This window comes from Coffea eugenioides, chromosome 9 (genome assembly GCF_003713205.1).
Source record: "Coffea eugenioides isolate CCC68of chromosome 9, Ceug_1.0, whole genome shotgun sequence".
NCBI classification, from domain to species: Eukaryota; Viridiplantae; Streptophyta; class Magnoliopsida; order Gentianales; family Rubiaceae; genus Coffea; species Coffea eugenioides.
This window is the reverse complement of record NC_040043.1, coordinates 15,261,502-15,405,680: the sequence shown is the minus strand read 5'-3', so window position 1 is coordinate 15,405,680 and position 144,179 is coordinate 15,261,502. Positions and strand designations below refer to the sequence as shown.

The 144,179-nt window shown below is 34.5% G+C and overlaps 7 protein-coding genes, 1 long non-coding RNA gene, 1 other non-coding gene and 2 pseudogenes across 11 annotated transcripts; 5 read left to right on the top strand and 6 right to left on the bottom strand.

Moving 5' to 3' along the window:
* Positions 1 to 1,807: 1,807 nt before the first annotated feature.
* LOC113782305 (probable caffeine synthase 3) lies at positions 1,808 to 4,017 on the bottom strand. Its single transcript, XM_027328194.1, has 2 exons — positions 3,952 to 4,017; positions 1,808 to 2,209 (listed from the first exon to the last, which is right to left on the bottom strand). Exons 1-2 carry the CDS (start codon positions 4,015 to 4,017, stop codon positions 1,808 to 1,810), a joined length of 468 nt encoding a protein of 155 aa, XP_027183995.1.
* A 142-nt stretch (positions 4,018 to 4,159) lies between these two features.
* Positions 4,160 to 22,355, bottom strand: LOC113782303 (monomethylxanthine methyltransferase 1-like). The gene is made up of 2 exons (XM_027328193.1): positions 22,281 to 22,355; positions 4,160 to 4,738 (listed from the first exon to the last, which is right to left on the bottom strand). Exons 1-2 carry the CDS (start codon positions 22,353 to 22,355, stop codon positions 4,160 to 4,162), a joined length of 654 nt encoding a protein of 217 aa, XP_027183994.1.
* On the top strand, positions 19,788 to 19,894 carry LOC113748550. The gene has a single exon (XR_003464403.1). It is a non-coding gene; the product is annotated as a small nucleolar RNA R71 (small nucleolar RNA).
* A 13,238-nt stretch (positions 22,356 to 35,593) lies between the features above and the next one.
* Positions 35,594 to 78,147, top strand: LOC113782302 (annotated as a pseudogene).
* On the bottom strand, positions 46,173 to 48,308 carry LOC113782754 (theobromine synthase 2-like). Of its 2 annotated transcripts, none has more exons than XM_027328666.1 (4): positions 48,117 to 48,308; positions 47,610 to 48,026; positions 47,094 to 47,354; positions 46,173 to 46,661 (listed from the first exon to the last, which is right to left on the bottom strand). In XM_027328666.1, the coding sequence occupies exons 1-4, from the start codon at positions 48,237 to 48,239 to the stop codon at positions 46,260 to 46,262; spliced, it is 1,203 nt and encodes a 400-aa protein (XP_027184467.1). In that variant the 5' UTR covers positions 48,240 to 48,308; the 3' UTR covers positions 46,173 to 46,259. The 2 variants fall into 2 exon arrangements, with proteins under 2 accessions (XP_027184467.1, XP_027184468.1); XM_027328667.1 differs by having other exon boundaries at positions 48,165 to 48,307.
* A 4,277-nt stretch (positions 78,148 to 82,424) lies between the features above and the next one.
* On the top strand, positions 82,425 to 84,195 carry LOC113783634. The gene is made up of 2 exons (XR_003469933.1): positions 82,425 to 82,677; positions 83,731 to 84,195. It is a non-coding gene; the product is annotated as an uncharacterized LOC113783634 (long non-coding RNA).
* Positions 84,196 to 92,844: 8,649 nt separating this feature from the next.
* LOC113781985 (7-methylxanthosine synthase 1) lies at positions 92,845 to 95,113 on the bottom strand. 2 transcript variants are annotated; one of them, XM_027327892.1, is made up of 5 exons: positions 94,964 to 95,113; positions 94,392 to 94,811; positions 93,876 to 94,136; positions 93,243 to 93,397; positions 92,845 to 93,203 (listed from the first exon to the last, which is right to left on the bottom strand). In XM_027327892.1, exons 1-5 carry the CDS (start codon positions 95,036 to 95,038, stop codon positions 92,996 to 92,998), a joined length of 1,119 nt encoding a protein of 372 aa, XP_027183693.1. In that variant the 5' UTR covers positions 95,039 to 95,113; the 3' UTR covers positions 92,845 to 92,995. The 2 variants fall into 2 exon arrangements, with proteins under 2 accessions (XP_027183693.1, XP_027183692.1); XM_027327891.1 differs by having other exon boundaries at positions 92,845 to 93,397.
* Positions 95,114 to 103,031: 7,918 nt separating this feature from the next.
* LOC113782301 lies at positions 103,032 to 104,069 on the top strand. Its single transcript, XM_027328192.1, has 2 exons — positions 103,032 to 103,489; positions 103,583 to 104,069. The coding sequence occupies exons 1-2, from the start codon at positions 103,032 to 103,034 to the stop codon at positions 104,067 to 104,069; spliced, it is 945 nt and encodes a 314-aa protein (XP_027183993.1).
* Positions 104,070 to 126,300: 22,231 nt separating this feature from the next.
* LOC113781986 lies at positions 126,301 to 129,689 on the bottom strand (annotated as a pseudogene).
* A 5,713-nt stretch (positions 129,690 to 135,402) lies between these two features.
* LOC113783460 (pentatricopeptide repeat-containing protein At4g21300-like) lies at positions 135,403 to 138,326 on the top strand. Its single transcript, XM_027329601.1, has one exon. It carries the CDS (start codon positions 135,472 to 135,474, stop codon positions 138,058 to 138,060), a length of 2,589 nt encoding a protein of 862 aa, XP_027185402.1. The 5' UTR covers positions 135,403 to 135,471; the 3' UTR covers positions 138,061 to 138,326.
* Positions 138,327 to 142,894: 4,568 nt separating this feature from the next.
* Positions 142,895 to 143,239, bottom strand: LOC113782300 (protein PELPK1-like). The gene has a single exon (XM_027328191.1). It carries the CDS (start codon positions 143,237 to 143,239, stop codon positions 142,895 to 142,897), a length of 345 nt encoding a protein of 114 aa, XP_027183992.1.
* Positions 143,240 to 144,179: the final 940 nt, after the last annotated feature.

Genomic DNA, 144,179 nt, shown 5'->3' with positions numbered 1-144,179 from the left:
ATACAAGAGTTGATATTGCAAACTATTTGATCACAATTCTACGAGGGATAACGGAAAAAGACACAATAAATGAGACAAATTTTGGTAAAGTACACAAAAAAAAAAAAAAAAAGCAGCATCGGGAAATTTAATGAAGTATAGGAAATTTCAGAATCATGGGAATACAGAAATAGAACCTCTAGGAAGAATGTGAAATACCTGGTGCACTGTATGGGGGTTTTTTTTACCATAAATCAAAAGACGTAGCCCTATTTTATAAAAAGTACATTAAATTAACAGATTGCTAGAAATTGTCCAGCACGATTGGATTTACATCACTATTCTAATGAAAGGTTAAATATGCATTAGAAATTAAGATCTATAATTCAATAGATACAATAGATCTAAAAAAATACAAGAATTTTTAAATTTGATACATAGTTGTATCTCCCGTTTGTGCATGTTGTAATCACCAGATTTGCTAATAAACTGTTTTAATCTTCAATAATGATGATAATATCTGTCGAAATAGATCCAAGAACCAAAAAATTTTAGATCTAATAACAAAATTAAAAAAAATTTAAAAAACACAAAAATCTCCATAGGAACCCCTGTGAGAATAGAAATTCTCGCTAGGAATCTCTAGAGAAAAAGAAAATTCTTACCAAGAAAACTTAGGAGAGATTTTATTAATAAAATAAAATAAAATAAAATTCACGAGAGAGAGACCACGAAGCCTCTGAGAAGAGAAGAAGAAGTAAAGAATAATCAGAGAAGAAAAAAGGTAGAGAAGAAAATAAAATGTTTACAAGATGTAGCATAACCAAGACAATTTTCAAATTCGGCACAGTTCGGGAAATACACACTAACATACAAAAATCATCTTTAAAGTGGACGTGTTTTAAGAAACTGGACTCAAAATCTTGTAGCTCTCATGACAAATCATTTTCAAAATCACTCAACCAGGATTCGAAAGTCACTTGAGTGACCACAAAATTTACAAGAGAGGTAAATATATCAAGCCTACTCAAGATTTTTCCGTATAGATATGTTCATTAATTTATTAAGTGGCAAAAAAATGTGATAATTCTCAAATCTTGCAATATGCTACTTTGAATTAAATTAGCAAACATTAGTCTAATTTACAGTACAATAATTTGTGTGATATGTCCACCATTTTGTTTTCTCTTAACAAGGATCAATAGTGATTTTTGATAACTCAAACGCATGATCTCTAGGGAAATGGGGCAGGGACGGTCATCAGTATGACCGTCCCTGAGCAGTTAATGGCCATGATTTGGTCAAAAAAATTTGTGCGGTCCAGATAACAAGTTGTGCATCGATTTTCACACCGTGTGTGGGGCTCGCAAAATTTTATACTAAAATTACACGTTGTGCAAACAAAGTTACGTCGTGTATAACCAAAGTTACGCGCTGTTGAAAATGGCCAAAACCGTTGGGGACGGTTGCATCTGCAACCGTCCATGCCCCTTGTCCGATCTCTAGACGGTTATAGGTAAAGTATCTTATCAATTAAGCTGCACTTTCACTATCAATGTAACGTGTTCACTTGAAAACATTAGAGGCATAGTATTTAAAAAACTTTTGCTTTAAAAATCTTTACGGGCATAGTAGTTAACAAGCATTTAATTTGTCCATAGTTTTTAGGTGTGTAACGCATTCAGAAATGCATTCCACACTTGAATGGAGGGAAAGCCACCGTAAATATGTAATCGAATCCCCAGTCGCTTATGCAAAAAAAAAAAAAAAAAAAGGTCTTCCCATACATATGATATCAGCTTAGTACTACATATCTAAAAACAAACATTTACATGTCCAATTTCTCTGGTTTTTTGGCAAAAGAAATGATAAGATTATTAAAGAAGCCTTTGCCCATGCGGAGTAGCTTTGCTGCATTCTTCGCAAACCTGTGGCATATGTCAGGTATAATAGCTTCTCCAAAATGACTTGCGAGGGTGGGTTCGTAAACTACTCTAATGAATGATGCCACATACGCTGCTCTAACATGTTCATCGCAGTATACTTGGGAATGGGATCGTAACTGGTAATCATCATCAATGGAGAAGCCAGCATCATGACGGAGCTTAAAAGTCTCCAGGTACAAAATTTCAAAAGAACCTTCCTCCTCAATTATGTACCTTATTTCTTCTACTGAAGAAGTATAGTTTGGAAGATTGAAACTATCCATTCTTTCTTCCTCCAGATGTCCCTGCAGATATGCCAATCATCAATTCAATTCAAATTATTTGAAGCGCCAGACTTGGAAATTAGCCAGTTTGTTAAAACGTCAAGTCTAGCATAAAATGCACAGTTTTTTTTCCCTTAATTTCAATATGAATATATTATTACTTGTGTTTTTAGTTCATACTTCATATAGAAAAGTTGCCAAAAAATTAAATAATGAACGATTTCTTCCTTTCCAATACTTTTTTTTTACCAAAAAGGGGAAAAAATACCTGACAAATTAAATCCCACTATATTTCTAACTTTCAACAAATTAATTTGGTGGAGGCTAGACGAAACTCAAGGAAAGAATTATCTTAAATGTATTGAAGTTGTGTGATAACAAGCATCTAGAGATGACAATGAAAACAGATGTAATAGGGTGGGGAAGTGGCTAATAGGGTGGGACGAGGTGGAGGACATTTTTCTCCTCCTGTTTTAAATGAGGTAGGGGACGGGAAGGATACCCCCTACCTATCTGCCACCCCATCCCCTACTACTAAAATAAAGTTTAAAAAAATAAATATTTGTATATAGTTTTACACATATATACATATACACATTATAATTACATATCAATTATTTATATATGCGTGCGCGCGCTCGTGCATGTGTATTATAAATTAAGAATAAAAAAATCATAATTTATATGATAAAATATTGATATGGCTATCTTCAATTTCCTTAAAATTTTTTACATATTGTAAGTAATTTACCTAAAAATAGGAAACAAATATGATGGTTATAAGTTTAGATTTGCCATTAAAAGTAAAGAGATGAATTAAAAAGATCAAAATAATTTTTAATCTCGATTTCACATTGAATATTTTACTAAGAATCTATAAAAGAGTGATTTATAAGGTTTTGATATTATATATGTAGACAAATAATGTCAAAATAAAAAATATAATTAGCCAACTGGGAGGGAGAAAATTCTTAAATTGTGATGAAAAAAAAAAGTTATTCTACAAAGGGGGTAATTTTTGAAGTTGGTTCCGGACTTGTGATCTTCGCATTTGTGAAATGCGAGTTCAGATACCTCGCATTTCACAAATGCGAGGTAAGTGTTTCCAGAAAAAAAGAAAAATAAGATCGCATTCTCCAAATGCGAGCTTATTAAGTGCTAGGGAGAATTTTTATAAGCTAGTCAGATGCAGCCAGTAATGTGCAGTAGTTCTTCTTAGTTCTTACATAGTCTCAAACATACAAGTTAATCACGTGCCATCACAACTGAAGTTCTTCTTAATCTTGTTGTGTACATCCTTCCTGTTTTTCTGTATGGCCCTTGACGTCCAAAGCAGTCCAGGGAGATGGTCAGTTGTTCAGAGACGTAAAATCTCATTCAATTTTATTTTCTGTTCAAATTGCAGTATTATCATAGTTGCAGTTGCAGTATCATCATTGTTGCAAAGTATCCTTGTATCTAGATTCATGTTCTTGGAAATAATCTTAAGATGGTAAATAGTGAAGAAAATAGGCTCCAGTTTCATCACTCGCTTGGACATGGCTGCAGAAAATAGAGGGTCAGACAGAGCAGCCTTGACTTGGGTGATTAGGTGTAGAATTGCATATGGCACTGCCAGTGGTATAGAGTATGTTTATTCCCTTGGATCGAGCAGTAGCCATGGAAACATCAAGTCATCCAACATCTTCCTCAAGCAGTACTATGATGCCTGCGTTTCTGAGTATTGCATAACAAGATTGGTTTCCCCCATTCCGACTTCAGACCTGATTGGTTACAAAGCAACTGAGGTGGTTGATTCCCGCAAGGTCTCCCAGAAGGCTGATGTCCATAGTTTTGGTGTCTTACTTTTGGAATTATTAACTGGTAAACAACCTAGAAACGCCCTTCAGGAAGAAGAAATCGTCCTCCCTAGATGGGTGAAATCAGTGGCTAAGGAAAGGTGGACTATTGAAGTCTTTGATCCTGAGCTTCTCAGGCATCAGAACTTCGAAGAGCAAATGGTTCAGCTGTTAAATCTTGCAATTTCTTGCACTTCTTGGATTCTTGTGGATACCTTGAGATTGAATGAAAATCATGAACGATTTTTGCTACAAGAGAAAGGAAAAGGATAAAAGGGATTAATTCAAAGACCTGAGATAACCAGTGAAGACTGTAAGAAGGGTGTAAAAAATGCATGGACTCCTCGGGGAAGAGTCTGCCGTAGAAAGAGCCAGGCATTGCGGCTATCAGGCACGATCCTATTTTGCGTCCGTTTTCTTTCTCAAGTTTGCGGTAGAAGCTTGGCAGCGACTTGAAAACCGAATTGAAATCATTTTGGAAAAGATCATTCAGAAAAATCTGAATGGTGGGAGGTTCGAATGCATTCTTCTTTTCCTGGCCAACTTTGTCGACACTTTGTATAATGTTCCAAACTGTTAAAACTGTGTTTGGGCCAGAAGCGCATCCCAAATCCGCAACTTTAAGGCACTTGTTGATGTTGGGTAAGTTGGCGCGCAACAATTCTCGTAAGCATTGTTCAAGGGCAGGTTTCACCTTGGTGAGAACCGAATTCTAGATACACCACTCCAAAAAACAAATGTTAAGGAGGAAAAAAAGATATACTATTATAGAGATCAACGTGTCATAGCATGAGTTAGTACTACTCTGTGTGTGTGTGTGTGTTAAAGAGATAGAGACAGAGAGACAGACAGATTTGGTAGGGTGAATTCTTTGCGTAGCTTGTGTCGCCTTCGCCTCCATTCATACGCAGTACTTAACCGAATACGCGCAATGACGGAGCTAGGATTTTTTCTTTTGGGGGGGGGGAATTTTTTCGAACAAAATTACCTTAATATTCAAAATAATTTTCATTTATTTAAATATATGACATCTTATAATATCAAATATTAACTTTAATTATAAAGATATGTCTATTTCATAAATATGTAACAGAGTCATAACTAAAATTAAGACAAGAAATAATCTTTGATTAAATATCTTATAACATCACAAACCACTTAAGTTGCACATTATGAGAAGATGCTCCAATATGTCACTTGTACAAAAAAAGAAAATATAACTATGCAATATAAATATAACTATTTTCAATTAAAAAAAGATAAAAGTTATGTTAGCATACCTTGAAATTTCATTCTCTTTTATTAAAAGTAAATTGAGATTTACGTTCTTTTATAGAACTAAATTCATGTATAATTGAATCAATGCTAAATTTTCGAACAACTTTCTTTTTTATGTACATTGTTAGACAATTATTCAAGAAATTATCTTTTATCTTGTATTGGAGATTTTTTTTGATTATCTTCATAATTGAAAATGTCTATTCTATAGATTATAGAACGGAGCCAGGATTTTTTCCTTGGGAGGGGGGCCAAAATTTTTCTAAACAAAATTATCTTAATATGTTATATTCAAAATAATTTTCAACTATTTAAATATATGACATCTTAAAATATCAAATATTAATTTTAATTATAAAGGTATGTCTATTTCATAAATATGCAGCATAGTCATAACAAAAATCAGGATAAGAAATAACTTTTTATTAAATATCTTATAACATCACAAATTACCCAAATTGTACATTATGAGAAAATGCTCCAATATGTCACTTGTGCAAAAATAAAAATATAACTATGCAATATAAATATAACTATTTTCAATTAATAAAAGATAAAAGTTATGTTAGCATATCTTGAATTTCAACCTCTTTTCTTAAAAGTAAACTGAGTTTTACGTTCTTTCATAGAACTAAATTCATCTATAATTGAATCAGTACTAAATTTTTGAACAACTTCCTTTTTTTTATGTACATTGTTAGACAATCATTCAAGAAATTATCTTTTATCTTGTTTTGGATCTTTATTTTGATTATATTCATAATTGAAAATACCCGTTCTATAGTTGCAATTGACATAGGAAGAGTGAGAATAAATATAATCAATCTATCAACAACAAGATAGATCACTCAATTTCTTGTCTTCACCAAGCCTTCAAGTAATTATTTGTATATTTGTATATGGGTCAACAAGAGTATAGTTCACTAATTTTAATTTTTTTTATCAATTAGGCTAAGTTGTATATTTGTATATGGACCAATAAAGTAATTATTTTTGTTTTAGCCCATTGATAATTATGAATTGAGTCTTTTATTATAATATATCAAATTGGGTCAATTTACTATGGATTACCAAATTATATGTTTAATTTTTTGAATGTTAAATAATTAGCACGATAAAAAATAAATAACTTTTTTTGAAGAAAAAATTAAATCAAAGGTGACTAATTCATACGCACATACAGATATATATATATATATATGTATAAACTCTCATAATATAAATTAAAATTATAAAAAATTAGGAATGCCAACTTTATCTTATACATATATTTACATATTATGAATTAAAATTTTTAAAACTTAGGGGCCATGGCACCGCTCAGCCTCCCTTGGCTCTGTCATTGCCGAATCGGGACGGCTGAAGAAAGTGTCGGTTAATGATTGATGGTACAAAGAAGTTTCGGACTTAAATAGCGGAAATTTCTTAAATCCGTGTACTAACTGGCTACATATGTGTGTAAAGTGCATTTGAATTGACAGAAAATCTGTCGACTGGTCAAACAGAAAGCCACGGCCATTGGGAACGAGACACAAAGGAAATGATAGGCATATTGCAGAAAAGTTATATTTATTATTCACTCCGTTCTATTGAAAGTATCATATTTTTTATTTTAAAATATTTCAAAATATTTGTCATTTTACTAAAATCAAAGTTACTTTTAATCTCTTTTTATTAATGTTAACCTCACCTTTATTTATATTTCATACTAAATTCAAATTTGAATCTTGAATTTTCGAAGGTTTTTGAAAACAAATCCTCTAACACTGCTATTGACAGGTGTTGAGTGTAATAATAAATACTTACTTAAAAAAATATTAATTTTATATATAATGGTGAGTAGGATTGAATCCATAGGGATTGGGGATAATTTGTTTCTTTTAGAGTACATAGTATGGGGGATTTTTATAAAAATGAGAATAATTAAACAACTCAAACAAAAAGACCTAACTGATAATTTATTAAAATTGAAACAATAATAAATAAACTCTAGCCAAGAAATAACTTTGGAAATAGTTCATTCAATTGATCATGGATGTAACAATAATTTCATTTATTTACTGACAAATAAGTTATAACTGCCAAACAAGCGATGACAGTCAACTTTTCCTTATTGTATTGGTAATTAAGGTATAACTATTAACAACTGCCCTAATCAAAAAATAACCCTAGGTACAACCTTAGAGTTTAATTTTCCAATTGTCTTAAGAATTAAAAAATCCTTATTCTAACCAAATAACACGCTACAATGGTTATTTTAAATTAACCCATATGTTCCCCTAACACAAATTCAATCATGCCAATTACCACTAGTTTAAAGCAATTAAATAATTACGAATTTAATTACTCTAATTGATATGAGGTTATTAGATTAATTTAAATACCAGGCCCTTGATATTCAAATAACATAATAATCATAAGAAATTAAATTAGAAAACATACGAATACCAATAAATAAAAGAAATAAATGAAAACAATTAAATCTCACAATTATAGATGAACCAAATCCTTTATTATCCCTTGACTAGCAAAAGAAATTAGCCGCTCATCGTTGGGAAAAATCTCAATGCAAAATTATGGTGAATCTCGATGGACATGCGGCCACCAAAAACTAAGAACTAAAGTCTATCGTTTCCTTCTCTTTTGAAGCAAAGAGTCATGACCCCTCCCTCCCCCAGTCCCCCAAAATTCTTTTCTTTCGGAAGTACTACTCAAGCGAGAAAACCAGCCGTCTCAATTCCTACATTTTCTCCTAGTTTGTAGCATGCTAAAATGAAGTAAACTCCCAAGTGGAAAAGGAAGCTTCAAACGATAATTTTCATTATTTTCTAACTAAATCCTATAACTAATAAAGATATCTCCTAAATTTTCAGTCAAAATTTGCTCAAAGTTTGACACGAACTACGAAACCTTTGCGCGCATGAAAAATCCCGAGCTTCTCGGACTTGACAACAGATATTGACCGCGTCCACATCAAACTAGTTCAAAATATTCTGGAAGATTGTCCCTTTAACCACTTTTTCTCCACTTCCCTGTAACTAGTACCAAATATCAAATATAAATAGAATATATCAATTAATACAATATTTGACTAAAATCAAGAAAAAAATAATTATAAATTTAATAAGAAAAATGCAACCTATCAACTATCAATCCTCTATTTTTAAAATGTTGGAATTTCAAAATGCAACAAACATTTAACACCTCTTCAATGACTAAATAGAAAAAAATGTGTTTTGTCCATGCAAAGCATGACACGTAACATCCAAGCTAAAGTGAATACGTGTTAGTAGCAGATAGGTCACGTGCAGGAGAATGAGGAATGGGGCCGAGCTAATAAAATAATTAAAACTAAAAAGGAAAGTGCAAATGTCAAAGGAAGTGGGGGCATGATGATAAATGCAGCCTGGACAAAGCAGGGTCCGGGGACGTAAATGAAAGGACTGAAGTGCAATTTTTTTGGGGCCAGTATTTGGTCGGTAATATATAGTGTGTTTGGATATCAAAATTATTTTAAATAATATTTTATTTACATCACAAATAATTTGAAATTTGTTTTTTTTGACAAGATTTCAAAGAGTTTGTAACAGTGGAAGTAATGCAACCAAATTATAACTCTAATCAACCCACAAATGGTATAAAAGGCTTGGATATATTGTTCACCAAGGACTGATTTGGCGTATGACAATATAAAGAAATAAAGTGTTCATTATACTTTGTCTTTTGCCTGTGGGGTCAAAATTTAGTATAGCAAAATTTATTTATTTTTTTAAAAAAAGTTACTAACATTATATACAGGCTATAATTGTACCCTATGAATTTTTTTTTTAAATGTTGCAAAATCAATTCATTATCAATTTTGTTAAATGCATATTTTTCAATGTAAGTAACTGAACCTCTTGAATTTTTTAAAATAATCTGCGAATCATCATCAACTTGATCTTCTACAGGTTTATTTTATAAAATTTATCTTTATCCTATTATAAATAAAAATCATAATAACTTAATTTCATATTATAAATAAAAAGTTTACCATCCACTTGAATAATTCTTGTTTTTGAAGACTTTGAAGTTTGAAAAAAAAAATTGATTTTCTCACTCCACTCAAAAAAGTTCACACCTTGTTTTTGGAAATTTTAGATGAATTTAATCTTGAACTAACTTTCATAGATAATTTGAAATAAATTCAAAATTATTGTGATAGTAAGAATTATGAATCTTCAATTTTTTTGGGGTCAATGTATATAGGAAATATAATTTGATAAAATATAGTGGGATCAAATAAGATGCAACTTTAAAATTTTTTAAATTTCGTAAACCTAAGAACTAATTTTTCAAAGTTAAGTGGGGTCAATTGACCCCACTTGCTTGTATGTGGCTCCGCCACTGTCTTCTGTTGCCCCTAACTAATTCCAAAACTTATATTTTTGGAATAACAAATATTTGTAGGTGTCGTAGAAGTGTTCATGTGTATCAACTATTATTGGTTAAAACTTAGAGGCAATGTCCAAAATTGTCACTAAATTATTTAAAATGGCACGATTTGATCACCCAATTTTTTTATGGCAAAAAAGGTCACTCAACTGAAAAAAAAGCGCTATTCAAATCATTTTGTCAATTTGTATAGGTAAATCGTCCGGTTTCTCCCTCTATTTATCCTTGTATCCAGAAAGACTACCAACACACACTGAAACTTCTCGTCCCACAGCACCAAAATGCCACCATTTTCACCATCTTCCTGGATTTTGACACCCTGCTCTCTAGTATAGTTCTTCTTAACAGTGCTCCTTGTGAAAGTGCTGAGGGCGGTCTTAACAGCTGCTTCTCATGAAAGAATCCATAAAGCATTTTAAGTGAATGCAACAAAAGTGAAGAAAGCAGAATTGGAAAGGAATAAAAAAGAATAATTGCAAAGAAAAAGAAATCTTTTTTTGGATTCATTTTTCTTTTCATGATTCATTGGCCATGGTCACCACCTCACCATCTTGACCAACATTCTCAAATTGTTTCCTCATATAAAAGATAAAACCCAAAGCAAATGTCGACTTTTTTTGTTTTAAAAATTTGCCTAAAGGGTATTGAGATCTGAGGAGATTACACGGGGAACTGAAAATGGAAGCCATCCAAGAAAAATATCTTTACCGTGTGTTTGTCCGTCTATGTTAAAGGGGGTGATGGGGAGAGAGAGAGAGAGAATTTGTTTGCTGAGAAACAGAGAAAGGATAAAGATTGAGGGAGTTAAAGAAAAAGAGGGAGAGACTAGAGATGAGGCGGCGACAAAATGACCCGACCAGGGATGAGTGAGGATTGAGGAGACAATTTTTCCCATGGGAGAATGTTGGTCCAACACAAGTAACAGTGTAACCGGATGGTTTACTGGTAGAAATTGACAAAATTATCTCAATGTCACTTTTTTCAGTTGAATGACTTTTTTGACCATAAAAAATGTTAGACGAGCAAATCATGCCATTTTGAATAATGTAGTAACTATTTTGACTATTCACTCAAAAATTTATTAATATTAGTAGAGCAAATGGCAACAAATATCACTAAACTTTTAAGTTCTACGTCTTTTGGTCATCAAATTATTTTTTTAGCAGAAAATGTCACTCAACTCTATAAAGGGTGTTTTTTTTTGTCCTTCCATCTAATTTTGGCGTAAATTCTTAAATTGTGATGAAAAAAAAAGGTTTTTCTACTAGAGGGATTGTTTTTGGGGCTGATTCTAGAAGTAGAATCTTCGCATTTATGAAATGTGAAGTCTTCGCATTTGATAAATGCAAGGTTCATGTTTTTGAAAAAAAAAATGATAAAGGTTTTAGGCTTAAAAAAAAAAAGAAGTGCCAAACGCTTGCATTTGCTAACTATCTTCCCGACTAAGCTCATCTTCAAAACCGCGGGCGGTTACTACCTCGGTTACTGATCAGACATTCAAATACAGTTCCTTTTTCCACACTTTGAACTAATACTCTCCAAATCAACATCCCATCTTTTAAACAAGATCATTTTACCCCTTTTAGTGCAAACTCACCTCGTTTACCTCGTGCGAGTTTTAAAAATAAAAAGTGCTATTCAACATATTGGATAGCTCTCTCTTAAACCCATGGTAAAACTAAATAATATCACTAATCTAACAAATACTAAATACCAACCCAATTAATATTTCGTAGTTAGAATTAGATTTTTAAGATATTTGAAGTAAGCCTTAGGACAACTAATTCTACGTCAACTACGCATCAACTACTGTTATTGTATATCTAGTACTCAATTTTTTTTTTCCGAAACGATAGAAATTTTATAACATGAAAAATTGTACACTTTTGGAGCAAAGGCTCCTATCTTTACAAGAGTGCATTTAGCACTACAAAGTGGCGTAGTTCCACTCCATATCACAAAAATTCAAAAGAGCAATTTTGCTCAAACTGTAGCATAAGCTATCAGTGTCTTCATTCAATCTTCCAAAAGAGCACATTCGAAACCATAGTGACATTTGCTGGACGTCCTCCATGATAGCTTCTATTGCTATAGTCCATGCTTTCCCATTTTGAAACTGTGCCAGCATGTTTTTGTTTTCAAACCGTATGTTGATTTTTCTCCATCCTTTCCTTGCTGCCTTGACCATGCATAATCTCACTGCCTCTGCCAGGTCTTGATCTTTGTTTCCTGATGGTCTCTCTCTTAGTGACCAGGCTGCTAACCCTTGGTTTGCAGCAGTCGAAGCTGTGATGCCAATGCCAAAGGAGTTGTATTGCTTCTGGTGCTGGATTGCGAGCTTCAGAGTTACAGCCTCAGAATCTGCCTGTTCCCCTTGTCCATTTCCATGTTGCCTTCTTGTTTCTGCTGTGCTCTTCCTCGGATTGTGTTGAACTGCATCCATGTGTTCTTTCCATTCCTTAGTTGCCTTTTCATTTACTTTTCCTGTTGTAAGGAGTTGAAGACTCTTGCATTTCTAGCTTTCCAAATCTGCCATAGCACATTAACTGTTAAGGCTATGTGATCTTCACCATCGTTCCTAGTTCTTGCATTCATCATCATGTTCCACCACTGTTTGAAGCATCCAGTTTGGTCTTGTAGTCCATCCTATTGTACCAATGCAAATTTCCATATTTCTTTTGCTTTCTTGCACTGCAATAGTACATGCTCAATGGTCTCCACGCTCTCTCCACACCCACAGCAAACCGGATCTCCTTTCCTTGTTCTGTTGAAAATTTGAGCCTTGACTGGTAGCCCATTGTTGATGCATTTCCACACAAATATTTTCATTTTGTGTTTAATAGGCGTCTTCCATAAAGCTTCCCATAGTTCCCTATTTGTTTGTTGATAGCTGCATCCCTCCTCTTTGCTTCTTTGTTTGTTAAAGCTTCCATATATCTAGTACTCAAAGTTTAGTAAAATTGTAGCTCTATTATCAATGAAGTTGTACAATGTCGTATGCGCATTACTTCTATCATTATTATTTGACTAGATAATATTGTACATCTTTGTCAAAGAAAAATGTTATTTTTAAACTAGATGCTAATATGATAATTAACTAATTCAATAACTTGCTCAGCAATAGGCATAATTAGATAGCATAGGAAGTGCTTGAATTTAAAAAGCATTTACAACAGGCACAAATCTAATTATGGGACCAGGTAATATTAGTGTTCTGTTAATGTGAAATTCAAGATCAATGGATAATAACCTAAATATTCATTCTCCGAAATTTTACAAAATAAAAAGCAAAACCCACACTCAAAAGAAAAACTAAAATGGTTTTCTTGAATATATATAAAAAAAAATAGAAATGCATGAGCATGAATTTATTAATATTCAAAAACTAACAAATGCGAGGTCTGAAGCATTTTTTTTTGGGATTTTGCAAGTCAGAAATTCAATGATAAATCACATCTGTGAAATGCGAACTCAGTGAGCTCGCATTTTGCAAATGCGAACATCACTTCACGGAATGCTATACTCAAAAAGCTGCATTTGTAGAAAAATTTTAAATTTCATTATAAAATTAGGAATTTCTGGGTTAAAGAGATGGAAAGCCATGCATGTGATGTCCACAAGCATTTTTGAAGAGTAAAAATGTCTCACAAATATTTGAAGGACAATTTGAGAAAGAAAAAAAATGTTTTGGGAATCAATATAGTTACATCAGATAATTAGGGACTTTAACTAAATTATATACAAGTCCCTAACCTATATTTAGTTTTCAAAACAAGAACAAAGGCACCCGGCCTTTACTTCATCCTTACCAGCATCTACTTATCAATAAAGAGATTCAAACCCACTAAAATAGTATTTTTTTCTGCCCACAAGAGTCAAATGGAATTGGTATTTAACTCATCTCTCTTACATATTATTCTCAATAAAGAACTCTCATAAAACCATCAATTTCTTTTCTTTAGTCACTCATATTCTAGATGAGAAGAAGAAGTAGAGAAAAGTTAGAGAAGAAAAGGGGTAGAGACGAATCGCTGAACAAAACAAGAACTCGGATCCTTAAGATAAGAACTCCTAGATCTGGAAGGATCGTAACGGTCCCCGTCAATAGATATTTTCATCCAAATATCGGGGTAGTGAGAGAAAAATGGTTCTATATAGTCACAGGCACTCTCAGCGTACTTCCTAGTCTCAGCATATTCCCGATCAATAAATCCAAATGCCAAATTAGACTAAGTAATGGAGAAATTGAACTCTTGACTCATTAGACGGAAGCGAATCACATTTGGGGTATCTACAATATACCCCGTAGGCAAGTTGAATTCAAAAGTGGAGTAAAACTCTCTAACTAGTTCAACAAAACAGGACAGAAAATGTCAATATAAGGTCGCCAACCAATAGCGGTAAACATCCGCTCAACCTTATACCCAGTGCACTCATGATAAGTTTGTCAAGACATTTGCAGGGATGATACGCCGCTCGGAGCACACAGCATATCGCTGTTTATCAGCGGCTTTAGTGAAGTTTAGATGAGCCCCAAAGTGAGAGGGTGTAGCAACATGGACACCTTTACCCCTATCTAGATGTGTTCAGACACCCAAGGAAGACGGTTGGTTGATAGGCTCATTAACAGGAATGGTGGGTTGAGGTGTAGTAGGTTGATATTTAGGAGTTCTAGACTTGGAAGTGGAATTTTACTTAACCATAGTCTCTACCAGTCAACCCAATCAACAAGAGAAACAGAATTTCTACCGAATATATGAAGCAAGTAATCCAGATGTGGCAACTATGTCCAATGCAACAATCAACTCAAAAAGCACAGTTTATTGCTCAATTTATCCACTCAAAGTCTTAGTAGATGTCCCAAGCAAATCAGTCACTCAATTAATAGGCAGATTACTCCCAACAATGTAATTTAATTCAACCAATTAATAATGCAACCACAGAATCCTCAATTTAGTCCAAAAATTGATTCCAGCAACTCAATACAATAATTTAGCAAAATGATTTTCAGTGAAGTCCAGAATGCAACTGCAAAAATTAATACTCCAGAGGTTTGCCAAGTGATTGAGACAAAGAGATACCGTCACACCGTTGACCGGCAACAATTCTTGGCGAAAAGTGAGCCGCAAAGAGAGGCGATGGTGACTGGAAGGGCGACTCCTAGGTGGTTACAGACTACGCGGATGTAGGAGGGAGAGGGGCGTTGAAATGCGACGAACGACTGGGGTTGATAGCGTTGGTGGAGGATGAGGCAGCTAATGAAGTGCGGCGACGACAGTGGTGGCGTGCAAGGGATGGTGGCGGAGTTCACGTTAGTCACTTGAAGTGCGACAGTGGTGGCGGTCAACTTGGGGGAGGGAGCGACAACGAAGAAACAGAGAGATGGACAGAGAGAGATAGCGAGCTCTAGCGACGGCGTGCGTCTATCGATTGAGCGGTGAAGCAGCGATGGATGTCTAGGTGGTGTTTGGGCTTCGGCCGAAAGGGAAAAAAAGGGAAATAGGGGAAGAAGAAAGAAAGAAAGAGAAAGAAAGAAAAAGAAAGGAAGAAAGAAAGAAAGAGGAGAAAAAGAAATAGGTGCGGCGATTTTTTTTATTTTAAATTTAAAATTAGAGATTTGAAATTTAAAATTTGAATTTAAACAAAAATGTAAAAAAAATTTCAATTTTTTAATTAATGAATTATATATATATATACATACCTTTCTCTCGAACACGACGTGGGCACGTTCTGGACGTAAGAACCCTTCTAATGAAGAGTTATTGAATTAAAAGCTACCACATGCTCGGTTGATACATGTGCGTTATAAGGGTGGAAACCCTTCTAATGGGGAGTTCGAGAATTGCTCATTACCACGTGCCCTGTTGACCCGGGCGCGTCATGTCAGTCAGTCCGCTCTAAGATCGAAGAAAGAGCTCTCCAGGTGATTTGACGCGGGCACGTCATGAGGATGCAAACCCTTCTGATGAAGCACCTGGGAATTGCACATTACCACACACCCCATTGACGCGAGAGTGTCACGTCGGAGGAACACCTACTAATCATCAAAAATGAAAAATTAAATCAAAAATTTGAGAAAACTTTTAGAAAACATATTGAAGCTATCAATTAGAACTGAACAAACAAGTAAAAAAATTAGGTTACCTCCTAATAATCGTCTTTCTTTAACGTGTTTCGCTAGACATAGTTAGTCGCCCTTAACATTCCTGAGACGGCTCTTTGAGGTGCAGCATCTCTCCCTCTTCCACTGGCAATCCTTCATAATAAAATTTAATACGGTGGCTGTTGACGACACATTTCTTCTCGATCTTTAAATTTTGTATTTCTACTACACCAAAGTGAAAAACATTAGTCACTATAAAAGGATCAATCCACCGAGAACACAGTTTACCTGGAAATAACTTAAGTCGCGATTGGTAGAGCAGAACCTTTTGGCCAACGACAAAAGTTTTTCTTGAGATCTGCTGATCATGAAAAGAAAAACTTTATTTTTCTCCATATAAATGGTCGCTCTTTAGCTTGTCTCTATTTGCTTTGGGCCAATCTGCAGGTAATTTGCCAGTTATTAGGTAACTAACTAAATCAGCATACTAAGGCAATTTAGAATTTAGCGAAAATAATTGTTCATCAGGGAATGTATTCCTCAATGGCACGTTCTCCTCTCCAACTGGTATGCAACTTAAATGGTCAGTTACCAAATTCTTCGAGTCTCTTTTATCCCTTATTTCCAGATCGAATTCTTGCAAGAGCAATATCCACCTTATTAGCCTCTATTTCACATTTTTCTTCATCATCGAGTATCTCAGAGTTGCATGATCAGAATGTACAACAACTTTAGTTCCTAATAAATATGACCTAAATTTCTCTAAAGCAAAGACAACTGCTAAAAGCTCCTTTTTTATGGTGGAGTAATTTAATTGAACTCAATTCAAAGCCCTTGATGCGTAGTAGATGGCATGGGTTGCTTTTCCTACTCTCTGTCCCAACACTGCTCCCACTGCATGATCACTGGCATCACACATGATCTCAAATGGGAGATTTCAATCAGGAGGTTAGATGATCGATGGCGATGTGAATAGCTCATTTAACTTGTCGAATGCTCTCTCACACTCGACATCGAAGTCAAAAGTCGCATCTTTTCGTAAGAGTTTGAACAGGGCAGATCCAATTTTCGAGAAATCCTTAATGAACTTTCGGTAAAAACCTGCATGTCTAAAAAAAGAATACATTTTTCGCACACTCGCGGGGTAAGGTAAAGCAAATAAAATGTCTATTTTAACCTGATCAACCTCAATACCCTTAGAAGATACTACATGACATAGAACTATCCCGTACTCAACTATAAAATGACATTTTTTTCAATTAAACACGAGATTAATTTCTATACATCTAAACAAGATCAATTTCAGATTATCTAGACAATTATCGAAACTATCACCATATACACTAAAGTCGTCCTTGAAAATTTTAATAATTTTTTCAACATATTCTTAAAAAGTGCTCACCATACATCTCTAAAATGTCGCAGGGGTATTGCACAATCCGAAAGGCATTCACCTGTATGTGAAAGTTCCAAACGGGCACGTGAAGGTGATCTTCTCTTGATTCTCTGGTACGATTGCAATTTGAAAATACCCTGAAAATTCGTCCAAAAATTAATAGTGAACTCGACAAGCTAACCGCTCAATCATTTGGTCAATAAAAGGAAGGGGAAAATGGTCATTTTTCGTGACATCGTTTAATTTTTGGTAGTTGATACATTGCCGCCATTCGGTGGGTTTGCGTACTGGCATAAGTTCACCCTTCTGATTGGCCTCCACTGTCATTCCTGTATCGGGCTACCTGTATCGGGCTCACCCACGGACTGTTTGATATTGCGTATGCGATTCCCACATCTAGCAATTTTAGTATTTCTTTTTTCACCATTTCCATCATGAGGGGATTGAGACTCCTTTGAACTTGCTTTACAAGTTTGGCATCCTTTTCGAGCCTTATTCGGTACATACACATAGAGGGACTGATCTCTTCAATGTCAGCGATGGTCCATCCTATTGCCTGCTTATACTCTCTAAGAACTCGGATTAACTTGTCTTCTTGGGTTTCCAACAGTCTCGCCAAGTTAATCACCGGAAGCGTTTCTTTCTCGCCCAAGTATGCATATTTCAAGTGTTTCGGTAAAGGTTTTAATTCAAGTATAGGTGCCTGCACCACAGACGATAGTACCTTTTGGTAAGATTCGGGTATAAAAATAGGTGTGAGCTCATACATTGTCGTCGTGGTTGGCAACGAGTGTAACACTCCAATCATACACTTCAGATTTTCACTCAATTCTACCTCATGAATTGTGTCTAACTCGAAGTGTTTGGTTAGAACAACTTCTAATTCATTCCTACCCACAAATTCAAATACTACCTGCACCGCAGGATCAATAACACTTACGAAAAAAATAGAGTTAAAATTAAAGTTCAAGAGGTATTTCATGGTTTCAAAAATATTGAAATGAACAATTTTTTCACCAAATTTTATGAACAAGATACCCTTATTAACATCAATTTTAGTCTGGATTGTGCTAAAAAGGGTGTACCTAACAACAAAGACGAGGGGTCGAGGGAATGATCATCATCTATGTCAAGTACATAAAAATTAGATGGGAATACCAATTCATTAATTTTAACCAACACATTCTTGGCCAACCCATCAGTATATTCATTTGTTCGGTCAGTTAATCGAATTATTATCTCAGTTTCTTTTAACGGACCAAGGTTCAAAGAAGTATAGATAGATTTAGGCATTACATTGATTGATACTCCTAAGTCCAACATGGCATTTCTAATCAAAATATTACCTATCCTACAGGGGATAGTCAACATACCTGGATCTCTACATTTCAGTGGGAGATTCTTCTATAGAATCGTTGACACATTCCCCCCCACAATGACTCTTTCATCTCCCCTCAATCTTCTTTGTTGACGCACAAATCTTTCAAAAATGTCACGTACTTTGGCACTTGTTTGATTGCATCTAGTAGGGGAATGTTGATCTCTACCTTGCGGAATACCTCCAAGATCTCTTTCTCCTTGTCTTGCTTTTTCGATTTCTCCAACCTGCTAGGAATGGGAGGCGAATTAGTTTTAACTTCAATGATTAGGTCAGGGAGTACCCCTGGATTTTTGCTGTTTCTATCCTCCTCCTCAAGCTCTTTCTCGATCTTTTCTTCATCCTTGTCCTTTGGAGTCACGAGTTCGGATCTCTGAATTTTCTTCCCGCTCGTTAAGGTCATTGCACTTACATTCTTTGAATTCAGTTCAAGTTGAGATGGCAATTTTTCGTGAACTTGGGATTCCAAACGGTTGATTGATATTGCCATCTGACTTATCTGAATCTGCATTGCTTGCATCTGATCCATTTGATTCCTTAAATTTTATAAGTCAGATTCTGTCTTTTGTTGAAATTGCATATTACTAACAATTAATTGTTTCATCATTTTTTCTAAAGACAGGCTTGAACTTGGAGGAGGTGGTGGCTGCCGAGGTTAGTATTGCTGTTGATATCTTTGCTGTCTATTCAGTGCAAAATTTGATTGTCTATTTCCTCCATAATTGAGGTTAGGGTGATCTCTCCAACTCGGATTATACGTGTTCGAATACGGATCATATGACTTTTTTGGCGCAGGCGCATGACCAACCATGTTTACTTGCTCTACACTTTCTTCTTAAATCATTGGATACATCTCTGTAGAATGGCCCATGGCAGTACAAATCCCACATACCTTGGCTTGTTGTGCATTTCCTACAGTCAATTGCCTAACAAAAGATGTTAACTCGAATAGTTGTTACAGGATAGAGGATGTTTCTATCTCATTTACTCTACGTATCAGGACATCTTCCCTTGTGCCGAACTGCTGCGAGCTCTCGGCTATCCCTTTAATCAACTCCCATACTTCTCGAGAAGTTTTGTTTACCAACGCCCTTCCACTTGCAGCATCAATAATACTCATGTCTCTAAAAAGTAGCCACTCGTAAAAGTACTGGATGAGCAATTGCTCGCTTATTTGGTGTTGAGGGTATTTGATGCATAACTTCTTGAATCTCTCCCAATAATCATAGAGCGACTCCCCTGGATGTTGTTTGATAGCGCATATCTCCTTCCTCAGACTTATAGCTCGAGACGCAAAAAAAAATTTTTAATAATTTTTTTTTAGCTGCTCCCAAGTGGTGATACTACCTGGAGGTAGGTAGTACAACTAGTCTTTTACTGAGTCCTTGAGAGAAAGGAAATGCGCTCATTTTTATTTGTTCTTCCGTAATTTCCGGAAGTTTCATACTGTTACAAATAATATCAAACTCTTGAAAGTGCTTATGAGACTCATCACCTGATAAATCATGAAAAGATGGTAAAAGATAAATTAGACCAGATTTTAACTCAAACAGGGTGTTATCATTTAAATTTGAAAAAGTAATGCATAAGCGCTGCTGATTTAAATTAGGAGCAGCCAGTTCCTTCAATGTTCATGCATTAGCCATAGTGATTTCTTCTCGATTCGGGTCACTCGAAATATCATCAAGCGAACTTGTTAATTCAACTTCTGGATAAAGTCTCTGAGATGCAGCACTAGATTGCTCTTCCCTGAGCTGTCTGGTCTCTTTTCGCTTTTGGCACGTGATCTTCTCTACTTCAGGATCAAAAATTAATTCACCCGTACGAGAAGAACGAGGCATAAACTAGAAAAATACTAGAAAATTAAAACGAGAATTAACTTAAAAAGAAACAAATTAACTAACGACAGTCCTTGACAACGGCGCCAAAAATTGACAGGTGTCGAGCTTGTGCAATAATAAATACCTGTTCAAATAAAGTATCGATTTTGTATACAGTGGTAAGCAGGGTCGAATCTACAGGAATTAGGGGTAATTCGTTTCTTCTAGAATTCAAGATATGGGGGATTTTATAAGAATTAACAATAAGCTATGCTACTCGAATATTGCAATTAAATAAAAATTATAAAAATTCAAATGTTATTGGACAAACTCTAGTCAAGAAGCAACTTCGGAATGGTTTTCCTAATTGATCATCAATGTAAGAATAATTTCACTTATAAACTGATAAATAAATTATAATTGTCAAACAAGCGATGACAATCAATTTCTCCTTAATTATCGATAGCCAAGGTACGACCGTTAGCTACTACCCTAATTACGAAATAACTCTAGGTACGACCGTAAAATTCAATTTCCCAATTGCCTTACGAATTAGAGAAATCTGTTCTAATTAAACAATACGCTACGAGGGTTGTTTCAAATTAGTCCGTATATTTCTCTGACACAAACCAATCATGCCAGTTTTCACTAGTTTAGAATAATTAAACAATTACAGATTTAATTACTCTAATTGGTTTTAGGTTATCGCATTAGTCTAAGATCTGGGCCCCGGATAATTGAATAATATGACAACCATAAAAATATAAAGTAGGAAATATACGAATACCAGAAAATAATAGGAAAAAGTAAATCAGTTTGATCTCACAATTTAAGTTGAACCAAGTCCTCCGTTGTTCATTGATTAGAAATAAAAGTTTAGTTCATCTCTATTGAGAGAATCCCATGCAAAATTGCTGAAGTAATTGTCGCGTACATCGTCTCTCAATTGAAATGAAAAATCCGCTGCAATAAGAATAAGGAAAGATTACAAAGTCAAAAGAATGACTAATGTTTCTTCCTTGGGATCAGTCATATGATGGAATCAGAAAATAGGAATTAGCCAAAAGCCAAAAGCTAGATTCCTCCTATTTTCTTATGGCGGCTGGCTCTCCAAAAGCTAAGTGGAGTCCTCATCTCAATTGACTTCTGTCTCCTATTCAGTCGCAGCCAACAAACTAGGAAATCTCCTAATTGGCAAGCTTCCTTTTTGTGCTAAACTACCTTTATCAATTCAAATCAAACAATCAACTAATGGAATGTTTGCGGCCCCATGTTGCACTTCCAATTGGCAGTTGGTGTTACGCACCTTTCTCGCATTTTCTGGACACGTTGAGACCTGACTTGACACTACTATGCCAAATAGCAATTGTAGTGAAAAATTTGCACCTTTTTACCACATTTTATTCCAACTCCCTGCGATCAATACAAATTTTTAAAAGTGAGTAGAATCCACCAATTAATACACATTTGGTAAGATAATAGGAGAGAATTAATTATAAAATAAATGACAAAATTGTGACCTATCACTTATGCCAAATAAAAGTCTTCCCATACACATGATATCAGCATGGTACTACATATCTATAAACAAACATTTACATGTCCGATTTCTCTAGTTTTTTGGCAAGAGAGATGAAAAGACTATTAAAGAAGCCTTTGCCCATGCGGAGAAGCTTTGCTGCATTCTTCGCAAACCTATGGAATATGTCAGGTATAATAGCTTCTCCAAAATGACTTGCGAGGATGGGTTCGTAAACTCTGTTTGTTTTAGATATCAACGTGTCATAGCATGAGTTAGTACTACTCTGTGTGTGTGTTAAGAGAGAGATAGAGAGACTGACTGACTTGGTAGGATGAATTCTTTGCGTAGCTTGTGTCACCTTCGCCCCTATTCATATGCAGTATTTGTTGGAGTTCCATTTCTGATCTCTAGTTCTTAATCGAATCGGGACTGCTGAAGAAAGTGTCGGCTAATGATTGATAGTAGAACGAAGTTTGGGACTTAAATAGCGGAATTTTCTTAAATCCGTGTACTAACTGACTACATACGGGTGTGAAGTGCATTTGAATTGACAGAAAATCTGTCAACTGGTCAAAGAGAAAGCCACTTCACACACATACGTAGCTAGTTAGTAGATGGATTAATGAAAGAGAAAGGCACAACCAATGAGAACGAGACACGAAGTAAATGGTATGCATAACACTGAAAAGTTGTATCACTTCTTCCATCCCATTAAAAGTGTAATAACTTCTATTTTGAAACATTCCAAAATGTTTGTCAAATTAAAGTCACTTTTGATTTTTTTTTTTCAATGTTGTCCTCATCTTTATTGATATTTTATACTAAATTCAAATTTAAAATTTGAATTTTTAAAGGTAATTATGGAAACAAATCCTTTAACAACACTATCAATCCACTATTATTAAAAAGTTGAAATCCTAAAATGCAACAAACATTTCGGAGAGAGTATAATTCAAAGAATTATATGTAAAACGTAGGCACAACATGTTTTGTCCGTGTGAAACATGACACATAACGTCCAAGCTGAAATGAAAACGTGTTAGTAGCGTAGAGCACTAATAGGTAGTGTTTTGAAACCTGAGTTGAACCGGCCGGTTCAACCGGTTAGATCGCGAACCAATCACGGCTCCAGTCCTAGCACCTTCCACATACATCATTTTCACACTTTTTTAGGGACATTTGAGGGGATGTTGCAGCAGCATTTTGGGAACTCAAAGACTACTTTTTCTTGATTCTCTGGCAACAAGGAACAACTAGAAATATAGGAGTAAAGACTTAGTTTTCTTGAACATATTTCTCTAGTTTTTTTAGTTAGCTTAGTCTTTCATTTTTCTTGGAGAATTCTTGGAGAACTCTTGATGTGCTCAATATTTTGAAGACAATGAAGATAATGGAAATTGAAAACTCTTGTTTCTTCAATTGAATGAGTAATTTTTTCACTCCTTCTTTCTTTATTGTTGGATTTATGTTTGGTTGCTGATAGGTTGCATTGTTGTTATTAATTTTGTGATTATTTCTCCTTTGATTTTAGCCAAATATTGTATTAATGGATAAATTCTACTCATATTTGATAATTTGTGCTAATTGTAGGAATATGACGAGAAAAGGAGTAAAAAGTGGTTTAATGAAAATTTTTAGCCAGTTCTTTGTGGGCTCGTTCAAATCCTACTGTCAAGTCTCAGAGACTCGAGATTTTACTACGAGTGGTAGTATCCCAGTTCGAATGGAAGTTCTTAGAAGCATGTTTCCTTATCTGAGATAATTGGTCTTTCTTTTTGTATTAAGAAACAAATAGGTTATCTTTTGTCAATTTAGGGAATCTCCTTTTCTTTGGAGAAAATTAGGAAGTATTAGTAGTTTAGGAAAGTAAGAGACGTGAGAACAAGGAAGTCTTCTTGTTTGCGTTGGCTTTAAAAAGTCATAGTTGTTTTGAGCGAAAGAGGTGATTAGTCTCAGCAGTCGGCACCAAGGAAGAACGAAGAGTTTTTCTCTTCGTCTTTTCTTTTCTATTGCTCCTTCTGTTGTCGAACCTCAGGCAACTTTCGTCAATGAAATTGCGTGAGTTATTTTCAATGGAAAGCAACTAATCCCTTTTTCTAGTCAAGGGTCAATTTGAAGATACGGTTTCAAATATCTATGAGATTGAATTATTTTTATTTATTTCTTTTATTCATTAGTATTCGTACGTCTTCTGTTTCAACTTCTTATGATTATTTTGTTATGTGAATGTCAAGGATTCGATACTTGAATTAATCTAGTAATCTACTGCCATATTAATCAATTAAATTCATAATTTTTTGATTGATTAATACTAGTGACAACTAGCGTGATTTGTCCCATGTTAGGGAAACATATAATCTAACTTCAATGAACCTTCATAGTATGTCTGTTAGTTAGGATTGAGCTTTTCTAATTTTTAATGCAATTGGAGAATTAAATCCTATGGTCATATCTAGAATTATTTTTTGGTTAGGAAAATAGTTAATGGTCGTACCTTGATTATCGATAAACTAAGAAAAAGTTGGCTATCAGAACTTGTTGATGGTTATAACCAATCTATTAATGAGTGATTAAATCAGAAAAAGTTGGCTATCAGAACTTGTTGATGGTTATAACCAATCTATTAATGAGTGATTAAATCATCCTTGCATCAATGATTAATTGTATGAATCGTATCTGAAAAATTGTACCTTTGATTATAGTCATATTTATTGTTGATTTAATTCTTATTTATTTCGTTAATTGTTTCTTTAATTGGTTAGTGAATTATTTCTAAATTGTCTAAAAATTCCCCTTACTTTAGGCTCTAAAAAGAGAAAATCTTTTCAATCCCTGTGAATTCGCTCCTACTCATCGTTATATACAAAAATTTATATTTTATTTGAATAGATATTTATTATTGTACAGGCTCGACATGTCTCAGTTGCATTAAGGCCTTAAGCTTTTCTATTCTATCTACTATGTCTAAGTAAGATAAATATTATTATTCGGATTAATCTTTCATATACTGATAGTGTATACATTATTAGCATTGGATAAATGATAACTATACAAATTTTGAATTTGAATTTGAAATTCAATTTTTGCACACATGTCATGAATCAAACGGTGATAGTGTATACACTGTCAGTATATTTAAGATATATTCTTATTGTTTTAGGGTGGATGAATCTATTTGTACTTTAATTATGGATTAATTGTGGTTACCAATTGCCATATCTTGTATTTGCAAGTTCACTTACTTTGTGCATGAACATTTGTGAATGCTTAATCACAATTTACAATACATGTTAGTTATTATTAATATATGTGAGTAGTTAACAATGATGGAAATAGAATAAGCAGAATCTAAAGAACACGAAAGTAATGATACACTTTGGTGGATTTTCTTCACATTTCTTCGTTTTAATGAAACCTCCACCTGTGATTTCACCATTAAAATTAGGGATGTACAAAATCAAAAAATTTCGATTTATCGACTGAATTCGAATTGAATTTGAAATTTTCAAAATTGGTAAATCAGAAATACGAATTGAATTCGGGTTTTTCTAATTCATATATTTCGAATTTGGTTCAAATTCGGTAATGGGGTTTTTCAAATCTAAATTTTCGATTTCGAATTCACAATTCGAAATCGAAAATCAAATACCGATTTCGATTTCAAATTTGTTTTTAATATATATATTTTATATATGTAATATATAAATTATATTATATAATATTATATAAAATTTATATTATATAATATTATAAAATTTATATTATATATAAAGTTTATATTATATAATAATATATAAAATTTTTCGAATTTGATGAAATCAAAATTTACCAAATTCTAAATTAAATTCGGTATGAATTTGAAATCGAAATCGAATTGTTAGACCCGAAGACAAGCTAAGAGGAGAGGTGAATTAGGTTATTTAAAAAATTAATCAGGTTATGAGACACCTTTTTGTTCAATATAAAATTTACCCTCTTTTCTAGAAAATCACACAATAAATCAATCAATGAATGAACAATATCACTTGAGAGAAGTAGAAGAGATAAGCAATCTAAGAATCACAACATAACAATAAGTAAATGAGAAGAAAGAAATTGCAAACCAATTGACTACCAATGTGAGCACTTGTAAAATTCATGATATTTTTCTTAAAAATTCCCTTTTATTTAAAAATTATTACTTTATAATAATCTTACTATCCAATCACCCCACAATAAGTGCAAATGAACATAGAATTAAGGGTTTTCCCTTTTCGTTTTCAAGTTATCGCAAATTAGGATTTTTACACCTTTTCGTACTGTGACTATTCGGTACGGAGTGTGTATCAAATTTGATAATTAAGAGTGAGTTTTAGATGATATTAAGTGTGTGATTAGAAGTGATAATAATAAGTTAGTGAATTGTAAGATAAAACCCTAGTATACGCGATTTAAGGAAAATCGACTCGAACCGACGGGTATCGTTCACTACCGATTGAATACACCACTTGACCACCACTTTCTTACCATGAAACATCATTGAAATTAATGTAAAATATCAGCCCCTTTCTTAGCTCATAGTGGCCGAAATTGTTGACTAGAAAAACACAAGGAAAAGAAAAAATTTGAGAGTTAATCTCATGGCGACAAGTGGCGGTCATCCAAAGGTTGTTGACCAATCAATTTCTTCTATATTTATCACCAAAAATCACTCACATTGCTCCTCATTTCAGCATTCCAGCCGTGAGCTTTGAGGGAGAGAGAGCAAGAGGAAGAAAACTCCATTTCATCTTGAGGTTAATCCATTTGAGTGAGAAATCAAGGAAACTAAACCGATTAACTTTTCAATTAGGAGCTTAGGAAGCTTGGGGAGCTAAGTTTTTCAAGAAAGGGTGAAGGACATCTCTTGCAAGCCTTTTATTGAGGTATTATGGCTGTTCATCTTCCTCCTTTCCCTTAGTCTTGTCGAAATTATGTAGTAACTTGTATTCTTGTCTTGTGATACCTAGTTAAGGGGTTTTGATGCTTGTGGTGCTGAAATTTTGAGTTAGGGTTTTGAATGGTTCACTTATATTTCTTGTTGTTTGGATGGTATATGATGTATATAATCTTGTATAGGAAGTTGTAGTGGTGGTTTAAGCTAGAAAGGTGAAGTTTACACTTTAAAATCACTGAATTCCAGATTTGGATTTTCATCTTACCCTGTTCTGATCGGTTCTGTTTGGCCATGATGGAGGTCGAATTAGACTTAGTTCAAACCATAAAAGTTGTAGGAAATGATGTTTTATAACTGCCTACGAAATTTCAGCTCAATCCGAGCACTGTAGCATATGAAAAGACAAAAATACCCTTGACTGCCATAGGTAGATCTCTGTGGACAGTTTTGACATTTCACCATTCTGGCCCCATTTTTCCACCTGGATCCGTATTGAATTAGCATTTGGCTAAAACACAAAAATTGTAGTACTATATTTTAGCTTTCCAACGCCTCTGAAAACGCATCAATCGGACTATTGTAGCCTGAGTTATTATCAGTTGAATGCAATGCTGTTAACCAGCCTGACGGTAAAATTCTGATTCTGTAAACGATGAATTTGACTTGGATACACTATGAACTGGATTGAGTGGTTTTCATCAAAGTTGTAGTCCTTTGTCTTAACTTCGAAATGGTATAAATTTCACCCCAATCCGATAAGCGTAACTTCGGTTGTGACTGATACACTAAGAGACGTCGAACCTGTCTTTTACTTTTTGCCTTAAACCTTATTTCTGGTCATTTTTGTAGCATGGTTTTGTAATTGTATGACGTTGAGCCTATTGAACGGCTATTGTAATGAAACTATTTGCGTGTGATTTTGGGACTGATTGAGGAAAAGAATGAAATCATAAATGACTGAAAAATAGAAAATACAAATGGCGTGCTGCTCAAATTTGCGCTCGAGGTCTAGGTAGATATACTCGCGATTTGCGTAAGGATTTGATAACGAATACCACTTGAACCATCTAGGATATTTGTGTCTTCTTTTATCGAGATATATAAATTAGAACTTGGTCGACCTTGTACCCTTGAGAAAATGGAAATTACGACTAGTAGAAATACGTTTTTCCTCGTTCTTTCGATTCAAATAGTATTTTCAGGTATAATTGCTACCAAGTCTCTCAATTTGAAAAGCGAGCAAGAGTTTTACGAATATTTTCTAAATGAATTTCAATTACTTGATTCTTGTTAACCGAAATGTTTAAGTTTCGAATCTTAATCGATTTTCAAAGTTCTTAAACAATGTTTTATCGCAGATTTGGACTCCAAACCAGGGGTACAACCTAGACGTGATCACTAGAAGCACTACATTTTGGTGAGTGCTTCCAAATATCTGATTGAACTTGACATTTGTGTTTAACACTTGAGCAATGTGATTACATGATACATAAGTGAATTGATAGGGTAAGAGTGTACTTTATCGCACTTGTCCTAATGTGATTTATCCTTGTTCATCGATTTCAATTGACTTGATATACATTAATATGAATTGTATCTTGCCCGAAATTCCAGAAACCCTGTGGCTAGTTAGTCGAGTCGAGCCGGCAAGGGTCTGGTCGATTAGATAACGAACCTTGGGTAGTTAGTGATGTCGAGCGGAGTGTTATCTTCTCGACTAATCGGTATACTCGAGTATTATCACCAGTATTTATTGTGGAGTTCGGGTCCGGTAAGGGGTTTGGTCGGTGGTCGGAAATTGGAGTTAAGTAGTGTTCTACTGGACTAGTTACCTTATTTGAAAGTTGACGGAGTGTCAACTACCAATCGATTAAACTATGATGGAACCGATATATGAGCAACTGTATCCTTATATGTGAAATGCGAAAAATTTATTGTTTGGCTATATGAAGTATTATTACTCATTTTTTGACTTGTTTTGCTCGCTATTTCACTATTGTACTACTTCTACGTTATTTGATGGTTAATTTGATATTTGGAACATCACTGAATTTTAGCTTACTCCATTAGTTTTGTTTTCCTTACAGGGGGTACGAGCGAGGCGTGAGATGTGTGCAGACTAGCGTATTCTAGATATTTTGAATTTTGAATTGTACGCGCGCTATTACTCGACTAGGTTGATTTGTACTTGAAATGTAACCATTTTGAAGTATTTGGGTGTATAAAAATTTTGTACCTTGGTTTGTGCATCCTTGTATATTATAAGTTTGAATTGCGTTATTATGTATCGTCTATGGATGTATGCTTGAGATACGAGTGAGTGAGTCCTGACGAAAGATGGGCAGGCGACTCGCTAAACCCTAGGGTACGCCCCAGGGGGAGGTGGGGTCGTCACAACCAAGATCCTCTTCCTCTTGAAGATCAATTCAAATAAGTTTCATCAAATTGATGAAATATAACCAATGTTGTGTACAAAGGAAGACTCACTTTCTCCTTGCCCAAGCTCCACTCAGTTAAGTTAGAAAGTTTTATTATCCCTCAAGACAACCCTCACAGAATTACACTATTGAAATATTCACTCACAAATAAAAAGTTTACAATGAATTTCACACTATCAAAACTACAAAACTTCCTTGGAGAGTGTTTTCTCACTAAAACTACTCTATATCTTTTGTATGTTCAGTGTGCAAAAGTTGTTTGAAATTTCTGACCATGCACTATTTATATAAGACCAAAAAGTGCTTCATTAATGTTTTCAACAGATAAAAAGTAGCTGAACAGCCAACTAGCTATTAGGAGTATCGAACGTCTGGTACTATCGTTGCTTGCGTCCGATAGCAGATAGAGAATTTGAAGGATTTTATCGGACATCCGGTATTTTCGATGCTTGCGTCCGATAGCAGACAGAGAGTTTGAAAGATCATCTCAATTCTATCAGATATCCAGTACTTCGAATGCTTGCGTCCGATATGATCTGCATAGTTTATTGGACGTCCGCTATTGTCTTTGTGAGTGTCCGATAGCTTTCGTCTTCTTTTATCTTTTTTTAAATACTCTTGTTCTTTGAATCAAATTGCTTCAAAGTTGAAAAAATTTGGGTTAATTCCACTTTATCCCCCCCAAACTTTGGACGATTATCCACTTAAGTCCCTAAACTTCAAAATGGGACACTTAAGTCCCTAAACTTATAAATACCTCCCACTTAAGGAAAATTATTAACAAATCCTGAATGTCGTTGGTGGTCGAAGTGTCCCATTTTATAAGGGTTTAGGGTTTTAAGTGTCCCATTTTATAAGTTCTGGGACTTAAGTGGGAGGTATTTATAAGTTTAGGGACTTAAGTGTCCCATTTTGAAGTTTAGGGACTTAAGTGGATAATCGTCCAAAGTTTGGGGGGACAAAGTGGAATTAACCCAAAAAATTTCTTAGAAAAGATATTAGTACTATCCATTTGTTTTGTAAATATTAAAAGACAGGGATCAAGATTAACATTCTCCCCCTTTTTGATGATGACAAAACAATGGATGGAAGGAAGAAAAATGAGCAGAAACTCCCCCCTACTCATAACATCCCAAACCAACATCCATTTAGTAATTTCTCCCCCTTTTTGTCATCATAAAAATAGAGAGTAATTACCATAAAAAATAACAGCAGTGGCAACCATCATCAGCCAATAACAGAAAAATAACATCAAAAGATATAAAAAATAACAATGAACATCAATGAGACCAACATTTATGTCAACCAATATTCATTAGTCATTCAAAAATCATCAAAGGAACTTAGTTCAGAACATCAGAAATATCAAAAATATTACAAAATACTTGTAGCAATCATAACTCTATATTTCTTTTTATGAATTTTCGTACCTTCTTCATCTTTGTCAAGTTTGGTAGATGCATACATAGGCGTTCCAACTTGTTTCGAATCCTCCATTCTGAATCTTTTGAGAAGTTTCTTTGTATACTTTGCTTGATTAATGAATGTACCCTCTTGAATTTGAAGCACTTGGAACCCAAGGAAGAAATTTAACTTTCCAATATACTCATCTCAAACTCATTTTGCATAATGGTGAAAAAATTCTTACATAAACACTCATTAGTAGCACAAAAAATAACACTCATTAGTAGCACAAAAAATAATATCATCCACATATATTTGCACAATTAGAAAATCATTGGAACTTTGTTTAGTGAAAAGAGTGGTATCTACAATACCCCTTTTAAAATCATTTTCAACCAAAAAATTATCCACTTTTTAAAACTATTCTCAATCAAGAGTTTTGGATTCTTGAGAGTTAGTATCATTTCTAACTATCTACATATATTTTATGCTTCTTCTCATGTTTTTCCTCACATAACAATCACTTTTCATGTGACCTTTTTGACCACAAAAATTACACATAACCAAAGAGTTATTTGCATGAAAAGGTTTAATAGATCTCTCTTCTCTTCTCTTATGAATGGTAAATTCATTTGCACCAAATTTAACTGCTTTTTATGAGTGTCAAGATGAGGTTTTAATCTATTTTCTTGAAAATAATTTTATTTTTTATGTTGGAGAAATTCATTTAAATTATCCATTCTTCTTTTCAAATCACCTTGTTCCTCTTTGAACATGTCACAAAGTTTTGTTTTTCTATCAAATTCATTTTGTAGATCAATCTCATCTTTTTTCAAGTAATCATTTTCATTTTTTAACTTTTTATTTTCTTGAAAAATGCGTGCAATGTCTTGAAGAAAAAAATTAATTTTATGTTTTAATTTTTTATTTCTAACATAAGATTCTTTTAAACAATCATGCAATTTTTCAATGAAAGATTCAAGATCGTCATCAGTTTCATCAGCACTTTCAAATTGAAGGTTAGAAGTTGTTATCTCATTATCTTCAATGGCCATAAAAGTCAATTGAGCAGATTTTTCTTCCTCTTCAATTTCACCATCAGAGTTGCACTCATTTCATATGAATTAGAAGTTGTTGAATATTGATTTTCTTTCAACTTTTCATTCTTTTTTCTTCTTCATTGGACACTCACTCATGTAGTGTCCAGGTTGGCCACATTCATAGCATTTGTTGTCTCATTTTTTATTGGCCTCTTATTTTCCTTTGTTTCTTGCATTATTGAATTGATTTGGAAATGAATTTCTAGGTCCTCCTTTTTTGAATCTCCTTTTGTTGAGAATTCTCTTGAAACTTTTTGTGATGAGAGTAAGATCATTGTCGTCAACATCCATATCTTCTCCATTCAAGGAAACCGATTCATCTTCATCTTGAGATGCTTTTAGAGCAATACTCTTTCTTACCTTTGCATCTTCTTCTTCTTATACCTTAGTCTTAAGTTTCAGCTCATAAGAGGTTAGAGAGTTAATAAGAGATTCAATAGGCATAGAATTCAAATCTTTAGCCTCTTCAATAGCAGTCACCTTACTCTCCCAATTTTTGGACAAAGTATTCAAGTTTTTCTATTTTTCTCTCATAAGAAGTTTCTAGAACTTCTAAATCCTTAATAAAATCATTAAATTTACAATACATTTTGTCAATATTTTCATGAGATTCCATTTTAAATGACTCATATTTAGTAACCAGTATAGATTTTTTTTGTTCTCTAACATTCTCACTACGTTCATGAATTTCTTTTAATTTGTCTCAAATTTTTTTAACTGACTTACAGCCTTTGACCCTAATAGATTCACTTGGGTCTAAAATAGTATATAATACATTCATGCCTTTTGCATTTAAGGTGAGATGAGTTATATTTTCTGCAGTCAATTCATTTCTTGTCTTTGGTTTAAATCTATGAGTATTTTCATCTACTATTGAGGCATCATATAGACATTCATTAACAATAAATCATAATTCAATGTCAATAGATTGCAAGAAAATAATCATTTTCTCTTTCCAACTCACATAATTTGATCCATTAAAAATGGAAGGTCTAGTTACAGATTGTTTTTTCAAAAATATGACATTGTTGGTTGTCATTTTTACTTCTAAACCGATTGAGTTTAATCTCTAGAAGACCAAATTCTAACACCAATTATTAGGTCCAAAGACAACCTAAGAGGGGGGTGAATTAGGTTATTTGAAAAATTAATCAGGTTATGAGACACCTTTTTGTTCAATATAAAATTTACCCTCTTTTCTAAGTGATCACACAATAAATCAATCAATGAATGAACAATATCACTTGAGAGAAATAGAAGAGATAAGCAATTTAAGGATCACAACATAACAATAAATAAATAAGAAGAAAGAAATTGCAAACCAATTGACTACCAAGATCCTCTTGAATTTGAAGATCAATTCAAACAAATTTCTTCAAATTGATGAAATACAATCAATCTTGTGTACAAAGGAAGACTCACTTTCTCCTTGCCCAAGCTCCACTCAGTTAAGTTAGGAAGTTTTACTATCCCTCAGGACAACCCTCACAGAGTTACATTATTGAAGTATTCATTTACAAATGAAAAGTTTACAATGAATTTCACACCACCAAAACTACAAATCTTCGTTGAAAAGTGTTTTCTCACTAAAACTACTCTATATCTTTTATATCTTCAGTGTCCAAAAGTTGTTTGAAGTTTCTAACCATGCACTATTTATATAAAACCAAGAAAGTACTTCATTAATGTTTCCAACAGATAGAAAGTAGCTAAACAGTCAACTAGCCGTTGGAAGTATCGGCCGTCCGGTACTATCGTTGCTTGCATCCGATAGCAGACAGAAAGTTTGAAAGATTCTATCAGACATTCGGTACTTCCAATGCTTGCCTTCGATAGCAGACAGAGAATTTGAAAGATCATCTCAATTCTATCGGACGTCCGGTACTTCTGATGCTTGCGTCCGATATGATCTGCACAGTTTATCGGACGTCCGGTATTGTCTTTGTGAGCGTCTGATAGCTTTCGTCTTCCTTTATCTTCTTTCAAATACTCTTGTTCTTTGAATCAAATTGTTTCTTAGAAAAGATATTAGTACTATCCATTTGTTTTGTAAATATCAAAAGACAGGGATCAAGATCAACACGAATTCGGTCGGATTCTCTGATGCGAAAATTTTGAAAAATTTCAAATTCAAAATTCCGAATTACCGATTTCAAATTCGATACACACCCCTAATTAAAATAGGGAAACTCTAGTGTTGGCAATAATCAGTTCATCAGCAAAAACGAGTCTTGATTACTTGAGGAAAATGTATCTTTGGCAAGACAAGAGTAGTTAGTGATAATTAACCACTTCATTGATAGTTTGGTACATTTAGTGGATTTTACACCCTAGAATGCTTGTGTTTAGTTGAGATGCTCCAATTTCACTACTTTCAAGTGCATTGTTATAGTAATGATATTGCTTTACTTTTGTTAAAAATTCTTGATAGACTAAATAATAGAGGGAATTTTAGGCCTTAGTAATTGGTTTGTGTTTCTCGTGGGATATAACACCTCGCATGCTACAAAAGTGACTTGTATATTTGCAACAAATGAGATAGTTGGTTATAACTTTCGAGTGCAGGTTTGAACCTCATTATAAATAAATTATCTAATCTATATTCATTTTTACCCTAAAAAAGTAGGATCTAATTCAAACTATATTCATTTTTCTCAAAACAAAAAAAGGAATCGAAGCCAATCCATATTCATTTTTATCACTAAAAAGTGGGATCTAATCTTTTTGTACAGTAAAAAAATGACTATATGTAGATCACGTGGTGATTTCATCCTGAAAGTGGTCAAAAACTTAGATTGGGATAAAATTTTGTTAAGGTAAACTTGTAATGGACGTAAAGTGAACATTTTAAAAATGAATGACAAAAAATTCATTTGGCGAAATGTGAGGGACATTTTGAACGATTTTTCATACTTTTAATACCATATCTTTAGGCCAATATATAATCATATTATTTCAAAAATATACTAACTATGTCTCCTAGACTCTTAGTCCCCCTTCTCAATTGATCAACAATGTAAATAATAACCTTCTATTTTTCACCTTCCTTGAGAAATTTGAACAGAAGAAAAATGATACTATTTTTTATTGTATTCGTGAAATTTTATTCAGCAGAAAATAACAAAAAAAAATAAAAAAAAATAGTGAAAAAGTGAGGATAAAGGCCATTACAGCTATAAAACAATAAAGAACAAAAGAAGACATATTACGTTTTCTGGATATTTACTTATTTTCTGACATTTAATTTTACTTTGCATATCTTCTTTTTTCCCTCGTGCTTTGATCCAGTTCAAACTTCTTGCAAATATGCCCCGAACTGGCCCAGAAAATGAGTACCAAATCCATGTGAAAATCGACCTTAAATGTATCGAAAACTTCTATGTTCAATCACGAAAAAATTCAGGGCCTTAAAAACTGTCCAAAAACAATGCACCACAAGCCATTGCATTCACACAAACATAGTGAAAACAGAAGAAGCTTTAGCTTTGAAACTTGCTCAAGTATTAAAATCTTGCAAATCCCTCTTGCCCTGGCCACTCCAATCCTTCCATTATCCAAAAAGGTCAGCAAATCGATGCCCAAATCATTGTCAATGGACTTAATAGCTTGGGTTATTGGGAACAAGGGTTTTGGGAATTTACATACTTTGTGGGAAATTTTTTGATGCCAAGAACTTATTTTTTCAACTTGAGTTGTACTATGCCTCCCCTTGGAATTGGATGATTAGGGGATTTACTTTGGTGGGTTGGTTTGATTTTGCATCAATGTTTTACTATAAGATGTTGGGTTTTGGTACTTGTCCTGATAAGTACACTTTTCCTTATGTAATCAAGGCTTGTTGTGGTTTGCAATCGTTGAAATTAGGTAGATTAATACATGGGTCGATTAGAGATTTGGCTTTTGAGTTGGATGTGTTTGTGGGTATTGCTTTGATTAAATTGTATGCGGAGAATGGTTGTATAGATGAAGCGCGACGTCTGTTTGATAAAATGCCTGAAAAAGGATAGTGTTTTGTGGAATGTAATGCTTAATGCTTATGCGCAAGATAGGAACTTGGTGGATGATGTGCTTAGGTTGTATAGAGAAATGAGGATGACTGAAACTAAACCTTATTCAATTAGTTATGCTTGTATTCTTTCAGTTTGTGGTTTAGAACAAATGGTTTATTTTGGTGCTCAGGTACATGGTAATGTTGTCAGATGTGGGTTGGAGATAGAATCTTCGGTTGCTAACACTTTGATTGCTATGTATGCAAAATGCCAATGCTTGTCTGATGCACGAAAGTTATTTGATTTGATAACGCAGGCTGATTTTGTAACTTGGAATGCAATGATTGGGGGCTATGGTCAAAGTAGGCGTATGCCTGAAGCTTTAGATTTGTTTTGCCAAATGTTATCTATGGGTGCTATACCAGACTCAACCACCATTTACAAGTATACTTTCATTGTTTTCTGACTTGCAGTCCCTAAATCAAGCCAAGGAAATTCATGGTTACATATTAAGAAACAATGTCAATATGGACGTGTTCTTGAAGAATGCACTTATTGATATTTACTTTAAGTGCAGGGCTGTGGAGATGGCATCTAAAATCTTCAACTCTTGCCTTGCTGTAGATATCGTCATTTGTACTGCATGATTTTGGGGTTTGTGCTCAATGGAATGGATTTTAAAGCCTTAGAAATGTTTAGATGGGTGCTGGATAAGAAAATGAGGCCCAATGCAGTAACTCTAGCAAGTCTCTTACCAGCTTGTGCTGGTTTGGCTGCTCTGAAATAGGTTTGAAGACAGGTGTTATGTAGGAAGTTCAATTTCAGATAAGTATGCAAAATGTGGAAGGTTGGACCTAGCATGTCTAGCTTTCTTCAGAATTTCCAAAAAAGACACTGTTTCTTGGAACTCAATGATTACTAGCTGTTGCCAGAATGCAAAGTCGGAGGAAGCAATTGATCTTTTCTATCAGATGGGTTTAGAAGGAGCCAAATATGACTCTGTTAGGATATCTGCAACTCTTTGTGCATGTGCAGACTTTCAAGCACTGCATTATGGCAAAGTAATACATGGATTCATGATTCGAGGAGCATTTAGCTCAGATCTTTTTGCTGAGAGCGCAGTGATAGACATGTATGCTACATGTGGACACTTGGAATTAGCATGTACTGCTTTTGACTTGATGGAGTGCAAGAACGAAGTTTCTTGGAATAGCATAATTGCTGCTTATGGGAACAATGGACACCTTGAGGATACTTTGGCTCTACTGAATGAAATGAGGGAAAATGGATTCTAGCCTGACCATGTCACTTTTCTAGCCATAATATCTGCTTGTGACCATACTGGCCAAGTTGAAGAAGGCAAGAAATTTTTTGAATGCATGACCCAAGAATTTGGAATTACAGCTCGAATGGAACACTATGCATGCTTAATAGATTTGTTTCGCCGAGCTGGTTGTCTTGAAGAAGTACATCAAGTGATTAGGAGCATGCCATTTACTATAGATGCTGGCATATGGGGTACGCTACTCGAAACCTGCCGTGTCCATGGCAACGTTGAACTAGTTGAATTGGCTTCAAATCATCTTTTTGACCTGGACTCGCAAAATACTGGATATTATATGCCCCTATAACAAGTGCAAGCTGATGCTGAAAAGTGGGAAGGGGTTAACAAAGTAAGAAATATGATGAAGGAAAGAGAAGTGCAGAAAGCTCCCGGTTACGACGCGATCTCGCAACTCGGGAATACGTGGTTTGACAAATCTTCATTCGGGCAGAAGAGACATTTTGATGAGAGGTTGAAACCAAACTGTTGTAAAATTTCTGGAAAAGTCAGCAAGGAGTACAGCAACTATCACATGAAGATGGAAATTTTGTATGGTAGTCGTTTATCCCAAATCAGCAGACATGGGACCATTGAGGCACCTTGTGAGCGCAACTGTAGTAGTGCTAAAGATATGCTAAAGAGTCCATTGGATGAGGGACACCATGCTAGACGATCATCACCACTTGAGATGGAGATTTGGGGAGGTCCGAATGTCATGTATCTCACTAGGGAATAAGGCACTCTCGATAGGTTGTAAGTTCCAAGACCCATTTTCCAAACAATCGCTGACTTGCAGTCCTGGGCAAGGGACATATGCCTTCCCTGTAGCAAGCAAGCCCATACCCAACCAGTTTTCAAGCCAAAAGGATGAACCACCTGTGCATATCAACCGTCACGAGTGATCCTCCGCAAAATCTCGAGCTTGTAACAGTCATCGCCATGTCTTCAATCCTTTGCTGGACGTTGGTAACTGGGTTAAATGCGATTGTTGCCTGTATTTCACAGTCATGAAACGGGTCCATAACGTAGAGGTAGTTCGTAGCCACCACCAAGCTTGCAACTAAATGCCTGCAGCACAGCCTCTAGTGCCATGAACCCTAAGCCATCCTCTTCGACTAGTTTACATAGCTTCTTCCATTCCCTCTAATGTCTCCTCTCCTTCCCTTCCATCTCACCATAGAAGAAGGTGGCAAAACAGCATTCCATTTGGCGTAAAGTACTTGTTGGGGTCTCCAAAACAACCATGATATGTTGGGGTATTGACGTCAAGACGTGCTTGATAAGCAATGCGTGACCCCCAGCTGAAAATGCCTTGGTTTTCCAGCCAGCTAGCTTCGTTCTCATTTTGTCAATTATATGTTGAAAATTCACTCGACTTGGTCTGCTTTTGCTAGTGTGCAGCCTGGATATTGAAAAGGTAACTGGCGGCCTTTAATATCTAGCCATTGGGATATTTGTCATGATGTAACCGTCAAGCATTGTAAGGAGATAATAAAGAAGCTCTTGTCTTTATTGATTCGTTGCCCCGAGCCCACTTGATAAGTGTCGAGAAACTCTAGTAGTGATTTGATGTCTATTCACTCCCCCCTTCATAAAGAGCAAGACATCGTCGGCAAAGCTCAGATGTGTGATTGGGATACATTCCCTCGGGAGGCCGAATGGAGAGAGTTTACCCGTCAAGAGTAGGGCATTCAAGCCTCGGTTGAATGCTTCAGCAACTAGTAAGAATAAGTATGAGGAGAGTGGATCTCATTTGACTCCCTGCTCACCTTGGAAGAAGCCGAAGGGCTTGCCATTGATAAGCACTGAAAACCATGCTTCTTGAAGATTGTTCATGACCAAGGAAATAAACTAGGCATTAAATCCAAATTTACACAGCAACTTGGATAGAAATTGCCAGGATATGAAGTCAAAGGCCTTCATCATATCCATCTTGGGAATCATGTTGTGGCCCGAGTTTTTGTGTCTATCGATTCCAACAATTCGTGGCCCAGAAGGATATTGTCTGATATTTCCCTCCCTTTGACAAAAGCAGATTGCTCTGATGATGTCAGAAAGGCATCAATGATTTCATTCGCATACAAAGAATCTTCATGAATACCTTTTTTAGGAAGGTGCAAAGATTTATTGGTCTAAACTCGACAAATGTCGACGGCTGTTCCTTTTTTGGCAGCAGTGTGATTAAGGTGCTGGCAATACTTTTTGGGATTGGAACCCCACAAAAAAACCCTCGACTGCTTGCAATAGGTCTTGAGTTGTTATGTCCCAACAAGTCATGTAAAAGAACCCCGTAAAACCATCCACCCCTACTGCACTTTGGCCATCTAATGCAAAAACAGCTTTTTTGACTTCCTCCAATGTAACTTCGCTCATTAAATCCTCGTTTTGTTGGTGTGTAACCAGCCTTGGAATCGAAGCCAACAATTCTTCAATTGCTAGCTCACTATTAGGAGTGTTTTGGTAGGACAACAAGTTTCTATAGAAAGCCACTGCGCTCTGACCTATAGCCTCCTCGTCTTCTAACATGTTGTCATCTGCCTCTCTTGACGAATTGAGAGGCATGCCCGCTTGGATATTAGAGTGGAATGGAAAAATTTTGTGTTGGAGTCTCTCTCCTTCAACCACCTTATTCGTGCTTTTTGTTTCCAGAACATTTCCTCATCAGCAAGTGTCTTGAGCAGCCTCGCTTGTGTGTGGCTCCATTGGGTCTTTGGCTCTTTTGTCCCTTCCTCCTCAAGCAAGATCTCGCATGCTTTAACTTCTTCTTCTGCTGCTACTACGTCCTTGAAAACATCTCCAAACATGTCTTTGTTCCACTGCTGAAGTTCATGTTTGAGGCGCTTGAGCTTGAAGAAGAAAGCAAACATGCCATAGCCTTGAACGACTTGTTCCCAACTCTGGTGAACCGTGTCAAGGAATGTTGGGTTTTAGACCCATGTATGCTAGAATTTGAATAACTGTGGAGCAAGGGCGCTGCATTGCTTAACTTTCAGCAAAAGGGGCAAATGATCCGATCCTATTCTATTCAAAGGTTGTAGCGAGTTATCTTGAAAACACTACTGCCATTCTAAGTTTACTAGCTGTCCATACCATTCTAAGTTTACTACCATTTGATTTACAGTGAACTTGGTCAACACAAAGTTTATTCTATCAAGGTTATAAAGAATAAAATTGCATCCATTTTGCAGCTAAGGTAGGAACCTTGAATAAGCTAGTTAGCTATCAAGTTTGTTTCAGATAACAAGCAATGAGCATCTGATCATCAAAGAGACAGAGAAATGATAACCTCAACAACCAAGTCATTTATTGCCATCTCAAGTAAGTCTATGGTATTCAGGTCATCGAATTCATCTCCTTTACAAATGCAAGTAAGGAGCATTCGGCCACGTGAAAGTAACTTTTCCGAACGAATCCTTAGAAATATGGACGAGCAGATGACTTGCTTTGGAAGAGTAAATGCTCTTTTTGTTCGAACTGATCCCCAATTCAGTCACCAAACCGCTGGGAACCTGTTGTCTAAAGCTGGTAACTTATATAGTTGGATCATTTTGTTAGTGTTGCATATGGGAATATAAATCATGAGCCACGAATTAAATTGTTAATCTCATTTCTTAACTACAATAGTTTATCTCATTTAATTGTTAATCATGCTTCATTTAAATGCATTTAATTAGTAAATTTTAGGAATTTTATGTTTATTCATATATTTTTATAATAATAAAGTGAATTTACTATATGTTTGTATTTTCTTTTAAATTGTTAATTAAATTAGTGTCTTGACTATTTTGTTGGTTTTGGAGTATAAATAAGGTAAGTTCCACCTCATTTTACCATTACTTTAAGGAAGGTACTTTTTATTATTATTTTAAGTTCTTTTATGTGCTCCTATGTGTTTTTTATATGTGTGATTGCATGTTTTAAATGTCTTTTCTTTTATTTTATCTCATTCATTTTTAGCTTTCATTTATTTTATTTATTTAAATTTTGATTATTATTTGGAAGGCATTTAAAAGCCAAATTGTAATAGATAGGTGTCCAAAAAATGTATTCAGTTAGGCCATGTAATTAGTTAGATAGATTTTATTTTCACCAAAATTGTAATTAGTTAGATAAATGTAATGGATAGGTTTATTATTTTCAAAATTTCCCTTCTACATTGTAGTTAGGGTCCTTGTGATAACTCCACCTTCTCTTAGGGCATACCTAAGGGTTTGGCGGACCGCCTACCCAACTCTCGCCAGGACTCACTCACTAACGTTTTTGAAATAGCTGTTCAAGTCTCGAAATTAACATAAAAGCTTCATTTCCAGCCAACAATTCAAACTTAATTTACAATCTAAGAGTAAAACATAGGATTGCATTTCTAAAGATTTCAAATACATCCCATCTACAAAAGTACAAGTACGAGAGATTATATACACTAGTTCGCGGCTACTTGCTCCAACCTCCACCCCTGTAAGGAAAACAAAACTAAAGGATTGAGCTAAAAATCCAATGAGGTTCCTAAACAAACAATCAGGTAGGGAAACCATGGAAACATTACATTTAACAATTTGCATACTTTGCACAGTAATATCCAGTCATTCAAGAAATAAACATTCAATCATTGGAAGGATACGTGTTTATTTGGAGCAATTCATTCAAGTCATTCATTCATTCATTCGCCAACCATTTTCCTTATCCTTCCGACATTAGAAAACATTTGTAAGTGAAAACTCCTTCAGTGTTCTTGTCATTCGTTCATTGATATCATTGCATTGAATTCACTGGCCAATTCTCCACTAGATTTCGTGGTAATATTCGAGTATACCAAACATTGTCCCAGGGTCACCAGCAGCCCGACGGAGTCCGCTTCTGACTCGAGTTGACTGGCAACGAAGGGCAAGGACCCAATTCAGCCAAATGGCTTACATTCATGTACAAGTAGCATTCAATCATTGAAAATTCACTTTTGCTTGGGTCGAGTGCGTTAAAGTACACACTCGCCCATCGAAAATCCACTTAGCAATCATTGAAAAGCATTTAATATTCCAGCAACACTCACAACATTTCACATAGTCATTTAAAGCATACACATGCAAGGAACACTCATCTTTTAAAGTAGACCAAAGTTAAACGTTCGACTTCGGGTTGTGCTTCTTCCCATCGTTAAATCCTAAAAGTAATCAGGACAAGATGTCATGAGACTTATAACATATGTTCTTGACAAGAAATCCATCACAACTCCACATATATACAAAGTTTCAAATAACTAAATCAAGGATGGAAATTTTGCCTCTTAAAGCTGAAAATTGCACACCAAGACTAAAATTCACATATCAAAACTTAAAATTTCATATCAAAGCTAGAGTATCTCTTATCAAAGCTGGAAATTCATCTCAAAGTTAAACATTGAACAATAAAACTGGTAAAAACCATAAACATGCTTCCTTTAACTTCAATCATAACATATCTTGCATAAATCTCAAGAAACAAGTAAAAAGAGATGTTATCTAGGAATTTTACCTCAAAACCCCAAGGTGACAAGCAACTCAAGAGTTTCTTCCTCAAATAACTCCACCGAAGGCTCACCTCCAAACTTAACTCAAGGTTTATCAGAGTGGATTAAGGTTGGTCTTTGGATTCTTCACAAATCAAGCAAGGAAATCAAGATGAAAATTTGGAAGTTTTTCTCTTTTCTCTCTCTCTCAATTTCGGCCTTAATAAGAGAAAATGAAAGGCTTGTGTTGTGAAATTGCAAAATAAAGACTAAAGGAAAGTTTTGGTCAAAAATTGACTTGATGGTTGACAAGTGGCGGCTTCTGGTTTCCTTCCTATCTCTTTGTCTTTCTTGATTTATATCTAGTCTCCAAAATATCTAGAGTTTCTCTAATACACTCTTAACACTTCTAATCACATACTCCCTCTAATACCACACTTGTTCTCATCCACCAAATATAACGCACACATCTCACTAGTCGGTCAAACTACCATAATACTTTACGAAACTTAACATGTATCAAAATTATAAAAGGGAAAAGAGAAAAATCTTGAGTTAACCTTTAAAATCACCATCAAATTAAGGCTAACAAATAAACAAGTAAAGTAAACTAAAAGGAAATATAAATTAATTTTTCAAAAATAGGAGAAAATTTAAAATAATTTTCGGGTTCTCACACTTGTAACGATCCCACATCGATTAGGGAGGAGAGTCTTGGCTGCTTTATAACCTGTTGTGGGTGTCCCCCCACCTGACCGAGACCTTTTGGAGGGATGTTGGGTTTCTTGACCTGCGGGTTTGGGCTCTTCACTTGTTATGAACTATAGCCCCACCTCCAGGAACAAAACCACGACCTTCTGGACGGCTAACTGTGGGACAATATTGATCAGGGGTGTTAGAATTGGTATCAGAACCAACTCCTGACCCTGGTGTTGGATCTCCTAAAGGGGGTGGATTGTAACGATCCCACATCGGTTAGGGAGGAGAGTCTTGGCTACTTTATAACCTGTTGTACGTGTCCCCCCACCTAACCGAGGCCTTTTGGAGGGGTGCTGGGTTTCTTGACCTGCGGGTTTGGATTTTTCATTTGTTGTGGGCTATAACCCCACTTTCAAGAACAAAATCCCACCTTTTGAGTGGCTAACTGTGGGACAATATTGGTCAAGGGTGTTAGAGTCCCCAATATAATAGTTAGTTTTTATTTGCTTGCATGCTTGTGCCCTAATGTATTTTATTCATTTTTTTTAGGATTTTGTATCTAGATATTATGCCTACGTGCTCTACATGTTTTATATGTTTTATGTGTTTTGATTATGTTTTATGTGTTTTATTTATTTATAATAAATGCATGACGTCACCGCACTAGTCCAATATTAGTTATGGCATTTTTTCCCGATTTTTCACTAGTCCAATGCTAGTGAGAACTTGTAGAAATGGATTAGTCTAATGCTAGACCCTTTAAATCATTTTCACGCTAAATTCATACCTTGTGTGATATTTATTGCATCTCATGTATTTTTTCCTATTTTTAGGTTATTTTCAATTGCATGATATTTCCCCTACTATCATTCCCCTACCCTTTATATATTTGGACTATATCATTTAGAATTGCATTTCATTCTAGGGAATAAGAAGTAGACTAGTCCATTTGGTTGACAAGGTTAAGAGAGTCACCCTTCGAATTTGAGAAATGGGCGAATATGGCTTTTTAACCTTAGCACGCTATTACTCCTCTATAAGAAGAAAAATTGAGTCACGAATTTTAGTCTCCCATACCCGTTATATTGCATTTCCCTTTTCTAGGTCATGCACATTTATCTATATTATAATTTCCTTTTTGAGTCTCACCATTTGAACTTTTCATGATCTCTTCAAATAATCATTTCTAGACATCACAATTAATGTGATTAGTACCAATTAAATTTTGAAGAGACATTTTGACCCTCCCAATATCCTTTAGATCTAAATTTGTATCCATATAGAAGCATCCAAAATGTGATAAGTTTTATATATTAGATTAGAAAAATTTTTGACTAAATCTCGCAACTATCCTTGGTTAAGTTGAAAGGGTGTCTTAGATCAAATCTTTGTTTTCCTTTTTTCAAACATGACTCCCGAATTCTTTTCTCTTATTTTCAAAGATTTGGAGTCATATAAAAGGGTTTTATTTGTTTTTATTTAAAATATATTTTTGGTGAATTGATACACATAAACTAAATACCAAGTGACGACTCTACTGTTTTCTAAAAATCCTTTTTAGACTATTATTTTGGACTTAAACCATCGCATATTTTAAGTTCCATTTTAAGCCTTTTTTTATTTATTTTTTAAAATCAAAAAAAAAATTTAATACTATTTTTTCTTTTATTTTCAAAAATAAGGTGCGACAAACCCTAAACTAAACCACGTTCCATTATCGCAAAAAGTAATACACAGTGGATTTAAGGATGGGAGGTTGTGATTCACATGCTTGTTTTGCTTGTTGGCTGGCATCAGTTGCGTCAAAAGTTGGAGCACCCATTATGTCTGTCCCCGACCAAACTAGGCCCCAGCTTAGCATCGTCCACAGGGCGTCACCTGCTCATGTAGCTTCTGTCTGCAGTCTGGCTCTTACCATTATTTATGATTGCGACTGTCCCATACCACTTGCATTTTCTGTGGTGAGAATTTTTCTATGAGAATTATCTCATTGTTTTTACTTTTCTTTTTTTTTTCTCTATTTGTCTTTTTGGAGAATAATAATGTATTGGTATGCTTTTTTAAAATCTGAACCATGAAAATATTCGCAAGTCATTCATTTATTGTGTTCTGCTTCTTTTTCACATGTTGGAACATAGAGATGGAATAACTGAGAATTGAGCTTGCGAGATACAAACAAAAGTTTGAATGTCTTTCAAGATAAAGTGGCACTTCCTTCAAAAAGATAAAGTGACACTTAGCGAATGAATAAATGACAATTGAGTATGGCATCCCAAGCCTTCTTAGGCTTGGTGGTGCGGGAGGTCAAGGGTTTAAACTTTGTCTCCCACAAAAATTTGTCACAATGTGTGACGATTTTTTTTGACCAGTTTTGATGGAGTTTCTATTCACATCGAGTCCCCTCTCCTTCCCCTCTAGAATAGGTTAGTTTAGATTATAGGAATTCTATCGTACCGATAAAAAAAAAGAGTATGGCATTTACTAAGGAAAAGCCTAATGTATTTGAAGACAAAGTGGCCACTTTATGAAAGTTATTCACGAATGATAAAATCAGAAGTAGAGATACGGGGATGGTTACGACTACGGTAGAAAGTTCACTTTTCTGCCCATAGCAGGCAGAAGCAATGCATGGAGGCCAGCTGTGCTCTGTGGGACGCACAAAGAAGGATATCCGGACACCACTGAGAAAGCGGTTGTGCGTGGATGAAAAAATATAATACATTTTAAAATCACAATAAAAGTTCTGTTAAAAATTTATTTATTATCTAATGCCCAATATTTATATTTGATAAATTAAAACAGTTAATTAAATATTTTATTATAACATAAACAACTCTATGTCATTGAGTTGATTGAATAATATTTTCTTTTTTTTTTTTGACATTTCAACTAGTTGTCAATTAAGTTTCAACTAAATCCTTTCCCCCACACAAAAACCAACTAAAAACAAACTTTTACATGTCTGACTTCTCTGGCTTTTTGGCGAGAGAAATGATAAGATTATTATAGCAGCCTTTGCCCAAGTGGAGAACCTTTGCTGCATGCTTCGCAAGCCTGTGGAATAAGTCAGGCATAATAGCTTCTCCAAAATGACTTGCGAGGATGGGTTCGTAAACTGATCTAATTAATGATGCCACATACTCTGCTTTAATATGTTCATCGCCGTATACTTGGAAATGGGATCTTACTGGGTAATCATCATCAATAGAGAAGCCAGCATCATAATGGGCCTTAAAAGTCTCCAGGTATAAAATTTCAAAAGAACCTTCCTCCTCAACTATGCACTTTACTTCTTCTGCTGAAGGTGTAAAGAATGGAAGATTGAAACTAGCCAATTTTTCTTCCTCCAGATGTCCCTGCAGATATGCCAATCATCAATTCAATTCAAATTATTTGAAGCACGAGACTTGGAAATTAGCCAATTTGCTAAAACATCAACTCTAGGAAAAAAAAGGTACAGTTTTTTTCCTTAATTTCAAAATGAATATATTATTATTACTTGTGCTTTTAGTTCATATTATTATTTTTTCCAATACCTTTTCTAACTTGAAAGAATTATCTTATCTGTATTGGAGTTGTGTGACCTAACTTCTAATTAAAGGCTACTACCATCTGGTTTACGGTGAACTTGGTCTACACAAAGTTTATTCTATCAAGGTTATAAAGAATAAAATTGCATCCATTTTGCAGCTAAGGTAGGAACCTTGAATAAGCTAGCTAGCTATCTAGTTTATTTCAGATAACAAGCAATGAACATCTGATCATCAAAGAGACAGAGAAATGATAACCTCAACAATCAAGTCGTTTATTGCCATGTCAAGTAAGTCTAGGGGATTCGGTTCGTCGAATTCATCTACTTTACAAATGCAAGTAAGGAGCATTCGGCCACGTGAAAACAACTCTTTCGAATGAATCCTTAGAAATGTGGTAAAATCTTTCGTAAATTGATCCAAATATGCCTTTTGGACGGGCGGACGACTTGCTTTGGAAGAGTAAATACTCCCTTTGTTTGCACTAATCCCCAATTCAATCACCAAACCGCTGGGAACCTGCACGTCTAGAACTGGTAACTTATATAGTTGGATCATTTTGTTAGTGTTGCATGTGGGAATATAAATCATGAGCCACGACTTAAATAAAATATGTTATTAGTTTCTTCAGAAATCTCTTTCTTGGATTCCTGTGGATATCTTTAGAATTATTAAAGAAATTTCCATGCATAGTTACTAATGTGTTGAATGAAAATCATGAACTATTTTTGCTACAAGAAAAAGTAAAAAGATAAAGGGGATTAACTCAAAGACCTGAGATAACCAATGAAAACTGTAACAAGAGTGTAAAAAATGCATGGACTCCTCGGGGAAGAGTCTGCCGTAGAAAGAGCCAGGCATTGCGCTTATTAGGCACGATCCTATTTTGCGTCCATTTTCTTTCTCAAGTTTGCGGTAGAAGCATGGCAGCAACTTGAAAACCGAATTGAAATCATTTCGGAAAAGATCATTCAGAAAAATCTGAATGGTGGGACGTTCTAATTCATTCTTCTCTTCCTGGCCAACTTTGTCAATACTTTGCACAATGTCCCGAACTGTTAAAAGTGTGTTTGGTCCAGAAGCGCATCCCAAATCCGCAACTTTAATGCAGTTGTTGATGTTGGGCAAGTTGGCCCGCAACAATTCTCGTATGCATTGTTCAAGGACAGGTTTCACCTTGGCAAGAGCCAGCTGTTACACATACCAGTCCAAAATACAAATGTGAAGGGGGGGAAAAAAGACATACTAAGTTAGAGATCGACGTATCATAGCATGATTTACCACTACTCTGTGTGTGTGTGTTAAAGAGAGATAGAGAGACAGACAGACATTGTAGGATGAATTCTTGGCGTAGCTTGTATCGCCTTCACCTCCATTCATATGCAGGACTGCTTGGAGCTCCATTCATATGCAGGACAATCGAATTGCGACTGCTAAAGAAGGTGTCTGTTAATGATTAATTGTGCAAAATTTCGGGCTTAAATAGCGAAAATTTCATAGATGCGTGTGCGAACCAGCTACCTACGTGCGTAGAAGAGTCTGTCAATTGGTCGGAAAGAAAGCGCACAGCCAATGGGAACCAGACACGAATGATAAAATCAGAAGTTGAGATTTGGGGATAAAATATCTTATCTTATAGGGTTAAATGCAAAAAGCCCCACAAACTATATACCCAGTTGCAGTTTACCCCCTAAACTATAATAATAGACATTTTGTCCCATTGAATGATATGTTTGGACAAATCTACCCCTTTTATTTTAAGCATTGTTATTTTTCTTTTTTCCCTATCATTTTCTTTTTAAATTCTTCCTTTTTTTTCTTTAAACATTGTTTAAATAAGTAGACTAGATTAGTCAAAATTTGTTTATTTCTTAATTTCGTATGTCAATATTTTATAAAAAAAATCTATGGAATACAAGATTTTTTTTCCAAATGTTGGAGTCAATGTCATTTAAGAAATTGAACTTTTCAAATATATAATAACAAAATAGAGAAATTGATTAATCAATTATTAGTAGTATCAATAACAAAAAAAATGAACTACTATTGTTGTTTATTCTTATTTTTTATTTCACTACAAATAACAATTGCTAACTTTTCTTTTTTATGTGATATATAATATGTTACTTTTATTATAAGTAGTTGAGTAACTGTGAACTCTTAATTAGTTTATGGGTACTTAAATTGTTGAATTACTAGATTAATACACTTTACAATATAAGCTACATATATTTTGTAATAATAAAGAGTTTATGTCAAATTATTAAGAATAAATTTAACAAATAAACAAATTAAAAATAGTTTAAAAAATATTAAAATTTTTTATGTAAGTCTTTTCACATCGGAGAAAGACGTTGGCTAGTTCCACGAGAGAAGGAGAAAATAAAAGGAAAAAATGAAAAAAAACTAATAGAGAAAAAAAAAAAGAAAGGATTTAAGACAGTAGGGGTAATGTTGTCCAAACATATTGATACGAGACGCGGAAGCTACTTCGGATCTAGAGGAACACGATGAAGATTTGACGGAGTTGAACCCGAACTTGGACCACTCAAGAACAGATTTAACGGTAGAGGACGCCACAATCAAGTATGTGTGCTTGATTGATAAGTCAAGAACAGCCTAGGATCAACTCTAGGATGTTCAACTTAGCTTTTACAAGCTAAGGGAATTTGCCACAAGGAATGGACGAAATTCTGGAAATTTTATTCAATACTCTCAAAAACTGAATGTAACATGCGGCTTGAGGCTATTAATAGCCGTGACTAAGACCTAATAAACTGGAAAAATAACAAGGAAAGTTCGGCCAGCCCCTTGGGCCTTCACTTGACCGAAAGCTAGCCCAACTAACTAAGGAAAGTTCGGCTCAGCGAGGGTACTTAACTGCGGCTCAGCCCACCGTTTGGAGCTTGGACACTTGCATCTTCAATTGTAAGCCGCATTTTAGTAGTCGTGCAAGGATATTCCAACTCAATCCCTTCAATGCTCGGTTTCTCTTGGTTTTGGATAGCACGTACCAAGGCTTGGAGGGACTCCTTGAATCTCTTAGCTCGTGCTCGTGTCACTGTGCCTTGGGGCACCTTCACAGGGTCTACTTGTACACTTTGGGCCTCGTGCTCCACCGCATCACATATCATTCAAGGGGACAAATTGCCTATTATTATAGTTTAGGGGGTAAACTGCAACTGGGTATATAGTTTGTGAGGGTTTTTTGTGTTTAACCCTATCTTATATAGAAAAAGTCAAGACTTCTACTCTCATATTGAGCCACGTGGCTGCATTTGGGAAGGGAGTCTACTGTAGTATATTGATAAGTGTATGTTTTGAATGTTTTAAATGTGTTTTATTAATTAGTTTTGGTGTATTTTAATTAATTTTATAGCTAATTAACTAAGTTTCTAGTGAAAATATACATTTTGTGGTTTAAGTATCAAAAATTGCATTTCTATAGATTTTAATGGTGAAAATTTCATATTTTTGTAGGTTCAATTATTCAAATCATCAATTGGAGTGACTTGAGAAGATATTTGGATGATTTGAAATGATTTAAAGAAAACATGAACTATCAAATGTTCAAAAGAGGAAATTCAATCAAGAATAAAAGAAAGGGAGTTTTCCAACTTTGATACCTTGTGGTCTTTCAGCTATATCTTGAGTTACAACCATTGAATTGAGGTGATTCTTAAACCATTTTAACACTAAGAGATAGCTGCATATTTGATATGAAGACTTGAAATCTAGTTTAGTCGTTTTCTTTGTCGAAATACAGAAGTGCATTTTTATTGTCAAAAACTAAAACAGAGTTCTGACTAGTCGAGAATATTTTGGTTATTTCTTGGTCCACAGAGCTCCAAATTAGATGATTCTTGAAGCATTGAAAATGGGCTACAACTTTAATGCTTTTTACAAGAGTTAGTTCATCCTCCATCATCAAGAAAATACCAGTTGACATTGGACCAAAAACAGAGCAAAGAGAAGACTTGACCAGAAATGAGCAAACTTGAAAAAGAGAAAAACGTGGGTATAATATGCGACCTTAGGTCATGTTTTCGAGGTCGCGTAATCTTCATTTGTGGCTGCAGCTTGCTCTGCGACTTTTGCTTTGTTCACACAAGCTTTTTGACTACTTTTTCAGCAAGAATTTCGACTAGATATGAGCTAACAAGTATGGAGACATCAAGAAACAACCTTTTGATGATTCTAAAAGCCAACTAGCACCAACCTTAACATGATTACTTGGAGTTTTAATCCTCTATAAATAGAGGCCTTTGGGAAACATTTTCCCAACTTTAGGAAGGCTAGAGAAACTCCACAAAAATGTAGTCTTCACTAGAATTTCTTTAGTTCATTAATTAGATTAGTATAGTATAGTTAGTGTAGCTTATCCTTCTTGTATTTGTAACTAAACTTGGATGAAGATTAAGGAGCAAAATGAAGAGTTTGATCTCATGTGACAAGGGTGATATCTCTTATACTATTTTTTCTCTTGTATTTGATTTCATATTTAGTTATTATACAAGTTTGGATTTGTGTTTAAATATGTATTTCTAAAGTTTATACCTAGAGTTATGGATGAACTTGCTATATCTTATTAGTGATATTTACTTGGTTATTTGATGATATTATTTTGAGCAAATTATTTATTAGTTTTACTTTTCTAATCATGATTAACCAACCATTAATTATGATAATATTAACGTGTTAAATTTGCAATGAGAATTGGGATTAACAATAGTTCAATGAAGTGATAAACTTAGGGAATACACTCACAAGAGTAGAGGTACACTTATGTGGATTTACTGACTTGTTTCATGTAATTTCATAGAAGAAATAAGTTTGTAATTAATTTCATAACCACGAGAGTGGGTATGGTTTAATTACAAGTATAGTTGATTCACTACGAGAGTAGATTTCATATACATTAAGAAATTATGCCATAACTAGCCAAGATAATAACACTCACTTAATCGATAATTTCATTAGCGAGAGTAGTTAGGAATTTCATACCTCTAGAAGTTTTATATTTTTATTTTTATTACGTTTACTTCATGTTTGTAGTGTAGCTTTAATCTTTTGCAATTTGTGGTAATCTAAATAATAAAGGAGTTCGAAAGCTATCGGTAATTGACAATTTTCTCTGTAGGTTTGACCCTTAATACTCTATGCTCAATCACGCATAGTATACTTGTGAAAAATCGCATATGGGGTATTTTGAATTTTATAAATATGAAACTTGACTATGGATGAACTAATTGTTATATACATATCCCGTGCCCATCAAATTTTTAATGCCGTTGCCGGGGAAGATTTTGCTCAATATTGGCGCTAAGAATAATTTTATTAATTTAGACATTTTTTCTTGGTTTTCTTGTTTTTGTTGTGTTTATTGTCCTTTTGTTATGTTTAGTGTCTTGTTGTGTCTTTTATTTTATGTTTAGTGTCATGTTTTTGTATTTGTCGAGTCATCTATTTTTCTTGACTAAACTTGTTTTTGAATTACTTTAAAAGTATGTTTAGAGTTTTAAGGAGAGTAGAAAACATGAGGAGACAATGCTTGAGAAGTGAAATATCGGCAATGGATTATTATCAAGTACAAAGCACCTTGAATAGAGGTAACCAAGATGTTACCGAAGGTATATCATTTAAAAATGGTTTAAAGAGTTTAAAGGCTAAACTTGATATTATAATATTAAAAGTTCAATTGGACACCATTACAAACATGCTTGAGCAAAAGAGGAATGTTAATACTTTTAATTCTTATCATGTGATTTGTAATTTGTGTGGAGATTATCATGCTACTCATACATGTAGGCAAGCACACAATGTGAATTATTATGATGAATTTGGGTATTACAGTCCTTATTTTGATCAATATGGTCATAACTGGGGGAATTCTTATACTTATGATTGGAATAATCAATGTATTTATAGTGATTCTCAATGTTATCATGATTACCCACCCGAGCGTGTCCAATATGAATCTAAACTATTTTGGGAATTAGCCATAGAAAAGCTAGCTAATGCAACCTTAGATCGTTTTGATAGGGTTGAGCAAAGATTAGATGAATTAACTTCTCATTTTGGTAGAATACAAGATCAATTACACGTTTTGTGTGAAGTTATTTTTTCTAATCATGTGCAAGATGACCCTAACATGAATGATGGAAATGTTGTATGTCGAAATGGATTGCATTTTGATGGAAATGATGCATTTAATATACGTTTCAATGAGAAATTGTCCATTTCACAAGATCATATCCTTGGAACTAACTTTAAAGCTCAAGAGATGAGCATCAATGACTCATTTTTCATTTCTCTTGAGGAATGTGTTGAAAACATAGGTTTTAAATATATCGTCACCCAAGAAAGGCAAGCAGATGTTCCTTTGGTGAGCACTCAAGTGACGCACATTCAAGGTATTATTTATCCATCGCTTGAGATATGTAAGCCTCTTCCACCTCTCATACTATTAGAACATGTGGCTTTTGATATCAAGCCACCATTTATTGATCCATCATGTCTTCTAATGATGAATTATTCATTGACAAAATCTCGAAAAATGAAATTATATAGTCGAACCAAAGACTATAAACAAAAGCGCTAGTTGAGAGGTAACCCAATATTTTGATGACTAATGTTAATTCAGTGTGATTTTATGTTTAAATTATGCATTTAATGTATTGTTTTTCTTTTGTAGGTTTGGGAAATAGAAGTAAAAGTGATCAAATGAGATGAAAAAGGCGAAATTTGATTGAAAAACTCCACCCCTCGATTTGAGTATTTAATGTTTTTGATTCGTTAAAGAGAGGTAAAATACATATTTTGATCATTTTACATAGCGTGCATTGATTATTTTATCGAAAGAATGATCTAGTGTGCATTTTAAGCAATAGGGGTACCATGTGTAATTTAAAAAATTGAATCTTCTGCAGAAAAATTGCAGAAAAAAACGCAGCCTCATGGAAAACGCGACCTTAAGTCACGTTTTCTTGAGGTCGCCTATTCTATTCTACAATTTTTCAACAGAATACACGAGTACAGAAAACATGACCTAAGGTCACGTTTTCAAATGTAAGACAGAAAACGCGAGCCTGAAAACACAAGTTCAAGCTCGCATTTTCTACTCACATTTTTTAAGTTCTTTTAAGAAACAAAAATGCAGGCTGCCTTATTCTTCTTTTTCTTCTTTTCTTCTTCTCCTCCTCACATTTTCTCACACATACTAACACACAATTCACCATTTTCCTCTTTTACTCAATTTCCTTGTAAGAAATCATCAACAAAATATTATTTGACCTTCATAGATCCTTTTTAACTAATTAGAATTCAGGAAAAAGATCTCAAAATTTGGTTGAAGGTTAGGGTTCATAATTTCTAATTCCATCAATTGAAGGTCAATTGGAGTGATTTTCATAGGACTTTTTGTATCATTTGTATCACCAAACATCACTCTACCAATTTGAGATAAATTTCTTGAACTTAATTTGGTATTTTAAAATTGACCATTTGCATATCTTTTGAGTTTATTGAAACACTTTGAATGGTGAATTTGTGATGTTATTTGTTGGTGTATATAAGTTCCATTATGCTTATGTAACATCTTTAAGCATATTTAGATGATCAAATGTGGGAATGTGATGATCTATGCAATGTTTCAATTCATGTATATTCCTATTTTATGATCAATGTAATAATTAGTCTTAGAATATTGTTAAGCATAATTGGATAGTTCAAATTGCTAAAATGTGACTTATTCATGATGCTTACATGTCTACATTCATTACATGGTGACATTTTAGCAAATTTGAATTTGTAAACTTTAGAGAGTGGCTAGTTTATCTAGTTAAAGGAAAATGATACATTTAAATGGAAATTTATTGCTTAATTTTCATATAAAACATCATTGGATGAAAAATTTTGAATATGTGAAGAATTCAGCAATTTGTAGAATTTTAGGAGTAAAAAATGTGTGAAGTGAAGTGAAATGTTTCATTGTACCTTGAGTAGTTTCTTGTATATTTTATATGGGCACATCACCACGACAAAGGCGTAGAAGTTACGGATCGCCATTTTGTGTTTATTAATACCTTTGTTATCACTTTTGTTTCTCATTTTTCAATTCTTAGGTTTAATTACTAATGGTTATCCAATGGAACTAATAAAGTTTTGGAATAAGCGGACAATGGTTTGTGACACTTCATGACGCTTCAATTATATCAATAAGGGAGTATTCTTCTTTTTTTTTTATTTCCTTCTTACACATTGAAGACAATGTATATGTTAAGTGTTGGGGGGAGGGAATTGAGATTATATGCATCGTATGTGATTGATTTGTTAGTTGCAAATATTGGACTTGTGCTTGAAAATGTTATCGGGTTTAAAATTTTTTCAAAATTGGGTTTGTTGGCAGGGAGTTTAGTCCATTTATAAGATGAGACTCTCACAAAATTTTTTCAAAATCTTGTCTAAAATTGTAAAATTGTCCCAAAAGATTTCAAATTTTTTCAATTTTATCCAAGGGCAACAAGTTTCATACCTTTAGTAATTCAAATTCCTTCTACTTTTAAGATAAATATATGTGACTTGACAACTTCTTTTCTCATTTAACTTGGAAATGACTATTATGTGATTATAATTATGCATTTATAGGAAAGTATCTTGAAAAGTGGAGAAAATTATGCCTAAATTTTACAAATTTGATGAAATTTCTTCTCTTTACTTAATTTTACATAGTTAAGTGAAAATATGGTCAATAAGTGCAATATTCTTCTCATGATTATTCTTTTGAGAGAATGTTATTATTTTTGCTTTTGAAGAAAAAAAAGAGAGAAAAAAGGAAAAAAAAAGAAAAAAAGGAGAATAAAAGTTGTTCTACTTCAATGGTTCTTGTACTTAGTAATCGGGAGTGTTTATATACAAATATTGATTTTCGCGTAAAAGGGAACTAGAATTAAGAGTATGCAAGGCAACTTGAGGATATGAAGTGTTGAGTAACTGGCGATTTTCTTCTAAAAATGTCGATTTTTGTGACAAAAGACACTTTCACAACTTGAATAATATTAGATTTATTATATGAATAAATCCTTTTTTGCATCTGAAAAAGGTGATAATCATGGGTTTAGAAAGCATTTTTATTCACCATATGACTCGCTTGTGAAATTGGAAAAGAATAAGAAATTGACTTGAATTAGTTATAATTATGGCATAATTAGCTCTCCTTTACTTGATATTATGAGTACTTGAACTTGATTGAATGATTGCATTATGGTTATTTACCTTGTTTTGAAGAAATGAAGTTGAACTGTGTACATATGTTTAATTTCAAAGTTTTGGATGATTGTGGTTAGTAATTCTTAATTGCTTGAGAACAAGTAATGGTTCAAGTATGGGGGAGTTTGATAAGTGTGTATTTTATTAACTAGTTTTGGTGTGTTTTAATTAGTTTTATAACTAATTGACTAAGTTTCTAGTGAAAATATACATTTTGTGGTTTAAGTATCAAACATTACATTTCTATGAATTTTAATGGTAAAAACTTCATGTTTTTCTAGGTTCAATGATTCAATCATCAATTGAAGTGACTTGAAAAGATATTTGAATGATTGTTGATGATTTGAAGTGATTTAAAGAAGATATGAAGTGCCAAATGTTCAAAAGAAGAAATGCAATCAAGAATAAAAGGAAGGGAGTTTTCTAACTTTGACACTTTATGGTATTTTGACTATATCTTGAGATACAAGCATTGGATTGAGGTGATTCTCAAACCATTTTGAAGTTAAGACATTTGTTGTGAAGACCTCAAAGTTCAGTTTAGTTGTTTTCCTTGGCAAAATATCGAAATACAGAAGTGCATTTTCATTGTCAAAAGCTAAAATAGAGTTCTGACCAGTCAACGATATTTTGGTCATTTCTCAGTCCACAGAGCTCCAAATTGGATGATTCTTAAGGAATTGGAAAGCTAATGCAAAAGACTACAACTTCATGTTTTGTATAAGAGCTAGTTTAGCCTTCATCATTAAGAAAATGTCAGTTGAAGTTGGACTAAAAACAAAGCAAAGAGAAGACTTGACCAGAAATGATAAAACCTGCAAAAGAGCAAAACATGGATACAATACGCAACCTTAGGTTGCATTTTCGAGGTCGCATATTCTTCATTTGCAGCTGAAACTTGCTCTACAACTTGTGCTTTGTTCACACAAGATTTTTTACTACTTTTTTTGCAAGAATTTCGGCTGGATAGTGCTAATAATTATGGAGACATCAAGAAGCAATCTTTTGATGATTTCAAGAGCCAACTAGCACCAACCTTAACTTGATTACTTGGAGCTTTAATCCTCTATAAATAGAGGCCTTTGGGGAACATTTTCACAACTTTAGGAAGACTAGAGAAACTTCACAAAAATGTAATTTTCACTAGAATTTTTTTTAGTTCATTAATTAGATTAGTATAGTATAATTAGTGTAGCTTATCCTTCTTGTATTTGATCTCATATGACAAGGGTGATATCTCTTCTACTACTTTCTCTTATATTTGATTTCATGTTTAGTTATTATAAAAGTTTGGATTTAAGTTTCAATGTGTTTCTAAAGTTTATACCTAGAGTTATGGATGAACATGTTATATCCTGTTAGTGATATTGACTTAGGTATTTGATGATATTATTTTAAACAAGTTATTTATCACTTTTACTTTTTTAATCATGATTAACCAACCATTAATTGTGATAATTTTAAGGTGTTAAGTTTGCAATGAGAATTGGGATTTAACACTAGTTCAAAAAAATGATAAACCCAGCGAGTATACTCATGAGAATAAAGGTGCACCTATGTGGTTTTAGTGACTTGTTTCATGTAATTTCATAGAAAAAATGAACTTTAGTTGATTTCATAACCACGAGAGCAGGTATGGTTTAATTACAAGTATAGTTGATTTACCACGAAAGTAGGTTTCATATACATTAAGAAATTACGCCATAACTAACCAAGATTATAGTATTCATTTAACCGATAATTCATTAGCGAGAGTAGTTAGAAATTTCATACCTCTAGAAGCTTTATATTGTTATTTTTATTATGTTTATTTCATGTTTGTAGTGCACATTTAATCTTTTACATTTGTGGTAGTCTAAATAATAAAGGAGTTCGAAAGCTATCAGTAATTAATAATCTTCTCTATGAGTTCAAAGAACGGAAGTCAGGAATTTCAATTTTTTGTAATGGAGTCTAGTGGGATACTTAGAAAAGTTAAGACTTGAAGGCGGATTTCAAAAGTGGTTTAAATGATCTGATATTGCATTGTTGCCCCAACCCTATCAAAACTTGCACCAGTTTATTTTCAATTGAGGTTCTCTTCTTCTTTTTTTTTTTATTTTCCCTTTTCCCCTTTTTTGGCCTTCTGGCATTTCATTCATTTTTTGAAATTTTTAAAATTTGGGCCGGTTTATTTTTAACTGAGGTTTTTTTTTTGTTCATTTCCTTTTGTTCCTCTATCACTTTTCACCTCTTAAGGCTTTTCTTTCCTCTCTTTTCAACGCAAACTTACTCCAGTGTGGGGTTTGCGATCCTTAGGGGTTGCCAAATGAAAATAATTTATTCTGAAGGTTCAAAAGGGATAACTAGGGATAGAAGGTTTGATTGGAAAGGAAAAAGACCTGACTTTCATTCCATTCTCCGTATTAACCCTGAAAGGAAACTTTCGTTTATCATATTAAATATTTTTCACACATATCCGAATTGATCGGTTGAGGGAAAACTTGTCCATCCATTTCTACAAGAACAAGTGCTCCACCAGGCAATACCTTTTTGACAATAAAAGAATCTTGTCAATTTGGGGCAAACTCTTCTTTTGGGCTCATCTTGCACCGACAAAAGCTACTTCAATGCTTTGTCTCCTTCTTCAGATTGTTGCGGTTTGATCTTCTTGTTTTAAGCACGGGCCATTCTCTTTTGTTAACACTAATCATGACAAATGGCATTTAGCTGTTTCTTATCAAGTGACTATTGACTTTTATTTCTTTAATCCTGATCCCAATTCGGCTTGAGTTTCTCTTTATACCATTTGGGTCTCTTTGAAATATTTTCAAATGTCTCTTCACTACTCCTCTCATTTTGAAATCCAAATTTACATTCGTGAGATTCGAGATTGCTGTCATCAAATTTCGGAACAGTGATAGTCAAAGGGTCAGAGGATTTTATTGTTGGTCATCTGAAAAAAACGCGTAAGTAACACAGTATATATAAAATTATATAGTTTATTGAATTTCAAAATAAAGTTCAAACTTAATAGCATGTTACTTATTAAACAAGACGTATCTTCAAAAATCACTTGATTCAAAATTATTTACAAAAATATAGTTAAACAAAAGACACACGCATGAATGATTTTCATAGCTTTTAACCAAAGACAATTCCTCAAATTTATCGAAACGCCCTTCAAGAGGGAGGGATCTCACTAGTTCGGGATTTTCAAATTACTTCATTGGGGACAAATGCCTCAAAGATGTCCTTATGTTCGGGACAAGGTTTTGTACTTATGCTCGGTCCTTATTCTCCCCTTTTCCTTAGCACTATATCTCCTGCTTCAATCATATCCTGAAGTTTATGTTTCAATACCCAACAATTATTGACGGAATGCCCAAGAGCTCCAGAATGATAAGTGCAGACGGCTTAAGAGTCATAATTAGGGGGAACACCCCTAGGATAGATCTTGGGAGGCATAACATCAATTTTTCCGGCAGCTTTGAATTGTTCGTTTAATTGATCAATGGGTCGGCCCAAGTTGGTGAAGGTTCGATATGGGGTTGGGTTTCGAGTTTCACTGTTTAGAGGATAAGTTTGGTTATTTGGTTGAACAGGTCTTGGATTATAAGGAGGAAGAGGTCGAGTTTGAAAATTGGGTATTGGGACGAGTAGTATAAATGGGTTTGCATAATTTAGCCGAAGTCGAGGGTGATTGATAGTAGTATGGTAAATAGGGCGTGGGTTTGGATAATATGGGTAGGGTGATGAATATGTGGGGTATTGCTGAAATCTGGGTTGGGAAGAAAAGCCTTAGTCCCAGACTAATGCGGCTTCCCCATCTTTCTTTTTGAACTGAGACGTCTTGCTACTGCTTCTTGCATTTTGCAAGGTTTCTAATTGCGATTTCAGAGCTGACACATTAACAATCTTTCCCGCTCTTACAAACTCATCATATTCATTCAATTTGTTGACAATTTCTGCAAACAAGCATCTAGTCATGCAAAAATTTCCTCAAAATAGGGCAGGTCATGAGTTTTGATAAATGTTTGAACAATTTCATCCTCGGTCATAGGAGGTTCCACCTTGGTAGCCAATTTCCTCCATCGCTTCGCATAAGTCTTGTGATTCTCAGATGGTTTCCTTTTAGTGCATTTAAGCGTGGTTCTCGTTGGAGCAAGTTCACAATTGTACTCGTATTGTCTCACAAAAGCAGTTGACAAATCCAACCATGTTCTCATTTCTTCAGGCTTTAAATTGGAATACCAATCCAGGACATCGCCTTCCAAGGTCTCCGGGAATAAACGTATTGGCAAATTTTCATCATATATTGGTTTTTCCAACTTATTTGCAAATAGTCTTAGATGTGTTTTGGGGTTACCAGTTCCATCATACTTACTAAATTTGGATGTTTTAAAACCCAAAGGCAATTGCATGTCCGGAAAAAGACATAACTCATCATAATCCAAACCTCCAGGCTTGCTCAATCCTTGAATTTTTCTTATGAATTCATCAAATTTATCTAACCTTTTCAACAGATTTTTGTCTATTGGGGTGGAGGATTCACCCGTTTTCACCTTTCCTTGCATTGCAGCATCCAGCATGAATGGTTCAGTGGTGGTGTGATGAACTATTTGAGAGTTTGGGTAATTCTGAAACATTTGAATGCTGGCCAGGTTGACTTGGATGTTATGAGGGTAAGTATATGGAAAACTGGAAGCAGGGTAGGTGAAAGTCTTTTCGGGTATATTTGCAAAGGATGGTGCAAAGGTAACTTGGGTATGAGATAGATGAGGTGGTTGGTGTTCTATTTCAGGTTGACTAATAGGCATGGGATCATGTTGGATATCGCCACTGCTAGCAACCAGTTGGTCAATCATGCGCCTTTGGGTTGACATTTTCACGCTCAATTCATTGAATTTGTTTAACATCTCACTCAGTTGAACTCCCAAATTTGCAGTGTCTGCTGGAGGTGTCGTGGTGGACCTTTCAGATGATTTCGAATGTGCACTCATGTTTATACGGTTTCTCAAAACTCGACTGCGAGATCATGTGACGATGGGGTTTCTTCTTATAGTTATGTTTACCATTACCTGAAAATTTAAGAAAACCCTATTTAGATTCCCTTCTTGATTAACTGCTGTCAAAAGAAAGAAAAAGAAAAAGACAGAGTTAGTACAAATTAAAGTAATTCGAATGCACGTTCTATTGGGGGAGCCCTTTTTGTGCCAAGGGTAGCCCTAACATGAGAATGTAATCCTTTAGGGTAGGCACGTACAATACCTGATGAATCCGATCAACTTATTGATATTCAAGTGAAAAGCAATTTGAAAAAATTTGACCAATTGGAGTGAGAAGAGACATATGTCCTAACAAAATGAGAACAAAGTCCGAATGGATTGATTACTTTGATTAACACTTAAAGTGATGTGTGAAAGAGCCTACTCTTGAAAGGATTGCAATGTCTTGACTAGTTTATTTAGTGAACCTTAGATCGAAACCCTAAAAGAGAATAAACGGGTCAAATAGATCGGATGAAATTGATGAACTTTGCTGGATCGCCCTAAAAATGGGTAAACTGGTCAAATGGATTAAATGAAATTGATGATTTATTCAAAATTCACTGGATCATCCTAAAAATGGGTAAACTGGTCAAATGAAATTGATGATTTATTCAAAATTGATTGGATCACCTTAAAAAATGGGTAAACTAGTCAAATGAAATTGATGATTTATTCAAAATTGACTAGATCACCCTAAAAATGGATAAATTGGTCAAATAAAATTGATGATTTATTCAAAATTGACTGGATCACCCTAAAAAATGGGTAAACTGATCAAATGAAATTGATGATTTGTTCAAAATTGACTGGATCACCCTAAAAAATGGGTAAACTGGTCAAATAAAATTGAAGATTTATTCAAAATTGATTAGATTGTCCTAAAAATGAATGAATGGATTGAGTTAATGATTTATTAAAAAATGACTAAATTGTTCTAAAAGTGAATAGATCTAATGATTTTGTGCTAGTGGCTCTTTCTTCTTTTTTTTTTCAGTTGGCCAAAACCTACTTGGCTCGTGACTTTTCTTTTTTTTTATAACTTTTCAACATATTTGGATAAACCCTATTCATCCCATAATTAAAATTTAATACTCTAATCCTACTAATCCAGATATGAATCCTCCTAAATCTCTCATACAAGCATATATATATATATATATATAACATAATACATAGCCGTAAAATCTTTAGAATAATTAATGCGACTAATGGAACTTAAAAGAGAAGTTTTCACGTGAATTTGGGACTTACAGGTTTAGATGCCTAATTGCCTGATTGATTGATAGCGACGCCATCTTCTCCTTCTCTATTTTCTGACGGCTCTTGCTCTAAGGGGAGGCAGACAATGAAAGGTAGGAATGATGTTTTTTTTCTTTGTTGTTTTGATAAGTGCGCTAAACCCTAATAACCACCCACTAGTAGATAGGTTAGATAAGAGTTTAAATGTTATGAACTTTTACTCTATTTTATCTCATCTCTATCTTCCAATTAACCCTTTAACCTATCCTACACTTACTTTTACTGTTACTCATAGTAAATTACCATTTAGTTAATTGGGCAAGAATTAAAAAAAAATGAGCCAAAACCGTGGGTTTTACATTCTACCCCCCTTACAAAAAGTTTGTTCTCGAAACTTACGTACCTTGATAAAAAAGATAGGAATATCTATTTTGCATGTCTTCTTCTAACTCCCACGTTGCCTTATCGCAGTGTATGGTTCGACCATTGTACCTTCACGTAGAGTATGGTCCTTCTTCTTAGAACTTGATCCTTCCGATCCACGATTCTTAAAGGGACTTCCTCTACTGACAAGTTCTCCCTCACCTCGATGGGTTAATTCTCGGGTCTGACACATACTTTCTTAGTTGGGAGACATGAAAATCGTTATGTATCCTGAACAGAACAAATGGAAGAGCCAGTCGATACGCTAAAGGTCCAACTCTCTCCAGTATTTCGTAAGGTCCTATATAACTTGGACTTAACTTGCCACTTTTTCCAAACCTCAACACTCCTTTGGTGGGGAATACTTTCAAATATACCTTTTCTCTCGATTGAAATTCTAAAGGCCTTCTCTGTAAATTCGCCCAATTTCTTGTTTCGGTCCAGAGTTACTTTTAGTCTCTCTCAAATAACTTTAATCTTCTCCAAGATTCTTTCCACCAAATTGGGTCCAATGATCAACTTCTGATAGGTCATAATTTGTTGCTAAATTTATAATTATTTTTCCCTTGATTTTTAGCCAAATATTATTTTAATTGTCGGATTCTACTTATATTTGGTGTTTTATATTAATTGCAGGGCATTGGAGTAAAAAGTGCTAAAAAGAGGTAATTTTCTTAGAGTTGATTGTCAAGCGCAAGTGTTCCAATTCAAGATGGAGTCTATGTGGAGCATTGGTTGAAGATTAGGAAACTGCCACCTTTTATTAGATGTTTTATTAGGGAATAATTAGCATTATTTTTTAGAAGGTTTACCTTTTCAATTAGAATTGGAGTTTTAATTCTTTTGCGGGCCTATAGTTAGTGAAGGCCAAGATATTTGTACTTGATAGGAAACAAAGCAAATAAGAGGAGAAAAAGCCGGATCTCGCAGGATGAGGACTCGGCTAGGTATCTCACGTGATTACTACTTGGCCAGGGAATAAGAAAAGAGAAGGAGGCGACCGCTTGGCTCTCTGCTCCGCAGAGTAGTTCTTTTACTATCGAACATTGACGCAATTTCGTGGAGAGGACTTGCGTGAGTTACTCTCAATGGAGAGTAACTAATCTTGTTTTCTAGTCAATGGACAACTGAAGATTTGGTTCAACAATAACTGTGAGATCTAAATTATTTTAATTGTTTCCTTCATTTATTGGTATTTATATATTTTCTACTTTTAATTGTTGTTATAACTATCGTGTATAATTGAATAGATGCGCAATATTTAATTATTCACGTAGGATATTTGCTAATTGAGGGTAGTTGAATCCGTAATTGTTCGATTACCTCTGTCCTAGTAGCAACTGGCATAATTGGATTTATGTCAGGGAAACATACGATCTAATTTAAATAAACCGTCGTAGCGTGTTTATTAGTTAGGATTGGGTCTTTCTAAACCTTAATGCAATCTAGAAATTAAATCCTACGGTCATACCTAGGGTTGTTTCTTGGTTAGAGAAATAGTTAACGGTCGTACCTTAACTATCGAAAAATTAAGAAAAGGCTGGTTGTTTATCGCGTGTATGACAACTATAACCGATCTATTAATAACTGTTGGAATTATATTTCCATCGATGATCAATTGCATGAACCATTTCTGAAGTGTATCCTTGGCTAGAGTCTCTGCAGTTATTTCTGTCAATTAATTATTTTTTTGTATTTAATTTATTTAGTTAGCATTTAATCCAAAAATCCTCCATGCTCTGAACTCTAGAAGAAATGAATCATTCCCAATCCCCGTGGATTCGACCCTACTCACCGCTATATACAAAATTTATATTTTTCTCCAGTAGGTATTTATTATTGCACAGACTCGACACCTGTCAATTTTTGGCGCCGTTGCCGGGGACTGGTGCCTAATTAATTTGTTTCTTTTTGAGTTCATCTTGTTTTCAATTTTTTTTATTTTTCTCTTATTTTTTTATATATAGTTTATAGCTGCTAACATTCCGTATTTTGGTGATAGACTGAATTTTATTTTTAGAAGGGGTTATGAGGCTTATGCTTTTTCTAATGATCAATAGACTGCTGCAAATTGTGAAATTTATTTTGTCTCAAATCATTCAATCGACATATGCCATACATTTCAAGATGGTCTAAGTGTTCCAATCGATACTTTTGGAGATTTTTCACCTCAATATCAAACGTGGTATGACCCTTATTCAAATGGGTATGAGCAAGGGTGGTGGGATGATTCCAATTTTAATTATGAACAAAGGCCAATAGATTTTCAACAACTAGAGTCTCAAGAACTGTCATCCATGTCAGGTATGTCTCTTAAAGAAATAGTTGAATTAATAGCTACTAACACATATCAAATTCAACAGGAGACACATCAAATTCAACAGGAGACACATCAACTTCAACAAGAGACAATGAATTTTCATCAGGAGACAATGATTTTTCATCAGGAGACACAAACGAGCATGCGTAACCTGGCAGATCAAGTTAATCAATTGACATATAGGATAACACAATTGATTTCTCAAATGTGTGAAGAATTGCCCTCACAAACTATTATAGATCATGAGGAAGATGAGAGTGCAATTATCCTGACAAATGACATGGAGTTGCAAGAATCTCAAGAAGAAGAATCTAAAGATGCAGTTGAAAATGGCATTAAAGTGCAAGAAATAGGACCTCAATATCAAATTGTTCAAATGAATGAATCCAGTGAACAATCTCCAAATGCGGTTCTTAATCAATATTCTCATGGCTCTTGTTCTTTAATTCCTGTTAGTGAGATTGAATTTATTATACCAGACGATTTTGAGTTTCATGATAGGAATAAGTTAAAAGTTACAATGGCAGAATATCTCGAACCAATAAGTGCTCGTGATGGAGGAGTGAGTGAAGATTTAAGATCATCACTTGTTTGTTTGGCGCCATCTACTAATCCATGGAAGACCGTACCTCGTGTGTTCAAAAATTACTCTATTTACGAGGGATATCAGGACTACATAGAAGATGAAGCGCTGAAACGAGCTACACGATTTTATCCTCCGTGAATAAATAGGGCAATGTCTAGCCAAAAATATTAAAGAAAGACGCTGCTTGGGAGGCAACCCAAGGCCTTTGTTTTAGTTTCCTTATATTTTTGGAGTTTTTGTTAAGTGTTAGTTACATTTAGTGATTTGTTTCTTTTGTGGCAGGAAGCTGGTAGTTGAGCGTGCCCGCGTCTAGTAGGCACACCTAAGAAATGCAAGTATTTTTCTGCGGTCAGAAGAATACTTAGTAGTTAAACGTGCCCACACCAGATGGTTATGCTTAAGGGAGGCAATTTTCGTCTGCGGTCAGAAGACTCTATAGTAGTTAGGCGTACCCACGCCAAGTGGTCACGTCTAAGGAACTCAATTTCTGAAAATTGGTCAGAAGACTCTCTAATAGTTAGGCGTGCTCACGCCAGGTGGTCACGCTTAAGGATCTTAATTTCGGACGGTTGGTCAGAAGACTCGAAAGCAGTTAGGCGTGCCCACGCCTAACACAGGGGTTCCTTTATTCAAAAAAAAAGTCCCTCACTGCCTGTTCTCATCTTTGTTCAAACAAAGGATAAAAGGAAGAACCGACCAATTTTACCTATGCTATAGCTGCTCGAGATCCTCCATTACGTGCTCAGGGAAGTTTCGTTGTCCCTTTTGTTTTGTATTATATTCTTTATCTCTTACATTGGGGATAATGTAAGATTTGGGTGTGGGGAGAGTAGTATATTGGTATTTTATTGAAAAAATGCAAGTGTAGGCATTTTTGTTGGATTTTTTTTGTTCGACTTTGTCGAATTTTATCCAATTTTTGCCTATTTTTGTGCATATTTGTGATTATTCTTGATAAACGATGGTTAGATGTCTCAAATTTTTCTATTGCTAAAATTTTACACTCTAAGGTGTTGAGTATGATATGGTTAACTTTAAGGGTATCTCTTTAGTGAATAGTTAAGATTTTGTGACTTTTGCACTTTTTGGTTAATTTCTCTAAGTATTGTAAATATTTGTCTAGCATTTTTTTATGTAAATTGGTTCAACTATTAATCTTAGTTCTCCATGATTAAGAAATGAAGCGGGCTTGTGTGATCTTTAATTTTATTTTTGATGTTTATTTGAATCATATTTGGCTATACTCCGCTAGTATTGTTGCCTAGTAACCGGAGATTTTCACCACAAGTGTTGACTTTCGCGTCAAAAAGTGACGATAACTATGAGTATGTGGTCCCTTAGCGATGATGGCTGAGTAACCGGGCTCCTTCATTTGGCCAATGTCGGAGTTCGCGTCAAAACGCTTAAATGACTAAAGACTAAGCATTCCCCATGAAGAAAAAAATCAATCAAGTTTGGGGATATTTTAGAAAAAAAGTGCTAATAGTGAAAAATGTGAATGAATTGTTAGCCCGCTGATCCATGAAGTTTAATGTTGAGATTTTGCTTAATAGTCTAACCATTTACTTATGGATGCTGGTTGAATATTTTATATTTTTAGATTAGTTGGTCATAAATTGAAAGAGTCATTGATCTTGAAAACTAATTGGAGAGATATTTCTTACAAATTGCCCCTAATACTTGACATGTGTTTAATTGTATTTTGTCAATAGAAGATTTGGGTAATACCATTGTTTGAATTTGATCACTTGATTTGTGTTCTCATGCTTGAGGACAAGCATGGTTTAGGTGTGGGAGAAATTGATAGGTCATAACTCTCTCTCAAATAACTTTAATCTTCTCCAAGATTCTTTCCACCAAATTGGATCCGGTGATCAACTTCTTACCTATTTCATCCCAATATAAAGGAGATCTACATTTTTGCCCTTATAACATTTCAACGGTGCTATACCTATTCCTCTATGATAGCTATTGTTATACGAAAATTATATTAGTTTTACCAACCTATCCCAACTATCCGAGAAGTCTAGAGCACAAGCTCTCAGCATGTCCTCCAGTGTCTGTATGGTCCTTTCTAACTGTCTGTCCATTTGGGGGTGAAAGGCGGTATTTAGTCTTAGATCAATCCCCATAACCTCTTGGTAGGTCAACCAAAATCTAGACATGAATCTAGGATCCCAATCTAGCACTACTTTCACAATTCATTTTTAGACTAGATATCACATTCTCTCCCCCTAAAAAGGTTTCGTTCTCGAACCCTAAAAGATATAAACATCAAAATAAGTTAACAAAATTCCCAATGTTCTTGCAATACATCTTAGGAATTATTCCTATAATGTCTAAATTGGATTTTCTTATTTAATTCCATCAAACTTCTGCTGCACACTCTCATTTTTCTCAATACCTCTCATCTTCATATTTATAACATTCTAAATATTAGCTTATAATGCTACATAGAGATCAACCTATAGAAAGGATGCCAAAAACACTAACATTACCATTTCTTCTTTTGTCATACATTTTATCACAACTTACTTATCCACTATTGCAAAAAGTAATCATTATCTCGATATATGGGTTCCTGCCTATTGTAATTGGTAATAAAAATCTCTTATTTCCTTCAAATCCCATATCTATCTAATTTCAAATTTCAAAAAAAAAAATCAATAATACCTCAAATAGCATCACACCTATTTTCAAATCCTATAACCTGAGTTGTTATATCACTAAATGCCATGGAAATCTTATTTCATTTGATCATCATTTTTTTTTATCTCAATTCAATTTCCAAAACAATATTCATATTACGGTAGAACATACCAAAACACACAAAATTTTATACAAAAATTATCGCCAAATTCTCATATTTGAATATAATAACTTCATCATAACTTTGGTAAAGTATTTATCTATGCGTAGAATTTCGAACTCATACAAGTTTAGAAACCTGAAAGTGTTTGAAACACATAAGTTAGTTAATTGTACTTCTTATACCATTAGAACTTAGAGTACGAAGAGAATTTATTAAAAAGTATTGTTAGATTCTTTCTACATGATATGATTTTTTTTTAATGTAGAACACGTTTATCTATAGCTCGTTTTGAGATTGGATGAGTATCATAAAGACATTTTGTACAGGGTTCTGGGATACAATTATTTATGGTGATTAGTCACCTTTATTGTTAATTTATGTATCTTCGTGTATACATATTTATAGAAATTATACTTATTTGATAAAGATACTTATTCAAAAATCTTGATTAACATTTGTTCGCGAAATAAATTTTTTTTAAGACAAGAACTATGTAAGATTATGTATTCTAAGAAATGTCTAACATATTTATTGACCAAGCACGATGTAATAATGCCAATAAACTAATTCAATAATTATCTGGGGCATGAGATCTAATCGTTGTAAATCTCAAAAAGAGACAAGTCTATTAACTCTTGGCCACATCTCCCACCGAATGAGTACTATTGCTAGACTTATCAATTTGTATGGCATAAGGCCATACACCTATTAGTTGTCACCAGTAGTGGTAATAATTCAATTAGAGTAAAATGGTACCAGCATCAGTAGTACTTCTATCCAGGTAAGAGCACTATTTATAGAGCTCTATTACAAAAAGAAAAGGTTCGCAACATTTCATTCTTCATCCTTTGAAATGGTTTCATCCGTGAAGCCTAATCCCACGTCAAGATAAGTCTATATAACATCCAATATCGTTGTTACCCATCGTGCAATTAATTCTACACAACTTAAACTGGGTCTCTTTATTCACTCCATCACACTTGCTACGTACTTTTAATTCCTTGACACTTTCAATTTCCTATAGACAGTACTTCAAATATATATAATATTTCCTACACGTCCAACATCTTAAACTTAGATTGTACTACCAAAATCATATTCAACAAAAGGACATCATAAACACCAATAATACCATTTCAACTTAAATCACACATACAAATTTTCAAACCTATTTATTCAGTCACAATTGATCATTTTCTAGTGTGTATTTCCTCTAAAGAGTAAATCATACCCTACGCTCTGTTACCACTAAATATTATGGAGCTCTCTTATTTCACAATCCTCTATCCAACCTCATTCAAATTCCTAAAATCACTAATATTACAAACATCATTCAACATACATCTAGATCGTATAATCTAAACTTTGATAACATTAAATATCACGAGAATCTCTTATTTCCTTTAATCCACTTTTTTTTCATCTCATTTCAATTCTTAAAGTTTCTAATACCTCAAACACCATTTACATACTTCCGGATCATATAACCTAAGCTCTGATACCACTAAAAATGTCATAGGAATCTCTTATTTCCTTTGATCTGTTTTTCATCTCCTTTCAATTTTCAAAATCATTAATATCTAAACATCATTTCTCATACTCCCAGACCATATAACCTAGGCTCTGATACCACTAAAAATGTCACGCCCCGAGGCCGCATGCGTTAGTCACGTGACATTTGCCATATCATCAAGTCTCGTTCAAGAATACAAGGCAACATCGAACTAGACTAAATTCAAAAAGTACTAAATAGTATAACTAAAGAAAGTGCGGTACAAATTTCCAATGAAGGATAGTCTACGAATATTCAATAAGTTCGTATATTTACTCTCTAGTTGAAATAGCGGAAACAAAAGTAAATAAAACTAACAACTAGAATTAGCTAGCATGCTAACTTCTGTTAACTTAAAAACTAATAAAAGTCCTCTTCAGGGTCTTCTACGTAAATCAACTCATACTTTTCAGAATCTGCAAAGATGGTAAAAAGTGGGTTGAGCGAAAAGTCGTTTAGTAGGTAATATCTACCCCTATGTTGAACCATGCACTCATAACTTTATAGATACATACATATATAAATCAAATTTTTTTCACATTATTCACATCAATAATCATGAAAATAATGTTATGGGTAAAACAATTAGTAGTAACGAGTGACAAAGCAATTTCAAAGCATCTTATTGGTAATCGTACATGAAAGTCATAGATAATTTCATATTAATTCATAAGTCTCTTCATATCAGCTCACAATAAGTACATGTAATGACCGACTATTGAGTACTCAGACTAGAGATTAAACCCATTGGATGGGCGTCCAATAGGTTTCATGACTACCGATTGGTCTCATTACATATATGGGTCAATCGACCGGACTCTATACCAAACTACCATGATCTTGTCAATCGGCCGGACTCTATACCAGGATACCATGACCATTAGACACGACTATAACCCCTACCGTCTATTCCATGACTGTTTTGAATTTTTCTTGACATAAATTCATTTCACACGTCATATGCATAGTTCTTGATTTCATAAAAGGTACAGCTTATTTGGTATATAATAACATATCAAGAAGTTTCAAATAAGTCACATGGTCCATTTTTGTATAGTCAAAATAGAACTTCCTTAAACAGTCAAGTAAATCATTCAATCAAAACAATTCAAATTAACACGTAAAAATATAATCGATGACAAAAATTTTACTTTAAACTTTTGAAATTTCAGAAGGATAAGTACCATCTACCTTTATCTGGCTGCTCGAGTGAAACTACCTTAGATCTTTTAAACTTGTATCGTACATATCAAATGCATAGGTATTCTAATTAGTTGATATTTCTTATAAATGCATAAATATACTAACTCTGAGTAAGATTAAAATTCATGTCTAAACCATTATATGAACCCTAGTAGAGTTTTTTTTCCTATATTGAGAAGTTTCTATTTTTGAAAAGTTTCTTAATTTGGAAGGTTTTTCTTTTTTGTAAAGTTTCCTAATTTAGAAATAATTATTCGTAATCACATTTATTATCTTGACCATTGTACGTATTTAACTATACATATATTTTTTTTATTATTTTATTATTCATTGTTATTGTTATTGTCCTTGTCATCACTATTTTATTTTATTATCATTTTTATATATATTTGTTAATTAGTTACTATTATCTTTTGCTTTACTTCCTTTTTTTTGTGCATGTGTAGGTGTTATTATTATTTATATGTATATATATTGGCTTATTATTATAATTATTTCCTTAGTTTATTTCACTTGTATTTATATTTTCATTTTATTTTCATTTTTATCTTTAATTTACTTCATCTATATCTATATTGTCATTATTATTGTTATTATTTTAAGCATTTAAAAGAAATCTAAAACCTATCTTATATTGTATAACTTAATCTAATAGTGATTGTAAGCCCCGAAAACAACCACTTTTCTAGGCGACCACACAATGGAGAGTTGATAAGAAAGCACAGGTGCTTGTGAGTAGAAGAGATAAACAATTTAAAGAACATAAACGTAACAATAAGTAAATAAAAAGGAAAGGATTGCAAACCAATTAACTACCCAGCTCCTCTTGAGCTTGTAGATAAATTCAAACACGCTACTTCAAGTTGATGAATTACAATCACTCTTGTGTACAAAGGAAGGTTCACCTCCTCCTTGCCCCGAACTCCACTCGGTCAAACCAGGACGTTTTACTATCCCTCAGGAAAACCCTCACAGAGCTACACTCATGAAAGATTCACTCACAAATGAAAAGCTTACAATGAACCTCACACCACTAAGACTACAAATCTTCTTTGAAGAGTATTTTCTCACTAAAATCTCTCTAGATCTTTTGTATCTTCAGTGTGCCAAAGTTGTTTGAAGTATCTGACCAATCACTATTTATATAGGACCAAGAAAGAGCCTCATTAAAGCTTCCAACGGATAGAAAGTAGCTTAAGAGTCAACTAGCCGTTGGAGTGTCGGACGTCCGATAGCCCTGTTTTATGCGTCCGACAGCAAGCAGTGAATTTCAGAGATTTTCTTCAATTCTTTCGGACGTCCGGTGCAAGCTCTTTGTGCGTCCGACAGCAAACAAACAGATTTGAGAAATTATCTTGTTTCTATCGGACGTCCGGTAGAGACATATTCAGCGTCCGATAGTTTCGTCGATTTCGAAGGATCCTATCGGACGTCCGAAGCATGCGTCCGAAGTTGTGCAATGATTATCGGACGTCCGATCCTGACTTCTTGAGCGTCCGACAGCTTCAGCATACTTTGTCATCTTTCAATTGTACTTGATCTTTGGAACTAATTTGCTTCATAACTGAATAGATCTTTTAAGAGACATTAGTAATATCCATTTGTTTTGTAAACATCAAAAGATAGGGATCAAGATCAACAGTGATAGATTAAAATGTCTTAGATTTCTATTTAAATACCTTAGGCCTAATTAAATAAGCCCGACTGGCGAAATCTTTTAAAATATTCACTTAATTTAGGTTGGGTCTGGAAATTTAGTTTCTATGTTAGTCCAAAAAGGTGGGTTGATTATACCTAAAATTTAATTATTGGACATTCACTTAACCCATATTATATATATATATATTTTTCAGAATCTATTACTATTAATATGATTTTTTTTTTGGTTTCGGCCAACCTTTCTAATGGAGCCTCTGTCGCCAGCACTTGCTGGCAGATATTTTTTTTTTCTTTTGGTTGGCCAACCATTCTAATGGAGGTTTCGGCCAACCTTTCTAATGGAGCCTTAAGTGCTAGCGGCTCTTTCTTCTTTTTTTTTTCGGTAGGCCTTTTCCTACTTGGTCCATGTCGCTAGCCACTTGCTGGCGACTTTCCTTTTTTTTTTTTTTTGCATTGCTGAAGCTTTCAGCAATGGCGTGCCGCTGCTCTCCCCCTCCCCTTCTTTTTTTTTTATAACTTTTCAACATATTTGGGTAAACCTTATCCATCCCATAATTAAATTTAATACCCTAATCCTACTAATCCAGATATGAATCCTTCTAAATCTCTCATACAAGCATATATATATAACATAATACATAGCCGTAAAATCTTTAGAATAATTAATGCGACTAATGGAACTTAAAAGAGAAGTTTTCACGTGAATTTGGGACTTACAGGTCTAGGTGCCTAGTTGCCTGGTTAATTGATAGCGACGCCTTCTTCTCATTCTCTAATCTCTGACGGCTCTTGCTCTAAGAGGAGGTAGAGAATGAAAGGTAGGAATGATGTTTTTTTTTCTTTGTTGTTTTGAGAAGTGTGCTAAACCCTAATAACCACCCACTAGTAGATGGGTTAGATAAGAGTTTTAACTGTTATGAACTTTTACCCTATCTTATCTCATTTCTATCCTCCAATTAACCCTTTAATCTATCATACACTTACTTTTACTCTTACTCATAGTAAATTATCATTCAGTTAATTGGGCAAGAATAAAAAAAAATGAGCCAAAACCGTGGGTTTTACACTTAAATAGCAGAATTTTTCTTAAATGGGTAAAATACCAAAAAACTCCTTATGGTTTACTAAATGTTTAATTTAACTCCCTCTGATTTGAAAACCTACACTATAACTCCTTGTGGTTTGAACTAATTTGAAAATTGGACTGAAAGTGTCCAATCTAACTGCTATATGTGAAATGTCAATATTGCCCCTGTATAAATGAACTCCCTATAATTTGTCGAATGTTCAATTTAACTCCATCTAGTTTGAAAAATTACACTATAACTACCCGTGATTTCGACTAAATTGAAAATTGAATAGAAAGCATCGTACATATAGTGGGGCAATATTGACATTTCACACACAACCGTTAGATTGGATGGTTTCTATCCAATTTTCAATTTAGTGAACACCACAGGGCGTTATAGCGTAGGTTTCCAAACTAGAGGGAGTTAAATTGAACATTTATCAAACCACAGGAAGTTTTTTGGCATTTTACCCTTTTTAAATCCGTGTACTAACGGGCTACACATGTGTGTGAAGTGCATTTGAATTGACAGAAAATCTATCAACTGCTCAAAGAGAAAGCCACTTCACGCACATACGTAGCCAGTTGGTAGACGGATTAATGAAAGAGAAAGGCACAACCAATGAGAACGAGACACAAAGTAACTGGTATGCATAACACTGAAAAGTTGTATTACTTATTTCATCCCATTAAAAGTGTAATACCTTCTATTTTGAAACATTCCAAAATGTTTGTCAAATTAAAGTCACTTTTGATTTTTTTTCAATGTTGTCATCATCTTTATCGATATTTTATACTAAATTCAAATTTAAAACTTGAATTTTTAAAGGTAATTTTGGAAACGAATCCTCTAACAACAGTATCAATCCACTATTATCAAAAAGTTGAAATCCTAAAATGCAACAAACATTTCTAAGAGAGTATAATTCAAATAATTATATGTCAAACGTAGGCACAACATGTTTTGTCCATGTGAAACGTGACACATAACGTCCAAGCTGAAATGAAAACGTGTTAGTAGCGTAGAGCACTAATAGGCAGTGTTTTGAAACCTAAGTTGAATCGGCCGATTCAACCGGTTAGATCGCGAACCAATCACGGCTCCAGTCCTAACACCTTCCACTTACATCATTTTCACACTTTTTTAGGGACGTTTGAGGGGATGTTGCAGCAACATTTTGGGAGCTCCAAGACCGCTTTTTCTTGATTCTCTGGCAACAAGAAACAACTAGAAATATAGGAGTAAAGACTTAGTTTTCTTGAACATATTTCTCTAGTTTTTTTAGTTAGCTTAGTCTTTCATTTTTCTTGGAGAATTCTTGGAGAACTCTTGATGTGCTCAATATTTTGAAGACAATGAAGATAATGGAAATTGAAAACTCTTGTTTCTTCAATTGAATGAGTAATTTTTTCACTCCTTCTTTCTTTATTGTTGGATTTATGTTTGGTTGCTGATAAGTTACATTTTTGTTATTAAATTTGTGATTATTTCCCCCTTGATTTTAGCCAAATATTGTATTAATGGATAAATTCTACTCATATTTGGTAATTTGTGCTAATTGTAGGAATATGACGAGAAAAGGAGTAAAAAATGGTTTAATGAAAATTTTTAGCCAGTTCTTTGTGGGCCCGTTCAAATCCTACTATCAAGTCTCAGAGGCTCGAGATTTTACTACGAGCGGTAGTATCCTAGTTCGAATGGAAGTTCTTTGAAGCATGTTTCCTTATCTGAGATAATTGGTCTTTCTTTTTGTATTAAGAAACAAATAGGTTATATTTTGTCAATTTAGGGAATCTCATTTTCTTTGAAGAAAATCAGGAAGTATTAGTAGTTTAGGAGAGTAAGAGACGTGAGAACAAGGAAGTCTTCTTGTTTGCGTTGGCTTTAAAAAGTCATGGTTGTTTGTAGCGAAAGGGGTGATTAGTTTTGGCAGTCAGCTCCAAGGAAGAACGAAGAGTTTTTCTCTTCGTCTTTTCTTTTCTATTGCTCCTTCTGTTGTCGAACCTCAGGCAACTTTCGTCAATGAAATTGCCTGAGTTATTTTCAATGGAAAGCAACTAATCCCTTTTTCTAGTCAAGGGTCAATTTGAAGATACGGTTTCAAATATCTATGAGATTGAATTATTTTTATTTATTTCTTTTATTCATTAGTATTCGTACGTCTTCTGTTTTAACTTCTTATGATTATTTTGTTATTTGAATGTCAAGGACCCGATATTTGAATTAATCTAATAATCTACTACCATATTAATCAATTAAATTCGTAATTGTTTGATTGATTAATACTAATGGCAACTAGCGTGATTGGTTTCATGTTAGGAAAACATATAATCTAACTTCAATGAACCTTCGTAGCGTATTTGTTAGTTACGATTGAGTTTTTCTAATTTTTAATGCAATTGGAAAATTAAACCTATGGTCATATCTAGAGTTGTTTCTTGGTTAGAAAAATAGTTAATGGTCGTGCCATGACTATCGATAAACTAAGGAAAAGTTGGCTATCAAAACTTATTGATGGTTATAACCAATTTATTAATGAGTGATTAAATCATCCTTGCATCAATGATCAATGATCAATTGTATGAATCGTATCTCAAAAGTTGTACCTTTGATTAGAGTCATATTTATTGTTGATTTAATTCCTATTTATTTCATTAATTGTTTCTTTAATTGGTTAGTGAGTTATTTCTAAATTGTCTAAAAATTCCCCTAACTTTAGGCTCTAAAAAGAGACAAATTTTTCTCAATCCCTGTGAATTCGACCCTACTCATCACTATATACAAAAATTTGTATTTTATTTGAATAGGTATTTTTTATTGCATAGTCTCGACACCTCTCAGTTGCATTAAAGCCTTAAACTTTTCTATTCTATCTACTATTTTTTTTATTCAAAAGGCAATTTTATTAAGTAGAAAGCATGCACTTGTTTTTCAGATATGTATGCAAAATGTGGAAGGTTGGACCTAGCACGTCTAGCTTTCTTCAGAATTTCCAAAAAAGACACTGTTTCTTGGAACTCGATGATTACTAGTTATTGCTAGCAATTGATCTTTTCTATCAGATGGGTTTAGAAGGAGCAAAATATGACTCTGTTAGGATATCTGCAGCTCTTTGCACATGTGCAGACTTACAGGCACTGCATTATGGCAAAGAAATACATGGATTCATGATTCGAGGATCATTTAGCTCTGATCTTTATGCTGAGAGCGCATTGATAGACATGTATGCTAAATGCAGACACTTAGAATTAGCATGTACTGCTTTTGACTTGATGAAGTGCAAGAACGAAGTTTCTTGGAATAGCATAATTGCTACTTATGGGAAACATGGACACCTTGAGGATGCTTTGGCTCAATTGAATGAAATGAGGGAAAATGGATTCCAGCCTGACCATGTCACTTTCCTCGCCATAATAACTGCTTGTGGCCATACTGGCCAAGTTGAAGAGGGCAAGCAACTTTTTGAGTGCATGACCCAAGAATTTGGAATTACAGCTCGAATAGAACACTATGCATGCTTAATAGATTTGTTTGGCCGAGCTGGTCGTCTTGAAGAAGTACATCAAGTGATTAGGAGCATGCCATTTACTACAGATGCTGGCATATGGGGCATGCTACTCGGAGCCTGCCATGTCCATGGCAACGTTGAACTAGCTGAATTGGCTTCAAATCATCTTTTTGACTTGGACTCGCAAAATTCTGGATATTATATGCTCCTATCAGATGTGAAAGCTGACACTGAAAAGTGGGAAGGGGTTAACAAAGTAAGAAATATGATGAAGGAAAGAGGAGTGCAGAAAGCTCCTGGTTACAACGCAATCTCGCAACTCAGGAATACGTGGTTTAACAATTCTTCATTCGGGCAGAAGAGACATTTGGATGGGAGGTTGAAACCAAACTATTGTAAAATTTCTGGAAAAGGCAGCAAGGAGTACAGCAGCTGCCACATGAAGATGGAAATTTTGTATGGTAGTCGTTTATCCCAAATCAGCAGATGTGAGACCATTGAGGCACCTTGTGAGCACAGCTGCTGTAGTGCTGAAGATATGCTAAAGAGTCCATTGGATGAGGGACACCATGCTAGACGATCATCACCATTTGAGATGGAGATTTGGGGAGGTCCGAATGTCATGTATCTCACTAGGGGATAAGGCACTCTCGACAGCTTGTAAGTTCCAAGACCCATTTTCCAAACAATTGCTGACTTGCACTCCCGGGCAAGGGACATATGCCTTCCCTATAGCAAGAAAGCCCATACCCAACAAGTTTTCAAACCAAAAGGATGAACGACCTGTGCATATCAACCATCACGAGTGATCCTCTGCAAAATCTCGAGCTCGTAGCAATCATCGCCATGTCTTCGATCCTTTGCTGGACGTTGGTACCTGGGTTAAATGTGACTATTGCCCGTATTTCACAGACATGAAACGGGTCCATAACGTAGAGGTAGTTCGTAGCCACCACCAAAGCTTGCAACTAAATGCCTACAGCACAGCGTCTAGTGCCATGAACCCTAAGCCATCCTTCTCGACTGGTTTACATAGTTCTTCCATTCCCTCTAATGTCTCCTCTCCTTCCCCTCCACCTAGCCATAGAAGAAGGTAGCAAAAATGCATTCCATTTTTTGTAAAGTACTTGTTGGGGGCTCCAAAACAGCCATGATATGTTGGGGAATTGACGTCAGGACGTGCTTGATAAGCAATGCGCGACCCCCAGCTGATAATGCCTTGGTTTTCCAGCCAGCTAGCTTCGTTCTCATTTTGTCAATTATATGCTGAAAATTCACTCGACTTGGTCTGCCTTTTGCTAGCGTGCAGCCTAGCTATTGAAAAGGTAACTGGCGAACTTTAATATCTAGCCATTGGGTTATCTGCCATGATCTAGCCGTCGAGCATCGTAAGAAGATAATAAAGAAGCTCGTCTTTATTGATTTGCTATCCCAAGCCCACTTGATAAGTGTCGAGAAACTCTAGTAGTGATTTGATGTCTGTTTAGTGCCTCTTCATAAAGAGCAAGACATCGTCGGCAAAGCTCAAATGTGCAATTGGGATACGTTCCCTCAGGAGGCCGAATGGAGAGAGTTTACCCGTCGAGAGTAGGGCATTCAAGCCTCGGTTGAATGCTTCAACAACTAGTAGGAATAAGTATGGGGAGAGTGGATCTCCTTGTTTGATTCCCCACTCACCTTGGAAGAAGCCGAAGGGCTTACCATTGATAAGTACTGAAAACCATGCTCCTTGAAGATTGTTCATGACCAAGGAAATAAACCAGCCACTAAATCCAAATTTACATAGCAACTTGGATAGAAATTGCCAGGATACGAAGTCAAAGGCCTTCATCATATCCACCTTGGGAATCATGTTGTGGCCCCGAGTTTTTGTGTCTATCGATTTCAACAATTCTTGGGCCAGAAGGATATTGTCTGATATTTCCCTCCATTCGACAAAAGCAGATTGCTCCAATGATATTAGAGTAGGCATCAATGGTTTCATTCGCATACAAAGAATCTTCGTGAATACCTTTTTTAGGAAGGTGCAAAGACTTATTGGTCTAAACTCGGCAAATGTCTGCGGCTGTTCTTTTTTTGGTAGCAGTATGATTAAGGTGCTGGCAATACTTTTTGGTATTGGAACCCCACAAAAAAACCCTCGACTGCTTGCAACAGGTCTTGAGCTATTATGTCCCAACACGTCGTGTAAAAGAACCCCGTAAAACCATCCACCCATGTTGCACTTTGGCCATCCAATGCAAAAACAGCCTTTTTGACTTCCTCTAATGTAACTTCGCTCGTTAAATCCTCGTTTTGTTGGTGTGTAACCGGCCTTGGAATCGAAGCCAGCAATTGAAGTAACCGGCCTTGGAATCGAAGCCAACAATTCTTCAATTGCTGGCTCACAATTAGGAGTGTTTTGGCAGGACAACAAGTTTCTGTAGAAAGTTCACTACAAGAAATATATTTTTCAGTGACAAAAATTTATGTGACAACAAAAATCTTGTCACAGATAACCTAATTCAGTGACGACATTAGGTGTCATCACAGATGAGTACAGCACAAGCATAATCAGTGACAACATTGGAAGTTGTCATTCTCAACTCGTCACGAAATAGTTGGCGCGCATCTCATTTGATGCCGCGGGAAATGATTTTATGACAACTCAAGTAAAGTCGTCACAAACGCTCTCTCTACAGTGACAACATAACTTGTTGTCATTGAAAGTCTACCCGGTTCCAATTTTGTGACAACTTTTTGCATCACTGTATACTACAGTATTTTCATCAACTTTCACTAATTCTACTATGACACCCTAATTTTATTTTTTAGCCCCCAATTCTTTTATATTAGCAAAAGCACCGAAGATATGACACCCTAATTTTATAATTTAGCCCCTATTCATTACGTATTAGCAAAATGCAAATGATATAATAACAAACTATTTTTAGATATTTGTAATTTTTGCTAAGTTGACATAATAGACATGTCTGAGCATAAAATTTTTTTCATGAATTGTTTATTATTACTTATAACAACCCCCAAAAATCAATAACTGAAATAATTTGAAAAAGTGTAATTGAATATAATTTGTAGTCTAATGTTAGCACTGTGAAAGATTAGTATAACGTGTAATACATCATAAGTAATAATTATTTTCATATGGAATGGGTATATACGAAATTAAAATTATTCAGTAAAATATCTGTCGTGCAATAAGATTGAGAGTTGTAACACATTTAACAGAATATTTGATTACATGTTTCTTTTAATTTATTATAAAAACTAAGTAATAGACAAAGAGTAGGATAAGCATGAGTAAGAAGTGCTATACTGTATATAAGCAATTCTATAGTATTTTCATCAAATTTCACTAATTCTACTATGGCACCCTAATTTTATTATTTAGCCCCCAATTCTTTTATATGAGCAAAAGCACAGAAGATATGACACCCTAATTTTATAATTTAGCCCCTATTCAGTACGTATTAGCAAAATGCAAATGATATAATAACAAACTAGTTTTAGATATTTGTAATTTTTGCTAAGTTGACATAATAGACATGTCTGAGCATAAAAAATTTTTCATGAATTGTTTATTATTACTTATAACAACCCCCAAAAATCAATAACTGAAATAATTTGAAAAAGTGTAATTGAATATAATTTGTAGTCTAATGTTAGCACTGTGAAAGATTAGTATAACGTGTAATACATCATAAGTAATAATTATTTTCATATGGAATGGGTATATACGAAATTAAAATTATTCAGTAAAATATCTGTCGTGCAATAAGATTGAGAGTTGTAACACATTTAACAGAATATTTGATTACATGTTTCTTTTAATTTATTATAAAAACTAAGTAAGAGACAAAGAGTAGGATAGCATGAGTAAGAAGTGCTATACTGTATATAAGCAATTCTATAGTATTTTCATCAAATTTCACTAATTCTACTATGGCACCCTAATTTTATTATTTAGCCCCCAATTCTTTTATATGAGCAAAAGCACAGAAGATATGACACCCTAATTTTATAATTTAGCCCCTATTCATTACGTATTAGCAAAATGCAAATGATATAATAACAAACTAGTTGTAGATATTTGTAATTTTTGCTAAGTTGACATAATAGACATGTCTGAGCATAAATTTTTTTTCATGAATTGTTTATTATTACTTATAACAACCCCCAAAAATCAATAACTGAAATAATTTGAAAAAGTGTAATTGAATATAATTTGTAGTCTAATGTTAGCACTGTGAAAGATTAGTATAACGTGTAATACATCATAAGTAATAATTATTTTCATATGGAATGGGTATATACGAAATTAAAATTATTCAGTAAAATATCTGTCGTGCAATAAGATTGAGAGTTGTAACACATTTAACAGAATATTTGATTACATGTTTCTTTTAATTTATTATAAAAACTAAGTAATAGACAAAGAGTAGGATAAGCATGAGTAAGAAGTGCTATACTGTATATAAGCAATTCTATGCATGTTAAATTTTTGAAACATGTTTTATTGTGTAAGTTTTATTGTAAGGTAATTTCTTAAATAATTTGTATATTGAGTTGTCCAAACCCAAAAAGATGTATATAGACACAAACAAGCACACATATATATATATATACATGCACAAAAAAGAAACCAATATCAAATAATTTATTTGATATTTATAGATGAGATTAAGGAAAAAAAAAAGAGATTAAGTATGAAAAAAGAAACCTGAAAAAAAAATTTGACCAGGGAAAAAAAAAAGAAAAAAAATGTATGAAGCTAAAGGTGTGAATCCTGGAATCTCAAAGATGTGCTTAGATGCCAAAAAAAAAAGAGCGCCAGTCTGAAATCTGAAAGAGGCGCGAGGCGGGTGGCTGAAATCTCTACAAAACGACGTCGTTTTTGGTTGTTCACACACAAACAAAAGTCTCGCCGCTTCTCTCTTCCAACACTTAGACAAATTTCATTCTCAGTCTTTCCTTCCTATGGTGAACACCGAAAAACTCTGGACCTCAAACACCTTCTGCTTCCGCAAAATGCTTCTCTAAAGCACCATTGACGAGTGCCAATCTTCAGGTCAAGCTCGCCGAAGAAGCGAAGTCAGAACACTTCCAAGCTCCCTCCTCGTTCCGCGACTTCAGTTTAGACTTTTCTCCGACCCCCTCTTCAGCTAATTGTGCGGTATGTGTTTTTTTTTTTTTTTGCTTTCAAAAGCTGCTCAGCCTCCTATTGTAAAGACTAATTTATGAACTAGATTGTTAATTAGCAGTGGGGAAGGTAATACTCTTGGCCAAATCGCATCCGAAACACTTGAAATCTGGAGTATGAACAGTGTTAGGGATGGTCAGAACCGGCTTTCTTTGAGGAGCTATGAAATGCGAACATTTTTTGACTGCATTAATTTGGTTGGATGAAAGAGAAATTAAACAATTTGTCATGCCATTTAATTGCTTCCTTAAGGGGAAGAGAACTTGACTGATTTGCCTAATTTATTTGGCTGTTTTAAATGTTTAAAATGTAATTTACTCTCTGGTCTCTCTCTCTCTCTCTCTCTCTCTGGTAATCAAGCATGCACTTTACTAGAATTTTGCACGTTTGGGAACTGGCCAGAAAACTGTTTTGGGGTTTCAATTGCCGTTAACATGTTGTTGTGCAATGTGTGTTTAGTCATACAATGGTTAATCTTTTGTAATAGTTAAGATTTTCATATCTGTATTCCCCCTTTGTTCTTCATTTCCTTGCCATTTTCGAACCTACATTTTAATTTTCCCCTGTTTTTGTTAGCTCATTATCCAATGGCTTTTGTCCTGCCCCCGAAAGGCTTCATTTCCTTGCCATTATCCGAGGCAATTTGGGCTTCTGAAATGTTGCATTTTCAGTTTGTATCTTGAGAAATTTCTGTGTACGGATGAGGAAATCATGGATTTAGGCCACCCGGGGGGGGTTGTAATTGATTTAGGCCAACATTTTTTAGTTGTTCTTTTTCTCCTGTTATTCGTTTGTGATTAGTGAATCTTCCAAAAGGGAGAGGGGGGTTTGACTTGGTCTCAAATGGCAGATGATAACTTGTAGCTACTAATTTTTATCATTGATGTTCCAATACACTGCCTTATTAAATGCTGCATTCACTCTTGGCATGGAATCAGTTTGAAAGCTAGTTTTCAGGGTACCTTGTGGAGTTAATTTGAATGACCTTGACTAAACATGCTGTTTTGTTCTTTAATTGCTTTTCAGTGCCTCATGCTGGGTTTGGCTTAGGTTTTGAAAGGTTAGTGCAATTTGCAACTGGTATTGATAATATAAGAGATGCAATACCTTTCCCACGAACGCCTGGATCTGCTGAATTTTAGTGTCGCCGACTTCAGAGATGCAGTAATTTTGATTCAGCCTTGGTAGTCGGTACCCATCAAGGCTTATCCTCCTGAGTTTGGCATTGTATTTTGATTAGAAGATTCAAGTTCAGATTCGAACGGTAAAAAATTTTGTTTCGAGTAGTTAGCAATTTGTTACACAAGGTTCATAACATAGTATATGCGATACCTGTCATTCATAATTAGCTTTTTCCATTTGGAGGGGAGAGATATTGATAGATCAATCATTTGTTTAAATTTGATCATCACCTGTGTCTTTTATTACATGGATAAGTCAGATGCTGTAGTTGAATTTATTCCAGTGCCTTATCTTGGTGTTTCTTTGTTAGATTTGGTGTCTGCTTCACTCTGGTTACAATTCCTATTAGTGTTTTGACGTATTGTTTGGGAACCCAAAATGTTGCTAGAGCTATTAATAACTGGTACTCTGCTGTCTAAAATAACTGAGTTGATTGAATTGAATGAAGCACGTGCTGTCTTTTCCTTGCAGCTTTTAGGTCTGTTGAGTAATCTCTTATCATTCTGCATTGAAGAAGCTGACTCTTATTCATGAGGATTTTGGAGTCAATTGATTGATTAATCTTGAAAGGAGTCTTCTTTCAATTTCTTACCTTTTTCAAACTCTGATAACTCATAAATGTTCTTATCTGTACCTGTAATATTTAAATAGAATACTTCTTATCCAGTTCTATATTAATCCTTGTTATAATCCTAGAGACCTAGTTCAACCCATAAACCTGATATTAACGTGTTTAAAAATGCATGACTTTTCCAATTATTCCTGGAGTTCCAGGCACAATTCAAGATGATTTTACCCGTCCTCAATCCAAGCCTCCTATCTTTCATTTTTGTTATCAAGATGTTAGAATGCCAGCGAACAGAAATTTTGCTTTTTCTTTAGACCTTTTGGGTTTATATGGCTGTAAAGAATGGTTTATTCTTTCCCCCATAGGACCAAAAAAATAAAAAGAAATGGTTATTAAAACTTTTGGAGCCACTGGAGAAAGCCATTGTTTCGTAAAAATTGCAAAGACTAAAGGTAAATCCAAAATTTTTTACAATGTATGATAAAAGTTCTCTAGTTTATATATATAATACATTCAGCGGTGGTTATCTTTCATTTCATAGTCTTATAGATGGTCAAAAATCGAAAAGCACAAATTCTAATAAAAAAAATGGTCTATTTTATATATATGGTTAATACATCCAGTCTGTATTAGATTCTCTCATAAGTGTAACCAAATCCCCTCTCTAATGGGGCCTTTAATTCCCTAACCAAAGTCCCTGAAAATAGAAAATGACAAATAGAGAGAAACAGAAAGGAAGCAAAAAGAATAGGGATTATGCAGTTGTTGCAGTTCCAACTTGCACCAAGTGATTGCTAGTGCATTTGTTGGTATTAACCATCAGTTGGTATTAACATTTGTTGATTGCTAGTGCATTTGTTGAAGTCTCTCCTCTTTAATTTCTATTGATTTCATGGTTAATTTCATGGCTGCTTTACATATGGCTTTTTTGGATTTTAGGAAACTGCTTTCATGGTTAATTTCATATGTTGTTTGATTTATACTTTGGGTAACTTTCGAGATTTTATAGTTGTACAAAGTTTAATAGTGCCTTTATCAAGCTACGCTTTTATTCTTGGTCCACAAGAAAGATTCAATAGAGAAATAGATTAGTTGTATACTTTCGTAGTACGCAATTAACTGTCAATGGTTTGTTCTTGCTTACTATTCAATATATATAATTTCACTTTATTTTTGTGTTAAGCAATTTACTTAGATTGCTATAATTTCAAATTAGAGTGACATTAGTTTTTATAATATGGTGCCTATCTAGAAGTGTAGTTCCAATTTTAACACCAGTGCTCATTGCTTCAATTTTGGTAACGTGTAGGTTCTAACACGATTCCCAAGAAGAAGAAGCCAGTCATTGCTGTGAAGATGGTTTTTGAATTGAAGACTACAAGGCCTATCGTGCTCATGTTTTGTTCTAGATGGGAATCGTGCTCATATTTTTGTATAGAACTTTACTACTCTCTATTGTGGATGGGAAATCACTAGTACTGTAACTGAATGGCTTATTTTGGATGGTGCATGGTTTATGAGTCATTTGAGGCAACATTTATATATATATATGTATTTGGGTTGATCTTCTATTGGAAATGAATGTTGGTTTTCTTTTCGTATGTTGGCTTTTTTTTTCTCCTTGCTACTCAATGAACGTTTTGTGATTGTTGGCAGCTATGTTGCGTAATTAACATTAGCTTATTGCTTTTTACAAAAAAATAAATGACAATAAAAAAGTTGTCACTGCCAACAAGTTTTACTAGTGACACTAGAAAGTCGTCACTTTTTATGGATGGAAAACAACAAAAGTCGTCACTGAACGGAAGCATAATGTGACAACTCCAAGGGTTGACTATGACAAGAATTTAGCCAGCTTAGTGACAATAAAAGTCGTCACACAATGTACAACAATGAGTGACGACAAGAGTCATCACAAAAGCGAAATCGTTTGTGACGACTTTCAACAGTCGTCACATGGATCCCCTTTTGTGACATAGAACTAGTGACAGCTCTGTGACAGCAGTAAAAGTCGTCACTGACTTTTTTTGTGACGACTTCTGAATTTTTAGTGACGACTTTCGCCTGTCACAGAAACGCAATTTTCTTGCAGTGGTTGCTGCACTCTGACCTATAGCCTCCTCGTCTTCTAACATGTTGTCATCTGCCCCTCTTACTTGACGAATTGAGAGGCATGCTTGCTTGGATATTAGAGTGGAATGGAAAAATTTTGTGTTGGAATCTCCCTCCTTTAGCTACCGTATTCGTGTTTTTTGTTTCCAGAACATTTCCTCATCAGCGTCTTAAGCAGCCTTGCTTGTGTGCGGCTCTATTGGGTTCTCGCCTCTTCTGTCCCTTCCTCCTCCAGCAAGATCTCGCACGCTCTAACTTCTTCTTCTGCTGCTGCTACATCCTTGAAAACATCTCCAAACATGTCTTTGTTCCACTGCTGAAGGTCATGTTTGAGGTGCTTGAGCTTGAAGAAGAAAGCGAACATGCCATAGCCTTGAACAGCTTGCTCCCAACTCTGGTTAACCGTGTCAAGGAATGTTGGGTGCTGGACCCACATATGCTAGAATTTGAATAACTGGGAGCAGTGGCGCTGTGTTGCTTAACTTTCATCAAAATGGGCAAATGATCCGATCCTGTTCTATTCAAAAGTTGTAGCGAGTTATCTTGAAAACACTGTAGCCATTCTAAGTTTACTAGTAGTCCATACCATTCTAAGTTTACTACCATCTGATTTACGGTGAACTTGGTCAACACAAAGTTTATTCTATCAAGGTTACAAAGACTAAAATTGCATCCATTTTTCAGCTAAGGTAGGAATCCTGAATAAGCTAGCTAGCTATCTAGTTTGTTTCAGATAACAAGCAATGAGCATCTGATCATCAAAGAGACAGAGAAATGATAACCTCAACAATCAAGTCGTTTATTGCCATCTCAAGTAAGTCTATGGTATTCAGGTCGTCGAATTCATCTCCTTTACAAATGCAAGTAAGGAGCATTCGACCACGAGAAAGTAACTTTTCCGAACGAATCCTTAGAAATGTGGGCGAGCGGACGACTTGCTTTGGAAGAGTAAATGCTCCCTTTGTTCGCACTGATCCCCAATTCAATCACCAAACCGCTGGGAACCTGCAGTCTAAAGCTAGTAACTTATATAGTTGGATCATTTTGTTAGTGTTGCATATGGGAATATAAATCATGAGCCACGAATTAAATTGTTAATCTCATTTCTTAACTACAATAGTTTATCTCATTTAATTGTTAATCATGCTTCATTTAAATGCATTTAATTAGTAAATTTTAGGAATTTTATGTTTATTCATATTTCTTTATAATAATAAAGTGAATTTACTAGATGTTTGTATTTTCTTTTAAATTGTTAATTAAATTGGTACCTTGACTATTTTGTTGGTTCTGGAGTATAAATAAGGCAAATTCTACCTCATTTAACCACTACTTCAAGGGAGATACTTTTTATTATTATTTTAAGTTCTTTTATGTGCTCCTATGTGTTTTTTATATGTGTGATTGCGTGTTTTAACTGTCTTTTCTTTTATTTTATCTTATTCATTTTTAGCTTTCATTTATTTTATTTATTTAAATTTTGATGATTATTTGGAAGGTATTTAAAAACCAAATTGTAATAGATAGGTGTCCAAAAAATGTATTCAGTTAGGCCATGTAATTAGTTAGATAGATTTTATTTTCACCGAAATTGTAATTAGTTAGATAAATGTAATAGATAGGTTTATTATTTTCAAAATTCCCCTTCTACATTGTAATTAGGGTCCTCAATATAATAGTTAGTTTTTATTTGCTTGCATGCTTGTGCGCTTATGTATTTTATTCGCTTTTTCTAGGATTTTGTATCTAAATATTATGCATATGTGCTATGTGCTCTACATACTTTATATGTTTTATGGGTTTTAATTATGTTTTATATGTTTTATTTATTTATAATAAATGCATGACGTCGGCGCACTAGTCCAATACTAGTTGTGGCATTTCTCCCCGATTTCTCACTAGTCCAATGTTAGTGAGAACTTGTAAAAATGGGTTAGTCCAATACTAGACCCTTTAGATAATTTTCGCACTAAATTTGATAGGGTATCATTTGTTAGTAATTTTATTATTAATTTTTCCTTTTATCCCTACCAAATATTGTGTTAATTGTTGATATCTACTTACATTTGGTATTTGGATTTAATTTCAGGGAATGGAGCAGAAAACTACCAAAAAGAAAGGAAACAAGAGACAATTGGGCTAGGGCCCACCTTTTGTACTTCATTGGCTCAAGTCGTACGGGAGATAGCATTAGTAATCTCTTTTGGCTTTTAAGAGGGACATCGGCGGGGACCACGAGGCTAGCAAAGGCTTTTCTTCATTTGGGCTCTTGAGAGAAAGAAACGAAGAGAGGCTTAAAGAAAGAAGAATTCGGCAGGCTTGTTGTTTATTTTTCGTGGGGACCACTGGAAGAGCAGGAGTCATCCTTCCTTTGGCCTTTTAAGGGAGCAAACGTACAGCGGCTCGAGGGGACTAGCGCTGAGGATAGTTTTAATAGTTTAGTTTTTCTTTTCTTTTCTTTTCCTTCCCTTTTGTCAGGCACACGCCAACTGTTCGACAATATTCCCCAACGGGAAATACCTCTTTTATTCCTTGCTTTCTAGTAAAAAATGCAATGCCTTTGCAATCAATTAATCTGCGTGGAGATTTAATTATGCGGCGTGGCTAAGCCTTCCATCTAGTCAAGGGTCAACTCGACGGCGCAGTCCCAAAAATCTGTGAGATCTAATTAATTTTCACGCGTTCCTCAATTTATTAATATTTGCACGTTGTCTGCTTGAATTTTCATGAGATTATTTTATTATTTGGATGTCAAGGGCCCGATGTTCAATATGATTTATTAATCTCGTGCCAATTTAGTCAATTAAATCCGTAATTGTTTGATTGATTAATATTAGTGGCAACTGGTGTGTTTACACGTTAGGGGAACGTGCAATCTAATTTAAATAACCCTCGTAGCGTGTTATTGATTAGGGCTAGGTTTTTCTAGTTATTAATGCAATTAGAAAATTAATTCCTACGGTCGTACCCAGGAGTATTTTCTGGTTAAGGGTAATCAATGGTCGTACCTTGGTTATCAATAAATTAAGGAAAAATTGGTCGTTAGAATTCGTCAGCGACTATAACTAGTCTATTAATAAATTAAGTGAACCTCTCTTGCATCAATGATCGGATAAATGGACTGTGTCTGAGTAGTTGTATCCTTGGCTAGAATTTATTTATTCTTGATTTAATTCCTGCTATATTTGTGCTAGTTAATTAATCATTTTAAGTTAAATTGTTTAATTGTTTTTAGTTTCATTCCGGTGAAAGCCCCCTTACCAATTGAAATTTAAGAGAGACAAATATCCTCAGTCCCTGAGGAGACGACCCTACTTGCCACTGTCTACTATTCAGTAATTTTTGCCAACTAATTAATTCTGGTATATCGGATTCAGCAAACTCTTCGGGAACAGGGTGAATCAAGTAACCCATTGCACACCTAGAGTCCCTGCTCCAGTACCTAGGATTAATTATTGACTGCTTTTAGTGGTATTTAGGTTTTTATTATTATTATTGCACAGGTTCGGCACCTGTCAATAATTCATACATTGTGTGACATTTATTGCATCTCATGTATTTTTTTTCATATTTTTAGGTTATTTTCAATTGGATGACATTTCCCCTACTATCATTCATTTACTCTCTATATATTTGGACCATATAATTTAGAATTGCATTTCATTCTAGGAAATTAGAAGTAGACTGGTCCACTTGGTTGACAAGGTTAAGAGAGTCACCCTTCGAATATGAGAAATGAGTGAGTATGACTTTTCAAATTTAGCACGCTATTACCCCTCTATAAGAAGAAAAATTGAATCACGAATTTTAGTCTCTCATACCCATTATATTGCATTCCCCTTTTCTAGGTCATGTACATTTATCTATGTTATAATTTCCTTTTTGAGTCTCATCTTTTGCACTTTTCATGATCTCTTCAAATAATCATTTCTGGACATCACAATTAATGTGATTAGTACCAATTAAATTTTGAAGAGATATTTTGACCATCCCAATATCCTTTAGATCTAGATTTGCATCCATATAGAAACATCTAAAATGTGATAAGTTTTATATATTAAATTAGAAAAATTTTCGACTAAATCTCGCAACTACTCTTGGTTAGGTTGAAAGGGAGCTTTAAATCGAATATTTGCCTTCCCTTTCTTCAAACATGATTTCCGAATTCTTTTCTCTTATTTTCAAAGATTTGGAGTTCTCTAAAAGGGTTTTATTTGTTTTTATTTAAAATATATTTTTGGTGAGTTGATACACTTAAACTCAATACTAAGTGGCGACTCTACTCTTTTCTAAAAAATCCTTTTTAGACTATTATTTTGGACTCAAACCGTCGCATATTTTAAGTTCCATTTTAACCTTTTTTTTATTTATTTTCTAAAATCAAAAACTCTTTTTTTAACACTATTTTTTCTTTTATTTTCAAGAATAAGGTGCGACAAACCCTAAACTAAACGACATTCCATGACCTCAAAAAGTAATCCACAGCGGATTTAAGGATGGGACGTTGAGATTCACATGCTTATTATGCTTGTTGGCTGGCATCAGTTGCGTCTAAAGTTGGAGCACCCATTATTGTGTTTGTCCCCGACCAAACTAGGCCCCAGCTTAGCATCTTCCGCAGGGCGTCACCTGCTCATGTGCCCTTCTGTCTGCAGTCTGGCTCTTACCATTATTTATGACAGTGACTTTCACAAGTCATTCATTTATTGTGTTCTGCTTCTTTTTCATATGTTGGAACTTAGAGAAGGAATAACTGAGAATTGAGCTTGCGAGATACTAACAAAAGTCTTTCATGGTAAAGTGACACTTCCTTCAAAAAGATAAAGTGACACTTAGCGAATGAATAAATGACAATTGAGTATGCCATTTACTAAGGAAAAGCCTAATGTATTTGAAGACAAAGTGACCACTTTATGAAAGTTATTCACGAATGATAAAATCAGAAGTTGAGATACGGGATAGGTTACGACTACGGTAGAAAGTTCACTTTTCTTCCCATAGCAGGCAGAAGCAATGCAAGGAGGCCAACTGTGCTTTGTGGGACGCACAAAGAAGGATATCCGGACACCACTGAAAAAGCCGGTTGTGCGTGAATGAAAAAATATAATACATTTTAAAATCACAATAAAAGTTCTCTTAAAAATTTATTTATCATCTAATGCCCATTACTTATATTTGATAAATTAAAACAGTTGATTAAATATTTTATTATAACATAAACAACTATATGTCATTGAGTTGATTGAATAATATTTTCTTTTCTTTTTTTGGCATTTCAACTAGTTGTCAATTAAATTTCAATTGAAATAAAGATTTTATAATTATTTAAATTATTCAATAAAATTATCAATTTAAGATGAACATAAATATATGGGGATAAGATCATAAGACTAGAAAAGTTGAGATATGGGGACAAGACTACTAGTATTTGAGGTACCCTTGCGTATTTGTAGAAGCCCGGAGGGTAAAATATATATATATGTATGTATATGCGTGTGTGTTTGTTTAATGCTTATTTATATATATGTGTGTATATATAATGCTTATTTATGTCCACTTGTTAAGTTTTTATATGTTGTTCTTTTTAGTTTATGTCAGCATAATGGTTATTATTTTTAGTTAAATTTATTAACCAAACAAAATGTACCACATTTCAACATGTTGCACACGTTGAAAAAAAGACTTACTTTCCAACAACATCTTGAATTTCAATTTTTTAATATGGTAAAATTATTTTGGTACTTAAATTTTCAAGTCCATATCATCTCAACTCCACCGACGTTGGAATCCTCAACTTAAAGCTTTAAAAACTGAATGCTTTTCTTTCAATTTCTATGTCTCATGATTTTCTCGTGGTTTCAATGAAAAATAAATAAATAACAAAGCTGTATATGTTTCTAAATTGATATCACGAGAGAAGAAAAAAAGGGTAGCGAAAGAGTGAATTTATCAATTTATTAATTTGATTTTGATTTTTTACTATTGACCATTCATCTTAACAGAAGAGCTAATGGTGACACTTTACCCAAATCATGAGGGCTTATATATAGTTTTTTGAAGTATGGAGAGTTATGTGATAAATCACCAAACTACAAGGGGGTAAAAGTTAATTTACACAAAAAATCATCATTCCGAGACTTCCCATACGGTCATACACATGATATCGGACAACTATTTAGTGCAGCTGTATTTTGTGCAGTTGTATTGGTTGTTGTGCGTGTTCAAATATCCTGTGTACAAATATACATATGAAAATATTGTATTAAATATATGTCAAATATCTTATTCTTACACACCACTTTTATTATGAATACAAAACAATAATATAATATTATTATACACTAAATAATACAAAAAGTACAATACCCGAAAGACCCCCAACGGCACTAAATCCTTTCCCCAACACAAAAACCAACTAAAAACAAACTTTTACATGTCTGACTTCTCTGGCTTTTTGGCGAGAGAAATGATAAGATTATTATAGAAGGCTTTGCCCAAGGGGAGAACCTTTGCTGCATGCTTCGCAAACCTGTGGAATATGTCAGGTATAATAGCTTCTCCAAAATGACTTGCGAGGATGGGTTCGTAAACTGCTCTAACGGAAGATGCAACATACTCTGCTTTAATATGTTCATCGCTGTATACTTGGACATGGGATCTTACTGGGTAATTATCATCAATAGAGAAGCCAGCATCATAAAGGACCTTAAAAGTCTCCAGGTATAAAATTTCAAAAGAACCTTCCTCCTCAACTATGCACTTTACTTCTTCTGCTGAAGGTATATAGACTGGAAGATTGAAACTATCCAATTTTTCTTCCTCCAGATGTCCCTGCAGATATGCCAATCATCAATTCAATTCAAATTATTCGAAGCACGAGGCTTGGAAATTAGCCAATTTGCTAAAACCTCAACTCTAGGAAAAAAATTTTTTTTCCTTAATTTCAATATGAAAATATTATTATTACTTGTGCTTTTAGTTCATATTATTATTTTTTCCAATACCTTTTTAACCAAAAAGTGGGAAAAAAAGATAGCCGACAAATTAAATCCCCCTATATTTCTAACTTGAAAGAATTATCTTAACTGTATTGGAGTTGTGTGACCTAACTTCTAATTAAAGGTTACTACCATCTGATTTACGGTGAACTTGGTCTACACAAAGTTTATTCTATCAAGGTTACAAAAAATAAAATTGCATCCATTTTGCAGCTAAGGTAGGAACCCTGAATAAGCTAGCTAGCTATCTAGTTTATTTCAGATAACAAGCAATGAGCATCTGATCATCAAAGAGACAGAGAAATGATAACCTCAACAACCAAGTCGTTTATTGCCATCTCAAGTAAGTCTATGGCATTCAGGGCGTCGAATTCAACTCCTTTACAAATGCAAGTAAGGAGCATTCGGCCATGTGAAAACAACTCTTCCGAATGAATCCTTAGAAATGTGGTAAAATCTTTCGTAAATTGATCCAAATATGCCTTCTGGACGGGCAGACGACTTGCTTTGGAAGAGTAAATGCTCCCTTTGTTCGTACTGATCCCCAATTCAGTCACCAAGCCGCTAGGAACCTGCACGTCCAGAGCTGGTAACTTATATAGTTGGATCATTTTGTTAGTGTTGCATGTGGGAATATAAATCATGAGCCACGACTTGAATAAAAAATGTTATTAGTTTCTTCAGAAATCTCTTTCTTCGATTCCTGTGGATATCTTGAGAATTATTAAAGAAATTTCCATGCATAGTTACTAATGTGTTGAATGAAAATCATGAACTATTTTTGCTACAAGAAAAAGTAAAAAGATAAAAGGGATTAACTCAAAGACCTGAGATAACCAATGAAGACAGTAACAAGAGTGTAAAAAATGCATGGACTCCTCGGGGAAGAGTCTGCTGTAGAAAGAGCCAGGCATTGCCCCTATTAGGCACGATCCTATTTTGCGTCCATTTTCTTTCTCAAGTTTGCGGTAGAAGCTTGGCAGCAACTTGAAAACCGAATTGAAATCATTTTGGAAAAGATCATTCAGAAAAATCTGAATGGTGGGACGTTCTAATTCATTCTTCTTTTCCTGGCCAACTTTGTCAATACTTTGGACAATGTCCCGAACTGTTAAAAGTGTGTTTGGTCCAGAAGCGCATCCCAAATCCGCAACTTTAATGCACTTGTTGATGTTGGGCAAGTTGGCCCGCAACAATTCTCGTATGCATTGTTCAAGGACAGGTTTCACCTTGTTAAGAACCAGATGCTGCACATACCACTCCAAAATACAAATGTTAAGGGGGGAAAAAAGACATACTAAGTTAGAGATCGACGTATCATAGCATGATTTACTACTACTCTGTGTGTGTGTGTGTGTGTGTGTGTGTTAAAGAGAGATAGAGAGACAGACAGACAGACATTGTAGGCTGAATTCTTGGCGTAGCTTGTATCGCCTTCGCCTCCATTCATCCGCAGGACTTCTTGGAGCTCCATTCATATGCAGGACTTGTACATAAATCGAATTGGGACTGCCAAAGAAGGTGTCCGTTAATGATTAATTGTGCAAAATTTCGGGCTTAAATAGCGAAAATTTTATAGATGCGTATGCTAACTAGATGCCTACGTCCGTAGAAAAGTCTGTCAATTGGTCAGAAAGAAAGCGCACAGCCAATGGGAACCAGACACGAACGATAAAATCAGAAGTTGAGATATGGGGATAAAATATCTTATCTACCTATTATATATAATAAGAAGAAAGTGGAGTTACTAACTTACTATAGCAACTCCAATGATTGCCAAGTGGATTCCTCTCATTTTAACACGTGGCTCATTCCTTTTCTTTTCTTCATTTTGCTTTGTTTTTTCTTTTGTTCACTTTATTTCCTTTCTTTTTTTTGATTAAAGATAATTAAACAAATCCTCATGTACACTGCAGATTTGTTATTTAGTTTCCACTTTGTACTCTGTTTTTTCCCCTATCATCCTAATCATTTATTCTATTTTTTCTCTATTGGATTAGTTGATGCATTTTCTTTCATTTTTGTCCATAATTAACTAAATGAATGATTTCATTATCGGAGATCAAGAATGGGTTTGATATTTCCTTTCTTCCATAGTCCAATAATTATGATTCATGATCTTCTACTTTTAATGCCTCTTTTTGGTATATACTATTTGATATTTTTTTTGTCATTTTTTGCGTCTTGATCAGCAACCTTTGCTTATTGCTTTTCTCACATATTTCTTCTTCATCTGACTTTCTTTTCTGCCCAAAAGAGGTATGTGATGCTGTGAATATTTTTCCCTAAATCTAAAGAAACATTTTTTTTAGTTTTTTATATTTTATTTATTCTGAAACTACTTTTTGATCTTTTTATTTTTTGAAAAGGCTGACAATAAGACGGGTGGTGATTACATGAAGAATTTTTAGGCTAACAATGAAAGAATTGTAACTACTTTTCCCTCAAAAAATAAATAACACCATTATGCAGATTCATTCTAATTCTAATTTTTTATTTATTAAAAATGTTATTTGATAATAGGGTGATAGTACTACAGTAGAGGAGAAAAAAATCTAATAAATGAAAATCCAAGGTAAACGATGATCAGGAAGAAAAAAATGATGCCTATTAAATTAAAAATTAACTAGAATCTCTTAATTTATGGATAGGTAATTATATTTTAATTTATATAAAGTTTATTAATTGTGAAAAGTGCTTACAAACTGGATAAGGTGGATGACGTGTAAAATAATTGTTGGGGCTAGCAATTTAGAATGTGAAGATAATATTTTATATCTCTTCATTCAACATTTTGAATGACTAGCTTGTATCCATGATAGGTAGTTTATTTTCATGGTTTTAATTTTAGCAAATGATAGCTTGGAAATAAAAGAAGTGCAAAATTAGATTTCAGAATCTTTTACTTAAACTGGTTCTATATGACTTTGTACTCTTATCCTTTTTTATTGCCCATAATGATAGATAATGTAATTAGAGTTTGAGATGATTGTTAGGCATAGAACTGGACATATCATTACTATTTGGCTAAAGAAGTTAATAATATTTTGTCGATTTGACTAGCTAAAACAATTGCAGTTTTCAATGGAATGCATTTGGTGGTGGAAGTTAGTATTGAGGCTTTTAGTTTAGAGTGTCACTCTACAAAATATTATTAGAAAATTCTATTTTGATTAAGAAGACATATTTGCAATCAAACAAATTGTTGGATTTGAATTTGCATATGTAGATTTAGAAATATGGCAATTCATGTTTTTATTTAAATTTGCTATACGTATTCTATAACTATTTGGTTAGATAATGTTTTCATCTATTTGTAATGCTATTAGACATGATTTAAATGGATAGATTAACTCGCTCTTTCTCTCAAAAAAGAAAGAAAAATATGCAAGTTTGTATTTTTTTTATTGATGTTGAAGATAGTGACAGGTTTTTGTGGCTTTCTATATTTTTTCAAATTATTAAAATGTTAGAAACATTGTGACTACTCTTTATTTAATTACAACTAAAACTATGCTGCTATTAAACCGATAATGCACTCATAATGGATTTGCTTTCTTTTCTTTTTTGGTATCATTATGTACACATAATATTGGTTAAAAATTCTTTTTCCAAATCACAATAAATTGGGGTTAACTTTATATATGAAATTTCTTTTCATAGCAAATTTTAATTATTTTTATACTTAATTTTTTTCCTATATTTCTATTCATTATGTACTAAAACATTTGTTACTACGTATTTAACTAATGTTCTAGGGGCCTGGCTGTGCGTTGCACAGCCGAGGTACCTCTAGTCTTATATAGAAAAAGTCAAGACTTCTACTCCCACATTGAGTCACATGCCTGCATTTGGGAAGGGAGTCTACGTAGCATATTGATAAGTGTATATTTTGAGCATTTTAAACGTGTTTTACTAATTAGTTTTGGTGTATTTTAATTAATTTTATAGCCAATTAATTTAGTTTCTAGTGAAAATATACATTTTATGGTTTAAGTATCAAAAATTGCATTTCTATGGATTTTAATGATGAAAATTTCATGTTTTGTAGGTTCAATGATTCAATCATCAATTGGAATGACTTGAGAAGATGTTTGGATGATTGTTGATGATTTGAAATGATTTAAAGAAAACATGAACTGCCAAATGTTCAAAAGAGGAAATGCAATCAAGAATAAAAGAAAGGGAGTTTTCCAACTTTGATACCTTGTGGTATTTCGCCTATATCTTGAGTTATAAGCATTGAATAGAGGTGATTCTTAAACTATTTTGAAACTAAAAGATAGCTCTATATTTGCTATGAAGATCGAAATCCACTTTAGTCGTTTTCCTTGTCAAAATGTCGAAATACAGAAGTACATTTTCATTGTCAAAAACTAAAACAGAGTTCTGACTAGTCTAGGGTATTTTGGTCATTTCTTGATCCACATAGCTCCAAATTGATGATTCTTGAAGGTATTGGAAAGTTAATTCAAAGGGCTATAACTTTCATACTTTTTACCAGAGATAGTTCAACCTCTATCATCAAGAAAATATCAATTGACATTGGACAAAAAATAGAGCAAAGAGAAGACTTGATCAGAAATGAGCAAACCTGAAAAAGAGAAAAACGTGGGTACAATATGCGACCTTAGTTCACATTTTCGATGTCGCGTATTCTTCATTTGTGGCTGCAACTTGCTCTGCAACTTTTGCTTTGTTCACACAAGCTTTTTGACTACTTTTCAAACAGAATTTCGGATAGATATGAGCTAACAAGTATGGAGACATCAAGAAGCAACCTTTTGATGATTCCAAGAGCCAACTAGCACCAATCTTAACATGATTACTTCGATTTTTAATCCTCTATAAATAAAGGTCTTTGGGGAACATTTTCACAACTTTGGGAAGGCTAGAGAAACTCCACAAAAATGTAGCTTTCACTAGAATTTCTTTAGTTCATTAATTAGATTAGCTTAGTATAGTTAGTGTAGTTTATCCTTCTTGTATTTGTAGCTAAACTTGGATGAAGATTAAGGAGCAAGATGAAGGGTTTGATCTCATGTGACAAGAGTGATATCTCTTATACTATTTTCTCTCTTGTATTTGATTTCATGTTTAGTTATTATACAAGTTTGAATTTGTGTTTCAATATATATTTCTAAAGTTTATGCCTAGAGTTATGGATGAACTTGTTATATCTTATTTGTGATATTTACTTGGTTATTTGATCATATTATTTTGATCAAGTTATTTATCACTTTTGCTTTTTTAATCATGATTAACCAGCCATTAATTGTGATAATATTAAAATGTTAAATTTGCAATGAGAATTGGGATTAACACTAGTTCAAATAAGTGATAAACTTAGGGAGTACACTCACAAGAGTAGAGGTACACCTATGTGGATTTAGTGACTTGTTTCGGGTAATTTCATAGAAGAAATAAGTTTATAATTTATTTCATAATCACGAGAGTAGGTATGGTTTATTACAAGTATAGTTGATTCACTACGAGAGTATGTTTCATATACATTAAGAAATTATGCCTTAACTAACCAAGATAATAACATTCACTTAACCAGTAATTTCATTAGCGAAAGTATTAGGAATTCTATACCTCTAGAAGTTTTATATTGTTATTTTTATTACATTTACTTCATGTTTGTAGTGTAGATTTAATCTTTTGCAATTTGTCGTAATCTAAATAATAAAGAAGTTCGAAAGCTATCGGTAATTGACAATTTTCTCAGTGGGTTTAACCCTTAATACTCTACGCACAATCACGCCTCGTATACTTGTGAAAAATTGCATGTGGGGTATTTTAAATTTTATAAATATAAAACTTGACTATGGATGAACTAATTGTTATATACATACCCCATGCTCGTCAAGTTTTTGATACCGTTGTCGGGGAAGATTTTGCTCAATATTGGCGCTAAGAATAACTTTATTAATTTAGACATTTTTTTCTTGCTTTTCTTGTTTTTGTTGTGTTTATTTGTCCTTTTGTTATGTTTAGTGTCTTGTTGTGTCTTTTATTTTGTGTTTAGTGTCATGTTTTTGTATGTGTTGAGTCATCTATTCTTCTTAACTAAACTTGTTTTTGAATCACTTTGAAAGCATGTTTAGGGTTTTAAGGAGAGTAGAAAACATGAGGAGACAATGCTTGAGAAGTGAAAGATCGGCAATGAATTATTACCAAGTACAAAGTACCTTGAATAGAGGTAACCAAGATGTTACCGACGGTAAATCATTCAAAAATGGTTTAAGGAGATTAAAAACTAAACTTGATGTTATAACATTAAAAGTTCAATTGGACACCATTATAAACATGCTTGAGCAAAAGAGGAATGTCAATGCTTTCAATTCTTATCATGTGATTTGTAACTTGTGTAGAGATTATCATGTTACTCATACATGTAGGCAAACACAAAATGTGAATTATTATGATAAATTTGGATATTACAATCCTTAGTTTGATCAATATGGTCATAACTGGGGGAATTCTTATACTTATAATTGGTATAATCAATGTATTTATAGTGATTCTCAATGTTATTATGATTACCCACCCGAGTGTGTCCAATATGAATCTAAACTATCTTGAAATTAGCCATAGAAAAGCTAACTAATGCAACCTCCGATCGTTTTGATAGGGTTAAGCAAAGATTAGATGAATTAACTTCTCATTTTGGTAGAATACAAGATCAATTACATGTTTTGTGTGAAGTTATTTTTTCTAATTATGCGCAAAATTATCCTAGCATGAATGATGGGAATGTTCTATGTGGAAATGGATTGCATTTTAATGAAAATGATGCATCTAATATATGTTTCAATGAGAAATTGTCGATTTCACAAGATCATATCCTTGGAACTAACTTTGAACCTCAAGAGATGAGCATCAATGACTCATTTTTCATCCATCTTGAGAAATGTGTTGAAAGCATAGGTTCTAAATATATCGTCACCCAAGAAAGGCAAGTGGATGTTCATTTGGTGAGCACTCAAGTGACGCACATTCAAGGTTTTATCTATCCATCATTTGAGATATGTAAGCCTCTTCCACATCTCATATCATTAGAACATGTGACTTTTGATATCAAGTCACCATTTATTGATCCACCATGTCCTCTAATGATGAATTATGCATTGACAAAATCTCAAAAAATAAAATTATATAGTCAAGCCAACGACTATAAACAAAAGCGCTAGTTGGGAGGTAACCCAATATTATGATAATTTATGTTAATTTAGTGTCATTTTATGTTTAAATTATGCATTTAAATTATTTTGTTCTTTTTCGTTTGTAGGTTTGGGAAATAGAAGCAAAAGTGATCAAATGAGATGAAAAAGGTGAAATTTGATTGAGGAACTCCACCTCTCGATTTGAATATTTAATGTTTTTGATTCGTTAAAGAGAGGTAAAATGTATATTTTGATCATTTTACATGTGTGTGCATTGTTTCGCTAGGGTTTCTCTCTAGAAACCTTCGCTAGGGTTTCTCAAGGCTTGCGGTCTAGTCTTTCTCCACGACCATGGCTGCCTTTCAGCCAGTTGTTGGGGGGCACTTTCCTTCCTCTGTGGATTTTTAACGGAAATCTATCTCGGACCTTTTCTCAGCGAACCCACTGCAGCCGCCTTTGAAGATACGTGCTGCGGCTTCTACCCATAAGGGGGAGCCCGTTGTGATTTTTTCGCAAGAAGATCTGGATACCTTAGCGACTCCCTACAAGTTTGCTCTTGTGGGCAAATTTTCCAGGGAGCGGCCAAAACTGGAGGAGGTCAGGAAGTTCCTTCGGTCACTGGATTTGCGAGAGCCTACTGCGATAGGTCTCCTTGACGCTAGGCATGTGCTCATTCGCCTGGGCAATGAGGCTGATTACCTTCGCATCTGGGTTCATGGAATTTGGTATGTGTTGGGCTTCCCAATGAGGATCTTCAAATGGTCTCCGGCCTTTCATGTAGACAAAGAACCCTCCGTTGTCCCGGTTTGGTTCCAACTACACAAGTTGCCGTTGCACTACTTCCACAAAGAAGCGATCTTCCAGATTGTGTCGGTTTTAGGTGTTCCTTTATTCGTTGATGCTGCAACATTGGCTACCTCCAGGCTAAGTCTTGCGAGAGTTTGTGTTGAAATAGACTTGCTCCAAACCAGGCCATCAAGGGTGTGGGTTGGCAATGGAAAGTATAAGGGCTTCTGGCAGAGCTTTATCCCTGAAAACACTCCCAAATATTGTTCTCACTGTTATCGATAGGGGCATGACATTGAGGGTTGTTATGTCCTGAAACCAGAGCGTCGCCCTCCTAGGACGGAGAAGCCCCACCAGCGGGTAAAAGATAGGAGCCAGACATCGAAGCCAGAGGGGATGCAGCGTGCGGAGAGGCTGCAGCCTCTGGTTAAGGCTCGAGTGGGGATGTCTTCAACAACTGCTGAGTTGGGGGCGACAGCAGAGGGGGACGTTTCTGGTGGGGAGCAACCTGCTGGCGAGCTAGGAGAGGAGGAAACGCTCGTACATGGTGTAGGCTGGGAGCGTAGCGCTGCCTGCAGCGCGCAGCGGAGCGGTGGCGGACTGATGGCAGACGAATGGGAAGAGGGGCAGTGGTTGTGCTCGCTGCCCGTAGCAGCGGTGGTAATGGAGGGCACAGGCGATGCCGACGGGATGAATGCGAGGGACTTGCAGCAGTGGCAGCAGCTTGGTCCTGGGGCTGACATGGAGCTGATTGTGGACCTACGTGATATTCAAAAGCAGTTTGGAAGTCTCTCTCCTCGCGGTACTTCGAAATTCAAAGCCCAGAGGGGTAGTGCGTCGCTCTCCGACACACTTTATTTGGATTCGGTTGCTGAAACAACTGTTGCATTGCTGCATTCGCCTCAAGGAGAAGGACCCCTGGGCGCGGCTCAGTTGAAACAACGGGGCATCTGCGCTCGATTCCCGTCCGATCATACTTTGTGCTCAAGTAAGTCCTCTTCATCTAATTCCTTTGCCAGTCTCTCTAATGATTAAAATGCTGTTTTGAAATATAAGGGGAGTTACTCGCGCCTCCAACTTGAGAAGATTAAAAAAATTGATCAAGTTACACTCTTTACAATTGGTGGCGATTTGTGAGTCGAAAGTGGCCTTAGGAAACATTGATAATGTGCTACTGAAATTGGGAATAGATCTTAGTATCTCGAACTAGTGGGGTACCATTTGAGTTTTTTATAAATTGATTCTCTCTTGCTCTGTTGTTGGAGAATCCTGTCAGCATGTCTCGCTCCATGTTCACTGCCCTATTTTTCCGTCTACCGTTTGTCTATCCTTAGTTCATGCCAAGTGCACTGTGCAAGAGCGTGAGACGCTATGGGCAGAATTGTTATTGGATAGTCCGTCTGGGATCCCTTGGTGTTTGGCTGGAGACTTTAATGTGATTGTTAATGAGGAGGAGAAGCGAGGGGGTTGCCATTTCGCCCGAGTGAAGGGTTAGAATTTTTGCAGTTCATGATGGAGGCTGGGGTATCTGACGCGGGTTTCTCTGGCTCAAATTACACTTGGTGCAATAATAGGCAAGGGCGGGCTCGAATATGGAAACGCTTCAATAGAGTGCTTCTAAACTTGGAGGCTTTGCAGATAGGCTCTAGCATTCTGGTGCAGCACTTGTCGAGGGATCCACCGGACCATGCCCTACTCTTGATGACAGCTCCTACTTGGTTGGACAATAAACCGAAACCTTTCCGGTTCTTAAATGTTTGGACCACAAAAGCAGGACTGTTGGATGTCATACACGATAGCTGGTCATGTCCAATGAGCGGACAACATCTGTGTGTTTTGGCAATCAAGTTTCATACAATCAAGCAGGTACTGAAGGGATGGTCTAGGGAGTCTTTTGGCAACATCTTCCGGGCTGTTAAAGAAGCGGAACGGGCGGTGTTGGAGGCAGAAGTAGCCCAGGAGCAGGACTCGTCTGACCCTGTTTTATGTGATTTAAATGATGCCTGAGAGCGGCTTAGGCGTACGTTGGCTATTGAGGAAGGTTTTTAAAGACAAAAGGTCAGGGCAAGGTGGTTGAAGGATGGTGATAGAAATTCAAAGTACTTCCATGCGGTGGTGGCTGAGAGGAGGAGCAGGGCGATCATCCACAGGATCTGTGATTCCAATGGCGAATGGGTAAAGGCTGAGGAGCACATCAGTAGGGAGGCAATTTCCTTTTTCCAGAGGTTGTTTACGGCTGAACCGTGCTCCTCCTCTAGTGAGTTCTTAGATACTATTCCTAAGCTAGTTACGGACGGTGATAAAACCCAACTTATGGAGCCCCCCACCATGGCTGAAGTAAAGAAGGTGGTTTTCTCGATGGATGGAGAGAGTGCCGCTGGCCCAGATGGATTTATAGGCAAATTCTTTACTTTTGTTTGTGATGTGGTTGCGGAGGACGTGTATAAGGCTATTTTAAGTTTCTTCTGCGGGGCAGAGTTGCCACGCAGCATTACTGCCACTACTATTGTCTTGATTCCTCAGGTTCAGTGCCCCCAAGATTTCACATAATATCGTCCGATAAGCCTTTGTAATTTTATTAATAAAGTGCTTCCACGTATTTTTTCGGATCGTCTGGCTCAGATTTTACCCAGGATCATATTCGCCAACAGAGTGGCTTTGTTAAAGGGCGACAGATCTCAGACAACTTCTTATTGACGCAAAAACTTGTGTCAGATATCGGGAAGCCGACCCGCGGTGGAAATGTTGTGATCAAACTGGACATGATGAAAACTTATGACCGGGTGTCATGGTGCTTCCTTTTGCAGGTTCTGCAGCACTTCGGGTTTTCTGAGACATGGATAGATGCCATTTGGCGACTGGTCTCCAACATATGGTTCTCGATACTGATAAATGGGGTGCTGCACGATTTTTCCTGTCCACGCGTGGTTTGAGACAGGGTGATCCATTATCTCCTGCCCTGTTTGTCATTGGTGCTGAAGCTCTCTACAGGGCTTTGAATGCCTTGGTAGATCAGCGCCAATTCCACCCATATAAGATTCTGATTGGTTGCCTGATCATTACACATCTGTCTTTTGCGGATGATGTGGTCATTTTCACTAGCGGTTTGAAGTCTTCTTTACGCCTCTTAGGGAGGGTCCTAGAGGAGTATTGTGCAGTCTCAAGTCAGAAGGTTAATAAACAAAAGAGCTGTTTCCTGGTGCACCCCCGCCTCGGGTCGCATCGCTGCAGGATTATCAGACAGTTAACGGGATTTCAGAGAAGGGAGTTCCTGGTCAGGTACCTGGGATGCCACTATTCATAGGCTGACGTAAGAAGGAATACTTTGGGGACATTTACAAGGGCATTGTCAACAAAATTTTATCGTGGAAGCAGCGGATTCTATCGTCTGGGAGAAGAGTGGTACTGCTCAAGCATGTTCTATCCTCGTTGCCGATTCATTTGTTGGCGGCAGCGTCACCTCCCAAGGGAGTCTTGCGGGAGATAGAGAGAGTTATGGCTGGTTTTCTATGGGGTGCATCTGACCTTGGACCGAGGTTTCATTGGATGAAATGGGCAGACCTATGTCGGCCATATAGAGAATGGGGGTTAGGCCTCCGGCGGCTGACTGAGGTTTATCAAACTTTTTCCATAAAGCTATGGTGGAATTTCAGACATGGTCGTTCTCTGTGGGCTTCCTTTATGGCGTCCAAATATTGTAGAGGGAGGTACCATTGCCTTGCGGAGAAGAGGACAGGGAGTTCTTATACTTGGAGACAGATAAGTGCGGTTCAGGGTATCGTGGAGGACAATATCAGTTGGATTGTTAGGTCAGGGTCAATAGATTTCTGGCATGATAACTGGCCGGCCCACTGTGTCATTGAGTGGAGATTTTCCAGAACCAGCGGGTGGTGGACTTTGTTAATGGAGGGGAATGGAACATTCGATTACTCTTGCAGGTCTTGCAGCCGGAGCTGGTGCGGCTGGTGCTGGAGACCTCGCCTCCGACACTTCAAGAGGAGGACAGGATGGTATAGATGCCAACCTCTAGTTGAGAGTTCTCAGTGGCCTCAGCTTTATTGCTTGTTCGCACCCATTCTAATAGGTCTCTCGACGTCGCTTGTATTTGGCACAGGTTCTTGCCAATAACAATATCTTTTTTCATGCTTCGCCTACTTTCTGAGAGGTTACCCTTACTCGAGCAGTTACAACAGGTGGGAATTCAGGGTCCTTCTAGATGTTGATGCTGCTCCGTTTTCCTGGAGAAACAATGGGATCACGTCTTTTGCACTGGTGAAGTTGCCCGGCAGGTTTGGAAGGCGTTTGAAATTCAGGAGGGAATGGCGTCTCGTATTAGCTCAGCTCGTCATATGGTCATCTCGTGGTGGTTACACTCTGCTCCGAATCGGTATTTGGCCTTTGTCTATCGTATCCTTCCCTCTCTAATCTATTGGGAATTGTGGAGAGCGAGAAATGGTGCATTAATGCAAAGGAGGCGGTCAGATTGGGGAGTGGTGGTGGCCCGAACCTTGACTCGGATTAGGGAACTTTTGCATATACAATTTCCTCTACTCCCATGGCCTTATGGCTCTTGGGAGAGCTGAGGTGCGTTTGGCCGGTGAAATGGGTGGCCCCGAGTGCTAGTTATAAGTTTAATACGGATGGGTGTTTGCTGGGCAACCCAGGTTTTAGTGGAGGGGGAGGGCTGTTGCGTGACTCCCAGGGAGCAGTGCTCTTTGGCTTTTCACGTTTCTTTGGTGTCATCACCAGCCTGGATGCCGAGTTAAAGGCCGTGGTATTTGGGGTAAAACAGTGTGCCGATCGGGGATATATGGAGTTGCACCTGGAGCTGGATTCCTTGACTTTGGTTCGGATCATATCAGGAGATGATGCATGCCCCTGGCGATTGCAGGTGGAACTGGACGATCTGCTGCGGTATCGGAGTCTATGCCGGTCCGTAACGCACTGCTATAGAGAGGCAAATAAACCCTCAGACAGGCTGGCCAAGATGGGTGCAATCGCGGAAATGATACTTTGTTTGAGTCCTTTGGAGTGCTACCCCCTATGGTTCGTGGTGATATACGGATGGATAGGTTAGGTTTCCCTAGCTTTCGGAGAAAGATCTTGTAGCTCGGCACTTGTTGATGTAATTGGCGTTTATGACTGAATAAAACATTATTTATCTGCCAAAAAAAAAACATGTGTGTGTATTGATTATTTTAGCAAAAGAATGAATGATCTAGTGTGCATTTTAAGCAATAGGGGTACCATGCGTAATTTTAGAAAGTTGAATCTTGTGCAGAAAAATTGCAGAAGAAAATGTAGCCTCATGGAAAATGCGACCTTCGGTCACGTTTTCCTGAGGTCGCGTATTCTATTCTTCAACTTATCAACAAAATACACGAGTACAGAAAACATGACCTAAGGTCACGTTTTCAATCTCGCGTATTTATTCCTACAAAATTAAGGCAGAAAACGTGACCCTAAAAACACAGGCTCAAGCCCGCATTTTTTAAGCTCTTTTTAGAAACGAAAATACAGGTTGCCTTATTCTTCTTTTCTTCTTCTCCTCCTCACATTTTCTCACACATACTAACACACACTTCACCAATTTCATCTTTTATTCAATTTTCTTGTAAGAAATCATCAACCAAATATTATTTGACCTTCATAGATCCTTTTTAACTGATTAGAATTCAAGAAAAAGATCTCAAAAATTGGTTGTTAGGGTTCATAATTTCTAATTCCATCAATTGGAGGTCAATTGGAGTGATTTTCATAGGACTTTTTACATCATTTGTATCACCAAACATCACTCTACCAATCTGAGATAAATTTCTTGAACTTAATTTGGTATTTTAAAATTCACCATTTGCATATTTTTGAGTTTATTGACATACTTTGAATGGTGAATTTGTGATGTTATTTATTGGTGTATATAAGTTCCATTATGCTTATTTAACATCTTTAAACATATTTAGATGATCAAATGTGGGAATGTGATGATTTATGCAATGTTTTAATTCATGCATATTCCTATTTATTGATCAATGTAATAATTGGTCTTAGAATATTGTTAAGCATAATTGGACCGTTCAAATTGGTAAAATGTGACTTATTCATGATGCTTACATGTCTACATTCATTATATGGTGACATTTTAGCAAATTTGAATTTGTAAACTTTAGAGAATGGCTAGTTTATCTAGATAAAGGAAAATGATACATTTACATGAAAATTTATAGCTTAATTTTCATATAAAACATCATTGGATGAAGAGTTTTGAATATGTGAAGAATTTAGCAATTTGTAGAATTTTAGGAGTAAAAAATGTGTGAAGTGAAGTGTTTCATTGTACCTTGAGTAGTTTCTTGTATATCTTATATGGGTACATCGCCACGACAAAGGCGTAGAAGTTACGAATCGCCGTTTTGTGTTTATTAATGCCTTTGTTATCACCTTTGTTTCTCATTTTTTAATTCTTAGGTTTAATTACTAATGGTTATCCAATGTAACTAATAAAGTTTTGGAGATGAGCGGACAATAGTTTGTGACACTTCATGACGCTTCAATCATATCAATAAGGGAGTATTCCTTTTTTTTTTATCTTGATTTTCCTTTTTACACATTGAAGACAATGTATATGTGAAGTGTGAGGGGGGGAGAATTGACATTATATGTATCGTATGTAATTGATTTGTTGGTTGTAAAAATTGGACTTATGCTTGAAAATGTTATTGTACTTAGAAATTTTTCAAAATTGGGTTTGTTGGTAGGGAGTTTAGTCCATTTATAAGAGGAGATTCTGACAAAATTTTTTAAAAATCTTGTCTAAAATTGCAAATTTGCCTCAAAAGATTTCAAAATTTTTCAATTTTATCCAAGGGTAACAAGTTCCATACCATTAGTTATTCAAATTCCTTCTACTTTTAAAATAAATATATGTGACTTGACAACTTCTTTTCTCATTTAATTAGGAAATGACTATTATGTGAGTATAATTTATGTATTTATAGGCAAGTATATCTTGAAAAGTGGAGAAAATTATATCTAAATTTTACAAATTTGATGAAATTTCTTCTTTTTACTTGATTTACATAGTTAACTAATTAATATGATCAATAAGTGCAAAACTCTTCTCATGATTATTCTTTTGCAAGAATGTTATTATTTTTCCTTTTGAAGAAAAAAAAGAGAGAGAAAAAAAGAAAAAAAGAAAAAAGGAAAATAAAAGTTCTTCTACTTCAATGGTTCTTGTACTTAGTAATCAGAAGTTTTCATCTACAAATGTCGACTTTCACGTAAAACGGTACTAGAATTAAGAGTATGCAAAACAACTTGAGAATATGAAGTGTTGGGTAACTGACGATCTTCATCTAAAATTATCGATTTTCGCGACAAAAGACACTTTCACAACTTGAATAATATTTAGATATATTATATGAATAAATCCCTTTTTGCATGTGAAAAAGGTGATGATCATGGGTTTAGGAAGCATTTTTATTGACCATAAAACTTACTTGCTTGTGAAATTAGGAAAGGATAAGAAATTGATTTGAATTAGTTACAATTATGGCATAATTAGCTCTCCTTTACTTGATATTATGAGTATTTGAACTTAATTGAATGATTGCATAATGGCTATTTACCTTGTTTTGAGGAAATGAAGTTGAACTGTGCACATATGTTTAACTGTGCACATATGTTTAATTTGAAAGTTTTGGATCATTGTGGTTAGTAATTCTTAATTGCTTGAGGACAAGCAATGGTTTAATATGGGGGAGTTGATAAGTGTGTATTTTGAGTATTTTAAGTGTATTTTATTAATTAGTTTTTGTGTGTTTTAATTAGTTTTATAACTAATTAGCTAAGTTTCTAGTGAAAATATACATTTTATGAATTAAGTATCAAAAATTACATTTCTATGAATTTTAATGGTAAAAACTTTATATTTTTCTAGATTCAATGATTCAATCATCAATTGGAGTGACTTGAGAAGATATTTGGATGATTGTTGATAATTGGAAGTGATTTAAAGAAGACATGAAGTGCCAAACGTTCAAAAGAGGAAATGCAATCAAAAATAAAAGGAAAGGAGTTTTCCAATTTTGACACCTTGTGGTATTTTGACTATATCTTGAGATACAAGTGTTGAATTGAGGTGATTCTTAAACCATTTTGAAGTTAAGACATTTGTTGTGAAGATCTCAAAGTCCAGTTTAGCTATTTTTCTTGTCAAAATATCGAAATACAGAAGTGCATTTTCATTATCAAAAGCTAAAATAAAGTTTTGACTAGTCAAGGGTATTTTGGTCATTTATTAGTCCACAGAGCTCCAAATTGGATGATTCTTAAGGAATTGGAAAGCTAATGCAAAGGACTACAACTTTCATGTTTTGTATAAGTTAGTTCAACCTTTATCATCAAGAAAATATCTGTTGAAGTTGGACTAAAAACAGAGCAAAGAGAAGATTTGACCAGAAATGATCAAACCTGCAAAAGAGCAAAACGTGGGTACGATACGCGACCTCAGGTTGCATATTCTTCATTTGTGGCTGCAATTTGCTCTACAACTTGTGCTTTGTTCACACAAGATTTTTTTACTACTTTTTCTGCAAGAATTTTGGCTGGATATGAGCTAATAAGTATGGAGACATCAAGAAGCAACCTTTTGATGATTCCAAGAGCCAACTAGCACTAACCTTAACTTGATTACTTGGAGCTTTAATCCTCTATAAATAGAGGCCTTTGGGGAATATTTTCACATCTTTGGGAAGGCTAGAGAAACTTCACAAAAATGTAGTCTTCACTAGAATTTTCTTAGTTCATTAGTTAGATTAATATAGTATAGTTAGTGTAGTTTATCCTTTTTGTATTTGTAACTAAACTTGGATGAAGATTAAGGAGCAAGATAGAGAGTTTGATCTCATATGACAAAGGTGATATTTCATGTACTACTTTCTCTTGTATTTGATTTCATATTTAGTTATTATACAAGTTTGGATTTGTGTTTCAATGTGTTTCTAAAGTTTCTACCCAGAGTTATGGATGAACTTGTTATATCTTGTTAGTGATATTTACATGGTTATTTAATTATATTATTTTGAGTATGTTATTTATTACTTTTGCTTTTCTAATCATGATTAACCGACCATTAATTATGATAATTTTAATGTGTTAAGTTTGCAATGAGAATTGGAATTTAACACTAGTTCAAGGAAGTGATAAATTTAGGGAGTATACTCACGAGAGTAGAGGTGCACCTATGCGGTTTTAGTGACTTGTTTCATGTAATTTCATAGAAGAAATGATTTTGTAGTTGATTTCATAACCACGAGAGCAGGTATGATTAATTACAAGTATAGTTGATTCACTACGAGAGTAGGTTTCATATACATTAGGAAATTACGCCATAACTAGCCAAGATTATAGTATTCATTTAACCGATAATTTCATTAGTGAGAGTAGTTAGAAATTTCATACCTCTAGAAGCTTTATGTTGTTATTTTTATTACGTTTATTTCATGTTTGTAGTGCAGATTTAATCTTTTACATTTGTGGTAGTCTAAATAATAAAGGAGTTCAAAAGCTATCACTAATTGACAATCTTCTCTGTGTTTTCGACCTTTAATACCCTATACTCAATCACGGCTCGTATACTTGCGAAAAATTGCGTGTGGAGTATTTTGGATGTTATAAATATAAAACATGATTGTAGATGAGTTAATTGTTGTATGTATACCCCACACTCGTCACATATGTCTTTTGGCAACAATGCCCTCCAAATTTTAACTCTTGGGCTGAACAATTAACTACTATTAAGAGGTTGGTACGTCTTTTACCTTCTAATTACAACTTTGCCCTACCAGAAATAACATCCCCTGAAAACAATAGCTAAACGTTGAGGGTTATTTCTAGCATTTTGGCTCAAATTATTCTCCTTTCCTTTTCATTATTTCTTGTTTCTTCAACTATTCTTTTCTCAGTCAAAAAAGAGAAGCGGGTGAATAGATTTTGGAGATAGTAGCCAAGAAACGGGTTTTCTACCTACTATCTGTACTTCCACAAGAGACAAAGAAAAGTACCAATTGAACTTCTCCAGCACTTGGTCAACAGTCTCTCTCTCTCTCTCTCCTATTCTTTTGTTTCCCCTTCTTTTTCTTTCTGGTTTATAGACAAAGAAAAGTACCAGTTGAATTCCTCCAGCACTTGGTCAACAATTTGACGATTTTCTTCCCTAAATTATGGTTGCTCATTAGATTTTGTGGTTTGTCCTTTTGTATTCCTTTTTATTCCCCAACCGTTGTCTTCCTCTTCCTTTCTCTCTTTTTCTCTATTTTTCATTCTTTTGTTTCCTCTTTCTTCTCTTTCTGGTTCAACCGAAGAAAAGTACCTGTTGAATTCCTCCAGCACTTGGTCAACAATTTGACGATTTTCTTTCCTAAATTATGGCTACCCATTCGATTTTTTACTTCTATACTCTTTATCATATCCCAACTGTGGGATTGTGGTTTGTCCTTTTGTATTCATTTTCATTCCCCAGTTGGAAAATTATCAAGAGTGAAAGAAAAATCTCTGACAACTTATCAAGTTTGCAACTTTATCTATCTATTGTGTTCATGATGGCTAATACCATTGCTAGGGATAGAGGTTTGTCCTTTTGTTTTCCTTATTGTTGACTAGTTGGCAAATTATCAAGAGTGAAAGAAAGTTTGTGTCTTTATACATTAGGAAACCCAAATACTACTCACAAAAAACTACATGCTTCTTCCACCTTCTCCTTTACAATCTTTCCTACTAAAGGTAATTAATTCTTTTCTTTGTCTATTTTTTCCCTTACCAATATTAAAGAGATTGAATAATCTGTATACTTTTTATTTTGGTTGCCAAATTTCTTCAGGGGTTTAATTGCACTTTGAAAGAATTGCTGCAGAAGAGCTTCTGATATAGCGTTCACAGATTTTCATTAAGCAGTTGTTTCAATTTTAGGTCACTCTCTTCAGTCCTTGAGTATACGCTGCAATTTTGGTGCCTAAGTTTTGCTGTGTTTTATGTGTTAGTTATAGTTTTTCAGTTGTAAGTTCGTTGGTTTCATTTATCACTTATCAACTAAATCTTTTTTTTTTTACATTTTTTTCTTATCAGTTGTAAGTTCATAGGTTGTAAGTTCTGCTATTTAGCTGTTGCGCCCAATTTTTTGAAAAATAAAATTTATGATGTTGGAAAAATGATTTTTTGATTTTAGAGAATATTGGCATATTAAAAAGGTGTGTTTTTTATTTTAGAAAATAAAGAAAAAAGACCTAAAATGAGACTTAAAATGTGTGATGGTTTGGGCCCAAAATTTAGTTTAAAAAGGATTTTTTAAAAAAAAATAGGAGTCGTCACTTGGTATTGAGTTTAGATGTACCAAGTCACCCAAAAAATATATAAAAAAATAGACAAAACCCCTTTTAAACGACTTCAGATCTTTGAAAACAAAAGAAAAAGGTTCGGGAGTTACGGTTGAAGAAAGGGAAAGCAAAAATTTGATAGACTCAAACCTAAGGCACTCTTTCAACCTAACCAAGATTAGTTGTGAGATTTAGTCAAAAATTTTCCTAATCTAACCTACAAAACTTATTAAATTAGGATGTTTCTATATGGATGCGAATCTAGACCTAGGAAGTATTGGGAGGGTCGAAATATTTCTTTAAAGTTTAATTGGTGCAAATCACATTAATTGTGATGCTCAAAAATGATTCTTAGAAGTGGTCACGAATATGCAATAGATGAGACTCGAAAAATAAATTATAATATATAGATAAATATACATGATCTAGAAAAGGGAAATGCAATATAACACATACGGGATGCTAAAATTCGTGACTCAAAATTTTCTTTTATAGAGGGGACAAGAGCGTGTTAATGTTGAAAAGCCACACTCGTTCATTTCTCATATTTGAAAGCTAACTCTCCTAACTTAATCAAGCAAATGAATTAACCTATTTCTAATTTACTAAAATGAGATGTAATTCTAAATGATATGATTCAAACATATAGAGGGCAAGGGAATAATAATAAGCAAAATATCATGCAAATGAAAATAACCTAAAAATAGAAAAAATGTATGAAACACGAGATATGAATCTAACGCAAAAATGGTCTAAAGGGTCTAGTATTGGACTAACCCATTTCTACAAATCCTCACTAGTGTTAGACTAGTGAAAAATCATGGAGAAAGGTCACAACTAACATTGGACTAGTGTGGTGAAATCATGCATTTATTATAAATAAATAAAGCATATAAAGCATAATTAAAACAAATAAACACATAAAACACATAGAGCACATAACACATAGGCATGATATCTAAATGCAAAATCCTAAAAAAAGCGAGTAAACATATAAGCACACAAGCGAATAAATGCACATAAAAATCCAAACTATTACATTCGAGACCCTAACTACAATCTAAGAGGGAAATTTAAAAAATAATAATCTAACTATTACATTCATCTAACTAATTACATTTTGGCAAAAATAAAACTTATTTATTACATAACTTAGCTAAATACATTTTTTGGGCATCTATCTATTATAATTTGGCATTTAAATGCTTCTCAAATAATTATCAAAATTAAATAAAATAAATGAAACTTAAAATGAATAAAATGAGTAAATAAAAAAAACACTCAAAACATGCAATTACACATAAAAAATATGTAGGAGCACATAAAAGGATTTAAAACAATACTAGAAAGTACCTCCCTTGAAATAGTGATTAAATGAGGTTGGAATTGCCCTATTGATACTCCAAAATCAACAAAATGGTCAATGCACCAATTTAATTAACAAATAAAGAGAATAAAATGTAAACATATGATAAATTCACTTTATTATTATAAAGAAATGGAAACAACCATAAAATCTACCAATTAAAAGCATTTAAATGAAGTATAATTAACAATTAAAGAAGATAAACAAATTATATTTAAGAAATCAAAACTATTAGGGACCTAATTGTAAAAATTCAGAAAATTTTTTTAGTCAAACTAAATTATTACAAAGATTAGGGGTTAAAATAAAAAAATAAAGTTTAGGGATCAAATTATAATTAAATTAGAGACCTAATTGAAAGAATCTAAAGTTTTTAAGGCCACAGTAAAATTATTTAAAAGATCAGGGGGTAAATTACAATTTTTGCATCAAATTAGAAGCCTTTGGACTGTTTTTCCTTCGCCTTGGGCCGAAGACTCCCCTGGCCCGGCGAAAAATTCAAAGAAAAAGAACAAGCCAGACCAGTCTTTGACCAAACAATCCCAACCAAAAATGTTTGGTATTTAGCCTCCAACCCATAGCATAACCCAAAGAAAATAAACCAACAACTCATTTGCCAAATCCAACCAAATAACATTGCCCATTTCATAAACCATTTTCCCAAACCCATAAAAGAAAAGAATAAGCCCATCTAGGAGATTAAATCCAACAAAAATGTTTATACCCTGATTATGTCCTAAAATCTGGAAATAATCCACTCGAATACATGTATAAAATGTACAAAAGAGGATCAAAACTTGAAGAGGGCAGATTTGATTCATTTTCACAAACTTTTGGACCTTAGTGGAATTATGCAAAAGTTGGGGGGTAAAAATGTAATTTTAAATTCTTCCATGCAAGCTTGTTACTATTGCATAAGTGATAAAAAATGCATGGACTCCTTGTTAACAATTTTATCGCATGCATAAGTGTAAAAAATGCATGGACTCCTCGGGGAAGAGTCTGCCTTGGAAAGAGCCAGGCATTGCGGCTATCAGGCACGATCCTATTTTGCGTCCGCTTTCTTTCTCAAGTTTGCGGTAGAAGCTTGGCAGCGACTTGAAAACCGAATTGAAATCATTTTGGAAAAGATCATTCAGAAAAATCTGAATGGTGGAAAAGTTTGCCGTAGAAGCTTGGCAGCGACTTGAAAACCGAATTGAAATCATTTTGGAAAAGATCATTCAGAAAAATCTGAATGGTGGGAAGTTCGAATGCATTCTTCTTTTCCTGGCCAACTTTGTCGACACTTTGTATAATGTTCCAAACTGTTAAAACTGTGTCTGGTCCAGAAGCGCATCCCAAATCCGCAACTTTAAGGCACTTGTTGATGTTGGGTAAGTTGGCCCGCAACAATTCTCGTATGCATTGTTCAAGGACAGGTTTCACCTTGGTGAGAACCGAATTCTAGATACACCACTCCAAAAAACAAATGTTAAGGAGGAAAAAAAGATATACTATTATAGAGATCAACGTGTCATAGCATGAGTTAGTACTACTCTGTGTGTGTGTGTGTGTTAAAGAGATAGAGACAGAGAGACAGACAGACTTGGTAGGGTGAATTCTTTGCGTAGCTTGTGTCGCCTTCGCCTCCATTCATACGCAGTACTTAACCGAATACGCGCAATGACGGAGCTAGGATTTTTTCTTTGGGGGGCCAAAATTTTTTCGAATGAAATTACCTTAATATGTTATGTTCAAAATAATTTTCATTTATTTAAATCTACGACATCTTAAAATATCAAATATTAACTTTAATTATAAATGTATGTCTATTTCATAAATATGTAACATAGTCATAACTAAAATTAAGACAAGAAATAGCCTTTGATTAAATATCTTATAATATTACAAACCACCTAAGTTGCACATTATGAGAAGATGCTCCAATATGTCACTTGTGCAAAAAAAGAAAATATAACTATTTTCAATTAAAAAAAGATAAAAGTTATGTTAGCATACCTTGAAATTTCATCCTTTTTTTATTAAAACTCTTTTATTAAAAGTAAATTGAGATTTACGTTCTTTTATAGAACTAATTCATGTATAATTGAATCAATGCTAAATTTTCGAACAATTTCCTTTTTTATGTACATTGTTAGGCAATCATTCAAGAAATTATCTTTTATCTTGTATTGGAGCTTTGTTTTGATTATCTTCATAATTGAAAATGTCCATTCTATAGACTATAGAACGGAGTCAGGATTTTTTCCTTGGGAGGGGGGCCAAAATTTTTCTAAACAAAATTATCTTAATATGTTATATTCAAATAATTTTCAGCTATTTAAATATATGACATCTTAAAATATCAAATATCAAATATTAATTTTAATTATAAAGGTATGTCTATTTCATAAATATGCAGCATAGTCATAACAAAAATTAGGATAAGAAATAACCTTTGATTAAATATCTTATAACATCACAAATTACCCAAATTGTACATGATGAGAAAATGCTCCAATATGTCACTTGTGCAAAAATAAAAATATAACTATGCAATATAACTATAACTATTTTCAATTAATAAAAGATAAAAGTTATGTTAGCATACCTTGAATTTCAACCTCTTTTCTTAAAAGTAAACTGAGTTTTACGTTCTTTCATAGAACTAAATTCATCTATAATTGTATCAGTACTAAATTTTTGAACAACTTTCTTTTTTTTATGTACATTGTTAGACAATCATTCAAGAAATTATCTTTTATCTTGTTTTGGATCTTTGTTTTGATTATATTCATAATTGAAAATGCCCGTTCTATAGTTGCAGTTGACATAGGAAGAGTGAGAATAAATATAATCAATCTGTCAACAACAAGATAGATCACTCAATTTCTTATTTTCACCAAGCCTTCAAGTAATTATTTATATATTTGTATATGGGTCAACAAGAGTATAGATCACTAATTTTAATTTTTTTATCAATTAGGTTAAGTTGTATATTTGTATGTGGACCAATAAAGTAATTATTTTTGTTTTAACCCATTGATAATTATGAATTGAGTCTTTTATTATAATATATCAAATTGGGTCAATTTACTATGGATTACCAAATTATATGTTTAATTTTTTGAATGTTAAATAATTAGCACAATAAAAAATAAATAACTTTTTTTGAAGAAAAAATTAAATCAAAGGTGGCTAATTCATACGCACACATAGATATATATATATATAAAAACTCTCATAATATAAATTAAAATTATAAAAAATTAGGGGGGCCAACTCTCTTAAACATATATTTATATATTATGAATTAAAATTTTCAAAACTTAGGGGCATGGCACCGCTCAGCCCCTTGGCTCCCTCATTGCCGAATCGGCACGGCTGAAGAAAGCGTCGGGCCGTCGGTTAATTATTGATGGTACAAAGAAGTTTCGGACTTAAATAGCGGAATTTTCTTAAATCCGTGTACTAACTGGCTACATACGTGTGTGAAGTGCATTTGAATTGACAAAAAATCTGTCAACTGGTCAAAGAGAAAGCCACAGCCAATGGGAACGAGGCACAAAGGAAATGATAGGCATATTGCAAAAAAGTTACATTTATTACTCACTCGTTCTATTGAAAATATCATATTTTTTATTTTAAAATATTTGTCATTTTACTAAAATCAAAGTTACTTTTGATCTCTTTTTATTAATGTTAACCTCACCTTTATTTATATGTCATACTAACTTCAAATTTGAATCTTGAATTTTCGAAGGTTTTTGAAAATAAATCCTCTAACACTGCTATTGACAGGTGTCGAACCTATATAATAATAAATATCTACTTAAAAAATATAAATTTTATATATAATGGTGAGTAGGGTCGAATCCATAGGGATTGGGGATAATTCGTTTCTTCTAGAGTATAGAGCATGGGGGATTTTTATAAAAATGAAAATAATTAAACAACTCAAACAAAAAGACCTAACTGATAATTTATTAAAATTGAAACAATAATAAATAAACTCTAGCCAAGAAATAACTTCGGAGATAGTTCACTCAATTGATCATGGATGCAACAATAATTTTATTTATTCACTGACAAACAAGTTATAACTGCCAAACAAACGATAACAGTCAACTTTTCCTTATTGTATTGGTGATTAAGGTACGACCGTTAACAACTGCCCAAATCAAAAAATAACTTTAGGTACAACTTTAGAGTTCAATTTCCCAATTGCCTTAAGAATTAAAAAAATATCTATTCTAACCAAATAACACGCCACAATGGTTATTTTAAGTTAACTCATATGTTCTCCTAACACAAATCCAATCATGCCAGTTACCAGCCACGGATTTAAGGGGGGGCTGGTGGGGGCTTAAGCCCCCCCCCCAAGCCGCCGGAAAACCCCCTATATATAGGGGATTCCGGCGGCCAGTGATAGAAAGCAACTGATGTTTACCTTATGCCATGTCAAAGAGATGAAACGTACTAACTTGAGAACAGATATACCACAGACTACTATAATTATCCAAGTAAATGTTCCGTCACCAAAGAGGGGAAGGAAGAAATCAGTAAGTGTTCAACAAAGAAACAGCCTATGATTCTCAAGGGAATCAAATTATTTTTCAAAAAAAAAAAACTGTATACCTCCTAAAAAAGAAAGAGCACTACAAAAATGTTAGTATCTAGTTATCCAAAATGTTAGTATCTAGTTATCCAAAATTGGCCCTCCTAATTTTAGTCATTATGAGAGTTAATTTTTACAATTTTAGTTTATATTATGAGAGTTGATATATATATATATATATATATGTATATGAATTAGTCATCTTTGAATGGAATGGCTTGCAAGCTTTAATTTGCCATGAATGTCCATATGCCTGTTACATTCATTGTTTGGCTCATAGGCTTCAATTTGCTTTAGTTGCAGCTTCTAGAGAAGTAGTTTCTGTTCACCAATTCTTCTCCAATTTAGTTTTCATTATCAACATTGTTACTACATCTAGCAAATGTAATGATGAATTAAAGGAGATTCAAGCAATTGAAGTTGCTACTAAGATTGCTAATGGTGAACTTGAAACTGGAAGGGGGCTTAATCAAATTGGCACTTTAAAACGAGCTGGAGATACTTGTTGGGGTTCTCATTTGGATTCTATTTCTAGTTTACTGAAAATGTTCAATGCTACTTGTGTGGTTTTAAATAACATTGCAGTAGATGGAGGTTCATACTCTCAACGTGGAGATGCAAATTTTGTTTTGAATCAGTTGTTATCTTTTAAGCTTGTTTTCACTTTACATCTTATAAAAGACATTGTGGAAATTACTCATCTTTTTTGTATAGCATTGCAACATAAATCTCAAGATATTTTGAATGCAATATATCTTGTCTCAAGCACAACAAAGCTACTGAAGAATTTTCGAGATTCGGGATGGGATGATTTCTTGGTGAACGTTAAATTATTTTTTGAGCAACATCAAATTGATATCCCATGTATGAATGCTCAATATATTGCAAGACGTGGTAGATCTCGAAGTCATCATGATGAGATTAGTGTGGAGCATTATTATCGAATGGATATATTTCTTGCAACAATTGATTATCAATTGCAAGAGTTACATAGCAGGTTTAATGATCATATCATGGAATTGCTTGTTTTGAGCACTACTTTAAATCCTAGAAATGGATTTATGCTGTTCAAGATTGATGATATTTGTAAACTTGCAGAGAAGTTCTATCCGAATGATTTTATGGAGCAAGAACTAGTACGTCTAAAAATAGAACTTCAACATTTTGAACTCGACATTCCAAATCATCATGAATTGCAAGAATTATCTGGTATTCATGAGTTATGTCAAGGCTTGGTGAAGACAAAAAAATCAGTGATATATCCTCTTATTGATAGATTGATTAGACTTGTTCTTACTCTTCCTGTATCGATTGCAATTACAGAGTGGGCATTTTCAATTATGAAAATAATCAAGACAAAGCTCCAAAACAAGATGGAAGATAATTTCTTAAATGATTATCTAATTGTGTATATAGAAAAGGAAGTTGCTGAAAAATTTAGCAGTGATTCAATCATAGATGAATTTAGTTCTATGAAAGAGCGTAGAGCTCAATTTACTTCTAAGAAAAGATGTTGAAATTTCAAAATATGTTAACATAACTTTTATCTTTTTTCAATTGAAAATGGTTATATTTATATTACATGGTTATATATATATATATATATTGCATAGGTGACATATTGGAGAGCATCTTCTCATAATGTGCAATTGGATGGTTTGTAATGTTATAAGATATTTAATCAAAGATTATCTTTTTTGTTAATTTTTGTTATGACTGTACCGTATATTTATGAATAGACGTACCTTTATAATTAAATTTAATATTTGATATTTTTAGATGTCATATATTTAAATAGAAGAAAATTATTTTGAACATAATATATTAAGATAATTTTATTAGGAAAAAATTTTGGCCCCACCCAAAAAAAATTCCTGACTCCGTCACTGCCAGTTACCACTAGTTTTAAGCAATTAAACAATTACGGATTTAATTATTACTCTAATTGATATTAGGTTATTAGATTAATTTAAATATCGAGCACTTGATATTCAAATAACATAATAACCATAAGAAATTAAATCAGAGAGCATACGAAAATCAATAAATAAATGAAATAAATGAAAACAATTAGATCTCATAGTTATAGATGAACCAAATCCTTCATTATCCCTTGACTAGCAAAAGAAATTAGCCGCTGCTCATTGGGAAAAATCTCAATGCAAACTTATGGTGAATCTCTATGGACATGCGGCCACCAAAAACTAAGAAGAGTCATGACCCCCCGGGGGTCCCCCAAATTTCTTTTCTTTCGGAAGTACTAGTCAAGCGAGAAAACCAGCAGTCCTCAATTCCTACTTTTTTCTCCTAGTTTGCAGCATGCTAAAATGAAATAAACTCCTAAGCGGAAAAGGAAGCTTCAAACGATAATTTTCATTATTTTCTAACTAAATTCTATAACTAATAAAGATATCTCCTCAATTTTCAGTCAAAATCTGCTCAGAGTTTGACATGAACTACGAAACCTTTGCACGCATGAAAAATCCCGAGCTTCTCGGACTTGACAACAGGTATTGATCGCGTCCACGTCAAACTAGTTCAAAATATTCTGGAAGATTATCCCTTTAACTACTTTTTCTCCACTTTCCTATAACTAGTACCAAATACCAAATATGAGTAAAATATATCAATTAATACAATATTTAGCTAAAATCAAAGAAAATAATTATAAATTTAATAAGAAAAATGTAACCTATCAACTATCAATCCAGTATTTTTAAAATGTTAGAATTTCAAAATGCGACAAACATTTAACACCTTTTCAATGACTAAATACAAAAAATATGTTTTGTCCATGCAAAGCATGACACGTAACATCCAAGCTAAAGTGAAAACGTGGTAGTAGCAGATAGGTCAAGTGCAGGAGAATGAGGAATGGGCCCGAGCTAATAAAATAATTAAAACTAAAAAGGAAAGTGCAAATGTCAAAGGAAGTGGGGGCATGATGATAAATGCAGCTTGGACAAAATAGGGTCTGGGGATGCAAATCAAAGGACTGAAGTGCAATTTTTTCGGGGCCAGTATATATTTTTTTTTTGTCGAAACGATAGGAGAATTTCATTATTGTAAATAAAGGTTACATGTGCGAGCAACGACTCGAGAGAATTATACAAAAAGTGTTCAACAACACTGAGGAAAATTCCTTTCCTCATCCACAATAATGCCTAAGGCATCAGCACTAAGCTTCTTGCTATCTATCATATTTCCTTCCCTGCTCAAACAAAAAGTGCACATGTAAAACAGTCTTTGTAGGTTCGCAATATCCTCCAACAATGTAGCCATTCTGCTATCCAGGGGTTGTGTATGTGTTAGTTGCTTCAACAGCTCCTTGTTAGCAAGGTTGAGTCTGATTCTGCTCCACTGTTGTTGCACAGCTTTGCTTAATACTAGTTTTAATGCTAGCGCATCATCTAGTACTTTGTTCCCTAGGCTTCTCTCTTTCAGCTTCCATTCTGCTATGTTCGTGCCTGAGGTTGTCCTAACTGTGACTCCAATAACAAGTTTGTGCTGTTCATTCATTGTAGCTGTTGCCACGTCCATGACCATAGTTCCTTCATCTTCACTGCCCTGGTTTTGTTGGTTCTGCATATGGACTGTTTCTTCTGTACTCTTCCTATCCTTTGATTTTTCCACCTCCTCTTGCTCTAACCATTCTTTATGTGCTCTTTCTACTGTTCTCATTGGTGGGGATGTAGTTAAACTCTCGAATTCCTTCTTGTTTCTATCTTTCCACACCTGTCACAAAATGTTTGCAGTCAAGCCAATGTGTTCCTTCCCTTCTAGTCTTGTTCTTGCTTCTATGATTCTGAGCCACCACCTTCTAAAATCTCCTTGCTGATCCTTAGCTCCCTCCCATTGAATAGGAGCTGCCTTCCAGATTTCCATCGTGTGTGGGCATGTTAGCAATAATGTTCAATTGTTTCCTGTGCCTCTCCACAGGTTCTACAAATAGGATCTCCCATTCCTGTTCTTCTATTCACTGCTTCTCTAACTAGCAAGGCTCCTTGGGGCCAGTATTTGATCGGTAATATATAGAGTGTGTTTGGATATCAAAATTATTTTAAATAATATTTTATTTGCATCACAAATAATTTGAAATTTATTTTTTGACAAGAATTCAAAGAGCTTGTAATAGTGGAAGTAATGCAACCAAATTATAACTCTAATCAACCCACAAATGGTATATAAGGTTTGGATATATTGTTCACCAAGGATTGATTTGGTGTATGACAATATAAAGAAATAAAGCGTTCATTATACTTTGCCTTTTGTCAGGGGCGGAGCTAAGACCCCGCAGTAAGTGGGGTCAAAATTTAGTACAGTAAAATTTATTTTTAAAAAAATAAAAGTTACTAATATTATATACAGGTTATAATTGTACCCTACGAATACATTTTTTTAAAATGTTGCAAAATCAATGCATTATCAATTTTGTTAAATGCATCTTTTTCAAGGTAAGTAATCGAACCTCTTGAATTTATTAAAATAATCTGCAAATCATCATCAATTTGATCTTCTACAGGTTTCTTTTATAAAATTTATCTTTACCCTATTATAAATAAAAATCATAATAACTTAATTTCGTATTATAAATAAAAAGTTTACCATCCACCTAAATAATTCTTATTTTTGAAGACTTTGAAGTTTGAAAAAAAATGATTTGAAGAATTGGTTTTCTCACTCCACTCAAAAAAGTTCACCCCTTGTATTTGGAAATTTTAGATGAATTTATTTTTGAACTAACTTTCATTGATAATTTGAAATAAATTCAAAATTATTGTGATGGTAAGAATTATGAATCTTCAATTTTTTGGGATCAACGTATATAGGAAAGATAATTTGATAAAATATAGTGCGATCAAATAAGACGTAACTTTAAAATTTTTTAAACTTCGTAAACCTAAGAACTAATTTTTCAAATTGTATGCGGCTCCGCTACTGTCTTTTGTTGCTCCTAAATAATTCCAAAACTTATATTTTTGGAATGACAAATATTTGTAGGTGCCGCAGAAGTGTTCATCTGTATGTAAAAACTTAGAGGCAATGGCCAAAATAGTCATTAAATTATTTAAAATGGCATGATTTGATCACCCAATATTTTTTATGGCAAAAAAAGTCACTCAACTAAAAAAAAAAAAACCGCTATTCAGATCATTTTGTCAATTTGTATAGGTAAACCATCCGGTTTCTCCCTCTCTTTATCCTTGTATCCAGAAAGACTACCAACACACACTGAAACTTCTCGTCCCACATCACCAAAACGCCACCGTTTTCACCATCTTCCTGGATTTTGACACCCTCCTGTCTAGTGTAGTTCTTTTTAACAGTGCTCCTTGTGAAAGTGCTAAGGGCGGTCTTAACAGCTGCTTCTCATGAAAGAATCCATAAAGCATTTTAAGTGAATGAAACAAAAGTGCAGAAAGCAGAATTGGAAAGGAATAAAAAAGAATAACTGCAAAGAAAAAGAAATCTTTTTTTGGATTCATTTTTCCTCTATTTTCTTTAGGTAGAAAGATAGAACTCTTTTCATGATTCATTGGCCATGGTCGTCACCTTAGCATCTTGACCAGCATTCTCAAATTGTTTCCTTATATAAAAGATAAGACCCAAAGCAAATGTCGACTTTTTTTTTTTTTTGTTTAAGAAATTTGCCTAAAGGGTAATGAGATCTGAGGAGATTACATAGGGAAATGAAAATGGAAGCCATCCAATAAAAATATCTTTACCGTGTGTTTGTCTGTCTATGTTAATAGGGAGAGAGAAGAATATGCCAATAGTGTTTGTTTGCTGATAAACACAGAAAAGATAAAGATTGGGGGAGTTAATGAAAAAGAGGGAGAGACTAGAGATGAGGCGGCAACAAAATAACCTGACCAAGGACGAGTGAGGACTGAGGAGACATTTTCGCCCATGGGAGAATGTTGGTCCGACACAAGTAACCGTGTAACCGGATGGTTTACCGGTAGAAATTGACAAAATTATCTCAATGTCACTTTTTTTTCAGTTGAATGACTTTTTTGGCCATAAAAAATGTTAGATGATCAAATCGTGCCATTTTGAATGACTAGTGACTCAAAAATTTATTAATATTAGTACAGCAAATGGCAAAAAATATCACTAAACTTTTAAGTTTTACGGCTTTTGGTCATTAAACTATTTTTTAGCAGAAAATGTCACTCAACTCTAAAAAGTGCATTTTTTTTTTGTCATTCCATCTAATTTTGGGGTTAAGAAATGGAAAGCCATGCATGTGATGTCCACAAGCGTTTTTGAAGAGTAAAAATGTCTCACAAATATTTGAAGGACAATTTGAGAAAGAAAAAAAATGTTTTGGGAATTAATATAGTTACATCAGATAATTAGGGACTTTAACTAAATTATATACAAGTCCCTAACCTATATTTAGTTTTCAAAACAAGAACAAAGGCACTCGGCCTCTGCTTCGTCCTTACCAGCATCTACTTATCAATAAAGAGATTCAAACCCACTAAAATAGTACTAGTATTTTTTTTCTGCCCACAAGAGTCAAATGGAATTGGTATTCAACTCATCTCTCTTACATATTATTCTCGATAAAGAACTCTCATAAAACCATCAATTTCTTTTCTTTAGTCACTCATATTCTAGATGAGAAGAAGAAGTAGAGAAAAGTTAGAGAAAAAAAAGAGGTAGAGACGAAAATAAAAGGTTCACAAGATGTAGCTTAACCACAACAATTTTCAAATTCGACATAGTTTGGGAAATACACATTGACATAAAAAAATCATCTTTAAAAAGCGGACGTGTTTTAAGAAACTGGACTCAAAATCTTGTAACTCTCATGACAAATCATTTTCCAAATCACTCAAGCCGGATTTGAAAGTCACTTGAGTGACCACAAAATTTACAAGAGAGGTAATATATCAAGTCTACTCAAGATTTTTCCATATAGATATGTTCATTAATTTATTAAGTGGCAAAAAATGTGATAATTCTCAAATCTTGCACTATGCTACTTTGAATTAAATTAGCAAACATTAGTCTAATTTACAGTACAATAATTTGTGTGATATGTCCACCATTTTGTTTTCTCTTAAAAAGGATTAATAGTGATTTTTAATTACTAGAACGCAAAATCTCTAAACAGGTTATAGATAAAACATCTTATCAATTAAACTGCGTTTCACTATCAATGTAATGTGTTCACTTGAAAACATTAAATTTGTGAACTTTTGCTTTAAAAAATTTTACGGGCACAATAGTTAACAAGCATTGAATTTGTCCATAGCTTTTGGGTGTAACGCAGTTAGAAATGCATTGAAAAATGTACACGTCTAACTGCCACACTTGAATGGAAGGAAAGCCATCGTACATATGTAATCAAATCCTCGGTCGCTTATGCCAAATAAAAGTCTTCCCATGTGTATGATATCAGCTTGGTACTACATATCTAAAAACAAACATTTACATGTCCGATTTCTCTGGATTTTTGGCAAGAGAAATGATAAGATTATTAAAGAAGCCTTTGCCCATGCCGAGAAGCTTTGCTGCATTCTTCGCAAACCTGTGGAATATGTCAGGTATATATAATAGCTTCTCCAAAATGACTTGTGAGGATGGGTTCGTAAACTGCTCTAATGAATGATGCCACATACGCTGCTCTAACATGTTCATCGCAGTATACTTGGGAATGGGATCGTAACTGGTAATCATCATCAATGGAGAAGCCAGCATCATGACGGAGCTTAAAAGTCTCCAGGTACAAAATTTCAAAAGAACCTTCCTCCTCAACTATGTACCTTATTTCTTCTACTGAAGGTGTATAGTTTGGAAGATTGAGACTATCCATTCTTTCTTCCTCCAGATGTCCCTGCAGATATGCCAATCATCAATTCAATTCAAATTATTTGAAGCGCGAGACTTGGAAATTAGCCAATTTGTTAAAACGTCAGGTCTAGCATAACATGCACAGTTTTTTTCCCTTAATTTCAATATGAATATATTATTACTTGTGTTTTTAGTTCATACATCATATAGAAAAGTTGCCAAAAAATTAAATAATGAACGATTTCTTCCTTTCCAATACTTTCTTTTTTTACCAAAAAGGGAAAAAAATACTTGACAAATTAAATCCCACTATATTTCTAACTTTCAACAAATTAATTTGGTGGAGGCTAGACGAAACTCAAGGAAAGAATTATCTTAAATGTATTGAAGTTGTGTGATAACAAGCATCTAGAGATGGCAATAAAAACAGATGTAATAGGGTGGGGAAGTGGCTAATAGGGTGGGGCGAGGTGGAGGACATTTTTCTCCTCCTGCTTTAAATGAGGTAGGGGACGGGAAGGATACCCCCTACCTATCTGCCACCCCACCCCTACTACTAAAATAAAGTTTAAAAGATAAATATTTGTATATAGTTTCACACGTATATACACATACACATTATAATTACATATCAATTATTTATATATGTGTGAGCGCGCGCGTGTGCATGTGTGTTATAATTTAAGAACAAAAATATATAATTTATATGATAAAATAATGATATGGCTATCTTCAATTTACTTAAATTTTTACATATTGATTTATATGTGTAAATAGTGATTTATAAGGTTCTTATTGAAATTATATATGTAGACAAATAATGTCAAAATAAAAAATATAATTAGCCAACTGGGAGGACACCCATGGGGAGGGGATATGGGACCGGGCGAGGTGGGAGGAGCCCCCCCCCCCCCCAAAAAAAACAAAAATTTCCACCCCTTAGTGAAGCATCTCATAATCATGAAAGAGATAGAGAGATTAAGACCTCGACGACCAAGTCCATTAATGCCATGTCAAGTAAGTCAAAGATATTCGGGCCGTCGAATTCATCTCCTTCACACATGAAAGTAAGGAGTATTCGGCCACGTGAAACCAACTCTTCCGAACGCATCCTTAGAAATGTGTAGAGGTGGCAAAATGGGCGGGATGGGCGGGATTTGCTTGGGTTTGAGATGGAACCGAGTCATATGGGTTTGGGCCCAACCTTACCCATATGTGTTTTGGGACTAACTTGGGCGGGATCATTTTGGGATGGGTTTAGATTGATCCCGCCCAATACCCAAATCCATTTTCTACATATTTTTTTTCCTTTAATTCATTTTTTATTTTTATATAATTTTAATATTTTTGATTTATTAAATTTCTTTTAGTTTTATTAAATAAACATGCAAGTGCTTTATACTCAAGATTCCCACCAAAAATTGGATTAACAAATAAAGGAAAAGATAGATATACAGCCATATTCCAACATATATCAAGATGGCCAAGGTCCTTAGGATGTTGAATATTTATCCTTATCATTGTCCAAGGATGACAGGTCTAAACTAACTGAAATGCTGGAAATTCTTGTGGATAATGACTAGGAAGACTACTAGATTATATTCGCTGGTATGACTATAAAAATTGTTAAAGATAATTTTTGAATCTAAGATTCCGTTTGGATTGACTTTTTTTTCAAAAAATAAGTTTTTCAAATACAATGTTACAGTAATATACAATAACTCAAGAAACATCCCATCCATATTAATATTTCAAATATTTCAAAAAAATTTTATAGTAAAAATTTTTCATATACACTGCTACAATAAAATATTTCAAAAACACCTACCAAAAACAGCTAATCCAAACGGAGCCCTTGCCATTTGAGCCCAATGGGTACCCAAGTATTTCCCATCATTTCCCATTCATTAATGGGTATAGTTGGGATGTGTCCCAACTTAAACCCAATACCAAATTATAATACCCATCCCGCCCAAAGTTCCTTTGGGCATGGGTAGCCCATTGGGACTTGGGACAAATTGCCAGCTCTAGAAATGTGGTAAAATCTTTCATAAATTGATCCAAATATGCCTTTTGGGCTGGCGGACAACTTGCTTTGGAAGAGTAAATGCTCCCTTTATTCACACTGATCCCCGATTCAGTCACCAAACCACTGGGAACCTGCACGTCTAAAGCTGGTAACTTATATTGTTGGAGCATTTTGTTAGCGTTGCATGTGGGAATATAAATCATGAGCCGCGAATTTTTTTAATAAAAAATGTTGTTGGTTTCTTAAGAAATCTCTTTCTTGGATTCTTGTGGATACCTTGAGATTGAATGAAAATCATGAACGATTTTTGCTACAAGAAAAAGGAAAAGGATAAAAGGGATTAATTCAAAGACCTGGGATAACCAGTGAAGACTGTAAGAAGAGTGTAGAAAATGCATGGACTCCTCGGGGAAGAGTCTGCCGTAGAAAGAGCCAGGCATTGCGGCTATCAGGCACGATCCTATTTTGCGTCCGTTTTCTTTCTCAAGTTTGCGGTAGAAGCTTGGCAGCGACTTGAAAACCGAATTGAAATCATTTTGGAAAAGATCATTCAGAAAAATCTGAATGGTGGGAGGTTCTAATTCATTCTTCTTTTCCTGGCCAACTTTGTCGATACTTCGTATAATGTTCCGAACTGTTAAAAGTGTGTTTGGTCCAGAAGAGCATCCCAAATCCGCAACTTTAATGCACTTGTTGATGTTGGGTAAGTTGGCCGGCAACAATTCTCGCATGCATCATTCAAGGACAGGTTTCGCCTTGGTGAGAACCAAATTCTACATACACCACTCCAAAAAACAAATGTTAAGGAGGAAAAAAAGATATACTGTTTTAGAGATTAACGTGTCATAGCATGAGTTAGTATTACTCTGTGTGTGTGTGTGTGTTTGTATGTGTTAAGAGAGAGATAGAGAGACAGACTGACTTGGTAGGATGAATTCTTTGCGTAGCTTGTGTCGCCTTCGCCCCCATTCATATGCAGTATTTGCTGGAGTTCCATTTCTGATCTCTAGTACTTAATCGAATCGAGACTGCTGAAGAATTTTCTTAAATCCGTGTACTAACTGGCTACATACGTGTGTGAAGTGCATTTTTTTTTTTTTTTTTGTAAAAAATGTGTGAAGTGTATTTGAATTGACAGAAAATCTGTCAACTGGTCAAAGAGAAAGCCACTTCACGCACATACGTAGCCAGTTAGTACACGGATTAATGAAAGAGAAAGGCACAACCAATGAAAACGAGACACGAAGTAAATGGTATGCATAACACAGAAAAGTTGTATTACTTCTTCCATCCCATTAACAGTGTAATACCTTCTATTTTGAAACATTCCAAATGTTTGTCAAATTAAAGTCACTTTTGATTTTTTTTTTCAATGTTGTCCTCATCTTTATCAATATTTTATACTACATTCAAATTTAAAATTTGAATTTTTAAAGGTAATTTTGGAAACGAATCCTCTAACAATACTATCAATCCACTATTATTAAAAAGTTGAAATCCTAAAATGCAACAAATATGAAATATTTCGGAGAGAGCATAATTCAAAGAATTATATGTCAAACGTAGGCACAACATGTTTTGTCCATGTGAAACATGACTCATAACGTCTAAGCTGAAATGAAAACGTGTTAGTAGCGTAGAGCAATGTTTTTAAACCCAGACCGGAGAGTGAACCGGAGAACCTTCTGATTCACGGTTTGACTCCGGTTTAAAGGTTTAATAATTTTTTATTCATTTTAGTATTAAAAATTTTGAATAAAACAAAAATATTTATTTTAAAAAATAAATACTTAATAAAAACCGGTTGAACTTCCCACTTTTTACCGGTTGTCACCGGTTCAACCCGGTCTTGACCAGTTTTGACCGATTCAATTGATTCTTTTGATTTTTAATTGAACCGGACCAGAGGCATGGCTGGTTCGCGATTTAACCGGGCGGTCAGGTGCGATTTTCGAAACATTGGCGTAGAGCACTAATAGGCAGTGTTTTGAAACCTAAATTGAACCGGCCGGTTCAACCGGTTAGATCGCGAACCAATCACGGCTCCGGTCCTAGCATCTTCCACTTACATCATTTTCACACTTTTTTAGGGACATTTGAGGGGATGTTGCAGCAGCATTTTCGGAGCTCAAAGACCGCTTTTTCTTGATTCTCTGGCAACAAGAAACAACTAGAAATATAGGAGTAAATATAGTTTTCTTGAACATATTTCTCTAGTTTTTTTAGTAAGCTTAGTCTTTCATTTTTCTTGGAGAATTCTTGGAGAACTCTTGATGTGCTCAATATTTTGAAGACAATGAAGATAATGGAAATTGAAAACTCTTGTTTTTTCAATTGAATGAGTAGCTTTTTCGCTCCTTCTTTCTTTGTTGTTGGATTTATGTTTGGTTGCTGATAGGTTGCATTTTTGTTATTAAATTTGTGATTATTTCCCCCTTGATTTTAGCCAAATATTGTATTAATGGATAAATTCTACTCATATTTGGTAATTTGTGCTAATTGTAGGAATATGAGGAGAAAAGGAGTAAAAAGTGGTTTAATGAAAATTTTTAGCCAGTTCTTTGTGGGCCCGTTCAAATCCTACTTTGTGGGCCCGTTCAAATCCTACTGTCTAGTTTCGGAGGCTCGAGATTTTACTACGCGTGGTAGTATCCCAATTCGAATCGAAGTTCTTAGAAGCATGTTTCCTTATCTGAGATAATTGGTTTTTATTTTTGTATTAAGAAACAAATAGGTTATCTTTTGTCAATTTAGGGAATCCGCTTTTCTTTGGAGAAAATGAGGAAGTGTTAGTAGTTTAGGAATGTCAATTTAGGGAATCCGCTTTTCTTTGGAGAAAATTAGGAAGTGTTAGTAGTTTAGGAAAGTAAGAGACGTGAGAACAAGGAAGTCTTCTTGTTTGTGTTGGCTATAAAAAGTCGTTGTTTTTAGCGAAATGGGCGATTAGTCTCGGCACCAAAGAAGAACGAAGAGTTTTTTCTCTTCGTCTTTTCTTTTCTTTTCTTTTCTTTTGTGCCTTCAAGGAAGAACGGAGAGTTTTTTCTCTTCGTCTTTTCTTTTCTTTTCTTTTGTGCCTTCTGTTGCCGAATCTCAGGCAACTTTCGTCAATTTGACGAAAATTGCATGAGTTATTTTCAATGGAAAGCAACTAATCCCTTTTTCTAGTCAAGGGTCAATTTGAAGATACGGTTTCAAATATTTGTGAGATTGAAATATTTTTATTTATTTCTTTTATTCATTAGTATTCGTACGTCTTCTGTTTCAATTTCTTATGATTATTTTGTTATTTGAATGTCAAAGGCCCGATATTTGAATTAATCTAATAATCTACTGCCATATTAATCAATTAAATTTGTAATTATTTGATTGATTTATACTAGTGGTGACTAGCATAATTGGTCCCATATTAGGAAAACGTATAATCTAACTTCAATGAACCTTCATAGCGTGTTTGTTAGTTAGGATTTGATTTTTCTAATTTTTAATGCGATTGGGGAATTAAATCCTATGATCATATCTAGAGTTGTTTCTTGGTTAGGAAAATAGTTAATGGTCATACCTTGACTATCGATAAACTAAGGAAAAGTTGGCTATCAGAACTTGTAGATGGTTATAACCAATCTATTAATGAGTGATTAAATTATCCTTGCATCAATAATCAGTTGTGTGAATCGTATCTGGAAAGTTATACCTTTGATTAGAATCATATTTATTGTTGATTTAATTCTTATTTATTTCGTTAATTGTTCTTTAATTGGTTAGTGAGTTATTTCTAAATTGTCTAAAAATTCCCCTCACTTTAGGCTCTAAAAAAAGACAAATTTTTCCCAATCCCTGTGAATTCGACCATACTCACCGCTATATACAAAAATTTGTATTTTATTTGAATAGGTATTTATTATTACACAGGCTCGACACCTCTCAGTTTCATTAAAGCCTTAAGCTTTTCTATTTTATCTACTATGTCTAGCTAAGCTAAATATTATTATTCGGATTAATCTTTCCTATACTGACAGTATATACACTATTAACATTTGATGAATGATAATTATGCAAAATTTGAATTTGAAATTCAATTTTTGCACACATATCATGAATTAAACAATGATAGTATATACACTGTCAGTATATTTAAGATATACTCTTATTGTTTTAGCGTAGATGAATCTATTTGTACTTTGATTATGGATTAATTGTGGTTACCAATTGCTATATCTTGTATTTTTAGTTCACTTACTTTGTATATGAAGTGAATGCTTAATCATAATTTATAATTCATGTTAGTTATTATTAATATATGTGATTAGTTAACAATGATGGAAATAGAATAAGCAAAACCTAAAGAACACGAAAGTAATGATACACTTGGGTGGATTTTTTTTCACATTTCGTCATCTTAATGAAACCTCCACCTATGATTTCACCATTAAAATTAGGGGTGTGCAAAATAAAAAAATTTCAATTTATCGATCGAATTCGAATTGAATTCGGAATTTTCGAAATCGGTAAATCGGAAATAGCAATTGAATTCGGGTTTTCCTAATTCATATATTTCGAATTCACAATTCGAAATCAAAAATCGAATACCGATTTCGATTTCAAATTCGTTTTTAATATATATATATTTTTATATATGTAATATGAAAATTATATTATATAATATTATATAAATTTTATATTATCTATTAAATTTTATATTATATAATAATATATAAAATTTCTCGAATTCGATGAAATCGGAATTTACCAAATTCCGAATTGAATTCGGAATTGGTGAATTCGAAAATCGAATTCGGTCGGATTCTCTGATGCCCAAATTTCAAAAAAATCCAAATTCAAAGTTTCGAATTACCGATTTCGAATTCGATGCATACCCCTAATTAAAATAGGGAAACTCTAGTGTTGGCAATAATCAGTTCATCAGCAAAAACGAGTCTTGATTACTTGAGGAAAATATATCTTTGGCAAGACAAGAGTAGTTAGTGATAATTAACCACTTCATCGATAGTTTGATACATTTAGTGGATTCCACACCCTAAAATGCTTGTGTTTAGTTGAGATGCTCCAATTTCACTACTTTCAAGTGCATTGTTATAGCAATGTTATTGCTTTACTTTTGTTAAAAATTCTTGATAGTCTACATAATAGAGGGAATTTTAGGCCTTAGTAGTTGGTTAGTGTTTCTCGTGGGATTTAACACCTCGCATGCTACAAAAGTGAATTTTATATTGCAGCAAATGAGATGGTTATAACTTTTGAGTGCAGGTTTGAACCTCATTATAAATAAATTATATGATCCATATTTATTTTCACCCTAAAAAAGTAGGATTTAATTCAAACTATATTCATTTTTCTCAAAAAAAAAAAAGGAATCGAACCCAATCATATTCATTTTTATCACTAAAAAGTGGGATCTAATCTTTTTGTACATTAAAAAAATGACTATATGTTGATCACGTGGTGATTTCATCATGAAAGTGGTCAAAACTTAGATTGGGATTAAATTTTGTTAAGGTAAATTTGTAATGGACGTAAAGTGAACATTTTAAAAATGAATGACAAAAAATTTATTTGGCGAAATGTGAGAGACATTTTGAATGATTTTTCCATACTTTTAATACCATATCTTTAGGTCAATATAATCATCTTATTTTAAAAATATACTAACTATGTCTCCTAGGCTCTTAGTCCCCCTTCTCAATTGATCAACAATGTAAATGATAACCTTCTATTTTTCACCTTCCTTGAGAAATTTGAACAGAAGAAAAATGATACTATTTTTTATTGTATTTATGAAATTTTATATCAGTCGAAAATAACAAAAAAATAAAAAAAAAAGTAGTGAAAAAGTGAGGATAAAGCCCATTACAGCTATAAAACAATAAAGAAAAAAGGAAGACGTATTAAGTTTCTGGATATTTACTTATTGGGAAAATGACCTATTTCATCCCTTACATTTCGCAAAAATATTCTTTTTGTCCCTCACTTTTAAAATGAAGCAAATTCGTCCTTGACATTTAAAAATTAAAACTATTACATCCCTGAACCTAATTTTCAATCAAACCATCTAATAACCCAACAATAAATTTTGAAAATAGAATTGATAGATCATTCGGTCAATTTCATCATATTCACATGACATTTATTAAACCAAAAAAATAAATATGATAACATAAAAGGCCATTCTTTGTCTTGGAATAGTAGAATTTTTTTTTTTGATAAATCTTTTCATGCACCATTAGTATATCCCCTTGCGAATCTAAATGTGTATCATAAATATAAAATTTGGTGTTTAAATTAAAATTAAAATGATATGGCGGTACATAAAACCGTCAGTGTATACAATGATAATGTAGAAAAGATTAATATTTCTTTTTTATGTTATAATTTTTTCTTTTTTCTTTTTAAGTTCATTAAATTTCACATGAATATCAAGTTGAGTTAACCAAGTGATCTTCCAATTATACCCCCAAAATTTGTAATCAGGTTGATTGGTGGTTTGATTCAGACTGAAATTTAGGTTTAGGGATGTAATAATTTCAGTTTTTAAATGTCAAGAATGAAATTGCTTCATTTCAAAAGTGAGGGACGAAAAGAATATTTTTGTGAAATGTGAAGGATGAAACCGATCATTTTCCCTTACTTATTTTCTGACATTTAATTTTACTTTGCATATCTTCATTTTTCCCTCGTGCTTTGATCCAGTTCAAACTTCTTGCAAATATGCTCTGAACCGGCCAAGAAAATGAGTACCAAAGCCATGTGAAAATCGACCTTAAATGCATCGAACACTTCCATGTTCAATCACGAAAAAATTCAGGGCCTTAAAAACTGTCCAAAAACTATGCACCACAAGCCATTGCATTCACACAAACACAGAGAAAGCAGAAGACGCTTTAGCTTCTAAACTTGCACAAGTATTAAAATCTTGCAATCCCTCTTGCCCTGGCCACTCTAATCCTTCCATTATCCAAAAGGGTCAGCAAATCCATGCCCAAATCACTGTCAATGGACTTAATAGCTTGGGTTTATTGGGAACAAGGGTTTTGGGAATTTACATACTTTGTGGGAAGTTTTTTGATGCCAAGAACTTATTTTTTCAGCTTGAGTTGTACTATGCCTCCCCTTGGAATTGGATGATTAGGGGATTTACTTTGGTGGGTTGGTTTGATTTTGCATTAATGTTTTACTATAAGATGTTGGGTTTTGGTACTTGTCCTGATAAGTACACTTTTCCTTATGTAATCAAGGCTTGTTGTGGTTTGCAATCATTGAGATTAGGTAGATTAATACATGGGTCGATTAGAGATTTGGGTTTTGAGTTGGATGTGTTTGTGGGTAGTGCTTTGATTAAATTGTATGCGGAGAATGGTTGTATAGATGAAGCGCGACGTCTGTTTGATAAAATGCCTGAAAAGGATAGTGTTTTGTGGAATGTAATGCTTAATGCTTATGCGCAAGACAGGAACTTGGTGGATGATGTGATTGGGTTGTATAGAGAAATGAGGATGACTGAAACTAAGCCTAATTCAATTAGTTATGCTTGTATTCTTTCAGTTTGTGGTTCGGAACAGATGGTTTATTTTGGTGCTCAAGTGCATGGTAATGTTGTCAGATGTGGGTTGGAGATGGAATCTTCGGTTGCTAACACTTTGATTGCTATGTATGCAAAATGCCAATGCTTGTCTGATGCGCGAAAGTTATTTGATTTGATAACGCAGGCTGATTTTGTAACTTGGAATGCAATGATTGGGGGCTACGTCCAAAGTGGGCATATGCCTGAAGCTTTAGATTTGTTTTGCCAAATGTTATCTGTGGGTGCTAGACCAGACTCAACCACATTTACAAGTATACTTTCATTGTTTTCTGACTTTCAGTCCCTGAATCAAGCCAAGGAAATTCATGGTTACATATTAAGAAACAATGTCAATATGGATGTGTTCTTGAAGAATGCACTTATTGATATTTACTTTAAGTGCAGGGCTGTGAAGATGGCATCTAAAATCTTCAACTCTTGCCCTGCTGTAGATATCGTCATTTGCACTGCTATGATTTCGGGGTTTGTGCTCAATGGAATGGATTTTAAAGCCTTGGAAATGTTTAGATGGGTGCTGGATAAGAAAATGAGGCCCAATGCAGTAACTCTAGCAAGTCTCTTACCAGCTTGTGCTGGTTTGGCTGCTCTGAAATTGGGTAGGGAGTTGCATGGTAGTATTCTCAGAAATGGGTTTGAAGACAGGTGTTTTGTAGGAAGTTCAATTTCAGATATGTATGCAAAATGTGGAAGGTTGGACCTAGCACGTCTAGCTTTCTTCAGAATTTCCAAAAAAGACACTGTTTCTTGGAACTCGATGATTACTAGCTGTTGCCAGAATGCAAAGCCAGAGGAAGCAATTGATCTTTTCTATCAGATGTGTTTAGAAGGAGCCAAGCATGACTCTGTTAGCTTATCTGCAGCTCTTTGTGCATGTGCTAACTTACAAGCACTGTGTTATGGCAAAGTAATACATGGATTCATGATTCGAGGAGCATTTAGCTCAGATCTTTTTGCTGAGAGCGCTTTGATAGACATGTATGCTAAATGTGGACACTTGGAATTAGCAAGTACTGTTTTTGACATGATGGAGTGCAAGAATGAAGTTTCTTGGAATAGCATAATTGCTGCTTATGGGAACCATGGACACCTTGAGGATGCTTTGGCTTTACTGAATGAAATGAGGGAGGATGGATTCCAGCCTGACCATGTCACTTTCCTCGCCATAATATCTGCTTGTAGCCATACTGGCCAAGTTGAGGAGGGCAAGCAACTTTTTGAATTCATGACCCAAGAATTGGGAATTACAGCTCGAATGGAACACTATGCATGCTTAATAGATTTGTTTGGCCGAGCAGGTCGCCTTGAAGAAGCACATCAAGTGGTTAGGACCATGCCATTTACTGCAGATGCGGGCATTTGGGGCACGCTACTCGGAGCCTGCCGTATCCATGGCAACGTTGAACTAGCTGAGTTGGCTTCAAATCATCTTTTTGACTTGGACCCGCAAAATTCTGGATACTATATGCTCCTATCACATGTGCATGCTGACACTGGAAAGTGGGAAGGTGTTAACAAAGTAAGAAATATGATGAAGGAAAGAGGAGTGCAGAAAGTTCCTGGTTACAGCTGGCTTGAGGTGAATCAGAGCGTCCATATGTTTGTTGCTGCAGACACAGATCATCCTCAGTCATCTGAGATCTATCTGCTATTGAGACATCTTCTTCGGGAGCTGCACAAAGAAGGATATGTTCCTCAGTATTACCATCCAATGCATCGTGGCAAATTCACAAACTCATGCCACTCATCACCTACAAAAGCTGTTCAATTTTGATCAAGGTGCTCTGTCAATTAAGAGTAGATATGATTCTCTTGCACCTTGTAAGTATAGGCATTACATACTTTTCTTCTTTTCTGGATCGTTCATACTTCAGCCTTTGAGGGATGGAATGGAGTACCCTGACATGGTTCTGAATTTCAATTGAAACAAAATGACAAATGTATACCAATGACACTTCTGCATTAATGCAGCTCTGTAATAAATGTTTATAGTTAGGTTGTCAAGCAATAATGAGTCATACTGCTGTTCTTAATAATAGTTTGCACACACATTGCAAAATTTACTTGAACTTGTATGTATTTCTCCATTTATAACTAATATGGAGCTACAAAATCTTCAGTTTAACTGGGGTTAGACCTGGAATGATAGACAGAGAAATAAACACTGGCGTAAACTACTCTTGAAGCTTTTAAAGTTTCACTAGATTATATGCTAATCCTTAAACTGCTAGATCCTTTTAGTTTAGCCCTTCTTGTTTAGTTTCATTTTAACGGTTTTGTTTTAGGACGAGGCATTACTACTTACACACTCAGAATTTTTTGTGCAGTCTTTTGATGTTAGTAACGAGTTTAAATTATGCCCTTTTTATGCTATTGTTAGTATTGTTTCACCCCTTTTGGAGATGTGAATTGAGATCAATTTGAAAATAAGGACTTTATCATTTGAGGGCTTGAATGAAATCTGGTGAGACTCTGAAACATTAGCAATCTGGTTCACCAAGTAAAAATGCTACATTTGGCCCTATCTCTTGCAAACACTGTAAAAACACTTGTGGTATGATGCAGAATTGTATGCTGATAATTAGTGAAATCATTGTATCTAATATCCTTTTCCACATGGAATCCTGCGCATAAAAACAAATATCTTTGGATCTTATTTGTTTAGAGGAATTTTTGGAAAATGAAACTGCACATGGTCCAGAATTAATGACCAGCTAAAAAGGTGTTTCCACATGGTTTTGGGTTTTTTCATTTTAGGGCTAAAATCATCTCTCTACTTGAAACTGTAGTTCTGTTTCATAGTTTCTTTTGTTCTGACGGTGATTTCCTCAACAATTAATTTATGCAAAACGTGGACATCTCATAAAGATATGTCATACAATTGAAACCAACAAAGTGTATCATTGAAGTTTTATATTAAGAGGAATTCATACATATGCTCAGCTTTATCTTATTATGTTCATTCTAGTGTATTTACAATATATAGTTTGAAGAAAATTGGACCAAGACTATTCATACAGTTGTTATATTGTAAAAAAAATGGACTTAGTTAACAATTAATGTGTTTGAAGTTATTTTGAGGAATAAGCAACGCTACTGACTGGGTCTGAGCTGATTATCATGCTTAAAAGATATTCAAACTGGTAGCATATGTGTATATATATAGGGAGGTGTAACTGCCGAATGATGTATCGAAACTCCTAGCAGGAAGTTATGCGTGTGTCTTTAGCTTATCCGGATCATGCATTCTGGAAATTGAGCGATTATTTGCCATCTTTTTTAAATACCTGCATATAACTACTCTTCATCCGCATGGAGAAAAATGATTAAGAGTTACGTGAAAGATTGTAAGCAAAGTCAGGTTTTATATGGTTCTTGCTGAGGATGATCCATCTTTGGGACAACATGAATATTTCCTATTCTTAGTTCAACTGAAAGGCAGCCACCTTCTTTTTTGGGAAAAATCTACTAGTCCTTCTTATAATAACTAATTTGCGGGCAGATTGGTTTGATTGTCTGCAACACTCTTTCACTTGTGTGCATATAGCAGAGGAACTGCTAATACAACATTATTCCAATCATGTGCCCAGGCATCCCTTAGGCGTGAGGGTGCATATCTAGTTTCATACAATGCAATGAAACAAATACAACAATCACTGTAAAATTTCTCTATATCTAGAATAGAATTGTGATGTACACTTATGAAACACATACAGTAAATATTAGATGTATAATTGCACACATAAAGAAACCGATTCAGAAGAATGAATGAGTGAAACAGGTGTAAGGTGATATTTAGCCAGTCTCAAGAACTTGTAGATGTACCACCAAAAGATTCCTTCTACATCAACAGGATCAATGCGACTCTAAAAGGTCCCATATATCTAGGTTTAAGAACATGCTAAAACTAAGATTGCCATCACATGCTAAAATAGTAATTTTCAGCAAAACCACAATCATGAAAACTGTTCCAATTTAGAATGCCACAAAAATGAGATTTTATTCAAATCATGAAAATATCGGTTTGGTTACAGATTGAACACTAAAATCTCTAGCCCACCACCGAAGAAGAAAAATATAGTCATCATCTATGTACAGTTGGTTTCTGCAGGAGGTTGACAAGCTTTTGATCATAATGATTTCAATTGCAGTAACTATGTACTTAGGTAGTGATGAAACCATGCCCTCGAGACCTACACTTGATCAGAAACAGATAGACTTGTTGTGATCAAAAGATGATCAAAAGCCATCTTCCTTGGCAGAACAAAGTGGATAATAAAACTTCTTTGTTTGGGACGATGTGCCAAAAACTTCTTAGTTTCCTTGATGATGAACTGCCATGCGCTTGCAGATTGGGCAGACATTCTTGACTTGCAACCATCTGGTTATACAATCCGCATGGAACTCGTGTTGGCATCCTAGAGTTCCCAACATGTCTTCGCTTTCAAATCCATCTTGGCATATTACTCAAAGTTCATCCGCCTCATCTTTATCTTCGTCTTGCTTATCAAGTTTTTGGTACTTTATAGTTTGCAGATGCTCTGAGATTATTTCTTGGTACAGATTACTTTGTTGGCCCAAATCTTCATAGATTACAGCAAATGCATCCCCAAGCCTGACAATCTCCCCATTATTAAGTTGGACCAGTTGTCCATGTAAATCATCATACTCATAATCATCATCGTCGTCGTCATCATCATAACCATCAAATTCATGTGCTTGAAGAATATTACCGTGGCAACCGTGTTGGATTCTCTCCTGTGGTGGTGGAATATTTTCAGGATGATCCTCATCCTCCTCGCAAGATTCTAGATTGCTTTGAGGTTGATACTGGTCCTCTGGGCCTGGAATGAAGTTCTCGGGATGATCTTCATCCTCCCAAGGCGAAAGGAAATTAACCGGTAGAGCAGTAGCTTGCATGTAGATTTGTTGTGCCCTCACGAGAACACTGTTGTAGAAAGGGCCTCTAGTTGTTGTATCGAACAAACCATAAACTACTGCTGCTGCCATACTGATTTCTCTAACAAATTTCTTTATTCTTCTTGAACTCTAGTTGAGTTGCTGAAAGGCTTCTTGGAGGCTGGTAACAGAGACCTTTTTGTAGGAAGTTTGATGAATACAAAAGAGGTTCTAGTGCTTTGCATAGAGTTATATAGGTGTCGAGATTTCCCAGTTCTCAAAAGAAAAGGTTTAGATTTCTGAGTTTTAAACGGAAAAGGATTTGGTAAAATTGTGATATATAATGGAGCTGCAAATGCAGTAACTTTAGAAAAATTAAGAAAAGATAAAAAGGCTTACATTATGTAAAAATATCTTTGATTGTCTACTCATTACCGGACATAATTAAGAGTTAATATTCTATACACTCACCGTATATATGCTATTAATTTTGAAAACGGACTAATACAACATCATTGGGGTAAACGTATCCTTTAAGCTTGTCAATTTGTTCCTTATTATGTTATTAGTCCATTTAGGATGATGACAATTTAGACCTAGCTTACAAATATCATTTTCACAAAAGAAAAAAAAAAGAAAGAAGGAAAGACTAACCTAGAAATATGAGTAAGAGATATCCTAAAAGATAGTCAAAATTGTTTTCGATCTTGTAAATATGTAACAAAGTTTAAGCTATAAGAGCTTAATTTCCCAATTTAAAAGGAATTCGAGCTTAATTTCCCAATTTAAGAGGAATTATTTTAAATCTTGTATTTACTAATCCAGAGCTTTGCCTTAAGGAATTGATTAATTACTTCAAAATACCATTTTATAGTGCTTACCGCCGATGGAGGATTATTGTTGCCCTGTTATCTCAAAATATATTGGAAGAAAATTCTAAAGGAACAAAAGGGAAATAGAACAAAAAAGAATGAAGTTTTGAAATTGATTTTTTTTTTTAAATTACTCATTGATTTGATGATTCTGCTTCTATCAAAGTCAAATTGGAATCAAACAAAATGTGTACATATACTGCATTTCATTCCATCATATATCCCATTGGTTTCCTACATTGAATTCTAAATTGCTCAAGCCAATTTAAACTACAATTTTTTGTCTGTTTAAAATAGTGTTTATATCCATGTCTTCCATTTTTAATCTGAATCTATGGCCATAGTATTCTGTTTCTCCAAAACATAACGAGGGAGTAATTTTCTTCTTTTCCCTTTTTCATATTCCTTTACGTGATTTGAAGCAAAAATTTGTACAGTTCCTTTTTTCCAAAATCATATTACGGTACAAATCAATAAAAAGGAAGTTGGAGGATTTCATGAAATTCTCTATATTCTAAGTATTTGCCTGGTCTTTTCTTAACTCTCAGGATTGAAATTGTAGAAGTTGCATGTGTTTTTATGGGCTTACAAGTCCAGATTTAAGATCATAACTTGCTAAAATAGCAGCAATCTCCAATACAACAGCAATATTGTAAATATACAAGTACATTTCAGTGAATACCAAATGCAGAAATTACAATCCAGGGAATTTTTAAGTGATAAATTTGAAACACGAACATTACGAAAGAAACATAATGCTAGTATCACAACACAATGATGAATTTGAGGACGAAAAGGATGCCACACCCTGGAATATCGAAATCTCAAGTCAAACTACTAGTTTGATGGAGGTGGTGAGAAGAAAGGGATTGAAGGAATGGAGATAGGGATATTGGGAATAGTTGGCATGTTTGGCAATGAACCAAAAGGCAACGGTGGCATGGTCACCTTAGGAACTGCAGGCATGGTGGGCAGAGGTGGCAGCTGATTGCTTGGCAAGTTTGGCAATGCCCCTGTAGGCAAATTTGGAATGGAAGGCAATGATGGTATTGAAGGTATGGCAGGAATTGTTGGTTGGGAAGTTTGCAAAAGGTGCCGAGCCGCCTCGCCTACATGAATGCTTGAAAAGGACAATGCCATCATCAACGATAGAACAAAGCAGAAGTTGGAATTAGCAGCCATTGATAGATTGATGCTTAAAGTTGAAGATTTTACTAGATTTTCACCAATGACTAGCAAATTCTTGATCGATGTTGCGAGTTGAATGAGAGATACGATTCCAGTATCTCTATTTATAGGGAATACTTGAAAGATTATAATAAGTTTGATTAGATGTTGCTGGACAATAAATGGGGGAGAGAATACTAGTTGGTTGGCTTTCTTGGCTAAACTACGACTTTGTCAAACGAATTCAAATCCACCCTAACTAAACTCTACCAAGAAAAATCACTACTAGGACGCATGGAACCTCATTTTGCATATGGCATAGAAACAACAAATGAGAAGCCGTGACCTGTGAATGAGAAGAATATCGCCCAACTACTGCTACCAATTTCAGATATGCCTAATAGAAAGGATAAAGAAAGTGCTACTGTAGATTTGTCAAAAGTACCGATGTTGGTAGTTGGTCATATTTTGGGAGTCACTAGTATTCCTAATTTCCCATAGTGCCAACAGAAAAACTAAGGAACAAATCATAGACTCTATAGAATGGTTGGGATCATGGATTTGGGAAAGTAAGAAATAGGGAATGGAAAGAAAGTTTACATATCTGTAATTCTGCAGCATACTATTCCAATGCCTTAACTTTGAATTGGCTTTTCGGTTTTTCTTTTTCTTTTTCTTTTTGGAGAAATAGAAAAAGTGATGCTATGTTTACAAATATCTGTTAATTGGGTCTTTAGCAGTTAACGCTTAATAATTCTGCACAAACAATTGGTCCTCACCCAATTTGTGATTGATTACAAAAGGGTTACGGATGGATTTGATTGAGCACCCTAATTTTAGAGGAAATCCACATACATGTTCCACTCTCCATGACAGTATTGGACTAGGACCCCGATCCTTTGAGTGGAGGACATGCAATATGCCACTAATTTGCCCACATGAAGAGTTAGTACTT

What these genes read in the sequence shown, in the direction of transcription:
- LOC113782305 (XM_027328194.1), bottom strand. Translation starts at nt 4,017, where the DNA reads ATGGACATCAGCCTTCTGGGAGACCTTGCGGGAATCAACCACCTCAGT. An exon ending in GTTGCTTTGTAACCAATCAG is followed by an intron (nt 2,210 to 3,951) that starts GTCTGAAGTCGG and finishes GCATATCTGCAG; the next exon opens with GGACATCTGGAGGAAGAAAG.
- LOC113782303 (XM_027328193.1), bottom strand. Translation starts at nt 22,355, where the DNA reads ATGGAACTCCAACAAATACTGCATATGAATAGGGGCGAAGGTGACACA. An exon ending in CAAAGAATTCATCCTACCAA is followed by an intron (nt 4,739 to 22,280) that starts GTCAGTCAGTCT and finishes TGGTGTATCTAG; the next exon opens with AATTCGGTTCTCACCAAGGT.
- LOC113782754 (XM_027328666.1), bottom strand. Translation starts at nt 48,239, where the DNA reads ATGGAGCTCCAAGCAGTCCTGCATATGAATGGAGGTGAAGGCGATACA. An exon ending in CACACACACACAGAGTAGTG is followed by an intron (nt 48,027 to 48,116) that starts GTAAATCATGCT and finishes TATGTGTAACAG; the next exon opens with CTGGCTCTTGCCAAGGTGAA. An exon ending in GTTTTCATTGGTTATCTCAG is followed by an intron (nt 47,355 to 47,609) that starts GTCTTTGAGTTA and finishes CTAGACGTGCAG; the next exon opens with GTTCCCAGCGGTTTGGTGAT.
- LOC113781985 (XM_027327891.1), bottom strand. Translation starts at nt 95,038, where the DNA reads ATGGAGCTCCAAGAAGTCCTGCGGATGAATGGAGGCGAAGGCGATACA. An exon ending in CCAAGAATTCAGCCTACAAT is followed by an intron (nt 94,812 to 94,963) that starts GTCTGTCTGTCT and finishes TGGTATGTGCAG; the next exon opens with CATCTGGTTCTTAACAAGGT. An exon ending in TAAACGACTTGGTTGTTGAG is followed by an intron (nt 93,398 to 93,875) that starts GTTATCATTTCT and finishes GCATATCTGCAG; the next exon opens with GGACATCTGGAGGAAGAAAA.
- LOC113782301 (XM_027328192.1), top strand. Translation starts at nt 103,032, where the DNA reads ATGGAGGCTGGGGTATCTGACGCGGGTTTCTCTGGCTCAAATTACACT. An exon ending in GTAGCCCAGGAGCAGGACTC is followed by an intron (nt 103,490 to 103,582) that starts GTCTGACCCTGT and finishes ACAAAAGGTCAG; the next exon opens with GGCAAGGTGGTTGAAGGATG.
- LOC113783460 (XM_027329601.1), top strand. Translation starts at nt 135,472, where the DNA reads ATGCATCGAACACTTCCATGTTCAATCACGAAAAAATTCAGGGCCTTA.
- LOC113782300 (XM_027328191.1), bottom strand. Translation starts at nt 143,239, where the DNA reads ATGGCTGCTAATTCCAACTTCTGCTTTGTTCTATCGTTGATGATGGCA.